Genomic DNA, 144,179 nt, shown 5'->3' with positions numbered 1-144,179 from the left:
GGATTTTAGCATGTGAGGCAGAGGGGGCTCTGTCCCTAGCCATAACAGTATGTATGAAATTGGAAAAACAAAACACAACTGGGCACTAGGGGCGCACGCCTGTCATCCTAGCTACTCAGGAGGCTGAGATCTGAGGATCACGGTTCAAGCCAGCCCAGGCAGGAAAGTCTGTGAGACTCTTATCACCAATGAACCACTGGATATCTGCTAGTGGCTCTGTGGCTGAAAGTGGTAGAGCGCTAGCCTTAAGCAAAAGAGCTCAGGGACAGTGCCCAGGCCCTGAGTTCAAGTCCTACAACCAACAAACAAAAACACTGTGTCACGTGACAGCATTTGACTCTAGGAATTTTGGTTGTCTCTATTTCAGAGATAACCTGAATTTTGGCTTTGAGGTCAACCCTCTCGTTTCTATGCTTTTGTAAAAATGGACTAAATTGGGAAACACTCGTAAGAGATGGGAGTCAGGGGAACAAGGCACAAATCATTGTTCCAGGATGCTCATCCAATCGCTGTTGGCTTTTTTTTTTAAAAACTAGCTTGAGCTGATGCGTTCGGCAGACTCCGTGCCCGAGATTTCACAGGACAAGATTTTGCAGGACCCCTGAGAAACAGACTATTTGAAACAACACTCCATAGGTTCATGACAAACTACAGACTGCTTCCCCTCCCTCCCCTCCTCCCCTCCCGTCCCTTTCTCCCTCCCCCGCTTTACTTACCTTCTTGGCTCCAATGTCAGGGCTGGCTTCCCTTATTAATTACTCTTTTGTGATTTTGTGTGTGGCAATTAACTGCGGCAGAGGTTGGTAATTAGCGGGCTGTAATGAGACATACCATCGGGCTGTGGGGTGTTTCCTTTGACTCGTTTTAGGAGCTGCTGCTGGCTTTCCACGAAAACATCTGCGCTTGGCTGGCTGGTGGGGGTGGGTGGGTGGGGCTGCACACAATCCCAGCTCACAAGGGCACCTTGCATCCTGCCTTCACAGCCTCCCTGTGGCTGAAGGCCGGCTGAAGAGTGTGCTGGGGCCTCTTGCAGTTAATAATTCCCACCTCTCCTGCTGGCTGCTGCTGGACGCACATTTAAGATCAGGACAATGTTGTTCCCGTATGCCAACCCTTGTCAGCAAGTGATCACTTTCCCAAGGTTTCTCTTTTTTTTCTTCTTCATATTTTGGGCCAGATTTTAAGGAATTCAACAATGATAAAACACACCTATGAGCCAGGTGCCAGACTTCACACTTTCAATCCTAGCTACTCGAGGCTGAGATCTAAGGATTGCATAGGGAAGTCTCCAATAAATTACCCCAAAGCCAGAAGTGGCTTTGTGGCTCAAGTGGTAGAGTGCTAGCCTTGAGCAGAAAAAGCTCAAAGACAGTGTCTAGATTCTGAGTTCAAGCCCCAGGACTGGCACACACACATATACATACGCACACACACATACATACACAAACACAAAACCCCACACTCACATATTTATGGATATGTTTTTATTCAGTCAGAAGGGAGAGTGAAATTTGATCATCTGCAGAAAAATGGAACCGGAGAACATCACATTAAATGATAGGATTCAGGCTCCGAGTGACAAATATCCCATTTTCTCACATATGCAGAATCTAGATCTAAAGGGGGGAAAAATAAGACATGAACATAAGTGGTGGGCTATTTGGGGGGAGGGAACTGGTGGGAGGGAGAGAGCATGGGGAGAATCTGACTGAAGTCCACTTGTATGCATGTCACAACGAGACCCACAGGGTTCCTTTTTCCCGAGTTGGGGGCACCGTTTGGAGCTGTTGGGAACAACTTGGGAACAACTGTACGTTGATTTAGAATTGGATGCAGGTGGGGCCAAGAGTTGCTTGCCAGTTGAAGGTTGGTTGCCTCGAACTTTGCTTGATGATTGACCTACCTGGGGAGGGAGGGGAGCTTTAATGGAGGCCCGGGGCGGGGGGAGTTGTGGGGAGAGTGATGGATGCGTAATTGTCCCGTGAAGAGGCAGCCTGAGTGTCTGGAGCACGTGCAGCCTGGAGGAGGGGCCCGCCTGTCTTCATGTTTACCTTAGGCTCCTATTTGTCCGGTGGTCACTGGCTGTGTCTCTGTGGGCTCTTGGTGGGCACCTGGTCAGGCTCAGCCGATGGTGGTCCACGGTTCCAAGACGCCCTCATCGTCACAGAACTTAGAGAGAGATGCGCTTAGTGGTAGGGATGATAGGAGTATTAGTGTTGGGATTTTCTTTTTTGCCAGTACTGTGACTTGAACTCAGGACTTGAGCACCATCCCTGACCTCTTTAGCCATAGATCCACCTCCAGCTTTTTTTTTTTTTTTTTTTTAAATATGAGGACTTTATTAGAGATAAAGAGTCTCACGGATTTTCCTGCCTGGGCTGGTTTTGAACCACAATCTTCAGATTTCAGCCTCCTGAGCAGCTAGGATTAGGGGGGTGAGTCACCAGCACCCGACTGGCATTTGGAACTGTATCTTAAGACTAAGGGGATTGGTGGGGATGCTCACCAGCATTGAGTGTGTGTGTGTGTGTGTGTGTGTTGGGGGTAAGGTGGTGTTCTTGGCAAACCCAAGAAGAATAGAGCGCCAACAACCTGAAAGAAATAAGACTGGGGTGAAGCGGGGGATGGGGGAGAAGGGGGCATGTTACAACCAGCACTGGACAACAGAACCTTCCATTAGGAAGAGATAGACGGAGGCTAGGATGAACCTCTGGCCCAAGTTTCAATCTTGGGGTGCAGTGACTGCTCAGCTGAGCAGTGAGCAGTATAGCAACAGTACTGCTCAGCAGGCCGAGATGGGGATGACATAGGGGGTTCCTCTGCTTCTGCCCTGCATGGACCCACCAAACTTTGGGGGTGTGGTTAGAGGAGGGCCCGGAGTCTTTTTTGGGGGCTAGCTGTAGGCTGCAGGGTCGTCCTCTGGATTCTTAATGTGAGGGGGTTGGCCAGCCATCCTCCAGTCATCTGAGTGCCCCATTGTCCCCCCCTCGGCTAGCATACTCTCTCTGTCTGGGAGGGGTGGATCTGGGGAGTGACCCCATGGGGCCCGTCCCGGGAGTGTGTGTGAGTGTGTGTGTGTGTGTATGTGTGTGTGTGTGAATGGAATGGCTCCTTCTTCCAATCCTCTCCCCACACCGTGTCTCCTGGCTGGTGGAGGTGACCCCAGTTATCCCAGGGGAACTGGGGTGCTTTCCACCACACTTCCTGGGGAGATGTGGCCTGGGGTTTTCCTGGGGCGTGGGGGGTGAACGGGACCATTTCCACATCCACGATCTGCTCCAGGCCTCCCTGAGCCTGTCCGTCGTGGGGGGGGGAGGGTCTTCCGTAGAGCACCCTGAAGGGTGGGGGTGACCAGTAGGTCTTGGGGCACAGCGTGCTCTGAGCAGGGCCGGGGGGTAGCACGGTTTCCACCCAGGGGGACTGAGTGTTTCCTGGCAGAGCTTGGCCAACAGGGCTTTGAGGGGGCCGCGGAGGCCGAGGCCTCCGTGCAGGACTGTGGTCTGGGCTCGTCCACGGGCGGGGATGGCCTTTCTCTGGAGGGTCCTCCCTATTTCTCAGGCCTTGTCTGTGGGCGAGGGGTAAGTCTCAACCTGCCCTGAGCCAGGGCTGCCAGGCGCCGGGAGCTTTCCATGTCCTTGGCAGGGCTCCCCTTCTAGGCCCTTGAAAGGCGTTGCGCCAGCGGTGTGTATTCTAGGCCCCTGGCTGCCATTCTTCTGCACACGTGTACTGCCTCTAGCACTCATTGGGGCGCCCAGGGCAGCGGGCTCAGGGATAAAGCCAGTGGGGTGTATGATGCGGCCTCGCCCGAGAGACAACCCCAGGGGACAGAGAGTTTTGCTGCGACATTAGCCCCCTTTCCTTGGTTTAGTTGGTTAGTTGTCGGGTTTGAACTCAGGGCTTGGGGACCGTCTCTCAGCTCCTCCCACCTCACAGCTTAGGGTGCTATCCCTTTGGGCCACACAGAGCCATTTTTTTCGGTTTTCTGGTGGTTCATTGGAAATAAAGAGGCGCACAGACGTCCCTGTCCTGGCCGGCGTTCAGCTGCGATCCTCAGGTCTCAGCCTCCTGAGCGGCTAGGCATGCCAAGTGTGAGCCTTTGGCACACTAGGTCTAGCCTTCTCCTCCATCCTTCATCCACCATTTTCTTCCTTGGTGGTGTAATCTGGGGGCGGGAGGCACCTCCTGGGTGGGGGGGTGGGGGTGGGGGGGTGGGGTGGCCAACCAGAGCTCGGCAGTTCCACTTTGGTCCCCGAGGGAGACCAGCCTCTCTGCGGCTTCCTTTAGCTGCCCGACCAGCCAGGCCGTTTCCTCTGTGGAAGAAGCCTGCCCCTTTGGGTGGCCTATAAAGTGGGTGATTGCCACGCGGGATGCCCCCCCCCCCCCGCCACCCGCCTGCTGTCAGCAGCCCTCTCCGCTTGGAAATCGCCCCGTATGGGTGCAGAGTGGCCAGGGCGTACTTTGAACCCGTGTAGCTGTTCACTTGTTTTCCTTCTGTGTGCGGTGACACCTGGGTGGCTGCCCAGAGCCTGGCACGTGGTGGGGACTTCGCTTGGGGCGAGGCTTCGGCTTGTGGGATGCCATCTGCGGTGGTGACCGCCCATCCAGAGGTCCCCTTGGCCTCCTTGGATAATTCTCCTCCCATCGGTGAAGGGTTCAGGTCCCTGGCTGGGGTGGGGGGGGGCGTGGGGAGGGATGAGACATCAGTTAAGTCCGGCCTGCTGGAGTAAACTGTATCTATTACTTCCGGAGTCTTGCACGGTCTGTGGCCTGCCCCGAGGGTCCTCCTAGATGACACCCGTGGGAATGAGCCATCCTGGAACTGGGCGGTCGACCCCTTGGATCCTTGGCCCGTTCATTGGCACCGTGAACTGCATGTCGGCTGCCCTGGGCAGGGTCCTGATGATGGAGGCCCGGCCCCGCTCCCGCCACACCACTTCCTGGGTCTACAGCCTGTGTGGGCACCCCCAGGGCGGTGGGCTTCTTTTCCTGCAGGGGCAGTGGTTCGGCCATCTGTTTCCCTGAAGGCCATCTCCTGGGTCCTGTCCCCAGTCTAGCGGGTCCTTGCTTGATCCTGTTATGGCCTGCTTCCTATAGCGGCTTAGCCGGACCGGATGAGACAGATTCCCTCCCCCCACCCCAAGCCTCCCCTCCCCAGCTCCTGCCCTCCCCCCCAGGCCCCTGTCCTGACTCCCCCAGGAGCATTTGCACTTCCTTCCTGGTCTTTGGTCGGCTGGCTTTCTGGGCCCAGGGCATGTGCGCGTGTCACCCCTTGGAGATGACAAGTCTAAGGGATGGGGCACATTTTTGTTTTTGTCTGCAGGTTTGAGGCTTCTTCTCCCAGGAGACTTTGTAGCCTGTTTCCCATAGCCGGCCCAGCAGAGCCTCTGTCCCTCCCTCTGCCATGCCTCCGGGGACTTGCCAGGAGCAGGTGTCCTGGTGCTGGAGGAGAGGACGGTGCAGTTTTCTTCTGGTATAAGGTCCACAGGCCTGCGGCCGGGGCCCTCTCTGAGGAGCCCGTGTCAGTGTGTGGCGGGGCCACGAGGGCTGCATTGACCGTTCAGCCCATTTTCTGGCGCTTCTGGGTCAAAGGGAGTGCACACATCATTGCATAGCGGCTTGTGGAAACAGGCTGGCGATTCTCCTGGCTTCTGGCTCCTGCTCTGAGCCCGTGTGGAAAGCCGGAGCCACGCTGGCGGAGGGGCCGCCTGGGCTGCCATCCGCCTGCCGTCCTGAAGCCCAGGCTAGCCCAGCGTGCGTTGGGGAACCAGCCTCTGTCACCTTGCGCTTCTGTGTTGGGGGTCCCCTGGCTGGGGGCTGCCCTGCCCACCCCCCATGCCGCCCGGAAGCCAGCAGCTTGGCTTAGGCTCTTCCGTGCTGAAGAATGTCAACATGGCAATCATACCAAGTAGGTTGGTGGGTCTGGAATAGGGACTCCAGGAGGTCCGGCAGGGCGTAGGGTTTCTCTGAATAAGGCGGGGCGTGGCTTCTCCAGTTTAAGGAGGGTGGGGGTTCGGTGATGCTGAAAGGCTGGCAATAAAGAAGAGCGTGTTGGATGGGGCTGGGCCATGGGCGCTGCTCTGTTAGGGTCCCAGCACCTGGAGGGCTGCAGGCAGAGGGGGCCTGGTTCCCCGGGGTGAGGGAAACATCAGTTCATGAGCTGCGGCCTTGGCTCCGGGCTCCGGGCTCCAGGCCCCGGGGAGGGTGTGTGGGGGGACCGCTGTGCAGCAGGGGTGTATGTATGGAGGGCCACCTGTGGGTGGTTCAAGTCTGCAAAACAGACTTGGTTGGTTCTGAAGTCTTTGAGGTTCTTTGTGTGGGCTTTGCCCCCATTTTTTTTTTTTGTTGGTGCCAAATCCAAGCCGGATTCGGGGTGGCAGGGGGGGTGGGGGGAGGCTCTCTAGAGCCAGGAGTATTTTTATTTTTTATTTTTAAACAGGGGAACTGATCTGGGTGCTCGGAGTTCCTATTATAACCTGAGAGATGGGGCCCTAACAGGTGAACCTAAAGTCCCTCCAGGGGGACAGACTGCTCCCCCCCTCCCCCCCATGCGGGACATCCCAATCCACACAATGTGTGGTGGCTTTTTGGAGACCTTTTATGTTCCCAGTCTCCTGGGAATCCACCCTCCTTCCCCCCCCCCCCAGCCCCCCTTTTTTTGCTTTTGAAGAATTTTAAGTATATAGTCTAGGACCGTGGGTTTTGAAGAGCTTCAGCTCATGGCGGACAAATGTTTCCTCAGTTTCCCACTCGTTGTGCCAGGGTGTGTGTGTGGGGAGGACACAGACAGACAAGGGTTGGTAGCCCCTCAAGAGAAGAGGCCGACGAGGCGTCCACATGTCCTTGTTCCTCGAGGGAATTAGGTGCTTCGTGGCCAAGGTGCCGCCTATAAGCCCCAGGCCTGCTCAGAGGGCCCCTTGTGGCCGTTACTGGGCACGAAGGCACCCCAGAGACCCAGGCCGGGACCCCCGTGGCAAACTCGAACCCGAGAGCAAGCCAAGCGGGGGGGGGCTTGCATTCACTCACACCTACACATTTACACAGAGTTTAACATGGCTCTTCCCCACCTTGGGGGAGGCGCCCCAAAGTGAAGCTTCTGGGTAGAGAGGAGCCCCGGACCAAGCTGAAGACCGTGTCCTCACTTAAAATACTGTCAGGTTACTGGGGGCGAGCCCAGTGAGGGCAGGCCTGTGGGAACAGGGCCTGCCTGGGGCTTTCCTTTGCATCCGGGGTGCTTACTGAGTCAGGATGAGTTGCCAGGCCGGCCGGGGCTACTTCCCTGGGGACGCCGCCCAGGGGATTGGAACTCAGGGTCACAGGAGGACCTGGAGGGCCCCATCGATCCCCGAGTCCTCTCCTGCTCTGGTGCAGTCCAGTTGCCATCTGTGGCTCAAGGGTCCACTCAAGGGGGGAGGGGCTCACGTTGCCCTCCTCCCCCCCCCCACAGGTTGCGGAAAGAGAGGCTGGTGATAAACCAAGTGACACTCGGAGAAGTATGAGAATTTGGGCCCATTTTTATACCAGTGGATCCAGATGAGCTCATACTAGAAATTCTGGGACACCTTCTCCCCCCTCCCCTCTGCCCCAGCGAGTAGTGGGGATATGATGGGGGGCAGGGGTGGGTTTAATAGGGCTGGACCGGCTGCTCACAGGTGCGTTGGCTCAGGCAGGTGCAGGAAGTTTCTAGCAAGAAGCTTGTTTACAGAAACAGCTGGTTGTCTTCTGCCCCAGCAGTGGCTGGCTTTCCGTCCACCCCCCTGCCTCCCTCCACGCCCCCCCCCCCCGCCCCATGGTCGTGGTTGTCATCTTCAGGGACAGGATGAGCTGGGTCTGCTTTGGGTCATTTTCCCATTCAGTCCGTCACTTCTCAGTGAAAAGTTCCAGTCAAATGAGGGCTGGGAAAAAAGCTGAATTTGAAGGAGTATTTATAGGCGGCATAGCGTCTTTTCCAATCATCAAATTACAACCACCACACAAGAGGCCTCCCTTTGAATTCAGTCGGGTGAGAAAAAATAAAATCCATAGTGAGACGGTGACAGATCCTTAATGCTGGGGTCCACGGGGACTCCGCCACCTCGGCTCACCGCCTCGCTCTTCCCCTCTTGGGATTCTGCACTTCATTATGAGGCCACCTTGGGCCTCAGTTTACTCAACAGAAAAATGAGAGGGCAGCCGAGCAACCTTCCCGGAGGCTTCACCCTCCCCCCCCCCCCAGGATTCTAGGCTCTTGTGGGGGCATTGTGAGGTGTGCGTGTGGAGTGGGGTTGTGGAGTGTAAGTCATTGTTTAGACATGAACTTGCTGGGTACTTATGGCCTCTGGGGGAGGGGGCACGTCCCGTGGCCCTCACGGCCACCATGTTCTCTTTTGGTTCCTCTCAAATATCTGCCTCGAAGGTGCGTGAGCATGCTCACCAGCACCTTTTGTTTTCCTTTTGCAGGGGGCGGGGGGGGGGTGGTCCAGGTTCCTGAGGTCCAGGTTGCATTTGAATGTGTAACCTTGGCCTTGGCGTTATCATTTCCAGATACTCTTTCCAAGTAGGCTGAGAGAGGGGTTTGGGCACCATCTCGATCCCAGGGGTTGAGTTGGGAGGCCTTGACTGTCAGCAAGAATGACCTTACCATCTTACGGGGATGCAGGGGGTGGGGGTGGGGGCTGGGGCTGGTTGACCCCGCCCCTTCTGGGGGCCAGGAGGAACTCCTAGCTCAGATCAGGGGTAAATCAGAGAAGAGAGCCTTGGGCACAGTGTTAGCCCAGCAGGTCTTGTGAAGCCTGGTCCAGCTCCCGTCGCTGTGCCTGGGACCAGCAAGGTCAAGTGGACATCAGAAAACACGACACAAGATGAAGCTTGATAAGTCCACTGGGTTTGGGACTTGGCACTCAAGCCACGAAAAGAAAGAAATCCAGGAATCAGACAGCATCAAAGCCAGGCAGGGGGAGTCCCGCCACCCGGGGGAAAATCCTGTGCCAGCCCAGCCCCCCAGTGTCTGCAGATAGGAAGGAGCGGCCTCTGGCGTTAGCCAGCCGGCAGCCCAGCTTGAGCTGAGCCCTGCCCCCGCCCCCCCCAAGCTGGGAGCAGTCATAGACGGGGCGGGTGGTGTGTTGCTGAGAGGCATCAACTCTATGAGCTAGCTGGAAAGCTAGCGAGCCAGCTCAGTTCTGTCGCCCGCCTCTCTCCATGACATGGTGTAGGTGCTTCTCTGTGCCCATGGCTCCCCGTGTTACCCGGGTGCTGTTTCTCTCTCTGACCAGACCAGCACCATTACAGCTTAGTGTTTCTAGGGCTCAGCCTGGTGCCAAGAGATGGTGCTCAATGGACAAATGGAAAAAAAAAAAAAAAAAAAAGAGAGGCTATGAACATGGCACTTTGTTCATCCTACGGAAAACCGCTCAGTGACAGCCATCACTGTGACCCTGGGAGCTTCCCGGGTTGCTTTGCGGCCCACGGCCCAGGCCTGGCAAGCTCCTGTGTTTTCTGGAGCCCCTCTCCACCGCCCTCCGGCACCCTTCAGCCCTGCGCGCCTCGCACACATTGTATCCAGATGCTTCACCTGAGGTTCTTTGAAACTGAGGCCTTGAGCTAGCGCTCCTGGCTGACGTTCATCTTTCAGGTGGCTGGCCACTCTGTCTCCCCCTTCCAAGGGGGGGGCACTTTCATGCAGGGGACCCCCCCCATCCCATTTCTATCCATCTGTCTTTTGGCTTTAGAGACTGTGCAAGGGAAAGTTTAGGGACGATGTCTGCTGGTGGTCACGTGACGGTGATGTGCCGATGAACGACAAGGTGAAAGTTCTTTTACATTTCTAAACTGGGCTTTTTAAAAAAAATTATTTTTTACTTCTCTACCTTTTCACTCCCCCCCTCCCCCGCCCCCACCTTGTCAGAACAAAAACCTTACTCTTGGTATGTTGCTTTTGGGAATAAGAGCCTAAAATAACATCACCAAAAAAACAGTATCCCTATGGGACAAGATCTCGAGGAAAGGTTAAAACTAAACAAATGGTTACAGAATTGTCCCATGTGTTAGAAGTGTCCTCAGTGATATCTATGTCTCAAGAAGACCGTGTTTTTGCAATCAGAACAGACTACCTGAATTGAGCCCTATTTATACTAACATCATCTACTATCATAGATTTTCTTTCCTTCTTTCCTTTTCTTTCTTTCTTTCTTTCTTTCTTTCTTTCTTTCTTTCTTTCTTTCTTTCTTTCTTTCTTTCTTTCTCTTTTTTTTTTTTACTGTGACAAAATTCTGGAGAAAATGAAATTAAAAAGGTAAACTCTTTTTGCTAGCTTATTGTTGGGTTTTGCTTTTCTGTTTGTACCCTGACCCTTGAAGTTTTTTTTCTTTCAATCTTCTTCTTTCCTCTTACCTCATTTCTCTCAAAGTGCCAATCAAAACTCACTCTCCTCGGTGCCCACCATTGAGACCCTTTGTTCTCCAGAGTGCCACTGGATCAATGAGGTGGGTGAATCCTTCAATTTTGTGACAGATTTTTCAGATTATCCTTGAGATGGGCTGTCATCCAGTTTCCTATCCCTTACTTTATTTTAGGGATGGGATATTCCAGGCTGATGGTGTGTAACAGGTGTCCTGGGCATGCTTGGAGCAGGTGCTTAGGTGATACCTTTCCTATCCTGCTGATCATCACTTTTGGATGTCAGGGGTATGAGAGAGAGAGAGAGAGAGAGAGAGAGAGAGAGAGAGAGAGAGAGAGAGAGAGAGAGAGAGAGGGAGGGGGAGGGAGAGAGGGAGAGAGGGAGAGAGGGAGAGAGGGAGAGAGGGAGAGAGGGAGAGGAGATAGAGTATGTAGGTGCATGTACGCATGCGTGTTTGGTGCAGTGGTCGGCAGCAGTATAGAGACAAGCAGATGCATGGAGTGTCTAGCGCTCATGTTTGGTTACCACATTTGGGGGAAGTTGTCTGTTGCAAGTAAAAGGATGAAAGATTTTCATTTTGTTTTTCTGGTATATTCCGTTATACCCTAGTCATCGTTACTTTGTGAGTTTTTATTGTTTTTTTTTTTTCTTTTCCTCTCCCTCTCCCCTGGTTTATTAGATTCTACATTATGTTTGGATTATTTCTGATTAATGATAAAGCAGAAGCTCAGGGCCCATGGGTTCTTGCTGGGCAGGAAGTAGGGGCTGTGGGCTGGTGCAAATGGAAATGTGTCTCATGGTCCTGGGACACTGAAAAAAAAAAGAGTCCTCTGAGTGTGTGTGTGTGTGTGTGTGTGTGTGTGTGTGTGTGAGAGAGAGAGAGAGAGAGAGAGAGAGAGAGAGAGAGAGAGAGAGAGAGAGAGAGAGAGAGAGAGAGCTGGGATTTCAGCATTGCCACCCCGCGTCCCTCTCCTCACCCCAGGCACAGAGGGAGAGCAGAGGGGGTTACACGTGATGGAGAGGCCCAGAAAGGCACATTCAAATTTCTTTCTCTGAAGGCTGTCCCCAAATTCAAAGACGGCATTATGATTTCACCCAATTTAAAACCCTGCCTGGTGCTGAATAGAGGAGCACCTCATTTCACCTTTGGAGGCTGTTGGGATGCTTTGTGTGTTAAGAGAAAGAAGAAAAGAGGATTCTGAAGGATAATTGAGTGAAAATCCCTTTAAAGGTGCCAGAAAAAACAGCTCCCTTCCAAAAGGGATGAAATGAGGTCAAACTATATTTGTTAAAAGCGTGGGGGCATGAAAGTCTTAATTATTTCTTTGGAAAGTCGTGTCTTTTTTTAAGGACTTAAACAAAAGCTTCAAGAAGGTAGAGGAGCTGGGCAAAATTGCCCACGGCTTTAGAAGAGGTGAAGCCAAAGGAAAGCAATTACTGGCTGACAATGGCGTAGTAACAGCAGTGATTCATCCAGACCGGGCGCTGAGCTAGGTCGGGGATGAGATCTGGGGAAGATGGTCCAGTGCTTGGGCCCAGGTCTCAGCCGGGCTGGGAGGAGGAGAGACGGGCTTGCTGACTAGGAAGTGAAGAGATGGTCCTTACTTCTCACATTTTAAGGAAAATGCTTGAGTGGCAGGCTGTACAGTGAATATTCTTTGGATATATATGTGTATGTGTATATATTCTTCATCTTCAGTCCCTTGCTTACTGGCCTCATGATTTTAGGTAATTACCTTTCTTTCTTTTCCTTCCTTTTTCCTTTCCTTTCCTTTTTCCTTTCCCCTTTTCCCTCCCCCTCCCATTTTTCTCTCCCCTTTCCTCTTCTAATTTCCCTTTCTTTTCTGGTCCTGGGGCTTGAGCTCAGGGCCTGGGTGCTGTCTCTGAGCTTTTGTGCTCAAGGCCAGTGCACTACCACTTGCACCATAGCTCCAGCCTTTTGCTGGTTAATTGAAGATTAGAGTCCCACTGACTTTCTTGTCCCCGCTGACTTCCAACCATGATCCTCAGATCTCAGCCTCCTGCACAGCTAGGATTACAGGCGTGAGCCACCAGCGCCCAGCTAATACCTTTCTCGTCTCAAGAAGACCATGACCATGGGGCTCATCTCCTCAAGCATACTGGGCATGTTTCATTCACAAAACAGGGCTCAATATGGTCACAGTGCCACCTCCTTAATAAATCGTGCTGAGTATTAGTATTTAAAAGCCTGCATAATCCAGCTGTTGAATGGCGCTGTACAACTAACTCATCCACCTAAAGAATGTAATGCAGCTTTTTCTCATACAATTAAGAGAGATAGGCGATCTTTACCACAATTTATGAACATTTTCATTTCCCCAATACAATCATGTTTAGGCATGATTCCACTGCCTGAATTTGATGCTTACCAACAGGGCTGAATCTCAGATCTTTATTTACCAAAGATAAAGTAACTGGGTTACCCTCTCCCAGTACCTCTTGTTTTATGTCTGCTTTTCTAAGGTGACATTTTGCAAGTTGTCACGTTGCATTTCTAATGGCCCATGCTATTCTTTCACACCAGTGTGCAGTGATTTACTGACCTATACCCTTTTGCTATTAAGTTTTTTTTTTTTTTTGTAGTTGTTGTTGTTGATCATAAATAATGTTGCAGCGAAACATTTTGCCCATAAAGCTTATTTCCCAGGTTGAATATATTTCTCTGGTCTACATTCCCAAGGGTGAGATTACTGGGTCAAAGGATAGGAACATTTTTAATCTTCCTTTCTCCTCCCCATCCCCCCACCCAAACCATCTTTATCTTTGCATAGGTAACACTGTTTTATACAAAATAATAGAATAATAGTATGACATGTATATGTGGGTCTCTGTGTGTGATATAAAAAGTATCTGTTGTTACCAAGGGTTTTTTTGGGGGGGCATTATGTAACAAAAGATCTGGGCGAATCTGTGAGGTCAAACATCATCCATTTCCTGAGAGCCCGGAGACTGGTTGGGCTGTATGATGTGCCTGCCCCACCTCCGTGACTTGGATTAACTTTACCATTTCCCTTAGAAATTTATTTCCATGGAAATAAAGTCCCTCAGAACTCCTGACCTTTTATTGGTTGCTGTCAACCTGGGGTGGGGGAGGGGGTGAGGGGGCGGGGAGAAACACTTTGTTTCCAGCTGTTCTTAAAAACCATCTTTCTAGTTTAACCCTTTGAAGGTCCACAGGGGGTGTAAAGATGGGGGGATGGGAAGGGGTCATAGGAGAGTTAGGAAGGGGGGGCAGGGGAGAGAGGGCTTGAATCTTTGCGCCTCCAAGTAGCTGAGGGCATCTTTCTGTAGCTGCCCAATTGGAGGAGCACAAGTGCAGGCTGGAAACCATGGGGTCTTATCAACTTGCTCTTTGCAGATAGCAACCATTTGGCAAGCTCTGGTGCGATGACCTTCCACGCAAGGAGGTCTGTGACTGAGAGGAGCCGATTCTTGCGCGAGGGGGCGTTTTAGGGCGCTTTTCTCCAGAAGCAAAAAAAAAAAAAAAACGATTAAAAAAATTTCAAGATTTGTGGCGTTATTAGATGTCCAGTGAAAACCATCCAAGAGCCCTTCCTGGATTTTTTTTCTCTATCAGTTAGGCAGCCTTGGACTGTCAACTGTGGAAAACCCAAGCTGGCTCACGGGTTACTGGAAAGCCCGGCCTGATCTCTCCACCGCTCCCTGCTGGAGTCAGGGTGCTTTATGCTTTAGAGCAGGAGAGAGTCTTAAGTTTTAGACTTCATTGACTTTAGGTCACATGTCCGTTTCTTAACCAATGACACCCCCCCCCCCCATCGAGGTATGTGTGTGTGTGTGTGTGTGTGTGTGTGTGTGTGTGTATGAAGTTACGTGGTTTGACAAATTTCTGCTTAGTCTGACACCGGAGTCTCATCCTGTCTCCGAGGGCCCCTCTGGGGGCTCGGGGGTGGCCGGCTCTCCTGCTTCTTGGCCAGCGTGCCTCAACCTGGGGGAGGTGAGACTCCTCTGACTGGGCTGAAGTTTCATTTGTTGGGGTCCAGTGGCCCAGTTACACGAGCTGGGAGCAGATCTCTGGAGTCACTTGTGCAAAGTTGCAGACCTCTGGGAAAGGGTTAATTGTGAACTCAAGTGTGAACTGTTGGCTGGCATTGGGTGTGTGACCTCCTACTGGTTTATTTGCATTTTATCTTGTACTCCTAGGAGACCACAATTCTTAGAAAGGCCCTAAAATAGAACCCTAATGGTCGCAGGGGTGGTGGTGGGGGGCGGGAGGGAGAAAGAGAGGGAAAGAGAGGTTGTGTTAAAACTCTCTTCAAATCTTCAATCTGCCCCTCCCATACTGAAAGGTCATCTGGGATGTGCCAATTCACGGGTCCCTGTGGTGGGACACGTAGGAATTGTTTTTTATTTTTTGCTGCTTATTGTAGTGTCTGATCGTGGGAATATCTGATCATTGCAGTGTCTGATCGTGCTTGCCCTCTCCCGATAGGTTGAGATTCTGGGGGTGGTGAACCACCAAGACAGGTGTCAAGCCCTTCTCACTCAGGTGAGGGCCAGGGCTCTCTCTAGTAGTATGAGGGCACCTCCTGGCTTTTCTGTTCTTGAATTTTCCCTGAGCACCCCAACGTGAGCTCCTTCAGGTTGGGGAAGTTTGCTGTTTGTACCTCTGTTTTGTTGAGGAGACAATGGGGACTCAGAGGGGTCGGGCCAGCTGGAGATGGGCCAGTTCGGGAGGTGTCCTTGCCTTCCTGCCCCACCTCCCCCATGCTGTGTGGTGGAGGTGGGCCGTCAGGTCCCCTCCCCCCCCTTCACTCTGCATCCAGTGACCAGGGCTCCCGCCTGGCAGCCGGACCCCGTTGTCTTTTAGAAGAGAATGGGGAGACTAAGAGCAGCCAGACTCTCTCTGATCCCAGCGCCCGCCTGCCTTGCTTGCTCAGGATTAGAGTGAACATGTCACCTCGAAAAAAACTGGGGCCTGCCCTCTACGAGAACTTGGCAAAGCCTGTCCGCCCTTGTGAGCGCCATTTCTTAAGGAGATTGGTAGTGATGATATTGAATTGAATGACATACACCCGCAGCTGGAAGATTTCACAAATGCCCGGTGAGCTGCCTCCCTAAAGGACGCATGGATCAAAGTTCCATTCAAAGTATAAGACAGACCAGTGGGGGTTTTTACAAACTAATGCTTTTTTTTAAAAAAAAAAAGCAGCCAATCCACCTGAATTTGAATTTGAGAACGAGGAGAACCATGTGAACGGGTTATCACCACTTCTGTTTTGGTATATTATGAAAAAAGAGGATTGCTAGAATCCTCTGCAAGATTTATGCAAACAGTCTCACTCCCTGCGCCGTCCCCCCCCCCCCAGCTATCTTTATATACGCCACCAAAAGGATGGAATAGATAGAATTTGGGAATCTAGCTCTCTATCAAACCAGATGTCAAATGATTTGGGGAAAAAAGTAAATAGTTTCTCTCCTCACTGAATTGTTTTTCATGGAAGCTGTGAGGGTCAGGAAAACCCCAGGAGGAGCCCCTCAGAGGATGGCCACTAGATACAAAGGCTCATGGGATCCAGGATCAGCTTTGCTCTGAATAGGCCCCCTTACATTTTCTTAGGCCTCCCTAACCAATGTTCTGTATCCATCACAGCGTGCCCCACCCCCACCCCGCATTTCCAGGTGGTGGGGTAAGATGCCAATCTCATTGATGCCAGAGGGATGGGTTGACCGTCAAACTCTTTCTATTAGCTCAGAGGCCAAGTACTTGCCTGGCATGTGTGGGGCCCTGGATTTGACCTCAGAAGTGTGTGCATGTAGGTGTATGCACACACATAGATACATACACACACATACACATAAACACAGGTACGCACAGATTCTCCACATGATCTCTTTGTGAGATCTTGCTGTTGAGCTTGAGATATGTGGGCAATCTTTACATGGCCTTGCCTAATACACCAACAGAAACTCACTCTCTTGCCTTCTTAGGGGGTCATGGCAAGGTGTTTGCTTGTACAATTCCATCATCATTACAATCCTATAGCTATGCATTATTTAGCAAATTATAATGATATGTGCACAGATACACATTTTAAAATGCCTTCCATGGACTGACACTTGATATAAAATTGAACTTGCTCGCTTGCCATAATTCCTTGCATCTTTCACACCCCCATGTAGCTAGAAAAGGAAATGGACTTCAAATTTCAAACGCTTGTGTTTGGGCGGGCACTGTTTGAGCTTTTTAATTTTTGCTCAAGCCTGGTTTTTCTGCCACTTGAAACATGGCTCCACTTCTGGATTTCTGGTGGTCAAATGGGAGATGAGAGTCTCACGGACTTCCCTGCCTGGACTGTCTTCCAATCGTGAGCCTCATATCTCAGCCTTCTGGGTAGCGGGGATTACAGGGGTGAGCCACTGGTGTCTGGCTGAAAACGTTTTGTGTTTGGTGATTTGCTTGCCTTTGTGACTTTGGCTCAACCCTTTACTCCCTTTTTTGAAATTGTGGAGAACTTGAAAATTCCAAGAATCCATGGAGATCTATGAAATGAGCTTGACTTTTTATGTATTTAAGATGAGCTTTAATTTGTCCATAGGGGTGAAAAGTTCTTACCAAGAATGGATATTGGAAAGACATACATCAACCATTTTATTTCCTTATTACTGTTTGTGTGGGAATTAAACTCTTTTACATGAAGAGTCTGGATGTCGGGGAGAAAAATTATGGGCTGCTTCTGAGATTAACACCCCTCATATGGTTCATTCTAGACACAACCATAGCTTTTCATCAATGACCTGCCGATAGAGGTCCAGTGCCCTCCAGCATGAAATTGCTTGGGCTGGGAGAGTGATTTGATCTTGGAGTGACTTTAATCAATGCGCTTCTCTTAAGGCACATACTTCCAATTTTTTTTCCTCGGGGTTTGTTTGCTGTGTAAATTTCTCTTCTCTGCCAATATGCTGAGCTGGCACCCATTAATTTCCACAGGTGGGAGAGGGCTGCTGGCTCCCTGGGCTGTTTCAGCGTGCCAAGGATGGGGTGGGGGTGGGGTTGGATTTCACGAGCCATGGGGGGGGGTCAGTGTCTGCGGGGGTGGGGGTGGGGTTTGCCCTTCTTGTTCGCAGGACCCTCCACGGTGTGGAGGTGGGGTGGCTGAGGAAGGCTCTGGTCGTCTGAGGTTTACTTTGGATGCATTTTTCATCATCATGATTGGTAAGAGACACCAACGTTGAGCCAGGAAGGAAATATCTGAGAACCACACATGCTCCAATTGAGAAAACTTTCTGGAATGCTCTCTGCTGAAGAGCGGCTGGTGGCATCGTGACAATCCGCGCTGGTCCTAAGTCTGGAGCCTTAGAGAAAGGAGACCCTGTGGGGGTTCTCTCCCCATAATTCTTTGGGGGGGGGTCAACCTTTTAAAGTCATAGAAACAGGTCACCTAACATTTTCTTAAGGGGAAAGGAAACGTACTATGAATGCATTTCACCCATTCTTCCTTCAGCCCTCAGCAGATAGGAGAATTCCTTCTGAACCAATGTTTTAAGTTTCTCTTGAAAAGAGACAAATGAGAAGAGAGGCCGAAGGTACACAGGCTGAGGGGCCAGGGCAGGGTGGTGTGTGTGTGTGTGTGTGTGTGTGTGTGTGTGTGTGTAACCACCCTTCCACTCAACCAAACCCAGCCGTAGAGGCCACGCCCACCCCCTGTGTGTGGCCAGCCCTGTCTTTTCCTGATAGTTCCACTGATGGGAAAGTAACCCGCTCTTTTCTGTTACTCTGGAAAATTTTGCCCATTTGAATGGCTCAGAGGAAATGCTAGGCTCAGTGATGACAAGGCTCTCATTTATAAAAAATAAAAAAATTTCTCTTAGGGGAATCGGTGTCTTGTCCTGCTGCCTATGTGACCCTTTTCGTGGGCCAGTGTCTGGCTCTGTGCCAGGCTCATGGAGACAAGAGCCCTTCCCTAGTGGCTCTTGAGCAAGGAGCTCCAGTCTTTTCCCAGTTCAAGATGGGTGGTTCAGTGGCTGGTCGGTGCATTTCAGTTGGTGAACACAGGTTGATCTATTACAGGTTGATAAGGTGGAAGTCGTTTTTCCCATCAGCTCGGATAGAAAATTCTGAGAAAGAAAGGGATAAAGTACCTATCTCTATGTGTTAATCATTTGGCAAGAATTCCTCCTCCCCACCCCGGTGACATTGACAGTGACCTCTTTCTGTGTGCACCCTCTGTATCAGTACTTTCTAGAACATTCTTTCATGTGATGTTCACCACGAACCTACGGGACAGATGGCAAGACGCACACTTTGATGCTGAACACACAGGTTCTGTGGGCAAAATAAGCTTCAAAGCCCAGAACTAGTGAGCTCAGGGTGTCCTGGAGCTAAAGACCTCACTATCCTGAGCTCCGTCCCTAAAACCACTCTTTGTCAAGTTCACTTTCACGTTTAGCTCATTTTGACTATCTTAAATATATTTGAAGGACTGAAGGGAAGCAGAAAAAAAATTACCAATAAGAAAATATGACATTGTCAAGTGGAATGAAATAAGTGATTCTGAGACTTTAAAATACAGTCACATTCACCAGAGGAGTTTAACAGCAAATTTGAGGAGGCAGGAGCAATGACCAGAGAACTTGAAGGTAGTTCACTTAACATTACATTAGTAGTTGTAGGGGCAGAAAGGAAAAAAAAGAATAACAAAAGATGAATGTGAAGTATTCCACACCCACTGGGTGAGTCATATAAACGCTGCAGATTTACTCTCCTAATGATCCACAGAGTAGAATTTTCTAAGGCTCTTTTCAATACTCTCTTTGGAATTTGCCTCACTTCCACCGGACCCGGGTTGGGGGGGGGATGAGATTTGGATTTGGATAGTGTTGATGTACGAGCCTACTTTGGGCTGTACATGAACAAGTTATCCATACAAGTGCAAGGAACTATTTTTCCATCCAGTGAGTTGGACAAATGTTTACTGAGTACTTGCTAGGTGCCAGGCACCGGGAGGGGTGGTGGTGGTGGTGGTACAAAAATGGAATGGAATTTCGCTCCTGTCCTCAAGTTGGTAGAATCTCTTAGTCAGGGATGCTACACATGTCGGTTGCTGCATGGGTTTCAGAGGTTCTCTGGTAGGGGAAGAGAGGGGCGCAGATAGCCCCATGCTGGGAGTTCAGCACTTTGTGACACCCATCTCCAGCAGGTGGTCTCCCCACCCATGTTGGGTTTAGAACAAAGACAGATGGGCAAATGGGAGGCAGCACCGTGGGTACCCATATAGCGGAGTATTGCCAAGCGTTCAGAGCATGTGCAGGCGTTCCTCTTGTCTCTAAAGAGAGGGAGGTGAGAGATTGGGACCCGCACATCTTCCCATGTCACCTTTTCTTTTTTTGGGTGAGGCTGCATGGGGACATTTACAAAGGCTTGAAAACTCAGAGCAATTGAAACGAAAAACAAAAAAGCCACTCACACGATATCCCTGGGCAGGGCTATCTTCTCAAAGAAAGGGATGCTCTTTCTCCAGGGAGAAGCAGCAGCTATGTCCCTCTTCTGACACAGCCTTTTGAGTATTTTCTCACTTTTCTTTGAATATTTGGGAGGAAGTGCCTGACATCTTAGGAATTTTTTCCTTCTCTTCCCCGCCCCCCCCCCCATCTCCCCTCTCAAGAAATAATGCATTACTCTGAAGGTACATACAGGTCAGGAGGCTGGTGAGGTTCACAGGCCCTCCTGAGGAACCGCCATTCCCCCAATGTCTACTTTGGTAACAGTAAAAGTTCTAGATAAGAAAGTGTGGGTGACCCAGATGCTGTGTACCATGGGGTAAAAGTCCTCTCCATCCTGCATGCAGGGCCCTGCTGCAAAAGACGTGGAAACTCAGCTTCCTTCCTGGTAGGGTTTTTGACCCACAGAAGGGAGCTGGACATCAAAGTTCTTCCATGTCTTGTGATGACAGAGGTGACAGTGTTTGGACTTCCTCAGCTCACACTCAGAAGCTCATCTGGGGAAGTCAGTGGCTTTTAGAGTCAGGCCTTTCCTTCACTACACTCTGCTGCGTCTTCCAAGGTTTCCAGGAGAGGAAATACAGCCTAGAAAGGGTCAGACATTTCCTCTGCCCAGACAGGAAGTTCATTGTGTCAAATGCTCCTCCCCGCCCCCCAAGACGCCCCCACCCACCCAATTCAATGGAAACTAGAAGCCCATGCTACAGAAAAGCGCCCTTGCGCATTTAGTGGGATCAAAAGCAAGAGCCCCGTGGTCTCTTTTTGTGAAAGCCGTCCTTCAGAGGTGGAGGAAAAAGGACACATATCCATGGCCACACACACAAATTTTGCCAAAGCATCCAGTCTACTAGATGCTGAACAGACAATTCAAGATGATTAAAAAAAATCACACACACACACACACACACACACACACACACACAATTGATCCACATGAAGGCTTTTCTAGTTGAGTCAACACTGGCACTCTATTGTGTAGGAGGACCCGTTTTCCTCTGGGTGGAGAAATGAGATCCTTCAAGGTAGAGTTTGTGTCCTGAGTTTGGATGACACGAATACAGAGGCAAGGCAAGCTGGAGGAGCAAGTCGCTAAGATTTTGCTTTTTCAGTGTGTGTGTGTGTGTGTGTGGTTTATTGTCATCTTAGGTCTTCTCTAGGTAAGAGCATTTGTTACAGAGCTTGTGGGACGGGGGGGGGGGGGGGAGGTGGGGGGGAGGGAAAGACGTGGGTAGGCTGTGCTGGAATTAGGCTGAGAGCAATGCAGAGATGGTGACCGCAGAGAGGAAGAGGCTGGGCTCGAGGGCGTGGGCTGTGTGTGTGTGTGTGTGTGTGTGTGTGTGTGTGTGTGTGTGTGTATGGGGATGGTGAGGTTTAAGTGGCAATTAAGTGGCAGTGTTTGTACAGAAGCACCGGTCTTGGGCTCCTGCCATCTTTGGGTTTAGATTCTTACTGCATAGTATGCTCTTGTGCAAGTGACTCAAACCTGTCTTGTGCTTGGAGCAGCTGGCTATTCAGTCTGTCCACTAGCTGCTATGGCAGCACACTGTCCCAAGTTGGGAGTTCATCTTACAACTCTAGTTTGGTGAAGGTGCACATTCTCAGTGGGTTGGCCCCCAAGCCAGGACTTGAGATTTCTGTATTTCTAGCAAGCTCCTGCCTGGCAGCCATTCTTCATGGTCCCTGGGGCGAGGAGTGGAAGGGGGGGGGGCCAAGAGCATTAAGTAGAAAGACATTTAGAAGTTGTTTTGAATAGATAAGGACACCCACACGGGATGACCAGAGGTGGTAGTTCTGATGACTCCCCCCCTCCCTCCCCATCCCAAGAAATCCTAAAGCTCATCTGGGCTACTGATTTCCACGAGTGATTTTTTTTATACCCTGGCAAGTTCTCTTGGGACACTTGGTATCCCCCTGCCCCCCAAGCCATCCCCACTTGGGCAAAGGGTTGGTAGTCATGACTCAAAAACAACCTGAGCCACCCACCCAAAGGGGCGGCTCCTCTCAGACTCAGCCATGGGCAGGAGAGAGCCCCGATAGGGTGAGCTGAGACAGGAGGCCGGAAGCCACCCACCCAAAGGGGCGGCTCCTCTCAGACTCAGCCATGGGCAGGAGAGAGCCCCGATAGGGTGAGCTGAGACAGGAGGCCGGAAGCCGTTCCGAGAAGAGCACGAAGTTCCGGGGTGCACATCAGTGAGGACCTGTCAAACCTCAGGAGTTTTAGGGGCCAACTGCACCCTGGGGGCGGGGATGGGCAACCTGCTGGCTTTCTTGTAGAATAGGGAGGACCATGAGTTTGAAAAGCAGGCATTTGGATTTTTGCAGAGAAATTAGGACAAGGTGTGTGTGTGTGTGTGTGTGTGTGTGTGTGTGTGTGTGTGTGTGTGTGTGTGTGTGTGTGTGTGTGTGTAACACATGAACTAACTAACACAGAACAAAACCAGTTGATTAAACTTCCTAAGTCCTGACACTTCTTAGTCTCAACAGTGAGGCCAAGCAGGAGAAACAAAAAGCTTCCTATTTACCCCTCTCTCCCCCACCCCCCCATAGGAAACAACAGTTTCTGGGGACCTGGAGCTTGGCTTGATTTCTGATATTCTGTGGGGAGAATGACTCTCCCTGTATCCACTTGACCCAAACCTGACTCAATTATTGAGGCAATTAAACAGATTGTTCCGAATTCCCATTCTAAGCACTCCAAAAACATTTGTTGAATGAATGGATGAATGGATGGATGAACGGACGAACAGATAAGAAATGTTTTCTCTTCAGTCGAACCCTGCCTTATCTTTGAAGGCTGAGTTTATTTACCATCCTCCTTCTCCCCCACCACCCGTTTCTCCAAGAAGTCATTTCTGTCTTTCTCTGGTAGCCTTGTTTAGGTTCAGGGTGGGCTTCGTCCCCCACATTTCATTCACAGTAAGAGCCAAGTCTTATATGCCCTGCGATTGCATCCACAGTGCCTGCCGAGGGCCTTGAAATGTGTGAGTTCGGTCTTTCCACAATCCTCGAAAAATCCTCCCTCTGTTTCAGAGATGACCCCAGAGAGTTTATGGTTCTTAGCCAGGACCGGCGGTCTGGGCCTGGGTCAGCATTCTCATTCCCTGGATATTTCCAGAAATCAAGGGAAAGGCAAGTGTAAGTGTGCTTTCTTCTCTCCCTTTCTGTGCCTCAGGAGTTTCCCACTCTTCAAGGACAAAACACTCAACAGCTTCCTCTCTCCGTTTCCTCTAGGGCTGCTTGCTAAATCCCCTGAGCGGAAGGGAAATAGAGGAAGAGGAACTTCCAGCACTGGAGGCCATCTTTCAGACTGTATATGCGCGAAGATTCGGCCAAGGTACCTTTGCCACTTCCACTCTCAGATAATTCACATTTTTGTGCTGGGTGCAACCAGACAAAAGCTAGAGGTCCCGTGTGTGTGTGTGTGTGTGTGTGTGTGTGTGTGTGCGCGCGCGCGTGCATGTGTGCGTGCATGTGTGTGCGCACGGGCACATGTGCCTGTGTGTGTGCATGCATGCCGGTCTCATCTTTCCTTTGTGGGACTGCTTTTCGCAGTGAGATCTGTCACACCCTTGCTCTCCCTCCCTCCCTTCCCCCCCCCCACGATGAACAGTATCCTTGCTGGATGGGGTAGGTGGCTGTAGATGAGCTGCTTTCAGGAAATCTTGAAAAACCTCAGCTCTGGGTCTCCTGGATAAAATGTTTTGCTTATGTTCCTTTCTTTGTTTTGTTTTTGTTTTTGTTTTTGTTTTTTTTTTTTACCATAGAAAAATAAAAAGGATACAACCGAGGGCTGTGTGAAGGCGCATGCGTGTTTTGGTTTATCCCTTTCCCCTCCAGCCCGCTCCGTCTTCTCTCTGATCTTACTCGCCCTCCTGTCTGCCCTGCACATTGCCTCTCTCTTCAGACCTTTTGGTTAGAGGAACCCACATAATTTCCGACCTTTCCTTCTCTGGGCTGCCTTCTGCCCTCTCCTTCCACCATCCTTCTGCGTCTCCTTCCCCACCCTCTCATTCTCTAGGGAGACAGACGCCCGCGTTCACCTCTCTCCACCGGCTCCCCTGGGCTCCAGCTCCAGGTTACTCCCCTCTTCCCTCCCCCTCCCCACCAACACCTATGGAGTTGCTGCGTCCTAGCACCTAACACTTTCCCCCATTGGCTCCCGGGCTTCGCCTTTCCAAATCTTCCACTTTCTTTTTTCCTGGCCACGTTCTTTACTTCTGCGCATGGGATCCGCTGTCGTCGACTACACCTGGTGGAGATAATTACCTCATGGAAACACTTGTCCAAGCCTTTAAGTGTGTCCTGTTTGAATGTGCAGTGTGTGCCCCTTGGGGGGAGAGAGGAGAGGCCGGGGCGCCGTCTCTGCCTTCAAGGAGCTCACAGTCTACAGAGGATGGCAGGCGTGCCAGCTCAGGTGTGCACGTGGGGGCCTGTCTGGGCAGGGTGCGGCCGTGGGGGTGGGGGTGGGGGACTGCCGGGAGGGAGGAGGGAGGATCTGTGTGAGCTCTGTCCAGGAGAGGCCTTTCCGAGGAGAGGATGGGGATGTGTTAGTCACCCGGAGTAGGATTTGGAGCTGTGGTGTGTTAGAACCTCCCTGGGAGAGCCCAGGGTCTGCAGTTTCAAGTGCACAGGTCCAATGTAGAAGCTTGGGTGATGGCTAACCAGGACGGTGGCTGCTGGCTCAGCAGCGAGGTGACCCCAGCAGGGGGTGGAGGGGGTGGGGCTTGGCTCGCCCAGGAAGGAGAGAATAAGAGAGTGGAGACAGAGCAAGAAGCCAGTTCCTCTTCCGCGTGTGCCCCCCCTCCCATGCTCCTCTGTCCCCCCCTACCCTGGATCTATGACCCCCCCCCATTATCCTGCTCCAGGAAGATGGCACCCTTTTTGTTTGTCTTTCGTCAGACCATAGGAGTCTGTGGCTGCTGTTGTAGGCCACAGTTGCCGGCCACCTGGTCACCACGTTGAAGCAGGTGCTTCGGCAGGGGCAGGGGGCAGGGGCAGGGGCAGGGGCTGGGGCGGAGCCTTGCGAGGACCCTGGTGGCTTTTTCTGGCTTGGCACAGGCCCGGCAAAGCAGTAATCCAGAAGAGCCAGCACTCTTCAGGGCAACCACTGCTCCAACCCCCTGACTAGATTATTTTTCCATGCCCGGGCCAGGTACTGTGCATGTGCTATGGGACCTGGCCCTGGGGCCACTCACTGGCTGTGGGACCTTTGGTCCCCTCCCAGCTATCTAGGAAGATGGGAAAACCCCCAAGGAACTGAGCCCCTGGGGCGGAGTGTGGTGAGGTCTTAGAGAAGATCAGCGTGGGTGGTGTGTACCCCCGGGATGGGGCCGCTGCTTCTCCATGTAGGGGTAGCTTCTAGACTATAGGTCCTGGGCTCGGTGGAGACCAAGCAAGAGGCATTAGGTGATCCTTAGACCAGCCTGGTGAAATCGGAGCTGCTTTTGCTTTACAGAAGAGGAAACTGAGGCACAGAGCAACAGAGCCATCTCTTTAGTGAGCTGCAGAACCGAGTCTCAGACTTCTATTGAAATCACCACCACCTCCCCCTTGAAAACTCTGCTCAGGGGTGTTCTGTCTCCTCTGCCTCTTCCTTCTAATTCTTCTTTCTTTCGTTAACCACCTTCCCCCAAGAAAGTCCCAACCCCTCAGGCTCCCCTTCCTCCTTCTGCTTCCTCTGACTTCCACCTGGGAAGCCCAGTGGGCTCTTGCTTTTCGGGTCCCTTTCTGCTTTTCTCTTGGGACCGTTAAACCCCATCCAGGCTTGGTTTTGAGCAGGAGCTTTGCACAACATTTCTCTAAGTTCAGAGACCCTAAAACCTCAGCAGCTCGGCCTACTGTCTGTCCTTCAGCTAGGTGTCAGGTGCTCCCGTGTCAGGTGCCCCCGTGTCAGGTGCTCCCGTGTCAGGTGCTCCCGTGTCAGGTGCCCCCGTGTCAGGTGACCCTGTGTCAGGTGACCCTGTGTCAGGTGCCCCCTGTGTCAGGTGCCCCCGTGTCAGGTGCTCCCGTGTCAGGTGCCCCCGTGTCAGGTGCCCCCGTGTCAGGTGCTCCCGTGTCAGGTGCCCCCGTGTCAGGTGCTCCCGTGTCAGGTGCTCCCGTGTCAGGTGCCCCCGTGTCAGGTGCTCCCGTGTCAGGTGCCCCCGTGTCAGGTGCCCCTGTGTCAGGTGCCCCCGTGTCAGGTGCCCCCATGTCAGGTGCCCCTGTGTCAGGTGCCCCCGTGTCAGGTGCTCCCGTGTCAGGTGCCCCCGTGTCAGGTGCTCCCGTGTCAGGTGTCAGGTGCTCCCGTGTCAGGTGCTCCCGTGTCAGGTGTCAGGTGCCCCCGTGTCAGGTGCTCCCGTGTCAGGTGCCCCCGTGTCAGGTGCTCCCGTGTCAGGTGCTCCCGTGTCAGGTGTCAGGTGCTCCCGTGTCAGGTGCCCCCGTGTCAGGTGCTCCCGTGTCAGGTGTCAGGTGCCCCCGTGTCAGGTGCCCCCGTGTCAGGTGCCCCCGTGTCAGGTGCTCCCGTGTCAGGTGTCAGGTGCTCCCGTGTCAGGTGCCCCCGTGTCAGGTGCTCCCGTGTCAGGTGTCAGGTGCTCCCGTGTCAGGTGCCCCCGTGTCAGGTGCTCCCGTGTCAGGTGTCAGGTGCCCCCGTGTCAGGTGCTCCCGTGTCAGGTGCCCCCGTGTCAGGTGCTCCCGTGTCAGGTGTCAGGGTGTCCCCGTGTCTGTCAGGGTGCCCCCCCCGTGTCAGTGCTCATGACATCTCCGTGGCAGGGGGACACTCAGCGCCCCTCCCCTGCCCCCGTCCCCCATCATTTCTGAGCCCCTCCTCCTTGGGTTTCGGCCATGCATGTTGTGTTTCAGCAAAATATCCGGCGCCCTCTTCCACGCTGACTGGACCTGGGTCAGGGGTCTGTGGGTGGCTGCAGGGCAGTTGGCCGAGTCCCCGGGGATGACTTCCCTTTGGGAAGCACAGAGGCTGCAGTCAGGGGGAGAGCCCTGGAAAAGGAAAGATTCTCTAAGGAGCAGGGGTTGCGGGTGTTCTGGGCCTAGAAAGCCTCCCGGAGACCAGGGGAGGAGCCGGCAAAGGCTTTTCTAGTTTCTGTTCTCTGTTCTGTGATAATTTCCTTTCTGGGCGGAAGAACATCTTCTTGGGCCAGTGGTCAGTGGGACTGGCCCAGACTCTCTCCGTACGTCAAGTTCCTCTTCCATGACTATTCAGCCCCGTGGCTGGACTCCTCGTGGCCCCTGCTGCCAACCCCTCCCTCCCCCCCCCCGTGGCTTTCCCCCCACACCCTCGATCCAGATGCTTGTGCGGGGAGCTGCCCAGGCCTCCCCGACCTTGCCCACCGAGCTCCTTTCACGTGACAAACATCCGTCAAGGGAAACTGAGTCAGGCCACTCCAGGCTATGAAAAGAAGAAGGCGGCTAGGTTGCCTAAAAGGCCTTCTTTTCTATTCTGCCTTCATGCTAGTCTTTGGCAGGAGGCCAGCAGGTCGGAGCTGTGTGTATGTGCGGGGGGGGGGGGGGTCAGGTCGCCCCTTGGAGGGTAGAGCAACAGCCCTGTGTAGTCGAAGTTTGTGTTGCGAGCGAAAGAAGCCTGGCCCAGCTGTCAGAGAAGGAACGGAAATGATCGACTGGGCTGGACTCATAGAGTTTGGGCGAGGGACTTCTTGGGTCATTTCCAGACGAATCTGTGGCCGTGTGGGGAGATGGCTTCCAGAAGTAAGTACCCTGCATCTCTACCAACACTAGCCCTGGAGGCTCCTCTCTCTGCTCAAGGGGTGGGCTTCTAAAGGCCCCTCCCGCCCGGGGCGGGGCAACCTGGTTATGATTGATGGCTGCTTACAGAGGAATGGGGGGAGGGGACAGGGGGGAGAGGGAGCCCCCTTGCGTTTAGGCTGCACGAAGAGCAGAAATGAAAGGGCTCGCACTTCCCGGGTCTCTGGCTGTCCAGAAATTGGGGTGGAGAAAGGTAGTGGAAGAACGTGTCACGGCGTGGAGGGCCTGGTCTGTCTGTCTGTCCGTCCCGTCCCCGGGAAGGATGGGTGGGCTTGCCCTCCAAGGAAGGGAATGAGGACCAGTGTTTCCATCGCTAAGGACAGCAGAAGCTGGGTGCTTTGTGGAATCTTCGATGAAGCAGACTCATGGGAAACCTATGGTGGAGACTGCGAGCGGCTGGGAGGATCCTGGACTTTCTACTTTTACTGTCAGGGTTCTGAAATATGGCTGCGTTGGATTATTCTCCTCACTGGGATGGAGGGTGGAGTTTAAAAGCAGAAAATCATCACCAGAAATAAACTGGCAAACCCAAAACAAGTCAACAACAAAAACATTGAGGCTCTCCTGAGGCTTGGTGCTGGCTCTGATACACACCCTCTTCTAGTCAGAGAGTTTTGAGTTTCGGCGTCTTTAAAGTAATAGAAACAGAGCAACTGTAAAGCCATTGCCCTCCTCATTTTTTTTCTTTTTAAGGGAGGGCAACTGTTTAGTTCCTACACCTTGTTTTCCCCCAAATCCTGTTCCTTGCAGGTTTCTGCAGTGACCAAATTCTAGTCCAGTAGGCTGGGGCTTCCAGCTGATTGCAATGACTGCCCAACACCAGCTCCATCTTGCTTAGCTGTTTACTCCAAAAAGATAACTGCTAACATTGTGTTGATTTATCTATTTTTTCTATCTCAGGAAAACAAAAGAAGGGGGCAAACTCTTCAAACTGTTCACGAGAGTCTATACAGCCAGTTTCTTCAATGGAAATATTCTAATTAGCCCAAATCTGTAGACGAGTGTACATCTTTGTGTTCTTCATAATAACCGGCAAAGAGGTTTATTATCAATAAGGAGGAGCAATAACTCCCCAAATCTCACTTCCTACTACCCGTCACTTCAAAGGAGAGAGGCTATACTGCTACTGGGTTGGAATTGGCCCCTACAAAATGAATGGATTTTCCTTCGCGCCTCCTGTGCCTGGCTCTTCACGATTAGACTGTGAACTCATTGGGGACAGTGGCCGGTGTCTCTATTTGTTACCTTAGACCTTCTTGGTCATGTCTGCCCATGTTCAATAATGAATGCTCGGGCCGATAGATGGGGGAGGGTGGGGGATGAATAAAAATGCCTTGAAAATAAGTTTAGATTTGGGGCTGTGTTTCTTGGCCACAACACATGGCACAGACATGTTCAAAATACAAAATTCCCATGTAAGCAGCAGCATTTGCTGCGTGTACGTGCATGCGGGTTCCCTTTCCCCTTGGGAAGAGGCCGTGGTGAGATGTACTCAAGAAACCAGACATCACGAAATGCTCCCAGATCCTCTAATTTATATCGGGGGGAGGGGGAGAGAGAGCAAGAGAGAGAGAGAGAGAGAGAGCAAGACCCAGAGTTTGGTGATATTTTTTTCCCCTCCCTACCTCTATCATTTTCTTCAGATGAAAAAAAAATAGCATTTCCAACATGGCCCAGAGTAGTTGCTCCTTTTCACCTAACATGTTGTGTAGAAAAAAGACCCAGGCTTGACTCTCTGTGGTTTGACTCTCTGTGGTATATACCTATGGCTTCCTTGGTGTGTGTGTGGTGGTGGTGTTTGTGTGTGTGTGTGGGGGGGTGTCACGCCGATTCCTTCCTTTGGCCCCTCTGGTGACAGGCACCATCTGTGTAAGCTGCTGATGTCTGTCGAGGCTGTGGCTTCACAATGGGAATGCTCAATTTAAAGCTGAGCATCCGCAGGGGCCTCTGCTGCTTGCTTTTGGGGTTTGCTGGGGTTGCTTCTGCACTTAACCAAGTGCGGGCAAACCCAAGGTGGGCTGGCTCTCGCGCTACGGAGTGTTTGGGGAGGAGGGGTTGTGACTCCACAACGGCTGGAAGGTGAACACCCCCGTCCCCAAAGCCAAGTTCCTAGGAAAATTCACATAAAGGCCTCCCTACACTCATGTTACTTTACCTTGGAAAGAGCAGGTCATGGGCCCAGGGGTGCTTGGCGCCAACTTGTAGAGCTGGGGGAGGGGGTGGGCGAGTCAGCCCTTCCCCAAGGAAGAGAGCACCTTGTTTGAGGTCTCTCTGTTTCTATCCTAACCTGCGGTAATCAAATATCAGCTTCCTCTGGGGCCTGGTTCCTGGTGAGTCCCAGCCCCCCCTCCCCGGAGCTCCCCTTCCCCCACCCCCTGCATTGGGCTGAGTGGCAAGAGAGCCAGGATGGATGGATGCAAAGAGCAGAGAGCTAGGGCTAGGAGGAGGAGGAAGGCACCTGACCTCTTGGGGAAAGAGGGAGGGGCCAGCTGGACCACAGCCTTTGTAGTAGAATCCACCTTGGCAGGGGGTTGGCCCTGAGGGGTGCGTGGGGGAGCTATTACCTTGTGCTTACCCCTCTTTTCCCTTTTAAGGAAAAAAAATAAAGGGACCACTGCTAAATATCGGAACAAGGAGAAGAGAAGTCCATTCAAAGCTTTACATCTGCCACAATGCTTTGTGCATCTCAAATGAACATGTCTGTCCACTCAATTCTATAATTGTGTTTGTGTACACACACACACACACACACACACACTTAAAGTCCTCAAGCTTTTCAAATTGTAAAGGGTTACTCAGTTCTTAAGTCTGTAGTGTAGGCATTAAAAAAATAAATGCTCTCTTTACTCAAAGAAGCCTAGTTAAGGTTTCTAATTCACGGTGGACTTAAAAAAAAAATATGATCACCACCTTTTCAAATTTCCTGTGCTTGGCTTTGGCCAACAGTGTGAGTTTTCTCCAGCCCTTTTGAATTCCCGTGGTTGATGGGGGAATCTAGAGAGATGTATTTTCTGGGGGGAGGGGGTGGGGTGGGGAGAGGAGGGAACTACAAGGTGATTCCTTCCAACTTGACATGTTACATTTAGACAGGAGAAATTACTTCAAACAGACTCTGTCTCCTGGGTAACACACTTACTGGACCCTGGGTGACAGATGTGTCCACAGGTATCTAAAGCTGGGTGTGTGTGTGGGGGGGAGAGAGGAGCTGCCCACCCTAGCACCAGTGGACCCAGCCTGGCAGGAAGCCCTGTCCACTCCAGAGGCTTAGTTTCCTGCCCGACTCTGCGTGTGATGGGGGTAAGGAAAATTCGCAAGATTTGTGAGTGATAAATGGCTCAGTACCCTTCCTGGCTCCCAGCATCTCATGAAAGAAGAGCACGGAAGAGGGGAGAGAGAGAGAGCAGGTTCGGGAGCCAGGAGAGGATACAAGAATTTCATCTGAAAAAAAAATTAGAAGAGGAGCAGGAGACACAGATGGCTAGCAAGAGTTTTGGTGGGGGTGAGTGGGGTGGGCAGGCAGAGACAAACCCCCATCTGGGATGTGGGTGACAACATGCCTTCCACTGGACCCCCATATTCAGTGCCCAGGATGGATCGCACGAAGTGGAATAAGGTGTGTGTGTTTGTGTGTGTGGGGTGGGGTGGGATCTGAGAGAGAATTCTTCAGAGAATGAAGATGAGGTCTATGTGACAAATAAGTTTTTGTCCAGGAAGACACCAAATCTGACCCTCTCTCTCTCTTTCTCTCTCTCTCCCTCCCCCTTCCTGTCTTCTTCCCCTCTGGACTTGGCTGTCTGTCACTTAAGCCTTGTCGACGGTGACGGCCAGAGGCAGGTGGCTGTGGGAGGAGGACGAGAAATGAGGTAAAAAAAAAAAAACAAGAATCACGGAGAGGAATGTGAGCCAAACTCTGCCAATGGCCAGCCTGCCCTCCGTGAGACTTTTCAAAATTCCCTGGAGGGGATGATGAGGATGGGGAAAGGGCTGCTCTTAAGCCCCCTCTCCCCGCAACGGAGCCCGCTGTATATTTGTGGCACAGCGGAGAGGAGCTGGGGGAGCCAGTCCACGTTTGAGACGGACCGAGGACAAAAATGGGGGTCACTTCAGTTTCCTCATGGGACAATGGGCGTCCCAGCCAGTTCAGAATCCAACGCTCTCTTCTCTCCCACCCCCTCCACCCTGTGTTTTCTCCTAGGACACCAAGACACCTCTGAGGATACTTGCAGAGAGACCCTGCTGGGTATGCCTGGCTTGGGAAGGGCTGTTGCCTGAGAGCTTTAGGGAGTACCTCAAACCTGTTGCTGATAACGGACATGAGATACATGTAATCTCTTGTTTCCTGAAGATGTCAAAGCAAAGGGGGCAGAGAGAGGGGGGCAATCGGGAGCTACCCAGGGCTAGAGGGGCTGTTACTCTTATGTTCTTATTCACAAGATGGCATGTTTGCCTCCTTTATGTTTTCTCGGATCCTCTTTCCAAAACCATTGGAAATCACCCCCTCTCCGCCTCCTCTTGGAAGTCGCTTCCATGGGGCCTGATTCGTTGGTGGCTGTCACGTTGCTTCTCCTGCAATCTGGTGAGGGCCAAGGACATCGAACCCCTTTATGTGGCCAGTGGGTTTTCACCATAAATGTATGAAGGGACCAACACTTAAGAAGACTAGTACGGCCTATCCAAGTGGCACTCGAATGCGTTCACACCACCGGCACACCATCTTTTATTTCCCCTCCCTCTCCGATAATTATTTTTGCCTCTTTCCATTTCTCTAATCCTTGAGAAACTTGCTGCCTTCTCAAGTAACCCACTTTTATCTGGACACCAGAAATTCATCTAGTATGTAAGATACTCAATGGTTGGCAACTGTGTGTGGAGTCCTGGTCCATAGCTTACCCACCGTTTCCAGTGGGCACACAGGAACGCATCTTTTGAAGAACGCTTATCTTATTTCCCCTTCTTATGCGCTGTCATATCCATTGTTGGGCCTATGCTATTTAGGGAGATACACACATACACACACACACACACAAACACATACCCCTCTTTTGTCATGTTCTCCCCCTTGTGTTTGGAAAACCCCATCCCTGAACAATCTCTTCTATATCCCGTGTTAACAATTTCTGTTGATGCACACATATACATACATACACAACAAAATTGAGCTAAGGTTTCCCTGGCATCGGTCAAATAACAATTTACACCCTTCAGACACTTGCTGGGCCTAAGATGCTTGGATGTTTTCTTCTCCATAATTTGCTGCCTCCCCAGATTCAGCATCGATTACTTTGTAGTGATGGATTAGGGCACCAGTCGCCAGTGACTATTGCCTATGAATACACATACGTTCATCTTGTCCCATGATGTGTGGAGGGGCGGTGTCCCGAGCTTTGGTGCTTTGTGCTTTGTGATTTGCTGCTTCTGTCTTTGCCTTCAGCAACAAGACCAGAAAAATTCAATGTGGACCCCCTTCCCCGCCCCGCATAGACACATTTGACAAGACCTTGAGGAAACATACATGATATGGCCCGTGACTAGCTGCTCACCCCATGGCTCTCCCAGACCTTCGTGAACATGCTACACTGCTTTGCACTTATACCTGGCCCACGACCTTTTGCCTAGAATGCCATACACCTTCCTCCTATCCATTTCTACTAGGCAGCTCTCATTCATCTTTCTGATTCTAGCTTCATTTGTTCACTAGATCAGGGCAAGAAGCACTCATAGAGCACGCATCATCCCTTAAAACACCTGTCACAGATAAGTAGTATTACGGAGCTCTTGGTAGTCCTCATCACGAAGAAGCTATCCTTTTGCTTGCTTTTTATGAGTTCTAACCAGACAGCCCGTTGTAGGTGCTCAATAAGTATTTGTTGAATGGATCAATGGGTTTGGTATTTTAAAACTAGTCCCTAGTTTGGGCCTATAGACATGAATCTGGATTTACTGTCTTGAGGACAAAGCACGTGCTCATTTCTGGAGGCAGAAACAAACTCGGAAAGAGTAACTCATTCACTCTGTCTCTGGGGAAGGAGGAGGACATACTCTATATGTCATGGTTGGGATGCAGCAGAGCAGATACTGCCGGTGGCCTTCTGGGCCCTTTGGGTCCTCCTTCAGCCCCTTGGCGCTCTGAATCCTCATCTCTTCTTTCTTATTCTCACATGCTCTATGCCCTGCATGCCTGCTCCCAACTTTCCCCAGCAGCCTTCTTCTTCCCTCTGTGCCTTTTCTGACTCTAGGGCCTGAGGGGGCCGTCTGCCTCTCCTCCGGGAGCTTCAGCTTCTCTCTGGACTGTGAATTCTGCCCTGCCCTGCCTTGAGTCTTCCTTTCAACGGTTACTTTCAACTGCCACTGGAATGTTCCATCCTTAACATTCTCAGGGGCTGGTGTCCTGTTCCTGAGCCGGAGGGACATGACCAGGCTTCAAGGACAGAGTGCCGCCTCCACCCTTCCTAATGGGCTCAACCTTTGCCCCGGAAGTGCACAGTCACTTCACTTTCGAACCCAATTCACGACTTTCAGGCAGTCGTGGGCCATATGTGAGACTCCTCTGACGTAGCTTCTGTGCTTCCATGAGAGCGTTTCCGACTCAGCGGCCTTGGCGGGCCCAGCTGGGGGCCCGTGGCTTCCTGCTGTCTCTCTTGTCCTACCAAACGTGGCAATTCCCGCCCCAAAGTAGCTTCTACTTCAAGTTTTCTTCATGCTTAGGACTGGGATAAGGCCTTGCAGGAAAAGTAAAGCCCTTTGTGGTGGGTTGGAGGGAGAGTCAGAGCACAGCTGTCATTTTCAATGGCTTTCCCTGGAGTGCAAATGTTCAGAACTCCTAGGGAATAGGCGCTCGGAGGTCCCCTGTCATGCCTCTGGCTTAGCCAGATCTCTTCTGGGTTTCTGTCTGTACTGGCAAAACTGAGTCTCCTCTTTTAAAATTTACTTACAGCTTTCATAAAGCCTACATAGTTAGTATCCGGGGCTTTTTTTTTTGGTGTCCTGGCACACAGTCAGTTTGCTCTTTCCCCCTTTATTTCATCTAATGGTTTTTGAACACCTGTGTGCTGTGGATTAGCTAGGTACCGGGGACCCAAAAATTGTCAGGTGAACAAAATGGGTTTTCATTTTTGAAGCCCTCTTGATATGGGGATGGTCAACATCCACTCGGGGGAGGGGGGCGGTGTCTTTCAGGGCGGTGCCTGGCTGGAGGTCTGAGATTGCAGTGTCAGCTGAGGGCCAGGAAAGAGGCCAAGATGCCCCGAGAACATGTCAAACAGATTCAGAATTGTAGTTTTCAATCCCCGAAGACTCGGGGGTGGGGTGGGGTGGGGGAGAGACCCCCTTGTAGGATTGAAAGCCAAGAAAACACATGGTTGCACTTGGATTTAGTTTCTTTTTAAGAGAAGACACCAGCTGGTGGTGTTGAGGGCTCCCTGAGCCATGAGGAGGAGAGGGGCCTGGAGGGGAAGAAGTTGGTGGAGTCAGGATTTCAAATGTAATCCTGGTGAAGAGGAACTTATGGGCAGTGGGGTTTCCATCACATTGCTCGTGGAGAAAGCAACGTGTCTGGGGAAGGAATAAGCCTCCCGCGTTCACGTTGGGATATGTTGAATTGAGGTACCTGTGACAGGGCAAGGGGACACGGAGGCACTCAGGACAGACAACCTGAAGACAGCACTTGACGGAACCAGGTGCTTTCTGTATAATTAGGCTGCGGGCCCCGTGAGTTCCTAAGCCGAAGGACTGGAACAGAGTTAGGTGCTGGAGGGACTGGGGGAATGGAGGAGGATCTCTCAAAGATGGAACGAAAAGCCAGAGAAGGTAGTGTGTGTGTGTGTGTGGGGGGGGGCGGTTTGGAGAACTTCAGGAAAGTGTGATATATCACACTACCTCCTGGAAGGGAGGATCTTGCCTTCTCTCCACAATGATTTCCTCTGAGGAGAGGATCTCATTCAGAGATCTAGCTCCTCCAGCCTTGAAGGTGAGCTATTCGGAAAGGGCCTAGCCATTTTCCCAAGTCTGGGAGAAAGCTGTCCTGGCAGACTCCGTTAGATTTGGTACTAGTGAAGGGAAAAGCTAGGATCAGGAGAATCATGGGAATGCCTAAGAAACTTGAAGGCTGGGTGATACTACTTCTTCTGTCTAAAGGACTGCAAGCCAAAAGAGGACATTAAAAAAAATAGGCATGAGGAGAGATAGGGGAGCTCTTTGGAGCTGTGAGAATTAGGGAGCCTGGTTTACGGGAAGTAGACAGGAAAGGAAAATCTGTAAAATTGAAAGCACGGCGGCGGAACACAGAGGAGAGAGAGGAGGGCTGGTAGGCTCCCCCCCCCCCCGCCCCCATGCAGAGCAAAAGGGCATCTCCGACCCCATGGTCCAAGAAGGGTCAGTGTGCACGGCTTGTTGGGGCTTTGGGGAAGGGGAAGGCGTTCTCGTTTCCAAGAGAAAAGTTGAGGGCAGAGGCCGGGGGGAGGAGGGGCTGTGCGGCGAGGGTCTGGAGGCCCTCAGGAGAGAGTCGGGGAGGCCAGGATTGCAGGACGGTTATTGCAAAGGCAAGGGCTTCCGTGAAACCCACTCTTGGCCCCAGGTTTCTTAGAGCCTCCAATGAATCCAGAAGACAAAGAGGGTAGGTAGAAAGTAGCCAGTGTAGGCCATAAGCCAGGAATAGCCTGAGCAGCTGGAGGCAGACATCAGCCCCCTCCCTACTAGTCCTCAAGCATCCTATGAAGCGGGGCCAGGCAGCTCGCTCCTCTGCATGGTTGGATCTAGCCACGATCTTGTGTGCCCTCACTGGAGTTTTTCATGGCAGAAAAGCTAGTCGATCTGGAACAGGCAATCCTGAAAAGGTGTGGCCTCAAGAGCCCCGTGATAATTGGGGGCTGGCAGGTTGGGGGTGGGGTGGGGCGGGGGGTGGAGGGGGGACAGGTGGTGCTCACACACTTGACTCACCTTTGAGATCTATTTTTCTCAAGTCTTCCAGGGCAAGGTCATATGTTGGACAAAGGAAAACCCACTGTTTGAGGGGAAAGGTTGGCCTTGCCACCATGGGTATGGGAAAGGAGCATTTTGCAGTCTTCTTTCCCCCCTCAAGGGCTGGGGGGGGGAACCAGCCCTCAGTTTCTCTGTAAAATGGTGCTAATGGTGTAGTCCATCTCTTCCCCCCCTCCCCCCCTCATCGAGACAGGGTGAAAGGGCTCAGGACTTCACTCAGGTATAGAATAGTTAGGACAACCTCAGACATCGGGAAGCATTTCCCCAGGCATTCTACACGAAATGCCAGGGCTCTGCCCCCCCCCCCCCCCCCGCCATGGCAGGTGGGTCACGTTCCTGCGGCTCAGAAAGCTCGGGCTTACCAGTGAGACTGATGGAGAGCCACACTGGGGGGGGTCCCCAAGGCAGGTCGCGCCACAGGGGAGCTCAGAGAAAGCATTTTTACGAGAGAGCCACCATCAGCACAGAGGAGCTGCAGGACCGAGGGAGACCTTCTGAAGGGCCCCTCTGCAGGATTCGTGGATGGTCTTGAAGGCCGGGAATTGAACTGGCAGCACGACAGACCTCAGGATTAGAGTGAATAGAGCTGATGAGCCTTTGGGGGAGAGGGGGAGACCAAAAAACAACAACAGCAAAAAGGATTACCCGTTAGGGAGACTGCTGTGGAGGAGGGAATGGGAGGGGCAAGGAAATCTCTGATGACAGGGGTGGGGTCAGAGAGGGAAGTGGAGGAATGCTGGGGGGAGAACGTTCTGGAAACACGCTCTCCTTTTTCCCCATTTGGGGATCTTGGGATCCGCGAGCATCAGTTTCTGCGTTTGTAAAATGAGGATAATTCTACCTACTCACGTGGCCATGCAGAGCTACTATGGGAACGAACAAGAGAGGGCCATAGAGAAGTCCCAAGCTTCCCGACGGGGAGGAGAAATCAGGCCAATAATGCCCTTTAGCGGCGAGATTTCCTTTTCCACGTTGAGCGGCGATCCAACGCAGGGGTGTCCCCTTGGCGGGGGGATGGGCGGTGCCTCCTGGAGGTGACATTGAGAAGAAATGATTTAGGAGCCCAGAGAGGGGGCACAGGAGGAGGGCCATCCCCCCCAGGGGAGGACGCAAGCCCAGCTTTTGGTAAAGCGGAAAAGCCAGGGGAACGTATTTTACTTTTTGCACAGAGCAGCCGTTGGCTCCCGTGTAAGTGACAAGTGACCCGTAGACCCTGCCAGCTTCTGGGACTGTCACACCAACGTCACTTAATCTTCACCCCCCCCCCACACTCCCCCCCCCCGCCCCCCCCCCACTGAGCTACAGAGACAGCGGCAGACTCCATTTTCTCTGGACCCCGAGAAAGGAGCTTCTCAACCACCAGACTTCAAGGAGTGTTTGGCGAGTTGAAGGTCACGGCCGGCTAAAGGCCGGCGGCCCAGTGAAGCTGGGGCAGACAGGCCCTTCACTGTGGAGGAATGCGTGTCTGGGTGGGGACTCAAAAGTCTCCAGGTTACAGCTGCTCAGGAGGTGGAGGCTGGAGAATCAGGGGTTTGAGGCCAGCCAGCCTGTCTGGGCAAAATGCATGAGATTTGCTCTCAAAATACAAACCTCCAAACCCCAACAAAAACCCACCTGCCCGCCCAGAAAGGGCTTTGGAGGCATGGCTCAAAGGGTAGAGCGCTTGTCTAGCATGTGCTAGGGCCCTGGGTTCAAGTTCTTGTTCCACAAGCGAAGAAGAAGGAAAAAAAAGCATCTCATTTACACACTCAGTGAAACAAGTGCTAAAAACTACTGACTGCGGTTGAGTTGAGTCTCCTGGGAGAAGACCAGTCTCTTCCCACCCCCCCCCCCCAGCTGCCCACCGCTGCGTGTCCTCTGCTTGGTGGGAACTCATGCTGGCCACAGGGTCACAGGGTCACTGCCAACCCCACTGCGCGCTGATCTGAGCTCACAGCCATGGGGTGGGGCCAGCGGTGTGAGGACTGTTGCTCAGGGGGACACCGATGGACGGAGGAGGACACGTCGGCCCTCAGCCAGATGATGGGCAGCCTCTCAGCTTTAGGTGAGAGGAAGAGATCAGAGGGAGGGGGGAGAGAGGGAGAGAGGAGAGAGGAGGAAAAAGAGGGAGGGAGGAGGGAGGGAAGCCTTTGCAGGGAAGGAGGTGGGGGCATAGAGAAGGTCAGAGGTCTAGGGGTGGCCCAGCGGTGTGGTGGGGTTCAGGCCTCTTAGCGGCCATCCCCTTGTGTGCGTGAGCACCCTGTTGACGGGTGCGTGTAGCAGCACCCGTGGGAAGTCCAGGCTTGGACTTGAAACTGTCAGCAATCACTTGTTTTGTGAGTTGAGGTGGGACGAAGGAAGGCCGCGGGAACACAGAGGTGACGGAAGGAACGAGAGAAACGCCAGGTCCTGGGCAGAGGAGGGACTCGGGGGAGGAGAGGGGAGGACAGGGCCAAAGATTGCTAGGAAGTGTGTGTGTGGGTGTGTGTGTGCGGGGTGGGGGTGGGGGATACAGGAGTTCAGTGGAATTCAGTGGAACGCCTCAGGTTGGCAGTAGTCACCATGGCCAGGGGATGGGGGTGGGGGTCCTGTTTGGGGGATGACTCAGTTTACCCCTGTCACACGGAAGGGGAGGAGAGGGGAGGGAAGCCAGGCGGGAGCTGCTTTGGGCTGCTCGGGGTGGTGGGCGCTCAGACACCTCTCTGCGTAGCCGTCTCTCTGCATAGCCAGGGCGTGGTGAGGCTCTGGACACCAACACAGAGCTGTTCAGAGAGGGGCAGTGGACGGCCTCTCTGTCCTGCCCGGCAGCAGCGGGACCTGGAATGATAAAGTATGAGCTCACGTGTGAACCACGGTCGAATCAAAGCTGCAGTGGGATGATGATGAGGATGAGGATGATGGGGATGAGGATGATGATGAGGATGATGATTTTTCCTCGGGGATGTCTATTTATTTTGGAAGAATACGTGAAATTACACGAGAGAAAAGGAGGGGGGGAGAGAGAGACAGAGCGCAATTGGTGGAATAAGTGGGCAAAAGCTAGCTCCTGTCAGTTTTTTTTTTTTTTTTTCCAACGTGATTTCAATCTGAACACGTTGAAACAACCCGATGCGGAGGGGCAAGAGCACAGTGGCAAAAGCCAGGAAAGCCAGACGTGTTTCTTGGTGTTTTACCCTAGGGGCCGGAAGAGGAGCGGATGTGTGCCTTGGAACTCGGGATAATGGCGATGCTTCGCTACTCAGGCCAGAGCAAGGTAGGTGTCCTTACGGCCGCTGGGCTGGCGGAGAGGCTGGGCTGCAGGTGTGCGGCGGGCGGCGTGGCCCTGCCCCCTGTCCTGTGCAAGTCTTCCCTCCCCACCACCCCCAGCATTTTGCGGCCAGCCTCCTTTTGGATCTCTGAGGCCTGTCTGAAGTCTGCACGTGCTACGTGTTCAAAGGTGCGAAGAGGAAGGCAAAGAAAGGCCTTTCCCCTGAGCGGGCTGGGGGTGGGGGCCAAGGCCTGGGCTCCCCAGCTCCCCTCCGGAGTCAGGAGAGGACCTTCACTGATGTCTGCTGAGACTCTTCCTTTCCACTGCGTCTCCCCCACCCACCTGCCCCCAAGACAATCACTGGTCTCGGTGTATCTCGCAGGTGAGTTCACCTGTCAGTTAGAAACAGCTTCCACAGTAGTGGAGCTACCGCAGCAACCAGGAGGCTGGGGTTACAGGTGCATTGTTCACAGCAGGGTCCCAATACGGGCCTTTCCCAGGGGTGAGGCTGAGGAATGGCTGTGTCCCTCTGCTGCGGGGTCTGTGAGTGAAGGGAGAAGCCTTGACCTCTAGGGGCGCCCTTGAGCCACCAGGCCTGCGGACCCCTGGGCCTTAGCTTGGGTTTCGCGGCTCTTTGAGCGCAGGGTATGAAAGAAAACTCAGGGTAATTGATAAATGCGTCTGCTTTGGTGCTATGTGTTTGTCCGCGAATCCACGGCTAGGGGCCATGGAGGAGCCTGGAGCCGAGGAAGGCGGTCCCGTTCCTCCCCTACCTGAGGGAGGACCGTCTGAGGGAGGACACTGATGGATTCCCCCTTTCTTTGTTGCTTTTCCTTTCTTCTTCTTCTTCTTCTTTTTACTTCAGTAGTTCTACAAAGGGGTTTCAATTGAACCAGTCAGCTGATGAGCACACACTCCATCTTGACCCACGTCACCCTCTACTGCTGTCCCCTGTCCTTCCCGACCCCATCCCTCCCTCCCCTCCACCACCGGGCTCCATTTCCATGTATGCCCATGGAATATGGTAACTGCAGCCACCCACCCTTCCTCTCCTCCTCCACCTGCCCTTCTCCTTGGCCTCTCCCTCCCCCTTCCCCCCCCCACCTCAAGTCCCCCGCTTCCTGGTATTCATTTTGTTGAACTGTAAGTTAGTCATTCAAAGGAGTTCCAGCCTTGGAATCCTCCCCTGCCTAGACCACACGTTAGGTAATACGTCTGTGCATGTGTGCTCAGGAGCCTTTATGTGCATTGTGCATGTATCATTGAGACCTGACTTCCACCTATGAGAGAAAACACCCACCCTTTGACTCTTGGAGCCTGACTCACTTCACTTAACAGAACTTTCTCCAGACCCAGATCTATTTCTCTGCAAAGGACCATTTCTTTCCTGGTGGATGAGTGAAATTCTGATATTATATATATATATATATATATATATATATATATATATATATATATGAGTTATATATATGTATGAGTTTTATATATATAGGAATTATAGAGGTGAATAAATATATATGAAGTATATGTGGGAATTTGTATATACATGGGAATTACATATATGGGATATATACGGGAATTCTATATATATATATAATTTTTGGATCCATTTGTCCGTTGAAGGGCATCTGCCACCCTTTCCCTTTTTCTTCACAGTCTCCTTATTTATTGGGTGTCAGGAGAAGCAGCCACTTGGGTTTTGTGTTAACTTTTCAGCTCCCTCTGGAGTGGTGCAGGGAAGGGGGGAGGCGGTCCGGTCCCCACCGCTGGGAAGACTCCCTGCTCTGTGACTCACGCGGCCCCCTTCCTCCTAGTCCCAGAGAGTCGCCAGAAACCACCGGAGAAGTGGGAAGGCACTGGAGGATTTGCTGTCTTCGCAGAATTTTCCAACTTCACAGATGAATGGAGGATGACCAACAGCAGCGAGCTAGGGGACCAAAGGATCTGAAGTGGACCGGGCCGGGCCGGGGCGTGGGGCGTGGGGCGTGGGGCGTGGGGCGTGGAGGAGCTCAGCCTCTCCTTTGAGTGCCTACCTGTCCTCCTCTCTGTTCGCCCATGCTCAGCTCACTGTGCACCATCACCCAACCAAAGACACAGAGGAGAATTTAGTATTGAGGCCCGAACGATGGATCTGAGACGGGAAAGGACGAGAGGAACCCTTTCATGCAGCCTCTTGATTTTTCCCCCACCCCAGACTTGGTGACACAGCTGTGCTTTGTACATGTTTCACCTTGGCCCAAGTAGAATAGATTTGAAGGAATTTATGACTTGCGGCAGAAGATATCAGGGTGTCTTCTTTCGGCTCGGAGATACATGGAGCTCTCATCAGGATCCTTCGGGCTTCTTAAAACCTGTGACTCTAATAAATTACAGAGAGAAAAGGGACAGTAAATGTGGAGTCCTTCTGGGGGGATGGGCTTTCTGTGGGGTTTGGGGGCTGACGTGGTGCCCGGCCACATCTGGGTTCCTCGTGATCTCCACGGAACTACATTTTGTGACTGGCAAGTCCAGGAACTGGAGAGAGTTTTGGCACTGGGTGTGATCAGGGGTGAACTTTGTGGAGGGAGGGGCCGCTTAGCTGGTCCCATGGAGGAATGTTCCAGCAAAGGCGGTCATCCGGTGAGGGAAGTGGGCATGGATTCCCTCTAGAAGTGGCTCCCCGACGCGTTCAGCCCCTGTCCGAGTGCAGGCGTGTGGAGTGAGGCTTGCCTGGTGATTCGAGGATGGGGTTAAACGTTAGGACTGCCGGCCTGGGAGCAGAACGGGTTGTGTAGAAAGGATGCGGTTGGCGGCTTGGCCGGGGCACCGTCAAGAAGGTCCGGTGCTTGGTTGGGTGACCCTGTGTCTCTCACCTACATCACGCATATCAGTGAGTCACAAGGGAGATGGTGAGGGATCTTTATCCTATGGATGGTACAGGACACGTGGGTGGGGTTCAGTGTTGGGACTTCCGAAACACACCCACACCCACAGAGAGCACCGATCATATCCACACCCCCTCTTCCACTTCCCCTCTCTGTATATTCCGTGTGTGTGTGTGTGTGTGTGTGTGTGTGTGTGTGTGTGTGTGTGTGTGTGCGTGCTGGTTCTGGGGCTTGAACTCAGGGCCGAGGTGCTGTCCTGTCCCTTTTTCTCAAGGCTTGTGCTCTACCGCTTGAGCCACAGAGCCACTTCCAGCTGGGTGACACATGAATTGGCCCCAGGAGATAAGGATTATTTAGGGGACAATGGTCAGAAGACACGCGTGACCAGGGAGCTGCGATTTCTCCCGACTCCTGAGTAAAGGCTGCAGGTAAGTGTTGGTTTCATCCAGAGCAACTGACTTTCCCATTTCTTTGCTGCTCATTGTCAGGATCTGGGAACTCCTTATTTAGAGCAGAGTTTTGGTTTGTTTGTTTTTTTTAAGAGACTACATTTGGTGTCCCATCTGTTCCATCTACACCCCCCTGCCCCCCCCCCCCATTCTTGGAGGCTAGGAAAACAGCTGTTGGTTCATTCAAATTCTTACTTTTTTTTTTTGCCCGTCCTAGGGCTTGAGCTCTGGTCCAGGCTCTGACCCCAAGCTGCTTCTCTACCACTTGAGCCACAGCACCACTTCTGGCCTTGTCTGAGTCATTGATTGGAGATGGGCTTTCCTGTCCAGGCTGGCTTAGAACCATGATCCTCAGATCTCAGCCTCCTGAACAGCTGGGATTACATGCATAAGCTACCAGTGCTGGGTTTCACAATGTCTTTTGATACTGCCCAGACCACTAGGCATGAGAGGTGCGGCTCTGAACACTCTCTTTCTGCATTTCCACCCCAGTGTCTCCCCAGGGACCAAGGAAATGCCATCATCTACAGGCTTCTCTGGCTATGGCTGGCAGACAGAGCTGTCTGCCCTGCTTGTGGGGAGCCGAAGGCTGGCTTACATCAGCAGGTGCTGCAGGGCGGGCCCGTGTGTGTGTGCGCGCGTGTGTGCCCCTTAGCTCTGACCTGGCCAGGAGAGGGAAACTCAATCACGGCGAGGCGGGCACAGGAGGAGGCTTTTAGTCTCAGAGCCAGTCACCAGGGGCGACTGATACCATCGCCCACCGGGTCCGGTTACAGCTCCCTGCCTCCCTGGAGTGCTAAGGAGAAGCCAGCAGTGGTGACCTGAGAAAGGGGATGAGGACCCAGCCCTCAAGAGCTGGAAGGGGTGGCTGGGGGGGAGGAACGGGAGGAGGGAAGGAAAAGCCTTCCCCAAAAGCTTCTCCCTGCTGGTTGCAAAGCAGCCTTGTCTGCTTGACTCTCATCCATGGAGATGAAGATGGCCGTATTTCTGAGAAAAGAGCAAGACGGAAAAGCAAAGTTCCATTTTTCCAGGACAGCAGATCATGCCTCTGTCTATGACATGAAGTTGACCCCTCCCCCCCCGCCCCCCTCCTTACCCCCCTCTGCTCCCCCATGGTCACTGTCTTTCCTTCCATCAGCTGTGGGGTACCCAGAGCCTTCTGTAGCTGAGCTCAGGTCTTGTACAGGATTTTCTTTTTTGTTATTATAGCGCTATAACTTTAAAAGAATATTATTCAGGTGATGCACAGAGCAAATGGAGAATGTTTTCTTCAAGTTTTTGTTTTTTTGTTTTTGGTCGGTGGTGGGGCTTGAGCTCAGGGCCGCTGCGCCAACCCTGAGCTCCTTTGCTCAAGGCTAGCGCTCTACCACTTTGCGCCACAGTGCCACTCCCGGGTTTCTAGTGGTTAATGGGAAGGTAAGAGTCTCACGGACTTTCCCACCCAGGGCTGGCTTTTGAACCGCCATCCTCAGCACTCAGCCTCATGAGTGGCTAGGATGACAGGCGTGAGCCACCCGTGCCGGGCTGAAGTTTGGTCTTAATGGAGTACTTGCTATGCACGATCTCACAGATTCCCGCACTAATCCTACCAGATAGGGCCTGTGTTATCTGGCCATTTCACAGATAAGGACGCTGAAGTTCTAGAGACATTAAGTCCCAGGCCTCAGGTTTTGTGATAACCCAAGCTTTCTGACTTACCAAGCCTCTTGTCCTAACTTCAAGTTGTCATCTAACCAGTGTCTAGTACCCGTCACCACTCATGCCAACACTACTGTCTTGTCTTCATTCCATTAGACTGTATTTCCCCCCCCCCCCCCACACACACACACCAGGCTGCTCATGCTGGGAGCAAACTTGTATAAGAGTTAGCCTCTGTGCTTAAGCAAGCAATACCTCAGGCAGGGTGACAACAGGAGCAAGAGCCTGGATGTACGCATGCACAAGGCCACGGTGGGCAGGGCTGTTGGGCTCCAAGGGGACTTCCAGAAAGAAGAGGCATAGCCTGGCCAAGCCCTCAGAGGACAGATGGGGAATCTTGCTTGGCCTGGCTTGGCCTGGCAGAGGTGGCTGGAAGGCCACACTGGTCAGCCATGAAGCACCCCCCCCCCAACCTTTTCAACTCATGACACCTGCCCTTTGCATTTCCAGACCTGGCTGGAAGAGGCTTTCTCCCCAGCCCGCTTCTGGTGGTTATTTTCCCTCCGTCGGTGAGGAAGCCAGCTGTTTTCTTGAAGGATGGAAGGAAGTTCCCTTAGCACCCTGACTCGTGCAGGGGTTACTCGGGAATGTGGATAAACCTCAGGAGAACTCTCATCTCCAGGGTCTGATAAAGCCCCAGTGCTTCGTCAAGAGTTCCCGATGGACTTGGATGTACCTCGGATTCCTTCCCTCTTCCCTTCCCTTCCCTTCCCTTCCCTTCCCTTCCCTTCCCTTCCCTTCCCTTTTTTCCTCATTCATCCTTTAAACATACTTTCTACATGTTTGAAAATTTCAGTCCTGGCACACAAAGAAGTTGGGACTGAAATCTCAGCTCTGTGCTGGGTTGCTGTGGGGACCACATGGCTTCCAAAGTTCTGGAAATTCTCTTCTCCATTCCTGGGCCACCCTGCCCAACTTTTATTGATTGATTGATTGATTGATTGGTTGGTTGTACTCACCCTGGGGTTTGGACTCAGAGCCTGAAGTCTATCTCTTAGCTTTTTTTTTTGTTGTTGTTCAAGGCATTCTGCCACTTGAGCCACAGTTCCACTTCTGGCTTTTTTTTGGGGGGGTGGGAAGTGGTTAATTGGAGGTAAGGATTCTCACAGACTTTCCTGTTCAAGATGGCTTTGAACTGTGATCCTCAGCCTCCTGAGTACTCAGGATTACAGGTGTGAGAGCCACCAGCGCGTGGCCCAACTTGCTGTTGAGAGAGCCTCGATAACTTTGCCAGGGCTGGCTTCAGACTGGGATCTTCCTGTCTCTACTTCTAAGTAGCTGGGATTACAGGTTTATACCACCACACTCGATCCTGTATGTATGGAATTGTCCTACCATTCAAATGGAGTTTCTTTGAGCCAAGAGTGGACTTTGCAGAAATGAAGTGGGATAGAGTCCCTTGGTGACCAGCTTGCTGGTGTGGAGCTCCTGAGCTGCTCACTGAACCCGAAGTGTGGTCGCAGTGGATTAGGATGCTCTCCACCGTAGCTGGCTGCCTTTCTTCTTCGTCCACCTTCCAGTTTTGTTGTCTTTCAGCCTGGCCCTCTGGGTCCTTGACCCCCTCCCTGTCGGGCTGGCCCAGCCCACAAACAGTTAAACGCACTTGGCTGTGTCCCCATTCGGCCCCCTGCAGGGACCGAACGAAATTGATAGTCTCAACTCAGATCCCCAAAGAAAGAGTAGAAGACACCACCCCGGAGGAAAACGGCTGTCAAGGGCAGCCACTGGTTTATTTTTCATGGAAAGAGAGACACACGGCATTCTGAAGGAAGAGGAAGCAGGAGAGCAGTCTGGGAGTGGAGCGAGGCTGGGGTGGTCCCTGGGCGCGTGGGAAGGGCTGGTGGCTGTCTGGCTGGCACTGAGCCCTGGGGATGCTGGTGGGCAGGCCGTGGCTGAGTCGGTGCAGCCGTGTGCCTGGAAGAGAGGCAGTGGCAAGGCCCAGAGCCTCCCGGAGTGCTCATACTTAGCTTGGGGTGCCTGCAGGATGGAGGGGGGCTGTATGGACTGAGGCGCTGCATGGAGGCTGGGCCACTCCTGGGAGGGGCATAGGCCTCCTCTGGCCACCCGCCTGCTGCCTGATTGAGAACCAGCATCTTTTTTTATTTCTTAGAGATAAATGCATTTTAATAAAAAGTCTCATCTCTGGAGAGAAGCTGCTCCCAACTTGCAATGGGGATCATTTATCTTCTTTGGCTGCTAGTAAGTTCTCCCTCCCTCCCTCCTTCCCTCTCTCCTTCCCTCTCTCCCTCCCACCCTTCCTCTCTTCCTCCTCCCTCCCTCCCTTCCTCTCTCCCTCCTTCCTCCCTTCCTAATATATATATATATATATATATATATATATATATATATATATATATATATGTATATATAATTTTCTTGAGGTAGTTGTACAAAAGAGTTGTCATTCACCAGAGCAGTTTGTGAACACAGCGCCTCTTGATTAATGTCACCCCTTCCAACATTGTCACCCCCCCTTCCCTCATGTTTCTTAATGTTTCGATTATCGAACTTCTCTTCTGCCCTTTACAGCAATTGATGTACGCAGTGCGTTTTCATTGGTGTCGTTCCTTTAGCATCTTCACCCCTCTTCCGCTCACCCCTTCCCTCATTCACTCCATTCTGTGGCACATACAACACATTCTTGCCCGCATTTGACTAATTTCCTCAATTCTTCTACCTACCTCCTCTTGATATCCTCCCCCCCGCCCTTGCAAGTACCCATTTCCTAGCACTCATTTTGTTGGGCTTTGACTTAGTCTTTCTAAAGAATTATACTACTTACATCTTCCATAGATTGGACCCTACATCCATTATTTCCCTCAGTCTTGTTATCATTTTTCACAATCAACTGGGAAATAATGGTCGCAAAGGCATTTGGAAGAATACCCACTGGGGTGTTGGGTTACCTTTCCTTGGTTTGAAAATGGGGCACAGGAATCCAGACTCTCAAAGAAAACCATATGCGAGCGAGGCTCTTAACTCTTCAGCAAACATTTCCCGAGAGCCTGCTGTGTTCCGGGTGCTGGTGGGGTGCTGGCGGGGTGCTGGCAGGGTGCTGGCTCTCATGCTCGGTTGACTATAAAATGCCTTCTACCCACACGGTGCTTGAATCCATTGTTCCAGAAGCAAGCAGAGACCTGAGTTACCCAGGGGGAATGCTCTGCTTCACAGAGTCAGGAAAAGACAATGTTTTAGGGGCCTGAAAAAGGCTGGGGAGAAAGAACTGTGTTAAAAGGGAGGAAGGTAAGTGGGGGGTTCTGGCAAGACGAAGGTCCCCACCCAAGTTTTGAGTTAGCCAGTGAATGAATCCCACTGAACCCTCCACTCTGCAGTTGTCCTTAGCTCTTACCCATCCGTTTCCCCCCACCACACCCAGTCTCCAGTCAGGATCTCTCCAGCTCTTCTTGTCAAGGGTGAGTTTTGCCAGACAGTTATGCGCTTTGAATTGCCATGCTTTCCTTACTTGGCTTTGCTAACTTTCCTCCGAGCCTGAGCCCCCAAGGCTAGAGACAAAGCAAATCCTCTACAGCGTATTGCAGCGGAAGAGCAAAGGCGACCCCTTTGTTTCTAGATGCTTCTTGCTTTCTACTCAGAGGAATAGCTGAGGAACAGCTAGCTTCCTTCAGCAGCGATTTATCCCAAAACAAAGAACAACTTGTAAAAATATGTTGCAATGTGTCTCCTTTCAGGCACAAGAAATCGCGTCTGGAATCTTGTAGATACTTGCAGAATTCACAAAATCCCTGACTCAGTATGACATCATGATCTATGAAAGCCCAAATCTCATATGCCAAGGAGATGAGTCTAATGAAAAGCTCAGGAAGGACCTAGATTTAGCCCTTTATGTTAAAGAAATCCCGGCCCTTAATCTTCACTTTGTATCTGGGAATTGGAGAGCCATAGAATATCACACTGGATGGAATTCACAAAGATGATGAGCTAGTTATTATGGTTTATTTTTCAGTATTAGAACAAGCCTTTCACTATCCATATATGACACATGAAAAGAATCTGCAAAGCCAGTGCAATCCGGGGACCTGTTAACTGTGAGAGAGGAAATAAGAGTTGATGTTTTTGTTCGTTCATGTTTTTGTAGAGGAGCTATCGATACATCCCGCCCTGCACTGGGCATGGGAAGAATTAAGTCTCTACTGTCCTCAGAACCCTTCCATTCATCAGTGGAGAGGAGTAATCCAGGTCAGGGTCCTCAGAGGTTCGTCTGACATGCACAGGGTACGTCCTGGAGAAAAGGGAAGCAGGGAAGCAGGGGTGGGGTCAGAAAGGAGCTGGTGTTGAAGTTCCGTGGTATACGCACACCTTTCACTGTCTCCGATTAAACCTTAACCCTGCATTTGACACGTTGAGCTTTTCATTGCTTGATGGCAGTGACTTGCTCAAAATTGTCCTGAGGAAAATTAAGATGGCATAGGTAGAATGCTTAATGCTTCTCGGCAAACGAAAATAAGACTCTTCGTCTAAGATTGCATCTTAGAAAGTAGATCTTTGGGTCAGTAGGTCAGTAGGTTGAAAAGCCCAGGTTTCCTATTTATTTTTATGAATGTGTGTGGCAGTACTTGAACTCAAGGTCTCTTGCTCTAGCTTGGCTTTTAAGAATTTTCCTCAGGGCTGGCCCTCTACCACCTGAGCCACCTCTCTACTTCCAGATTGTATGTGTGTGTTGGTTAATTGGAGATAAGAGTCTCTTGGATTTGTCTGCCTGGGCTGGCTTCAAACGATAATCCCCAGGTGTCAGTTTCCCAAGTAGCTGGAGTTACAGGCATGTACTACTGGCTTGAAAACCTGAGTTTTCCTACTTGTCACCAGGCCTCAGTTTCCCTTTCATCAGTGATGAAGTGAAAAAGAGTATCTCCCAGTGCTTTGAGGGAAAGAAATGCTGTGTCCAAAACACATACGATGCATACATCATGGCTGGGTACAAAGCAGGACTTCAACGGATGGTCGCGTGTATACCATAGGTAGGATCATCTGTCCCGCTGTCCACTGCCATCTCTCCCCTCGCTCTCAGCTTTATTTTCTTTTTCTCAGTTTCAAATTCTTCACCACCTGTGGATAGGAATCCGAGTACATTTCAATGTATGAATGGTGTGGTAGAAAGAATCATTTGTTTAGTATCCTTGATCCAGACTCATCGTCACTCGTGATGGAGCCTTAGGCCAGTTTGTGCCCGTTGGCAAGGTTGGTGTGATACCTGTACAGGTGTTTTTTTTCACGGTGGGGATAATGACAGGCGCTCTTTAGGAATGGAGACCCAGCCTGGACGCTGGGAACGGCACAGGCTGGATCTTTTGAATACACACCTCATCCTTCCTTCCATGACGCATAGCTGTGTGTGGAGGAGGTGAAGCCAGACAGACCCAGGGTGCAAACCCAGTTTTGCCGTTCGGCTGAGTAACTTGACCCTGAGAGCCCTTCTCCTTTCCTCTAACCTATAAAAGTAAGGGGATTAGAGCTGTGGGGAGAAGTCTAGGAGAGAGGACCTGCGAAGTGCTAATCCCCGAGACTGCCTGAAACCTGGGACTCCAATAAATGTGAGTTCTGCTGGTTTTCCACACACCTCTTTTCATTTCTCCATTTCCTCATTCTGGGCTTTAAATCAGTCCTGGAGCCAATGGTGTTGGGGGGGTGGTATTGAGTTTACACCCCCCTCTTTTGATAGTGAGAAGTCTTTTTTCTCTTCCTCCTCCTCCTCCTCCTCCTCCTCCTCCCCCCCCTCCTCCTCCTCCTCCTCCTCCTCCTCCTCCTCCTCCTCCTCCTCCTCCTCCTCCTCCTCCTCCTCCTCCTCCTCCTCCTCCTCCATGTGCCTACGTGCAGGTACTGAGGCTTGAATTTAAGCCCCCCCCCTCTTGTTTTTTTTAATCACTCAAGGCTGGCACAGTTATCATTTGAGTCCCAACTTCACTTCCAGGTTTTTGGTAGTTAATCAGAGATAAGAGTCTCACGGACTTCTCTGCCCCAACCTGGCTTTGAACTGCGATCCTCTCTCTGATCTCTGAGTCGCGAGGATTACAGGCGCGACCAGCAGTGCCGGGCTCTGTGAGGAGGTTCTCCTGGCGGGGCGCCCTGGCCGCCTCTCACTGGGATGCTGGCGGAATGCTTCACCTCCAGCCAGAGAAGCGCTTCAAAGGAGCAGAGCAAATCGTCCCTGGGACAAATGCAGCCGCCAAGGGCAGAGCTGCACGGGGCAGGGCCTCCTTGTTCTTTGAGCAGCACTCCAAGCCCCTGGGGGTGAGGCTTCCTGTCAGTGTTCGTGTTCAGACGGCTTGTTCTGGTGGTGTGTGGATACACACAAGTCCTCCCAGAGACCGAGAAATGAAGAAAACCAAAAAAGCCCTGCCAGAAAATAATCACCGAGGAATACACACTATCACAGCCACAGCCCCGAGTCCAGCTACCCTTCTCCACACTCAGCCTCCAACGCCCCCCCCCCCCACACCCCATCTCCAGCTCCAACCTCGTGGAGGCTTCTGCACGGAGGCTTTAGACAGAGGGAAACCTTCCGAAGCTGACTGGGCCCGGCTCGGGGCGAGCCTGGGGAGGCCGCCAAGGTAAACAGGCACTGCTATCTCCCCAGAGTTTCTTGGCACGGACCTGCCCATTTCTAGCCCCAAACACAGTTTGTGTGGATAATGGATGGCCAGTTACCGGGTAAACACAAAGAGGCGTTTGCAGGTGGACTGCTACGATCGGGTTCGCCTTTCCAAGCGCCTCTCCCGCCCTGGGTGCCTGAGATGTCCCTCCCACTTCTCCAGTGAAGTCAAGGGAAGTTGCCATGGAGGGTCCTCAAAATGAACTGTTGATTTCATAGCAAATGAGTCTCTTTCTTAAGACAGTCCTTCCTTCCTTCCTTCCTTCCTTCCTTCCTTCGTTCCTTCCTTCCTTCGTTCCTTCCTTTCTTCTTTCCTTCCTTCCTTCCTTCCTTCCTTCCTTCCTTCCTTCCTTCCTTCCTTCCTTCCTTCCTTCCTTCCTTCCTTCCTTTCTACCTTCTTCCCCCCTTCCTTTCTTCCTTCTCTCCCCCTTCCTTCTTGCTTTCTCCTCCCTTCCCTTCTCCTCCTCTCCTCCCAACCCCTCCATCCTATTAGGCAGAGAAGCATCAGTTAAAAGAAACATGTAAAATCGTGACCTTTTATAAAGGGAACCTCAGGCCTGTGTCGCTGGGCATGCATTGGCATGGTGTACCACAAATCTCTCTCTCTCTCTCTCTCTCTCTCTCTCTCTCTCTCTCTCTCTCTCTCTCTCTCTCTCTCTCTCTCTCTCTCTCTCTCTCTCTCTCTCTCTCTTTCCCAAGCTTGAGCCAAAGAGGATTGTGTCAGGGGTCAGGGTCACCTGTGATGCCCGGGTCCAGGCAGCCTGTGAGCTGGGGAATGTTTGGGGCTGTCGGAACAGGGTACTTCTTTCTCTTCTCTGCCCAGAGTGCCATGGGCATCCGTGGGTCAGAGGGGAGAAGGCTGAGCATCGACACGTCTGAAACATGGGAGGAGGCAGAGCCGTGAATGAACTTGAGTATCAGAATGGCAATATTGTCCAAAATGACTCTGAAACCCGATCTCATGCATCGTTACCCTAGAAAGCTTCTACTTGGTTCTGGGGGAGTCAGTCTGGACCTGAGCCCTGAACTTGCTTGACTCTAGTAGGTGAAACTCCTTTTACTATTAGGCTTTAGAATTCCCAGAGGCAAAGGGAGTTCCTCCCCCTCTCATCCCCGCTTTTCCCAGCTCAGGGACAGCATGGCCAAGGCTGCTATGGCTGAGTCTTGGGTCAGCCAATCTTCCTAGTAGACTCTCAGAGCCAGGAAAACGAGGTTGCTCTGGCCTTCCCTCAGCTGATGCCTGAAAGAGGCAGCCCTAGCATGTCCCAGAAAGTTGCATGTGGGAAATACAACATGGTAGCTGCAAAACAGATCCACCGTCTCACTGGGAGATGATGTGCTTCTCAAGGTCCCGAGTGGTTAAGGTCTTACTGGTGAGCTAGTTGATCCTGCACAATGGTTACTTACATTAACTTAAGTGGCTGTGGTTTAGGAAACACTTCACGTGCTCTTCTTGAATCTCAGGATGGGTTTACCAGGCAGGTAGGGCTAAGCGAATTATCTTGGCCAAAGTGAGTTTGTATGATTTACCCCAAGTCACTTGCTAATCAGTGACAAAACCAAAGTGGGATTCCAACTCAGACCCAAGTCCAGTGCGTTTCCCGTTTGTTGGAGCAGGTATCACCGTCCATATTTCATAGGTCAGAACATTAAGCGGGGAGTATCTAACTCCTCCTCTCTGACTTGCCAAAAGTACTTTGTGATATAAACCTAAGAGACAGTGCATGGTCAGGCACCAGTGGCTCACACCTGCAGTCCTAGCTACTCGGGAAGCTGAGGTCTGAGGATCTCAGTTCAAAGCCAGCCAAGGCTGAAAAGTCCCCAAGAGACTCTTATCTCCGATGAACCACCAGAAAATTGGAAGTGGTGCTGTGGCTACCCTTGAGAAAAGAAGCTCAGGGACAGCGCCCAGGCCCTGAGTTCAAGCCCCAGGACCAACAACAACACAGAAAAAAATAAGAAAAAATAAAATAAATATTGTATGTTCTTTTAAGTCTGTTGTCTAACAAGCAGAGGTGGACTTGGGAAGTATTTTGTCATCACAGGAAAAAGAATCCAATGGAAAAATCCTGTCCTCGAGGTGATTACAAATTTTTAGTGCCTATATCATGATAATGCATAACATAAACAAGGAGGGAAAAATCTACTAATTATCCGTTCTGTTTATAGAATCCCTTTATAACTACAGCAATATTTATGTGTAGGATGTGTCTGTGTTGTAAAAGCTGTAATTTCGCATTTCAGGCACGATGGGTAATAATATACAGGAGTTGTACTTGAATCCCTCCATGTACAGGGTGAAAAATGATGGAATCCATCATAGCCTGGTTATTGCCAGTGGTTGAAATGTATTTGGTAGCTGGGCGCTGGTGGCTCACACCCGTCATCCTAGCTACTCAGCAGGCTGAGATCTGAAGATCGTGGTTCCAAGCCAGCCCTGGAAGAAAAGTCTGTGAGATTCTTATCTTCAATTAACCACTCAGAAAACCAGAATTGGAGCTCTGGCTCAAAGTGGCAGAGCACTAGCCTTGAGCAAAGAGCTCAGGAGTAACACCCAGGCCCTGAGTTCAAGCCCTGTGACTGACAAAAAAAAAAAAAAAGAAAAAAGAAAAAAGAAAAAAAGAAAGGTATTTGTTTTCTTTTCCAATTAGAGTTTTGTGAATGAGTTTATTGCAAAGCTGGTGAATGAATGCGTGGAGAAACGAGGCATGAAACTCAGGGCATTAGAAAGGGTGCCCTGCATATCTCCAGAGGCTAAATACTTCCACATCTACCAATTCACCTGACTCCATCACTGCTAGACTCATTACTCCTAAAGACAAGCACTTACCCCTGGATGCTCCTGCCTGCCCCTTGGCAAACCATGTCTCTTTATCAAATTCCTTTGTCTGGAAATCATGTACATGCATTTGGTGGCTCAGATATTTTGAAATCTCTTCCTTCCTGCTGAGATCTTCTGTAGTATTTTGTGTGGCACTTACTATATTGATAGTGCTTAATCGGAATGATTGAAATACATGGCCTTCTCCTTTTGAAATCAAAGCCTGTCATTCTTCACACCTGTATTCTTCAAACCTAGAGGAATGATTATGCAGATTCATTGCTGAAATCTTGGTTGGCCGAACTGGCTGAGCAGCTGACGGAATGAAATGTGAGCGAACGGGACAAGATGTGAGATATTTCTAGCCTGCTCTACCATCCAGCTAGCTGGGTACCTCACAAGTACTGGGAGTTGGGTAGAGTTTGATGGGAAAGAATGAATGCACCGACAAATGACCTGGAGAGATTCTCTTGCAAACCTGTCGGCTGCTCTTGGGTTCTGTTGGTTGGTTTGGTTAGCTTCTGTGAGCCATCTTTTATGGTACGCCTTCCCCATTCCTCCTTCCCCTTGTCTCTGCGTGATACCGAGTATGGAGCCACTCATCTCCTTAAGCGTTTGTGAAAGCTGTCCAGGTGGCCCGCATCTGCAATCCTAGCCACTCAGGAGTCTGACAATGGGAAGATGGCAGTTGGAGGTCAGCCCAGAGAAAAAAGTTTCCAAGGCCCCTTCCCAAACCCAATACAAACTTAGGCATGGAGGTGCCATCTTGTCACTTCAACGATGTGGAAAACATAAATAGGAGGATTGTGCTCTAGACCAGACTGGGACGTGGGGGGGGGGGGGAGACAGGGGAAGAGGTTCCAGTTTGAAAATAACCAGAGTGCCGAGGACTGAAGCGGTGGCTGAGGCAGTAGAGCTTTGGCTCAGCCAGTGCGAAGCTAAGTCTAAACTCCAGTCCTACCACAAAAAAAAAAATGTAGGATGAAAGTTGATACGGGGAAGTTTTATAAACTTTGTGAAATAATGATACCACACCAAGGCCTACTGGTTATTTTTAAACCTGACCTTCCTTCCTTGGGTTTCTGACATCGGAGATCATTAAAAATAGATAGCGTTTCAGACATTTTAAACACCTGCCTTACTCTATAGTCACCATTAGCTTGACCTCATCTTCCTGTGGTTCTCTGGAGAGAGAAAGCCCCAAGGTCACTTTCAATAGCCCATGCTTTTTCTGTTCCTATTTACAGATTACTCGAGTCTCGTACTGTGACCTCTGCATTTAAAGATGACTCGCAAAACCGCATCTTCTGTTTGGAACAGTGGGTTCTTCAGCTTGAGAAAGAGATTCGTCTATAGCTCTCAGATGTTAGGATTTCACACAAGGGGCCGACCTCCAGCTAGATGATCTGACAATGAGCTGGTTTGATTCAAGATTCTGTTTCTATTCTTTTTGATATGGTATTCGTATTTTACTCTTAGCTGGGCAGGGATAGAGCCGCCTCTGCCTTTAATAATGCGTCTGGGCAGCTCAGATCCCCAATTTCCTCTGTCCTCATCTGTTGCATTTGTATCCACCCATGTTTTCCTTTCTACATCCTGTTTCTTTGAGGCAGAGCCTTCCCTCACTTGCCATTTTCCTTACCCCACCGCCTATTTATGCACAATACATGTCTGTTGAATACATAGACACTTTCTCCAAAGGATAACAGATTCTCCCTGTAGTCACAAGACAGAGTTGTCAGGGCCTGTTGCATTTTTGTTCTGTTTGAATCTCGGGTATTAGGGACTGCAAGCCTAGTCAGAGCACTCTCAACGACTCTTGTCAAAATAACGAAACTGTTGTCTGGCTGTGTGTGTGTGTCATGGATCACATCTCAGGGAGGGAAGGAACAAGCCGAGGCCCGGATCTGCTTTCAGAAGCAGCAGACGCAGGCTGCTGGTGCGAAGTCCCTTGTGAAAGGCGGGCCCGGAGCCTGAGCAGCTGTAAGAAGCGCAGGCTTTCAGTTTTGTTCTGTAACAGTGTCTGAAATCAATACCCCTCGCACAGAGTGTGGCTCTAGCTGTGTCAGAGGCATCTGACATTTCAGACACATCACAATTGTTCCCCAGGGCTGCCTAGACCATACAGGGCTGCTGAGGGGTGGGTTGGGGGGGGGGGAGGAAGGGTTGAAGGGCTGGGGGTGGGAGGACACTGCGCCACTCTCTTCAAGAAATCCAGGAGTTGCTTTTGATCTTTGCAAATCTGTGAGAGGAAAAGAAGAGACTGGAAACTCTTGGCTTGTGTCTTCTTTTAGCAAGGCCTGCTTTAATCCAGTGGATTGGTTTGTAGGGTTGATAAACCCCCTAAAGAATGATTCAGCCCAGCGCCCATGTCTCACACCTGTAATCCTAGCTACTCAGGGGTTGAGATGTGAGGAACGTGGTTTGAAGGCAGGCACTGTCTCTGAGCTCTGTTTGCACAAAGCTAGTGCTCTACCACTTTGAACCTCATCTTCCCTTCTGGTTTTTGAGCAGTTAATTGGAGATGCGAGTCTCACAGAGCTTAGAGACAGTGCCCAGGCCCTGAGTTCAATCCCTACAGACGACCACAAGGAAAAAAACAACAATAATTCATTTTTCTGCCGAGTGGGACAAAAACAGCATGAGTTTTTTTTTTTTTTCTTTTGGCTGGTCTTGGGGTTTGAATTCTGGGCCTGGGCGCTGTCCCTGAGCTCTTCAGCTCAAGGTGAATGCTCTACCACTTGAGCCACAGCGCCACTTCTGGTTTTCTGGTGGTTCATTGGAGGTCAGAATCTCATGGATTTTTCTGCCCAGGCTGGCTTTGAACCGCAATCCTCAGATCTCAGCCTCCTGAGTAGCTGGGATGACAGGCATGAGCCGCTGGTGCCCGGCTATGAGTTTGTTCTTGGTGGATCCAGAGTGACCATCCAGGCACAGACAGGGTGATTGGTCCCACGTCAGACATTGCCGTGCTGTTCTTACCTGGCAAGCTCCTTCCTATCTACAGAACTCTGCTCAGGTGCTGGCTCACCTGCCACCTCTCAGGCTTCTGGAAGGCAAATAACAGAACCAATTCTACCTCCTTCAGAACCCTTACGCTCTGATGTTTCTGATGATGGTTGCATTTACCATCCTTTATTCTTTCCACTGCTAATCTCTGTTTGTGAGTCTTCTTCCATAGGCAATGAGATCAGGAGTTCTACGTTTGGTTCCACCTTTGAAGTGTTGGTGCCGGTTGTGCTACCATTAAGAGTAGTTGCTTTGGTAAAAGCCTCCTTTCTCTCCACGGTCTCTTTGTTCCAGCAATATTTAGCCCCACTGCGGGTTAACCCCTTGTGTCCTGAGGTTCCTCCCTCTGTTGAATGATGGGCATTCTGATTGGTCTTTCTGTTCCCCTATTCTTGTCCCTTGAGTTTCACCATAAATGAATATGAATTATTGATAGACATTGGTGATTGCATCTGGTTTGGAATTGGCCTGGGAAAACTATCCTACCTGAAAACTAGATTCTGTTAGATCTTAGCATGAAAGGTCCTTAATATACTTATGACCCACATACTTTAAGATAGTACTCTTTTTTTATAGCTTCCCTGATGTACGCCAAAATACTTATATAACTAATACAATTAATATACATATTAATATATGTATAATATATACAACGATGTATGTAACAAGTAAAATCATCCACTACGTGTCTAACAATGAAGCATTGCTATATTTCTGGAAGCCTATCCAAAGAGCAAGAGCTTCCTAGAAATCCCCTTCTCCCCGAAGGGTGCTCCAGCCGCGTGGTGCTCCTTCCATTCTTCTCTGGGGGTCCCACACTTTGTCTAAGGAGAAGCCAGGACTCTCTGTCCCCATTTTCCTTCTCTGGGACCCGCCTACGACCTCTCTTGACAGCTACATAATTCTACGTGACCTGTTCAAGTGATGGTGTCTTTAACTGGACTGGTGTATCGGCCCATTTCCCATGGTCATCACCAAGTTCCTGAGGCCGAGTCACTTGCAGAGGAGAGTTTGAATTAGTTCTCAGTTCTGGAGCTAAGTGTGCAAACAGCTCGGCCCTGGATGGAGCCAGGGCCTGTCTCCGCTGCATGGTAGACTAATCCTGGTGCAACCATGGACACAGGGGAGGGAGTCACATGGACTTCCAGAGCAATTCTCTTGCTTCTAGAACAATCCTTTCTAAGGGAAGCATTCAATTGCCCAATGTTACCTTGCACCAGCGCAGCCCTCCCCCAGCTCTTAAAGACTCCACCGACTCCCAGTTCCCCTGCACCTGGGCCAGGCTGCTACCCCAGCGCAGGTCATGACTGAGCTGTCTCAAGGAGCCCAGGTGGCAGCAGAGAATGTCCCGGTCTCTCCACGGCCATTATCCTCACCCACCCAGGCATAGCTGCTGATGGGCAGGGAGCGGGCCCTGGAGCCGGGGTGTCTGTGTGCTGATCCTCACTCTGTGGAGGGGTGTGGGCTGGGGCGGTAGGAGCCTCACCTCCTCTCGGCTTCAACATCCTCACCTGCAACCCAGGGACGGTACACACTGCCAGGAGGGATGCGATCACTGTGAGACACGCCCTGAACACCGCAAGGGGCGGGTGGGGGAATCGGCTTGGTGCCAATCATAGCTTCAAAATACTCTCCACTTTCTTCTCTTCCATCTGTCTCTTCCTCTTCTTCCTTCTTCTTTCTCCTCATTTTCTTCCTTCTTCTTCTGCTTCCTCCTCCTCTTTCATCTTCTTACTCCTCCTTTCTTCCCCTTCTGGTTTTCCTCCTCCTCCTCCTCCTCTTCCTCCTTCCTCCTCTTCCTTTTCCTTCTTCCTCCTCCTCCTTTCTTCTTTCTTCTTCCCCCCTCCTCCTTTCTTCATCTTTCCCTTTCTCTTTCTCTGTCTTCTCCTTTCCCTCCTCTGTTCCCTCCTCCTTTCCCTCCTCCTCCTCCTCCTCCTCGTTACATTTCTTGTCACATTCTTCTTATTTCCAACTAGTTACAAGGGGGAGGGGCTCAAGTTAACATGTCCATATATGTTCGCTATATCTTGATCTGATCATTGCCTCATGCTTCCATCTATCCCATCGGTACCTATAGATTTTGCCATTATTAAACATTTGAAGAAGTGGTCTCTCTTAGTGGTGTTAGAGGCATTTCTATTTGTGTGTGATGAGTTGGAACAGTGATTCTCAATCAGAGGTTCACATGGGTCTACTCAATCTCTCCGTTCCCCCCCGCCCCCCCCCACACACATACAGAGGGACACTTAAACATGTCTGGGGTTATTTTTGGCTGCTACAGCTAGGGGGCTGTTACAGACATCTGGTGGATAAAAGCCAGGGATGCTACTGGGTCTCCTCCAGTGTAGAGAATTAATTCTCTCTGAAATGTCCGGAACGTGAAGATTGAGAAACCCTGACTCAGATTAAATGGTCTTAAAAACCTCTCCTACATTTCCAACTTGAGCCTGTTTAAACAGATCTCTCCCTTCCCGCACCCTGTGGTGTTGGATTCTGTGGCTTTGTCTGTCTGCCGAGGCGATCAATGCCTCTCCAATCTTCCCTGGCTGTCAGTCACTGACTTTCTCTCATCTCTGGTACCCAAGACCTCTTTCTGTGGATGCTGGTGAAAGCCATGGGAGAAGAGGTACTGCCTGAACTGTCTCCCTCCTCCCTGAGGTGAGCCTCCCATTAGATGAGGAAAAGTGACTGAATGAGAATCAATTTCACAGCAGGCTAATGAAGAGATTAAGGAGACAGGAAATGGATAAGACCTTGCTGATAAGAATTAGAAATATGATTTGAATATTTGCTGAGGAGATTATGTGATGGACAGATTCTTCTCAAGTCACTTAGAAACGAGATGGTTGTTTCCTGGAGGTGGAGTCCCTGGCTGGACCCCACACACATTCTGGGTGTTCCCCATAGCATTCCATCGACAATATTCACGGCATTAAGTAAAAGACAGATGTTGGCGGGGTTATTCTGTGTCAGATTTCGATTTGACTTTCCAACCTTGTCTGCCTTCTTGCATTCGTTAACAAATTAATTTTCAAAAGCATGTTTTTTAATGCTCAGTACATTTTAGCGCTCCGTTGGTTCTTGAGCAGTTGAAATGTGGGTAGAATATGATTTTTGCACTTGAGAACTAGAAGCCTAGGGGAGGGCAGAGGTCATTCAGTAAATATTTATAATTAACAGGAGGAGTGACATCCAAGGAGAAACACACAAAGTGCTCTGGGAATGCACATGTTTAGAAAAAAAAAAAAGGGAAAATTTTTAGGTAGCAGGTTAATAGATGGGTTGTGTATTGAAGGGTGAATAGGAGTTTATCAGGCAGAAACAAGAAGAGTAAAAGAGCATAGGCTGGCACATGCCCACAGAAATATGAGATAGGCAGGTAAAGCACACACAGTGGACAGCAAGCCACGCAAGGGTTAGCGGGAGACGCTGTATCCTGGAAGTACTGACCTCACAGAAGCAGATGCTTCTCTGCAGGTGCCCGCCAAGCACACCTTTGCCACTGTCGCTGGGAACCTGCGCTTTAGGGGGCATGGGTAAGTGGAGCTTTGCCACCAGGGCAGTCTGTCCCTGGCTTCTGACCCACCCTGTCCTACCTGCCCTTGTGGGTGTCAGCCTTCTCCCCACCCCCATCTCTTTGTCCTTCTGACCTTTTATTACTTAGAAGTTGAGCAGACATAGAAGCCGGGCAGCGTGTAGCAGCAGAATGTGTAACAAGTGGTTCGATGCAAGTCTGCAAGGCCGTGAGGAGAGGTGAACGGACACACCGGGCCTGCTGCTAATCAGCGTAACCAAGGCAGGTTCTTTTCCCATGCTCCGTCTGTGACCACCCCAGGAGGAGTGAGGTGGCTGCTGGCCCGAAGCTCAGGATGAACGAGCAGGTAAGTGTGAGAAGGTGTTCACACTGCTCTCTAAGAGCTAGAGGGGTGGCCAGTTGGCGGACCCTGAGAAACACGTGGGGTTGGCAGCCTTCCGAGCTCAAGGGAGGCTCTGTACCTTGCTGTCAGTAGACAGGACAGGTTCAGCCCCGGGGGAAAAGCTGTCACCCTCACGGTGGCTGAGCGATGTCACGTTCTTCCTGCCATCTCCATCTTCCTGTTCGGTCTCTGTCACCCATGTCCCCATGCACCCAGCCCTCCTTCCCAGCTGAGAAAGGGGTCTCTAGTCTAAGGGAAAAGACAACGGCACTTGGTCACTAAAGCAGGGACATTATTCAACTGGATTGCGCATTTCTAGTTGTAAAATTCAGCTCGAAGGGAGCTAGAGCCTAGTAACTGATCGGTGAACTATCAGATAACTGATAAATGGATCTGGTTAATAGTTATCTGCCACCTCATGATGGGGTGGTACAGGTGATAGTAGGATGGTATTTATGTGTGTTGATGGTGTGGGTATGTGTGCGTACTGAAGAGAAGCAGGAAGATAGGAGAAAGCATTACAATGACCACCTTCAGCATCTTTCCCCTCTGCTTTGTGAATAAACCGTCTCACTTTTAGTTTTGCCTGGGACTCGGCAACCTGTGTGGAGATCATGCTGAACATTTAAAGGACAAATGATCTTACTATTTACCTGGGACTGAGGTCACTTATGTTTGTTGCCTACCTGATTCCTAAGGTATTTAAGTTTGGGGGTCATGAGCGACAAGATTCACTTGAAAATGAAATGAAGTGTGTCGTATTGGTCCCCATTGAGCCATGAGCAGTCTGTGAAACCCAAGAATGTCAGATGATTCTATTTCTTCTCTCATGTCATGTCTTTATTTCCAATAATTATTCTGATTCTCCATACGATCATTAACATGTAAATTTCAGTCATAAAGCACTGGAATGAATCCGTGATTATTGAATTTCCAACTATTAATTAATGTGATGGACCATCTGATTATAAATCTGTTCTCTCTCTCTCTCTCTCTCTCTCTCTCTCTCTCTCTTTCTCTCTCTCTCTCTTCCTCTCTCTCTCTCTCTCTCTCTCTCTCTCTTTCTTTCTCTCTTTCTCTGGTATTAATTACTGATTTGATCTAGTGACCCTTAAGCTGTTTGTCTCCATGTGAATTTAAAGTTATCATACTTCACTGATGATAGAGCTTTATTATTTAAGAGCAAAGAATTGGATTAGCCACTAATTAAACATACTGTGAAATATTTTTCTTCTTGTTGAAAAATACATTGGTTATTTGCCAGGGATTTGTATTCAAAAGAATGCTAGAGGGGCTGAGCTGGTTTCTTGGGGTTTGCACACTATAAGTGCTATTTAAACTATGAGGTTTCTTGGTCTTGGTAAGACTGAGAATCACATCACTTGTCACTTGAGAGTTGAGAGGGTACAGGAATAATTAAGCGAGAAGAGCTAGAGAAGCCTAAATAACATCTTAATGAGTCTTTGTTAGGAGGGTAAATGTCAATCTGATTTATAGGCTGTTTTCCCTCTTCCCTTTCTAATGAAAATACAGTAGTTTTATTGCTTTCAATTACAAAGAATATTTCTAAACAACTTCTAATATTTAAAAGAGTAGGCATGACCAAAGAGAATTTTTACTGTGGCCACTTAATGAATTAACAAAGTTCATTTGTAGTTGAAATCATTATTCAGAGGTAACTATCATATTCGTTTTTAACTTGATTTCTCTGAATGTGTGTATGTGTGTGTGCGTAGGCCAAATGACATTTACTTGTAGTCTTGATTTACATATGCAGAAAAGAGGGTAAACTCCATGTGGGATCAGAAGCACAAATCCCAGGTGAAAAGCCAGTGACATTCTGTCTTCACCAATAAGCCAGGTTTGGTGGTGTGTGCCTGTCATCCTATATTTGGAGGTCCAGGCTAGCCTAAAGAATGGAAGTCCAGATTTGAAAAATAACTGAAGAAAAACAGGGGCAGAGCTTACTTAGCAGAAAACTTCCTTGTGGATCTCCAAAGCAAGGCCTTGCCTCTGTGAAGCCCATTTGGCTTGCTTTGTGATTTGCTCAGACGTCACTGGGACCCGACGGGTTGTATGTAATGGATGCAATGTCTTCTTTTGTTCTCCCAAGGCAGACTTTATCATTGTGTCAAGAGAGGTAAAAAACGAAATGAACAACAACAAAAAAAACCCTGCTCTATATAGCTCAAAAGCTTTGCTTCAAATTTACATCAAGCTCCCCAAAGGCTCTTGGCTCAATTTACATCCAGCTCCCATGATGCTCTGGGCTCTGCTGGTTGGTCTCATTGTCCTTCTCTACTGTCTACTTTCTGGAACTAGACGAAAGGTCACAGGTTTCCTCCCTCTTGCCCTTGGCCTGCTGCCTCTATCTGCAAGTTCTAGTCTGAAACCTTTTGTGAATCATCTAGTCTCTCATCCCACACGGTGAAGCACTGCTTTGCTCTCAGACTTTCATTCCATTTGCTCATACCCATTTCCTGTCAAAGTCATCATTTCCCCCAAAGAAAAGAAAAGACGTTCTGAGTTGTTCATTAATTTCTGTATGTGCAGTGAATGAGGAATTGAGGGGGGGAGCAAAACGGGGTGGTGCAGCCCACAAGCCATCCCTTCAATGAGCGATTAATTTTTAAAAGCTGTACCCACGTACATCACATTACTAAATCAATCAACCCAAGCTTACAGTCTCATTAATGTGAGTGAGTTTAAAGCCAACTTATTAAAATTAGATTGGTACTTTCCATTCAAACATACATGAGTTTCGTGTGCTAGACAGATAGAGATTTAGATAACTCTACAATTTTCAGATTATAAATAGATGGCTATTAGCAGATTCTTTTTGTTCCATTTTTTATTAGCATAAGTTAATTGCACAAAAGGGGTTTCATTGTGCTATTTCTATGCATGCATATGATGTTCCTTTAATAAAATCCACTCCCTCTCTTAGTCTTTCTCTTCTCCTTTATGGGAAAATTACACACATGGATGGCCGTATCTTTATTTCTCATTCCCAGAGGGGACCAGATAGATTGCTTGTGTTCAAAGATCACCTGTACATGGAACTGATGTGTTGTGTACTTAAACATATAGGTGAGGATAGATACTAATGCCTCCTATATCTCTGCATCCACAGTTGTTTTCCTTCTGTGGTCAGACTTCGAGAGTGGGATCTTCCCTCTGGGATTGGATGACTGGTTTCAAGTGGAGAAGACAAAATGGTAGCCATGAGTCTGCACTCTCAGGGAGAGGAAAGGACAGAGACATCGGAGATGAAAAAAGGCATCTTTTTATAGCCCTCTTCCTTGAAGGCCACTATACTAAACCAGCCCAGCCCAGCCCAGCATGTGCAATCCTCTGCTCTGCAGGTCTACAGTACAGATCAGTAACAGCCTAGCCATAATCTTGGATGACACCAACATGTGATATACAGAATGTTGCAGCCATGCTCCCCGCAGAAGGAAAGAAAAAAAAGAGAGAGAGAGAGAAAAAAGCCCTTATAATGGGCTGTTGTCTGGTGTTTATGGCTGGGAAATCCCGTAACCCTATAATTTGTCTCCCATAGACCACATTCTTCTTTAGTACGAAAGGCCTGGGTCAATTACCGCGGTTGGTAAGCTTTCCTTTTGGGCGTGAGTCTGGGCCAGGGTGTCATGAAGGGAGGGTTTCCCTTCTGGCACAGGCTCCCTGCAATTATGGAATCATATCATGGGGTTTGCCCAAAATAGTGCTCTCTGGGGCGATTGGGGGATCCAGCAGGGCCACCCGAGGGCACCGTGTCTGGAAACCATCTCGTTTCCCAGGGCACGCCCAGGCACCGCCTTGCTGCCACTCTTTCAACTTCTCTTGCTCTGAAAAGATTTTGGACTCTGCGTTTATAAGTCACCCTTCACTGAACCTGTGACTGTGATTCATTTACTCGGTTCTGGGATCAGGGCTGTGCAGAGCTAATTTACCTTTACTCCTCCCTCCCTCTTTCTTCCTCCTGCCTCCCTCCTTTTCCTCTATCACAGCCGAGACTTTGTTAGGATCTCCCGTTCAATGTTATACCCTTGCCTCTGACTGGTGCTCTACTTCTCCTCCCAAGGTCATTGTCAGGACTGCCTGGGGGAAGACGGAAGATGGAAGGCTATTTCCAGAGGAACAATGCAACTTCTGTGGGCAGAACACATCTGAGACTCCCCAGCCTCTGCCCACTCCTGCTACATGGATGACCTGGACACGTGGGCATCTTCTGTCTCCCCCCAGGAAGTCCTGAGAATGACCTTGAGAGAAGATGTAGAAGCTACCCCCACCAGTAAGAGGCAAGAGGAGCGTCGTGTGGCAGGATGACATGCATGGGGGCTGCCTTCTCCTACCTGGGAGAGTGTAGAGACGTCTCCATCTCATCCTTTCTTTAAAATGCCTCCATGAAGATGACCCCTTCCTCTTGTGTTTGTCGTGAGCTAGAAGGGAATCCGTTACTTTGCTTTGCCTCCTTGTTTTTCTTGTGGCTTAGCATGTGTGAATACTTTCCTAGTGGAATGGTGATTCCACAGTCGGTCAGAGGCCAATGGAGAACACTCATGCCACCTGGCTCCCTCACCCTCAGAGAACCATCTGAATAAGAAGGTTCTAGAATGATACAGGATTGAAACACTTATTTCCTGCTGCTTCCTCTTCCTCAGTTGCTTTGGGCGCACCTACGATCTGTTCTTTTAATTTTGAATCTGAGATTTCACCTTGAATAACAACAGGACACTTGCTAACTGACTTTGTTACATCTTTTCTCTCTTAGACAGAAGGCAGAAAAAAGAACAAAAGTGGTCTGTAGGAGGCCTTTTGCTTTGCCGAGAACAATGAACAGAAAGTAATGTGAAAGCAGAGCTGGAGATTTTGTATGGCGTGGTTTAGTCTTTGTGGCTTTAAAGCCAGTTGGAAGCCGTGGATAGCCTTTGCCTGTAAGGACGCTGGCTGAGAGTGAGGGCCGTTTCACTCGCTCTGGTAACTTCCTTTGACTTTAAATGGCAACAACCTTGAACCTTTTTCAGGAAAACAGCACAATGATACTTGGGTCGGTCAGTGGTCACCCACTAGGGATAAAGGTTTTCCAGCAGCCATGTAAACAGTGTGGTCATCTGAAGTTGGTCAGCCTAACAGTATAGGTTTTGGCAGGTGTGATTTCAGATTGAACCTCGGGCCATTCAACGTCAGACAGAAAGAAATGTCACTGGGAAAGCCGGGAAGGGCACACCACCATGCCTTTGAATGAATTTCTGCCTTCAACAACAGGAAATGTTCCTGAAGCCAATTCAGCCATAGCTCCCCGACAGGGCTTGTCGGGGAATTCATTTCAGAATCACTGGTGTACTCGCCTGGATCCCAGCAGGTGAGACTGCATGGAGAAAGCCACTTGTGAATTGTTAATCCTCTCTTCTGTCTGCTTCAGCCAGGACAAGATATTCTCACTTCCTAGAGATCCATGGGCTTCTTAGTTCATGTTCAAGTGAGATGATTTTCCAGGGTCTGCCACCCCCAGATGTTGCTGGTAAGTGTTTGTTTAACAGAATGCATTCGTAACTGAGTGCAGATTCCTTTGTCAAGAGCTGATAGCAAAGCATAATTCAGGGATTGCATTCATTACTTCCTTTCTGTAACCCAATGCCTCCACATGCCATTCTAATGTGCATGCCACTTTAGACCATCCTGAACATTATTGGTTGAGACCTAAGCAGGACACTGCTTTTTGTTCAAGCTGTGACTATTTTTTTCTTTTTTGATTGGGTTTTGGGGCTTGAACTCAAGGTCTGGGCATTGTCCCTGAGCGCTTTTGCTCAAAGCTAGTGCTGTATCACATCAAGCCACAGCTCTGCTTCCAGTTTTCCAATAGTTCATTGGAGATGAATGACCGTGAGACCACAGGACTTTCCTTCCCAGGCTGGCTTTGAACCACAGTCCTCATATCTCAGCCTCCTGAGTAGCTAGGATTCCAGGCGTGAGTCACCAGTGCTTGACTTTTTTGTGTTTTGCTTTTTTTTTCAAATAGAATCTTAATTCTTCCCCCCACCCCCAGAGCTATCCTGGACCATAATCCCTATTTATATTTCCCACATAGCAGGATGACAAGTACATACTACAATGCTCAGCTTTTCTTTCTTTAATTTTTTTTCTTTTTTTCTTATTGGTTGAGATGAGGTTCTCAGAATCTCTCTCTCTCTCTCTCTCTCTCTCTCTCTCTCTCTCTCTCTCTCTCTCTCTCTCTCTCTCTCTCTCTCTCTCTCTCTCTCTCTCTCTTTCTTTTGGTCCTGGGCCATGATCCTCTGATCTTAGCTTCGGCACAGCTGGGATTACCGGCGTGAAGTACCGCTGATGGCTCCTCTTGACTAATTTTAAGCCACCATATTACTCCACAAGCAATTCTGTTGAACAAACATTTACTAGAAAAAATTGGAAATATTTATGATATTTATATTTAGCTACCTCTAAGTTGCTTCTATTCCTAGGAAGGGAAATAAATCAAGCACAGTTTTATCTCGACTAGCCAGGTAGGAAAAGAGAGGCATGATAATGGCAAAGCTCGACACAAATAGCTTTAGAGAAGAGAAATAATTAGTGTTAGCTGGGGTGTTTGAGAAGATAGCACAAGATTTTAGAAGCTATGCTGAAAGAGGCACAATGTTTTGCCAAGCTGAGAGGAGAGAGAGAGAGAGAGATTAGATAGAGAGAGAGAGAGAGAGAGAGAGACAGAGAGAGAGAGAGAAGGCGGGGGGGTAAGGAAAATTATAGGCTGAGGGAAAATAGTGAATGAAGGTATAAAAGTAGGGGAATTTATTAGAGACCTGGGAATTCACAAATGATCTTTTGATAATGAAGTTTATCTGGTGAAGAACTCGGAAAATAGACTGAATAGAGTTTGAGGTGGTATGTAAGTGTTTTTCCAATGCAAGTCAAATTCATGTTTTTCTTTTACCTTGACATTATAACATACAAACACACACATCTATCTATCTATATATATCTAAAATGAATCTCTCTCTCCCTATCTATCTATCTATCTATCTATCTATCTATCTATCTATCTATCTATCTATCTATCTATCTATCTATCTATCTATCTATCTATCTATCTATCAATCAAAAGGAAGTTGTTCTCCAAACACTGGTGTAATGATTGCTAATGTTCTGGTGTATTTCCTTCTAGTGTTCCCTAGTTATAGCTTATTCTCTTTTCCTCCGATTACTTGTATTGTATTTGTATTGTATTATTTGTATTTGTATTGTGTATCCAGGAAACAAAGATGTCAGCCTCTGGGTAGGTGCTGCAATGCCTTTGGCTTGGATAAATTCTGTCTCTGGGAATGACGAAGAGTCTGTTCTGTGGCATTTGCTGCTAGATGATTCCTTAGGTTCGCTTGGTGAACCAACTTTACATCACATTGCAAAGAGCTGGGTAAGGATGGCCAAGAGACAGGTTGGGCTGTCATGCTGGGAAATCAATCTTTCTAGAAAACGAATTTTATCAACTGCACAGAGCCCATTAAAAAGGCCAGGCACTGGTGGCGCTGTCTGTAATCTAGACTATTCAAGAGGCTGAGATCTTAGGACCTTCCTCCCTGCTGCTCCCTATGTTGAAACCTACAGAACTGTATTAATTCTCCAGAGCCCTGCCATGTACCAAGGAAATCCGTGTGGTGTCTGCCACTGTCTGGGGCTGGCTTATGTAGTGAGATAGCAAACAAGGCCTCAACATGGCTTGGTGTCCCCATAGGACCTTGTGTGTGTGTGTGGGAGGGGTCCCAGATACGACTTCTTTTCTGCTCCCTTTGTGGGAGAATGGGAGCTTCTTCAGGTGCATCCTTTCAGTTGTGAAGAATATGGGTTCTTGGTTGGTCTGTTTGCTTTGTTGCCTTGGGCAGAGAGTGGACTCAGTTGTCCCTCTCAGTTCATGGCCTGTGGTTATCCTGGTTTATGGTGATTCTTGCCACCTCCCCACCATTTTCTCAAATCCCTAATGACACACTTACGAGCCTCAGCCCTTCTTCCTGTATAGACTGTCTTCCATCACCATGGGCTTTGCTGATCCGTAAAAAATTTATTCTCTTTTCTTTCTTTCTTCCCCTCCCCACCCCTTTTATCTGAGAAAAACAAATGAAAACTTTCCTTTGTTGGTCAAGTCCCCAGATTTCACAGTTTGCTTTTGATTAAAAAAAATAAAAAGAAGAAGAAGCCACAAGAAGCTTAAGTAATTTCTTGAATCCTTAAAAATAGCGTGGGCCTAAGACCCTGTATTTCCACATCTATTTCTGTGTATCTATGTCAGCTTCGCTCCCCCTTCCCCAGCTTTTCCTTTACCACAGACTTCTTTCTGTGGGTAAAGAGATGTTCCAATGTGCTTGTGTTGAGTCTGCCTTTTCTTTCACATGCGTATTCTTGCATAATACATATTTCAGTTTTACTGGCCTGTGTGTTTGTCTCTCAAGGAAGGAGGGCCTGACATTCTCCTGGGATGCTTACATCTCACTGGTTATCTACTCATTGAGTAGATCCCAGGGGCTCCTTCTAAGTCCGATGCCTAGCAAGGCTGGGCTTGGCGCTAGAGGGCCTCAAGGAAGGGTGCACAGGTGCCAAGAGAAGCAATCTTTGAAGCGGTTCCTTCAGTGATTGTAAAACTGATGAAATAGAATAATTCACAGTTGCCTCACTGAATAATTGACCAACCAGCTCATCCACAGCAGTGGTTGGATGTGAAGTGGAGAAGCTGGGGAGAAATGAATTTGAACCATAAAGGATCAATAAGGGGGAGGAGAGTCGGGGGCACGGGACATTCAGGGAAGGCAGGCAGGCAGGCAGGTAGCTCTCTGCTGGACTGACCTTTGCCAGATAGTAGGAACTGGCTCCACCCATCCTCTCTCAGTGGAGTCTGACTTTGCATTGTTCTCACTCGCCCGATCTTTCTGAATACATGTCAAACTTGCCTTAGGATGCAGAGCAGATCTTGGAGTGAGATTTCCTACTGGCCCCAATAGATTCCTCATAGATTCTAAAGGATCCTAATTGGATCCTTCTGGGAAATAATACGACATCTGGCCATGATCATTTAGAGAGCGTTGTGCACACTATAAAGGACTGTGCTTAATCATCTTGTGGACAACCCATACAGGTGTTCTCAAGAATATACCTGCACAGCTTTGAGCATGCAAGCAGTCCTGCTGAGGCTCTCAGAAGTCCCCACTTCTGACTCCATAGCCCCTCTCCCCCTCCACTCCAGTTACCTCTCCATTTCATGTGCCCTTGACTCAAGGTCAAAGAGCCGGCTCTGCCATAGCCACTCGACTGATTTTAGTCATTTCTGCATTCTTTACCTCAGCTATCAAACAACTAGACAGCAGCACAGTCATATTACCTGGGAATCAAAGACATGTTCCGTGTCGTGTAAGTTCAAGGTTGAAGGGCCACTTTGAATAGCTCTAACTATATGATGCCTGTACCACAGACATCCTGGCCCCCTGCAAGGGTCCTGTGGTTAAGTCATCTTAATTAACTCAGGAAAAATCTCCAGTGTTCAGATCATCCAAAGAGCAATGATGTCTGCTTTAGTAACCAGTAAGAAATGTGAATGGATGGGACAGATAATTTTCTGGAGTGGCCTTACGAACGGTCTCACAGGCTGGTTTAGAGAAATTCAAATCGTCCTGAAATCTAGTCTGTAGAAATTTGAGTTCACTCCATATTCTCACTCCTCTTTCAGATACAGCGGTGAATTCTCAGCATCTCCTTCTTTGCTGTCACTTTGGCTTAATTCTTTGTCATATATTTGTAATGTAGCACGAGTTAGCATTGCATTGTAAGTACTTCTTTAATTTCCTTTTTTTAAAAATGTAAGAGCTATTTGGCTAATGTTACTAAGGACCTAAGCCTGTAAGGTTTTTTTTTTTTAAAGCTCTGAGTTTGTTCTTTATTTAATAAATTCAGAGAAAATAGTATGTGTGATGTCTATTGTCTGGAATTTAAGGAGGCTTCCTGTTCTGATTTATTATAAGGTCTATTTCTGTTTAGCTGGTTTTCATTAGATTTTAAACTTATTGTTAGATAGTTATACCTACCATCTTCTCATGTTTTAAAATAATCTTCGAATATTCCATACTTTTTTTAGGGCCTTTATTTGTATCTTCCCCACCCCATTTTTAAATAGCCATCGATATCAAAGTTGTATTTATCTTAAGGAGGAAGAACCTTTTCAAAGAATAAATATTGTTTTTTATTAATCAAGAGCTTATTTTATTTTTCATTAAAGTACATTTAAATAATCGAGATTTTGTTTTCTTTTACTTCACTTGGGCTCAATTTATTATTTATCTTTCTGGGTACTTGTGTTGAAAGTGTGATTTAAAAGTTTTTAAGTTTAGTCTTACTTGTTTGCAAATAAACATGTTCAAAGTGACATTAGCTCTTCTAAATGACATTTTGGCCACCTTTGGTGGGTCAGAAATGCAAATACTTTCACTGGCACTCATTTCTAAATACACTACCTTGGCCTTACTGTCTCTTTTACAATAGCACACATTGAATGCATCTTTCATTTGTTTGTTTCTAATTTCTAGGTGACACCATACATTTTTGGCTATTTCTTTTTGTTATTGATTCTGGATCTTGGGATATTTCTTTTTCTTTTTTTCTTTTTGAGATTTTTCTTTGTAGCCTAATAATCAAGACTTTGGAGCAGTCATATGCATTACAAAACATTTCTTTCTTTCTCACTTCTTTCACAAACACACACACACACACACACACACACACACACACACACACACACACACACACACACCACCCTTTAGATCAAGCTTTTCTACTGAGTTATTCATCTCAAAACACGTTTATGATAATACCCAAGTTATTTATTTAATAAACAATTTATTAAACAGAAACAAGGAAATGAATGTGAGAGATGGAAGGAGAGAGAGAAGGTGGGAAGAAGGGAGAGAGGCGAGAAGCTAGAAGTCAGGGCACAGGTAGTCACACAGAGAAGACTTTGTTTTGGTAGAAGGATGACTTAAATTTTGCTGTACTGGTGATCTGGTGTTGAAACATCATCCTGGGACCATCAACAGGGAGATGGAAGTACAGAATCTGAAGTCAGAAGGAGATTGTAGTGTGATTTTTAGTGAGGGTCGGGCTCTCTCCCACCGAGAGGCCTGAAATCCTCTGCCAGGCCCAGGTAACACTTCGTAGACATCAACACTAAAGAGAATGCCATTTCCATCTAACTTGGTTGTAGTGTTGTAGGAGCTTGGGGGAGGGGGGAAAGAGAATAAAAGAACATGTTGGGGCTGGCCAGGACCTGAGCTGGGCCTTGAATGAGGGGGCAGCCATTCATTGTGTGTGAGAGCGGAGGATGGCTGACATTTCAGTGATCTTTTAGAAGGAAGAGATACCCAAATGTCATTGTGACTCGGAGTGAGTCACAGCCCTCCTGTTCTGGGGTGTGGGTAGTCTGTGTGCCAGTGTGCTGTGGTCTGCCCTCTGTAGGAAGCAGGTCCCTGCCCCTTTAGTAAGACTGCAGCTGGCACTGTCGCTATGTTAATGACAAAATGCAGAATGTAGAAATCAACTCATGTGTGCTCCCACAAAACAGGGTGGTGCTTAATCTCCTGGAAAGCAATCCAGCGCTAGCAGAGATTTTAGGTGATTTTGTTTCCTAGGAAAACCTCACCTGAATGGTGGCCAGAAGATAATCTCTTCTGCTTCCCAGCCCCCACCCCACCCCCGGCCAAGGCACAGACAAGGGCCGTCTGACTCCCTCACTGACTTTGTTTTTCCTCTCCCTTCTTAAAACCAATACTCTGTGGAACTTTTGAGATTCTATTGGCTCCCAGCCTATTACAGGTTTGGCAGGGCTGTATCGATTCCTTTGCATGCACATGAGTCCATTGCTGCCCGTTTGCTGTCCTTGAGAAACTGCTGTTTGCTTTGCTGGGAATGATGTTTATGAGATGGAAATGTGAACGCTTGTGAGAATGTCAGCAGCATTCCTGAGACACATGGTGGAACAAATGGCTCCCTGTGGGCTCCATCCACGAACCAACATCCTTATTATCAATGGCAGCTTCACATCTGAGACTGTTCACATGCTGGAGAGAGAGAGAGAGAAAGAGAGAGAGAGACAGACAGAGACAGAGAGACAGAGAGACAGACAGAGAGACAGACAGAGACAGAGACACAGAGACACAGAGACACGGAGAGACACAGAGAGACACACACAGAGAGAAACAGAGAGAGACAGAGAGACAGAGACAGAGAGAGAGAAAGAGACAGAGAGGAACAGGAGAATGAGAGCAGAGAGAAGGAGAGGAGGAGGATCAAGGAAGAGGAAAGGAAAAGAGATTTTTATGTAAGCATCTAGAGTCACTTCGATTTGCATTTTGTGTTTTTAAAGGAGTGGTAAAAGAGATCCAGAAGTTGAGACTGTCACAGAAAATGCAAGAATTTTCATGCAAGAGGAATGGTGAATGGATTGAGCCTTGCATCAAGAAATAAAGGTCACAGCAGGTGCTGGTGGCGCATGCCTATAATCTTAGCTACTTGGAAGGTGAAGATTGGGTGGATTGTGGTTCAAGGCCAGCCTGAGTATAAAGACCAGACCCCCAAGTTGGGAACTGACACGTCTGTCATCCTAGCTACTCAGGAGGCTGAGATCTGAGGATTGCGATTTGAAGCCAACTTGGGCAAGAAAATCTATGAGACTCTTATCTCCAATGAACCACCAGAAAACCAGAAGTGAAGCTGCGGCTCAAAGTGGTAGAACACTAGCCTCGAGCACAAAAGCTCAAGGACAGCACCCAGGCCCTGAGTTCAAGCCTCATGACTGAAAAAGAAAAGAAAAGAAAAAATGATGCAATCCCATCTGTCTCAGTCAGTAGCTGGGTACAGTGGCACCTGCCTGCCATTCTAGCTATGGGAGAAGTTGAAATAGGTGGATGGTGAGTTGTGATCTAGGAGAGAAAGGGGGGGCAGGGACTGTGACAGGGAGAAAGAGAGGGAGAGAGAGAATGAGAGAGAGAGAGAGGGAGAGCAAGAAAAAGAGAAGCAAGAAGAGAGAGGGAGATAGAGAGAGAGGCAGGCAAGAGGAGGTCACGTGTTGTTTCAAAGCTGTTCATTTCTCCCTGATCTGAGATTTGGAGACCTTGAGATTTTTCTGGCCTCGCAGGCACCCATGAGCAAATCCAGGAAGATATCAAGCTGCAGAATTCACCTTTTGGAAAAGGCAAGGTGGTATTTGATGCAGTCGCTCTGTTGGATGATATATGAGCCTCTGACACCATGTGGGACAGCCACAGTGGTAGTGTTATGAGACTCATTTATCAGCAGAAACTCTGTCCCATGGCTGCCTCCTCACCCCCCCCTTACCAATCTTATGGGAAAACAAAGATCTGTAATCATAAATCATAGCCAATCAGTCCCCTAGGCCCCAGCAGGAGAATTAGAAGTAGAGTTTTGCACTCGGGACAGGTATGTGGAACTGAATGCAGGGTCTCAGGCAGGCAAGGGCTTGGTCTTGATCTTATAGGACATCTGGGGATGGCCACTCCTACAATCTCATGCCCGCATCTGGCAGAGGAGGCAAAAGAAAAGAACTACCTGGCTTCGTGTGTGTGTGTGTGTGTGTGTGTGTGTGTGTGTGTGTGTGTGTGTATGTGTGTGTGTGTGTGTTGATCTCAAGTCCTCATGCCAAAAGGCTTTACCATTTCAGCCATGGCTCTGGTCCTTCTATCTTCGGTTTGTTTTCTCCAGACAGGGTCTCTTGCTTTTGCTTCAAGGGGGCCAGCCTTGGACTATGATTCTCCTACCTCCCTACCTCCTGAGAAGCTGGGATTACAGGTGTGTATCACTCTGTCTTTGAGGAACTCAGCTGAAAACCATATTTCTTGAGAGAAAGATCATTAGAGACATCTCTGTGTTTATCCAGTTGCTCTCGTGACCAGATGATCCAACCATCTTAGAGTTTGAGAGTCCATGAAGATCTGGGATTGATGAGTTTCAAGCAGAGGATGGGGTGTCCATAGCAATGGTTTCCTACAGCCTGCCCTGTAGCCCTTCTTCCTCTCTTTAATGGGAAGACCGAGGCTGTCCCCAGCATGCTGATCACCTGGGCCAGGGAGGAGCCCCCAGTTGGCCGGGAAGGAGCCCCCAGTTGCCCACAGAGCCCAGGAACTGGCCCCTCACCTTCTCGAAACTGGAGAGAGACGGGGTCACAAACACTGAGGTATCTTCTGAAGGGGCTGATGCTACGTACAAGCCTCATGGCCCTCTTTATGTCCTCTAGAAGAAGTCTTCTGATTTTATTTCGTGGTCCTGTTACAGCCACAAAGTGTCTAGTGTTTGCCTTCGTGTGCCGACCAGAGCCGAAGCTGTCTGAGAACACAAAAGGATCATCACTCCTTTATCTCTGAGAGCTTAGACTGCCCTGACTGTAGCAGATGCCAGCCGAACCACTGTGGATTTCATACCCAGCCTGTGACCTCACATCCCTAGAAACCGAAAAATCCACAGAAAGAAAGCCATCGGTGGAAACAAAACAACCCGACCTATGTTCCCAAGAGAATTGCCAACCCACATCTCCTAGTAGAACCCACAAAATAGGCTCCACCTGGCCACACGTGTAAGGGCCTCAGGGGCTGAAGGAGAGGGGGAGAGGCCGTTACTGGACAGCTAGGCTCAGGAAGAAAATGGAGACGCTCTGCTTCCTGGGTTTGTTCATTTATTTATTTGGTCGTTCTTTCACCATCCCCTTCCTCCCGTCTCCCTCCCCCCCATTCTAGTTTTCCGTGAAGTAGGAGAGGCTGAATGGATACAGTCTAAAAGTGAGGCGTGTGGGGAAAGGGGTGAGCTCACTGGTGGTGGAATAAACACTATATGAGCCAATCCGGGATTAACACCCCATTGCATTGCTTTCCTAAATACGACTGCTGGCTGAGCAATGTAGAGATGACTGCCGCTAGGTTTTGGTGTTAAGTAGCGATGCCTTTCTTTGATTGTTTTTGTTTCCTTTCCCTATAGCCTATTTTAGAAAACAGAGGCCCGACGGGTCTAAACAGCCTTCTCAGTTCATTATGGCGCTGATGGCCAATGAGGTGCAGAACAGGCTTTGTCACTCGGGGGCTGTGGGTTTCCCATTTGCTGCCTGGCATGTGGTTTGAGTCAGCTGATAGCCCGGGATGGAGTCCACTCAGCTTCAGGTGAGGATACCGAGGTTGCAAGCAAGCCTTCCTTGGCAGATGGATGCTTCAGTGAGACTCGGGATGCGGCTGGAGAAAAGATGAGCACCCGCTGTAACTCCGTGCTGAACACCAGCAACCTTCTGACATTGCCAGTCCCCCTGCCTGTCTTCCCTGGGTTTATAGTACCTAAGGGGGGCGGGGGTGGGGGGAAATACCATGTTTTGCACCAGAAACCGGAGATGTTGGAGACATGAAGCAGGCAATCTTGCTGGTGTTTTCAAGCCTCTTGATAGTTGGCTGTAATTGTGCAGCAAGGAGAGAGAAAATTAAAAAGAAAGGATGAGAAAGGGATCGGAATCTCCGAAAGCTTGGGAACCAGTGTGGGATTGCCGCTGCATTTATGAAAAAATTCTGCCCAGTGCCACACGGACATTGTTGTTAATCCTGGCTCTCCTCAAATGACCCCTGGTCTCATCACTCACCGATTTAAGGGTCTTGGAGCTGTGGAGATGCTTTCTTCTCAGTCTATCTGAAACACACAGGCAATACTCCCACAGTCTGGAGCAAAGCACCTGCAATCCTTTTTGTGACCTTGCAACACCATCCAATCAAACTTCACATATTCTCTTTGGGAAAGAGGTTGGCAACAAGACTGAAAGAAGTAATTTTTTTAAAAGATTCTCACAGAAGATTCCTTTTTCATACATTATTTTTCACATATATGTGTGTGTGTGTATATACATATATATATATATATATATATATATATACATATATTGTTTGTGGTATTAAGGTTGTGAACTCAGAGCCTCTTGCTTTGCTAGGCAAATTCTCTTTGGTTAAGTAAATGTGTCCTACCTTTTGCTAGTTATTTTGGAGATGGGCTCCAGTAAACTGTTCTGCCTTTGGCTGACCTCAAACTGTAATCTTCCAGACTTCAGCCTCCTGCATAGTTAGAATGGTGCATCTGGCTTTGTGCTGCTTATCTTTTGAAATACAATCTTATTTCATGCCTGATCCACCTATTTTAGGCTTGTTATCATGACTGAGATGACAGGCATATGCTACTTCATCCAGCCTCTTGCAAACTTTTCAGCCTAGTCTGGTGCACCTCAGCCTCCCATGTAGCTGGGATTACATCCGTGAACTATCAATACTGGCCATATATAATTCTCATTATTTTCCTAACACTTTAATAGCTTGCTTATTTTTTTTAAATAATATTTTAAAGTTTCTATGAATGTAGAGGTTTTTTTTTTCTTTTAAGGTTAAATACTTAACTACAATTATCCTTAAAGAAAAGGGAGAGGATCGGGTTGTGGAGTCAGAGAGAGCCATAGGTCTACATCATTATGCAATTTGCTGTGTTTCATTTTTAACAAGAACCTTTGTTTTTTCCAGGTGTAAGATGAGGATAACTATCCCACGGGATTGTTTCAAGGATTAAAATTGAGAGCAAAAGTTCATTGAATATTGTCAGGAGGTGCTAAACACAGAAGTGTTCATTTTCCTCCCCTTTCCTTACACTACAGTGCTCATAATTGCTCAGCCATTTGCTTTGTAGCACAACTTTTTAAGAACATCAGACATGCTTTTAATAAAATTTAATGAATCACCTCATTTATTTTATTCAATAGTTACAGTTAAGAATTATTCTTATAAATAAAATGAGCAAAAGAAAAACTTGCTTGCTGTGGAGATATTATTTGAATTCTTGACTTTCAAGAATTCGCATGTTTTCTGAAGGCTAGGGACTCTGAGAATCGACTAAGCAGGAAAAACAAAAGCTGACAAAGATCTCATTGCCACTAAATTGCTATCCATTTTTTTGTAGCCATGGTGAGTATGAATTTGCGAAGAATATCTAACCATTTACATGTGTCACATGTACAACATATACAGAACATAGATCATATGTAAGATGGAAGGTGTTTATTCCAGTAGGAAGAGTTTGCTGGCTTACTTTCAAGGTTATAATGATAAAGGATGCATGAATATATATATATATATATGTATATTTCTCATTTAGATTTGATTTTATATCTATTGACTTGATATCATTATTAATAAAACTTTACTTTTCAGGAGTTTTCTAGGGGAGGATAATAAAAGGGGGGGGGTTGGATAATATACTGCACAGTTAGCCGGGCATTGGTGGTTCACATCTGTAATTCTAGCTACTCAGGAGGCTGAGTTCTGAGGATCATAGTTGGAAACCAGCCTGGGCAGGAAAGTCAGTGAGACTCTTCAATGAACAAACAAAAAGTGTTCAGGGACGGTGCCCAGGCCCTGAATTCAAGTCCCACGAATGACAACAACAAGAAGTCACAGCCATGGTGGCATCACATAGACCTTTCCAGAGCAGTGGTGGTCTAGCTCCTTTTGGACGAATCTGGGGAGCATTTGCTTTGACTATTCCCCATTGGGGTCTCTGAGATTCCTCTAGGAGAGACTCTGGAGCAGGAGGCACCGGGCTACCTGAGGTGAGGCTCCTCTGATGAATGGAGACACCGGGAGCAGCTGGCTCATCTGCCAGGGTCAGATAATGGATGTTCCATTTTGCCAGATGCCCTGTTAACAGTTCCATCGCTAACCAGTTAAAGATCAGCCTTATGAAAAATGACTTCCCATTCTAACATATAATGAACGTAAAATCAGGCGAAGATGGATGCGGTGGTGCGCTGGGTAATCCTTGATGAAACTGGTTGGAGAAATAGAACCATTTGTCTCTCCCACTCGAAATGGCTCTTGTTAGAGAAAATAGCTGTGTAATCGTCTTAAACCAGAACGAGCTGGGGTTGGGGGGGAGGTTTGGTGTGGGGATGGGGGCAAAGGCCAGAAACTTCAGAGTCTTCTGTTTCTGTCACCCACAGCTGCTCCTCAAGAAGAAAGGAGCAAATGTTCCAACAAGCGCTTTCAGGACAATAGTGAACATTCAGGCAGAACTTGAAATTAAAAAAAGAAAAGCAAATGGAAAAAAAAATCTCTCCATGGATTTGTGAGCACTTGGGGGATGAATTTGGCTCCTGATGTTCCTGGATTAGAGGAAGTCAGGAGGGAAGTCTCTGTCAGAGATGCTGTTTCCATAAAGAAGTCAAGCCTGGAGCTCAGCTCCTTTCCAGGCCTTTGTCTGTTTCCTATTAAGACTCTTGGTGTTCTTAACACCTGCACCACGCCCCCTCCCTGTGGATTATTCTATCTGTTATTAACGCAGTCTAAACCTCAGAGACACTGGGGAATGAACGTGGGTCCATCTGAGAGCCTTCTGGTTAAGATAGCATCATTATTGTCTAGTGTCCTTTGTGACTTATTAAAGTCACATGGCTCCCTTACTTCGTAGATGGGAGCCACTGGGCTCACCAAATCTCATCTCTTACACTGTCCACCACTACTCAACAGTGTTACCCAAGGGACCAAAACACTGGTTGAGAGATATTCAAACTCCTGGCCAGCAACTCACAGCCCAAGGAAGCTCACACTCATGCCATATTGCCTTGTTCACTTTCTTTAACTCTCCTGCCCTGTCTCTACTCACAGAGCAGTCAGGCTAGTCATTCCTTAGTCCTTTGTTTTCTCTAGAATCTTCTATACCTCCCCAGCACTTCAGCTACTGTCTAGTGTGTTGGGACCTCCTCATAGGCAGTGCAATTTTCTTCTAGGATTTTTCTAAATCCTTCTAGAATGCATCTACTGGTCGTCTCCTTTTCCTTCTCCTTCTCCTTCTCCTTCTCCTTCTCCTTCTCCTTCTCCTTCTCCTTCTCCTTCTCCTTCTTCTTCTTCTTCTTCTTCTCCACTCACTCTTAAATCCAATGTTCAGAGGAAAACTTTGTGAGATCAGCCCACTTTAAAATCCATGCTTACCAAGGTTCCACTATGACCAGCCAAGCCTACCTTCCCCAATAAAAAGTAATCTATGAGGTGGATCTCAACAGAACAAGCAGGTCGTGGCAGTAAGGGCTTGTCATTGCTAGCAACAGCAGGAAGTGTAAATAGGAGGATCACAGTCCAGGTCAGCTGGACAAAAACAAAAACAGAAACAGAAACAAAATGATACCTTGTCTCCAAAATAACTAGAGTGTTAGGGCTAGAAGTATGGCTAGAAGTAGTAACTCAGAACCAAGCAAGGGCAGGGCTGTGTTTCAAACCCCAGTAACTGCCCAAAGCCAATGAACACATAAATGTAAACAAATAAAGTGGGGCTGTTTGCACCGTGTCTTTGTTTCTCTTGTTAGAACAACCACTCCAAGCTTCGCTTTGCTCTGACTGCTTTAGAAAGGAGCCTTGAGTAGCAGCTGTTTTCCAACTTGAGCCCCTTTTGCTTATGAAAATTAAAAACATTCAGTTCCACCCTGCTATTTATTCTTTCAATTAAGGCAGGCGAGCAGATTATTTGGAAATTTGGTTGGAGACGCTGGCGTTGCCCCTCTACAGTTTTGTTCTTGAAACATCTGTTGAGGGGAGAGAGAGAGAGAGAGAGAGAGAGAGAGAGAGAGAGAGAGAGAGAGAGAGAGAGAGAGAGAGAGAGAGAGAGAGAGAGAGAGAGAGAGAGAGAGAGAGAGAGAGAGAGCGCACATGTGAAGTCATAAACTGATTCCATAAATCATGTTCAGAATGAAAACGGCCAGCTCGGCCTAATTTTAGAATCATGCTGCAAATATTCTTTTTAATTAATTTCACTTGGCGTGAACTTCCTTTCTCCAGTCCTGCCTTGCCTTGCCCCCTCCCAGGGGAACTCCTCAGCTGGGTGACCTCTAGCACTGGAGCCTGAGGTTCTTCATGAGATGTGCAGAGGAGGCGATGGAAAAGTCAGAAGGGAAGCCTTCTCGTACCTCCTGTTTGGAGCTCTGAGGGTGAAACCTAATTCTGGCAGGGGGTCTGGGAGTAGAATGAATCCAAGAGCAGAATCCATTTCTGCTTGACAACAAATCACAGAGGGGGAAGGCCAGAGGCTTTCTGGAACCTTCCTGTCCCGTGGCCTTTGCCTCTCTTTTCTGTGTCTGCCTTGTGCCTTTATTCCTGCCCCAGCCTGTACCTTATCCTGTGTACCTTCAGGCTTTCTAGAGGAGCTAAATCTTGTGTGGAGTCTCTCGGTCTCAAAGTAGCTGTCTGTGATTCTCCAGGCAAAGCAGAGACTCTCCACCCACATTGCTTCTCAGGCTCAGGAGTGATTCTTTTTTATTTATTTGAACATTCTTATTCTCTTTAAGTAGTTGTACAAAGGGTTTGCCATTTGGCAGGGCAGTTCATGAACAGTGCGTCATAAACGGTGCATCTTGATCAGTGTCGGCCCTTTGCCCCTCTCACCCCCTCCAACTGGCATCTTCCCCCACTTTTCTTCATTTGTAGGATTTGCATTGGGCTTTTGACTGCTTCTCCCCCAGCTCTTCTCTTCATTTGTCTTTTCCTCTGCCCTTGACCTCAGCCCCTCTTTTCAAGTGCCTGTTGTAGCCATAGCTGTTACTGCTGAATCTTTTCTTTCTTATTCTTTTCCCTCCCTCCCTCCTGCCTTTCCTCCCTCCCTCCTTGTCTTCTTCCCTCCCCCCCCTCATCCCATCCCCCCCTTTTATGGCACTGGGGTTTGAACTCAGGACCCACTGCTTGCCACATTTTCTACTACTTGAGCCACACCAACAGGAAGCTAAACAGACCCCACAGAGATGGATTCTTTGAGAGAAGCATTGCTAGTTTTTGTTGTTGTTCTTGGTTGTGGGACTTGAACTCTGGGCCTGGGCGCTGTCCCTCAGCTCTTCAGCTCAAGGCGAGTATTCTACCGCTTGAACCACAGTGCCACTTCTGGTTTTCTGATGGTTCATTGGAGATAAGAGTCTCATGGACTTTCCTGCCCAGGCTGGCTTTGAACCTCGATCCTCAGATCTCAGCCTCCTGAGGAGATTGAATGACAGGCATGAGCCCCCCGGTGCCTGGCCAGAGAAGCATTGTTTTAATGCTCTCTCCCTTCCAGGCTGCGTGCTCCTTGAAGACGAGCCAGGTCATGGACCTTGAGAACATCTCTCCCATAAACATCCCTCTCCTGTCTCAGCACTGCCTGGTGCCGCTCTGCTTAGTGCCCACCTGCCATCCATTCTGGAAGCCACGGGCCACGAGTGTTTAGATCGACTGCCATGAGTGTTTAGAATGTGGCCAGCGTGACTGAGGAGCAGAATTTTAAATGCAGTCTAATTTTAGCCCATTGGAGTTTAAATTGCTATGTGTGACCCCCTAGTAGCTTTTGTAGTGGACCTTGAGCTGGGATGGGAATTGGCCATAGGAGGAAGAATACCAAGGAAGAGAGTGGCGGGGAGGGGGAAGAACATGGCTGTCAAAGTCATCATGGGAAAACTATCTATCTATGTATCTATGTATCTATGTATCTATCCATCCATTCATCTATCTATCTATCTATCTATCTATCTATCTATCTATCTATCTATCTATCTATCTATCTATCTATCTATTTATCTATCTATCTATTCACCTTTAGAAGACTCGTTGGATCTGCCCACTCTTACCATCCTCATCTACCTGCTCGCTGCCTTGGCTGGCTGGAGCTGAACAGAAGAGGCAGACATTTGTAGTTCCAGTCAGTTCTGAGGTCTCACTTTGGCAGGTGAGCAGTGTATTATCGATATTCTCAGCTCCATCTCGTTGGGTGCAATGAGGCCATGCTCAGTCCAAATACATAGGTGTGGGTCTCCCGGCTGCCAGGAAGTGGCAAACCCTCACCGAGAGAGCTCGGGGAGGATATTCTGGGCGTGCACATCACATTGGCTTCATCACACGCAAGTCCTCTGTCGGCTGCGTGGTGCCTGGGAGGAAGTGGGGACTCTCTCTCGACGAAGCCTGACTGGGGAGGTGAGACGTGAAGAAATGAATGAACTCTCTCTGTTCTCTGCCTCAGGCTCACTGGCTACATCTCCTGACTGGAGGGCTGCCATGGGCTTTTCCCCAGCGTATTGTTTTCAAAGGATCTTTGGGTCCTGGGGGACAGGCAGTCACCATCGTGGCCCAGAGGTCCCCATCTGCAGCTCCTGGCTGTGCCTGTGCCCACTTCTACACATCCTGTGACCCCAAGAGGCTGACGTCCATTCTGCATGCCAGGGCTCGGTATCTGCAAGACCCAAGGGACCAGAGCTAGCCTCTTACATGTGCCCCTCGCCTGTATCCAGGGCGAAAGAGAAAAGCTCCTTCAGTCTCCATAAACACAACACACACACACACACACACACACATTTCAACAGCATTTTCAGACCCTGTTCACGCGTCTCCTCTCCTGATGGAATGTGAGGTGGGGCTGCTCTCTTAGAAACCCGCCCGTTCCTCTGGTTTGTCTAACCTAGGCCAGGGATGTTTACTCACTTCCAAGGAACACAATTCTAAGAGATGAAGTGCATTATTTGGGGTTTCAATAGTATTGTAGAATAAAGGAATGTCTGTGTGCAGTTTTGATTGTGCAGAGTTCTGAACCCTTTCGAACGGTTCCATCTCCAGCTTGTGGTGAGGCCCTGAAAGTAATCCATATGCAAATGAAATTTTGAATATTAAATATGTAGATGAAAATTTGAATGTTGAAAGGATGGCATGCTGACTTGGAGGAAAAAAAAATAATGGATTGATATCAAGATTTTTGGCCCACTGGTTTATCCTTCTGAGAAAATAAAACCCTTCTACGCATCACACGCAAAAATAATAGAAATGAATTTCAACATGACTTTAAAAAATAAGGAATCCACAATTCAATGCATATTCTGTAAAATGAAGAAAAATGAGGGAAGAAGCAGGGTTGGGAAAGGTGAAGAATGACGGAAGGAGCGACCCTGATTAAGATTCATGGTATTCATCTACTGTTTTGTTGAGTGGCAACTCCTTTGTACAACTACTTAAAGATGGAAATTTTACAAAGCAACCAATGACAGTGGTAATCCTAGCAGCAAGACTTTTTTTTGAAGATAGTTTTGAGAAGGAAAAGCTTTCTTAAGAAAAACTCATAACTGATTTAATAAAGAAAATGTTACAAAATTTCATCCTATAAAATCTCAAAACGTTCATACGATGAGACAATATCATAAAAACAATGTGAACAAATGACTGAGATAACTTTATAGGCACAGAAAAAAAAACCAGAGAAGCTTTAGAATAAAGAATTTATTGATAATGTTTGGGGGACATGCGGAAGATTTATGGTGACCTGGTGCAAATCCTCCTGTGTTCAGGTATCCTTACCTCCAGGTGTTACTGAAATGTTGCAAATTACCCCATGTCCCTGCAGCTTTATTCGTTTGTTGCAATCTATACCTTGGCTTATGTTTTGTTGATTCTACAAGCATACTTTGATACTGGGGTTTGACATCAAGGTGGTCCACTTGCTGGGCTGGTTCTCTGCGACTTGAACTGTACATGTTTTCTTCCATCCTGTATTTTTTTTAATTTTTCCTAGTTAATTTTGAGGTAGCTTCCTCTCCGGATGCTCCTCCTGTTTCAGGCTTCCTGTCCAACTTCCCTCTGCAGAGGCTGAGTCTCATGGACTTTTCTGTCCAGGAGGGCTTAGAACCACAATCCCCTCAATCTCAGGCTTGCAACCACAGCTAGGTGTGGGTTGAGAATGAGTCTCATGCACTCTTTGGCCCAGGCTGGTCTTGAATGGTGATCCTCCCATTCTTAGCCTCTGGAGTATCCAGGATTATAGGCCTGAGCTACGGGTGCCCAGCTTATTGTCTCTCTGTCTTTTTCTAACCGAGGTTCCTTTCTGAACAACCCTAGCAGCTCTGTACCATGTATTTGCCTTATAAAGAAAACATTTAATGCCCTTGAATATTCAGGATGAATGGAGAGAACTCGTTGAGTTACTGGGTGGTAACCACAGGGAAATAAACTCCAGGAAGCAGCCAGTTCCTTCTCTGCTGGCCCTGTTTCTCTTTCCCCTTTACTGTCTCTTCCTCTAGGCTTCTAGAAACTTCCAGAAACTTCAAATCTAGGTTACTCTCAGGTCAGAGCTGAGGGGGAAAAAAATGAAGAAATGAGGGCTGGGAAGGTGGCTCAGTAGTAGAATGCTTGCCTTGCATGCATGAGGCCCTGGGTTCAATTCCTCAGCATCACATAAGCAGAAAAAGCCAGAAGTGGCGTGCTGCAGCTCAAGTGGTAGAGTGCTAGCCTTAAACTAAAGAGGTCAGGGATAGCACCCAGGCCCAGAGTTCAGGCCCCATAACCGACAAAAAAGGAAAAAAAAAAAGAAAAAAATGGCATTTCCCTAATGGAAGTGATTTGTGAATTTATAGGATCATTCCAAACCAGTGCTGGAAACGGCTTTACAGACTACTGGTCCAACAACCATATTTACACTTGAATAAATGAGGAAACTTCAGCGGCTTTCCCACTATGCATAGCTGCAGTCGAAACTCCAGCAAAATCAGTAGACCTCACTTCCAGGAAGCTAAAACCTGATGTCAGCAACAAATCCCTGGAATCAGCAATAAAAGAAAACCCCCTGAACTAACATTTGAAGCCAAGGTCAGCTACCAGGCTTCTTTGCATAAGGTGGTCTATGCTGAGTGATAAAATTAATTTATGCAAAACACCAGTACCATTTTAATTTTATATGCTGATTTGTAGTTACCCAAGCATTTTTTTTTGTTGGAGGGGACTGCATAACTCATTTAATATGCACAACAGATTTGCAGGGGGCTTCTGAAAGGTGAGTCCCATTTTGCAGTTTAATTATTCGAGGTGCCCAGAGGTTAACTGGCTTTCCCATTGCCTCACAGCCGGCAAATGTCAAAGCAGAGACTGGTAAAGGAGAATCGTCACTCCAAGGACAGCCTGGACTAATGGCACTGCGGAGGGGCAGCTGAGATGCGGGGCCTAGGGCTGATCACCTTCCTGTTTTTGTAGGGGGGAGAGGGGTCAGAATTTCAGCACCCACCGCTCTCATCACTGGGAGATCTGGCTTTGTCAGGGGTGAGGAGAGTCAAGACAACACATTTCCTCCAATAGTTAAAGAGTTCTGGCCATCACAAGAGGAAAAACAAGGAAGCCCTTCCTGGATGAATGTTTTAAGGGATAAAATTGCTCCTCTTCTTGGCATTAAAACAATACATACATTTTAATCAGGGTTTGACTCTTCATTCCACCCAACTTATCAAACTGATGATGCATCTGAGAAAGGAAAGTATAATTAAAACAAAGAAAACAAAAGGAGGGGGGGGGGAATGATTCTCTGTGTAATTATAGGCTATCGACAAGCTTTCAGGTGAGGCTCCTGACTCAGGATCCAGAAGCAGCTGACACTTTGTTTCTCGTCTTGGGACTGGGCCTTTCTCTCTCTTCCCAGTCGGTGGTAGTTCAGTTTCACACGTAGCTTTTGGGATCATGCCAACCCTTTTACACCAGAGACAAGAAAAAAAAAGGCCCCCAAAACAGGCTTCCTCCTGCTGGAATTTTATAAGCTGTTTGTTGCAGAAGTCAGATTCCTGCAAAATTGGAAACTTAAGGGGTGATTTGTTGTGGTTTATGGTTTATGGACTCCAAGCCAGGAGAGACCGGGGCGGTTGGTCAGGCGGTGGCACTGTTTTATGGTATCGTGGGTGGAATGATAGCTCCAAGGGATTAACCCAGCCACGCCGGCAATTTCCTTGAGAAATAGTAACACTGGAGCGGCAGGGGTGAGTGGGAGACACGTGTGGCAGGTCTTGGTTGCCCGGTCCTTTATGGCAACTGCCTCTGATTTCAAGCTTGTGTTTGTCCTGCATGCCTCCTAGGCTATTATGTGGGGAACTAGGCCTCCTCCCCCTGCCTCTGTCTCCTTCCCTGCTGCTCCAACGTACCGCTTCTCACCATAAGACTGTCACGTAGGAGTCAGTTTGCTCCACGATCTACCTTTTGTACTCTTATTTTTAATTTTTTAAAACAATATTCATCTTAGCATTCATTAGTTGTGCAAGGGGGGGGTCTCATATAAGCACACAATGGATCTTGATCAAACTCACCCTCTCTATTGCTCTTCCTTATTCCACTCTCCTTTTCTGCTTATGTGGTGCTGAGGAATCGAACCCGGGGCCTCATGCATGCAAGGCAAGCGCTCTACCACTGAGCCACCTTCCCAGACCTCTCCACTCTCCTTTTCATAAAACAAGTTAAACATGGTTTGTTGTTGGTGGCGTGCTTCATGCATGCCAATAAATGGCTTGAGTCCTCTCCATCCGCATTCACTCTTCCTTCGCCTTCTACCTTCCTGCTGGCAACCCCACAGAACCTTGATGACTTTCCTATCATCTGCTTTTATCCTTAGTGTGTATTAGTTACACCAAGTTGTTGGCCCATATCGCACGAAGTAACAGTAGCAGTGGCATCGCCAGGTGCTAGGTAAGCTGGCATCTATAATCTTTGCAGAAGTTCAGCTCTCCAAGGAACAAATGCTGGCCTAAGTTCCATGAACTAGACAAAGCCACTGAGACTGGAAGGGAAATGGATTTCCCCAGAGGTTTTGGCTGAGTGGTAGAGCTGGGATTTAAACAAGCTGATTTTAGTCACTGTGAGGTTCTCTATCAAATATGAAGTCCTGGAATCCTAGTAAAAGTCCTGGAATCCTAGTAAGAGAAAGAAGGAGATACACAGAGAGTAAGCAAGAAAGAGAAAGAGTGAGAGAGAGCTTGGCATTTCATTTCTGTTCACACTTCAGTGTGTGTTAAGAGTTAAATGTCCAATACTGTGTCAGTTTCTATTCAAAGACAAGACTTAGACTACCCACACTGGGTGTGCATTTGCATAATTCTGAAGTTCCCAGTTCACCCGCTGGCTTTCATTGACACCTTCCTTTGCCCATTGGGTTTTGGTAACTGGGATGAAATTCAGGGCTTTCCCTTGCTAGACAGGAGCTGACCTGTCTGACCATGAGTTCTAATCTATAGGGTAAGAGTGAGCTTCCAGCAATGTATTGGAATGTCATTTCCATTTCCATGTGGCTTATTGACCCTCAGTCCAGACATGACCCACATTGGGGAACCACCCAGGAGACAGAAAAACACATTTGTATGTGCTTTGTGTTTTGCTTTCTTATGCTTGTTTATAGCTTCGCTACAAGCTTGATCTGGGCAATCTTTTCCAGCCACGAAATCGCTGTTGTATTTCCTCAGTAATGTGCATAATTGGGTGCTAGGCATGCATGCTGTCTGGTTATGGTTAAATTCAATCTGTGACTGTGGAAGAAACTGCCCTAGTGTGGTGGGATAAAAACCTCTTCCCACGAACTCTCAGACAAGTGTATCAGTAGAGACAAATGTCCCAGGGCTAGGACGTGTGCCAGCCAGGTGACTGAAGAATAGCGGGGAAGTTGAGATCTTAGACTACAACTCGTTCTCCAGGGAAAACAGCTGTGGCCGGGCTGGTGTGCTAAAGTGGTGAGCTATTTGGAAAATGAGCTATGTCAAATTCTTGATTTCACCCAGCTGTTTGCCACCTCCAGCCGGGCAGAAAGCACGCACAGTCTCCCCTCCCTTCTTTAACGAACAATACATGATTATAAATAATGTTTGGACACAAATGTGCCCAGCAGCTGCAGGTGAGACCCCAGGGTGAGAAGCTAGCCCAGTCAGGTGTCCGAAGCAAAGCCTCAGGAAAAGGGGGGCTTGTCAGACGTCACGGGCAGATGGTTGACTTTGCCTGTGTCCTTTGAGCCACAGGGCTGTTCTGTCCCTTGACCCCTTCCAAAAATGAAATGTTAAAGCCTCAGATCTATAGGGAATGTTTTGTGGTTGCTGTTGGTTGATGTCTTCTTAAGAAAATTTATTCACTTTGTTCTGGGAAGAATCAAGCCGTAGGGGGAAACTCTAGGCATTATTATTCATTTATTATTAGTGCTATAATCTCTTCTTCTATGAATGCTCAAACTCCTTTGTGATTAGTATTTAAAAAACCAGTCTCACATGAAAAAAAACAATCCAATGAGTTAACATGACTTTTTTTTTCCCATTGGGAAAACAAACTCACCTAATACATTATGAAAGTCAAATTTTGATTTCAGACTTTCAGGAGGCTGATAGAGAATAGTTATGTGATTCATCTTGGGGCTTCTGGGACAGATGAACTTCATTTAGAAGGCTGGTTGTACAAGGTGACTTTTCCACGGCAAGTTCATTTCGTGACATCTGTTCTTGATGCCCTTGGTTCTCTGCCCAAGGTCACCGCCTGCTTTCTTTCCACAGGACAAACCCAGGGCTCACTCTGAGTTCAGAGAGACAATCTCTTCTAGGACACACAATGTTCAGCCTTCTTCTTGGTTTATTGATCCATTGGAAATTGGACAAAGAGTATATGTGTGCTCTTTCTTCTCTCTCCATATTGACTTAGATCCCCATTTTATCATTAAAATGTAGGCAGTTATGATGCTCCTGGAGATATTTTTTTGCCTGACGAATCCCTGTGTGCAGGCCCTGTGGAATGGTGATTTGAAGCCAGGCTTTGGAGACAGACATGACTTTGAAATCCAGTTCTGCCACTTAATAGCTGTGGGACTTAGTGTGCAGGTTTCTTCATCTATAAAATGAAGATCGCAGCCCATCCCTAATGGATGTGTTTTGGGAGCTGTGACGTGCCATGTAAACCATGAGAATGGGAATTGGAGTGGGGGATTTGGCACCAGGACCTGGAAAACAGAGAAGACTTTTTTTTTGTTTTTATTTTTTTTTTTAAAACAATGACCTGTCACAGAGCTAACAAAACTCAAGTTTGTTCAAATACCAGCTCCTTCAGACCCACACGTTCCGAGATTAGACCTCAGAAAACCTGCTTGATTGTTAACTCTCTATGGATCCTTGAAACCTGAAGATAAGACTAATGACTACTCCAGAACTCCACCTGACTTACACATTCTGACCGCTTCCTGAAAGAGCTTCATTAGTAACCATCCTAACATCAGCCCTATGACTTCCCTTCTGAATTTCTCGTTTGAGTCATCATTCAGATTTTTATGTGATCAGTGTGTTTCTCTAGTCATCGGTGTCTGTGGGCTTCCATAAAACAATTCTTCCATGGACGCAGTATCTTCTTTCCAATGCCAGATTTAATCCAGGGAAAGGAGGTGTCTCCCAGGCGAGGTGCAGTTTGGTGACATGTGTTGTAGTCAGATACATTGAGAGTGGGTATTTACCGTCCTTGTTCTCTGTGTGAATTATACATTTTGTAAAAAAAATAAAAATAAAGATTTCTCCAGAGTTGTTCGTTTTTGTTTTTGTTTTTTCAATTTCTAGGAACTCTTTAGATATTAGCATGGTTGGCTGATGCTCCATGATATGAGTGGTAGATACATTTCTCTACTTTGTTTTGGTTATTGCTATGTATGGATTTTTTTTATTTGTCTTAGCTTTTATTTTGGGAAAATTGCTCCCATGTAAAGTGAGTGACTGATAAATATATTATTTTTCTCTTTTTTGAGTTGGAATTATAAATGATTCCTCATAAAAGATAAAATTTATTGAGGAAAAACCCCTGAACTACAAGCAAGGAAATTTTTTAAAAAGGAGAGAGCAAACTGGAGGTGGGGGTGGAGGGTGGGAAGAAACTGACAATTTCAGAGGTGTAGGGATGCTGTTTACTGAAGAAGTAAGAATAGAAAAGAAAAAGAATAAAATCAGAAAAGAAAAGCAGACATTTATCCAAGTAAGTAGCAATAAAGCCAGCATCTTAAGCCAGTAAGAAAAAAATATGACTAATAAAAGAAATTGAAATAGCTAGGTCACATCTGGGGGAGAGAAAGGAATGCTAGAACTGGACACAGCCGGGCGTGGGCAGCTCACGTCAGTGATCCTCGATACTTAGGAGGCTGAGATCTGAGGATCAAGGTTTGAGGCCAGCTTGGGCAGAAAAGTCTGTGATTCTTATCTCCAATTAACTACTCAAGAAAAAAAAGAAGTCAGAATGTGGAACTGTTGCTCAAGTGGTAGAGTGCTAACTTTGATCAAAAAAAAAAAAAAAAAAAAGCCCAAGGACAGTGCTCAGGCCCTAAGTTCAAGTCCTAGGACTAACAAACAAACGAAAGTGGCATCCTAACTTTCTCCTCCAGATGGTGAGCAGAGCAGCCTGTCTTACCACCGAACAATAAGGAACATCCTTTATTAACCTCAGCCCAGTTGTAGGTTATCTTGCCTATACTTGGCTTTGCATGGGAAACCATTGACTGAAAACACATCTTTTTTTTTTCCTCCCAGAATTGTGCCAAAAAAAACCCCTCAAATACTCAGTTTTTGTATTCGATGTCAGAGGCAACATTTAGTGATGCTCCTGTCTGAGAGAGATAACACTCTAGCTGATGAATGGAGCAGTATTTTGCTGGCCGGACCCCTTTTGTATTTGTATCCTGCAACCGGAGCTGTCTTTGCAACATGGTAGCAATCAATGGTACCCAGGGACCATAACTCTTTTATTATTATTTTTTCTTTAAACTTAATTTATTAGACTACTTCATCATCCGGGTAGAGCCCTCACAACTGTGGGAATGTTCCCATGAAATCCTACATGCAAAGCGATATATTGAGAATTCCAAGAGGATTTTCATACCTATCTCTACCATGACATACAAGGGAAAAAGAACAAAAAAGAAACTGAAAACCATTCTGCTTATTCTGTTGATATCTCTCAGGAGACTACTCATGTTTCATTTACTCCAGTATGTTTCTAAATAATATGGTTCAGTATGTTCTACCAAGAGTCTGTCCCTTCCTGTTAATGTGGAGGAGATGTTCTAGAGAAAGTTACCCTGGAGGGACAATAGTGGGGCAGGGCAGGGTTGGAGCAGGGTTGGAGCAGTGGCTATGGGGGCACTGGAGACCCTGTCTCAGTGGTGGGGCTTGAGGTGGGCAGCTCCAGGGAGCTGTGCCACAAGCCAGCACGGTCCCCTGCTGTGTTGCTTCTCCTGCTATCCTGGGCAATGGTGATGGAGGTCTAGCAGGAGTTAAAGACCAAGGCATGGGGACTTGGATGGCTCCCTGGGCTTAGAACCCAGCAGCTCTCCTATTGGTTGGGCCAACGTCTATCTCCTAATAACCTAGCTCTCATTTTGTTTTCCTTTTGTGACAAGTGAAACCTTTTGTTGCTATCTGGCTATCGCAGGCCACGTGGCTTGAGTTAAAGAATGCTTTCCATTTCTTGAAAACGAATTCGGTGCTCATTAAAAACGAGTAGGATCTGAGCCTGGTAACAGTGGCTCACGCCTGTCACCCTCACTGCTCAGGAGGCTGAGATCCGATCGTCGTGGTTCAAAGTCATCCCGGGGCAGGAAAGTCTGTGAGCTTCTTATCTCCAGTGAACTACCGGAAGTGGTGCTGTGGCTCAGACTGATAGAGCCTTCAGCAAAAGAGCTTGTGGACAGCACCCAGGCCCCAAGTTCAAGCCCTACAACTAACTAAAAAAAAAAAAAAAAGAAAGAAAGAAAGAAAAAGAAAATTAGCAAATCTGGGAGAAAGGACATATGGCTTCTTCATGTTTATTTCTTTAACATTCGAATCTCATTTTAACAAATGCATTTTCTTCCTCCACTTCTTGCTTTCTTTTATTCCCTTGGGAAAATAGGAAGATTACATCAGAAATCCCAACCCACACAAAGAGAACTTAGAAGAGCCACAAGTAAAGATCACAGCACAGGTGTCCAAAGGCTCTTCTGTTGTTATTAAAATTATAATGAACACTTGGCTCTGGAATTCCTAGGAATCGAAGATAATGATCCATATTTCTATGGCTCCTTCGGCCTCTTAGAGAAAATCATACTCGTTTCGTTAGAAAGTAAAAATGTAGACATTTGTTGTGACAACTTCCATCTGTGCCTAGATATGGTTCGGGAGCCAGGCAGCAGGTGGTGTGACAGGCAATGATTCAGTAATAAATTGGATACAGGCATTCATCTTCCTTGCTCAGTAGTATTCCAGGGAAGGCTGAAGACAGGGTGCGCGTGTGTGACCTTGTGAACGAGTAATGTGAGGGCCTGGGATGTTTTGCAGGCAATGTTGCTTCTTGATGGCCTGGCTTGATTTCTAGACAAGCACATGACCCGTGGTGGGTAGGGTACACTTTTAATTCTGGTCCAGGGGCTTTCTGACCACATACGGTGGCCCATGGCTGCAATCCCAGCAACTTGGGAGGTGAGAAGTTGGAGGATCATGGGTTGAGGCCAACCGAGGCAAACAGTCAGCAAGATCCTATTTCCAAAACCATGCCGTGGTGGCATGCATTTGCCAACCCAGCTTCTTGGCAGTTAGAGAAGGAGGAGGTTAATCAGCCCTGAGAGTAGGCCTAAGCCCTTGTCTCAAGAACACGCTGAAAAATAAAATGACTTTGTGGGGCTCAAGTGTAAGAGCAAAAGTCTGAGTCCTGGAGGCCAATCCTCAGGGGGGAGGAAGAGAGAAGGAGGGAGGGAGGAGGAGGGGGAAGAGGAGGAGGAGGAAGAAGGAGAGGGAGAAGGAAGAGAAGGAAGAAGAGGAAGGAGCAGGAGGAGGTAAAAGGCGGAGGAGGAGGTAGAGGAAGAGGAGGCAGAGGAAGAAGAGGAGGAGGAGGAGGAGGAAGAGAAGAAGAAGAAGGAGGAGGAGGAGGAGGAAGAGAAGAAGAAGGAGGAGGAGGAGGAAGAGGAGGAGGAGGAGAAGAAGAAGAAGAAGAAGAAGAAGAAGAAGAAGAAGAAGAAGAAGAAGAAGAAGAAGAAGAAGAAGAAGGAGAAGGAGAAGGAGAAGGAGAAGGAGAAGGAGAAGGAGAAGGAGAAGGAGAAGGAGAAGGAGAAGGAGAAGGAGAAGGAGGAGAAGGAGAAGGAGAAGGAGAAGGAGAAGGAGAAGGAGAAGGAGAAGGAGAAGGAGAAGAAGAAGAAGAAGAAGAAGAAGAAGAAGAAGAAGAAGAAGAAGAAGAAGAAGAAGAAGAAGAAGAGGAGGAGGAGGAGGAGGAGGAGGAAGTTGTTTCAGCTTGTGGATTACACGGATTCTTGAAGAAAACTAAATTGAGGTCTCAGGCAAAAAGCTAGCAAAACCCTATCTCACCCAACCGTCCCAGGCCTGTGATTCCAGGTATGTGAAACAGGAGGACCACGTTCCAGGCTGGTCCAGGTGAAAGCACAAGACTCCATCTGAGTTCCAGCAGGCAGCGGTGACCAATTGTATGGCAGGACAGGCTAGAGACTGATATAGAAGAAATTAACAGGAATAAACAGGGGTTGTGAAAAATATTCCCAAGGCAAACAAACAAAAAGAACCCGTATAGGATTAGCACCAGCAAATGCTTAATATTTTAGTGATTGGTAAGTTTGATAAGAATGAAGGAGTGTCATGTAGTTGACCAAAGAAACAAATACTGCTGCCTAAAACTACACCTTCAGGAACTCAGCAGGTTGAAACAAGGAGCTGAGGTTTCTGCTTTTCTTTGTTCTAGCCAAATATATGAAGACCACTCAGATCATTCATGAGTACTGAGTACTAAGAGAGACTCCAGTGCGGTCGGATGTAGCAGTGCATGCCTGTAATCCCAGCTCTGCAAGAATAGGTTGGGAGATGTCAGCCTGTGGACTGGAGTCCAAAGTCAGCCCTGGGCAAAAATGTGAGACTAACTGAACAAAAGCTAAAACAAAAAGGGACGGAGGAGTAGCTGAAGTTGAAGAACTCCTGCCTGGCATGGAAGAAGTCTTGGGTTCAGACCCCAGCATCACCAGAAGGAGAAGTGGAGAACCCTCACACGATCATCAGAGTGGTAATGAGCCACAAAACCACATCATGCGACATTCCTTTCAGGGACTCAAGAAGTTCATCCTGTAGAAGAGAGGGGTGGTTGGGGTGGAGGGGGCGTGGCCTTTGGGGGAGGGGCGTGGTCTAGGGAGGAGAGGGTGTGGTCTGCTAAGGGGAGGGGGGCGTGGCCTGGTGCAGAGGGGGAGTGGTCTGGGCAGAGGGGGCGTGGTTTGATGTCTGGCCTTTCCTGTCACTCTTCCAAAGGGTAGGGAAGATCCAGAAAGACGAGTTTACCCTCAAGGCATGGGAGAAAATTCTGAGCTCAGCCTTCACAACTATCCGGAGCCGGTCGGCATAAACCCTGTGATTTGCTCTGGCCATGCTATGGGGCACAGGGAGTGACTGCTAAAACATGCTGCAATAATCCAGAGTCACTGGGTGTCTTGGAGGACACTTTCTGGAGGAAATAAAAGCTGAGCTGAGCCGGCAGGATGGCTGTGGCTTGAGCTGTTTGCTCCACAGGGGTATGTGGCCCCAGGAAGATGGAACTGATTGATTGATAATCTTGGCTACAATGGAGTGATAGATACGATATCTTCAGTATTAATCGTTCACGTTGGAAGGGCGGAGGGAGTTAGGCAGAAATAGGTCTAATATGTTTCCTTAAGGAAGCATTTTTTCTTAAAGAAAGATATACCTGTTTTTTTCTTTTCTTTTCTGCTCTGTAATAAATGATCACAAACTCTTAGCGGGTTTATACAGCATACGTTTTTCATCCCCCAGTTCTGGAGGTCAGAAGTCTAATAGAAACTGGTAAGAACTGTGGTCCTCTTGACCACAAAGGCTCTTGGGAAAAATGCATTTACTGGGTCCTTCCTTGGCTTTCTGTTCTCTGCTTCTGGAGCACCTCTCTGCTCCCTCCTTCTTTTTTCTTAGGTCCTGTGATATTCTCAGCTAGATCGTCCAGATTGTCTTCCTCATCTTTTAAGTCCTGAATCCTATTGGCAGCATTCTTGGGCCGAGTAAGGTACCATAGTCACAGGTTGGTTCTGGGGAAGGGACCTGATTCTGTCTACCAGTTGGGAATGCTGGCTTACACAGAGAAAGGTATATGTCCTGGGAGACAGAGAAGGAAGAAAGAGATCATGGGTGCATCTGTGCAACCACAAACTTGGAAGGGAGCTTCAGAACAAGACATCACTGAAGTAGCGGGATGTTTTTTTTGGCGGGGGGGATTCTGTTTCTGGAACTTGAACTCAGGACCTGAGTGCTGTTCCTAAGCTTTTGTGCTCAAGGTTAGCACTTTGCCCTTTGAACCACAGTTGCACTTTTGGCTTTTTGGTGGTTAATTAGAGATAATGAATCTCATGTACTTTCTTGCCCAGGCTGCCTTTGAACCACAATGCTCAGATCTCAGACTCCTGAGTAGCCAGGATTACAGACCTGAGCTACCAGTGCCCGGCTTTCTGATTCCCTTAGATACCAGGGCTGGTTTTCTAGTTCTTGGCTCTTCTGAGTTTCAGTATCTATTTGACCTCTGGTCATCTTCAAGGTCACTTAGCTTTTGCATTTGATCATACAAGACTTATTTACTCTTATAGCTTCTGTATATATATATATATGTACATATATATATATATATACAGAATATATTATATATATAGTTCTCATGCCCATTCTGAATTGTCCACACACCAAGTCCTGTAAATTGCAAGAAAATCATTCCACTATCTCTGTTTTCAAAGACAAAGGGGACATTGCTTCCTACCTGGACAAAGTATTCCATAATTCACCACATCAGGATGCTGCCTGGGTCACCGAGAGCTGGCTGGTGTGTATGCAGAGGTGAAAGGCATGCTTTTACCTCCTCAGCAGGTGCTGGTGATTTGCATATCCCATTATCTGCTTATTAACCAAGGAGTCTTCTAACAATGGCAGATTGTGAAATATGCACACACGGGCAGTTAAGCAACAAGCTCTCAGGGGTTCATCTCGCAATTACATCGCCATAATGAAGTGGCAGAAGACAAGGATGCAACTGTGGAGCCCCTGCCATGGAGCGGTCAGGGCTGCACGGGATGCGACGTGACTTGCCTGTGGTGTTAGACAGAGCATCAAATGATCCGTGTGGGATTCAAGCCTTGCTGGGAGCTTCCTATTGTCTCTATTGTTCTCCTGTACCTCTGCATGCCTTACAGAGCAATATGTAAATTAGATCTGCTGCTACACAGTGTCGTCTCTTTTTATCTTAATTCAGTTGCATCTTGATTTCTATGTCTAAGTTTTATGGACTTTGGGCAGTATATGTGTATCCTGCAGGTTTAGCAATATGATAAGATCTCTGTCTAGCTATCTAATCTCTGTCTGTCTGTCTGTCTGTCAGTCTATCTTCTGTTTGTACTCATCTATCATCTATTTATCCTCTATTATCTATCAATCAATAATCATCTTCTGTCATCTATCTTCAATAACATTACAATTATATATATATATATATATATATATTCTCTACCATTGAAGGTGGGTATATAAAAGCCATTTCTTTGAAGGGAGCTAATGGAGAATTAAAATAAAGTATTCTTAAATGCAATATAGTTTTGGGGTTTCCCCTTGTATTCATTTTACCTTTAGGAAACTCCCGGTGATGTAATCTTTTGGGATGCATCTGATGTTAAAGTAGTGGAAGATGCCCACCAATCACCTTTACAAGGAAGAGTATTAGCCACTCCTACGTTACTTTCTCTTATGTTCATTATACACCTTCTGATTGAATTTGTACAACAGCCTAAGAGGAAATAATCACTGCCCTTTTCAGCCAATCAGGAGAAGGTAGTGCATGGGGGGTAGGCTCTTCAACCTAATTTCTTTTCTCTTTGAGCTGCGCTGGAGGTTGGGACCCCTTTCTGGTATTTGGGACGTTTGTAGTTAATCAGAACTCCTGGCTCTGGACTCTGCAGAGCAGATTATCTGCTCACTAAGCGGGTGGTTCTGTGTTGTCTTATATCTGGATAATGATCCCGGGATCCCCTCCACGAGGGTGGCCTGAGCCTCCATCTTCGCAGCCCTCATCTCTCCACCAGTGGGACAATGAAATGAAGACCTCATTACAGGAGTGTTAGACTGCCTCAGTTCATTTCCATGAAGGGTTGTTGGGCTAATGCTGGTATTGGATCTCTCTTTCTGGAAGTTTTCTCTAATTAGGCATTAGGTAAAAAGGAGTGAGCCTTCTTCCCGCCCCCCCCCCTTCAGAAATATTAAATGGGCAGACTCTAACTTGGCTCTAATGTAGCCAATCTACTCAATTGTTGTCGAGATGATATTTAATGCCAATAAAATTAGAACCAATTTCTGTCTCTGCTGAGAAAGAAACTTAAGCACCACTGGAAAGGAGCCTTTTTTTTTAAGAGCAAAGAAAGGTTCTCAGATCCTGTTCTCAGATCCCCATGTCATTAGAATCTGGCGGCAATGCCAAATCTCACTTTAAATTTGAAGGTCAAATAGTTAACTTATGACAAGTGATACTAGGTTGAGATTTGAGCCAAGGCAAAGAGTGTGGGAAAGCTTCTAAGGAAACCAATAAGGCTCTCTATGTGCTGACCTGTGAGGACGCCACAGTGAAAAAGTAGAGATTTATGCAGTATTCGTGAAGAAGCCAGAGGGATCTCAACCAAGGTTCGAAGAAAACAAGGTATTCGAACCTTCTAATAACCTAATTTAAATTCCTCACAGACTGGCACTTAAAAACACATCCTCTGAAATGTCAGATTCACTCTTTGTTTCTTTCCTTCTCCAATTAGATAGAAGAACTGGAGGGGAATGGAGCTTTTGGGATGCACTTTTTAAGATTGTTTTTGTATATATTTTCTTTGTCATAGCTAGGGATATGAAGCCAGGCTGTTGCTGACTGAGTTTCCAATTGGCTTCCTATTCAGCCAAGCCTTAATTTGAATATTACCAGCATATTGTTGCTATTTGTTTTGATGGTGAAATTTATCAGCTCATGAATAAGCATAGTTTATGCATTAGGTAATTTAACATGAATTCGATCATAAACAATTCTTTTAGGTCATTTCTCATGACCTCAGATTTTTGTGCCTGTAATGAAGATGTATTTCCTTCTACCCCCTTTTATTTAATTGCTAGAACCTAGTAGTTAAATAGAACTGGGAAAGAATTATTTGCCTTAGTAGGCAAATGCTGTCATGTCATGAGTTTTAAAAAGACAACACCAGGACATACTGTCAAACATGAAGTACTCAATTAGCCAACTCAACTTTTGCAATCTGTCTGTATGTGGAACCCATTTTTGTTTCTTGGCAAAGACTTTTGTGAGGCTTTTCAAACCTACTGCCCTTCAACTATGAGGCCAAGCTCAACTTGAAGTAACACAGAAGGCAGGGAGTGGGCAACTGGCCAATAGTTTGGAGGAAATATGGCACGTGAGCATCTGTTTGTGTAATTAGCAAAAGAAATAGAACGTGATGAATCATAACAGAAGCAATCAAGAGAAATCACTTATTGGGGAATTTGGGCCAACTGATTACATAATTTGGAAACCTCAATTTGGCTCTACCTTGCTAATCTTCATTCTGTTCTTAAACAGAAATTAAAAACGCCTTAATTAAAGGTGCTTTAAACCATATCAGCATCATTTGGAGGGGCCCAAGAGCCAAGGTTATGAGCCTTGTCACCAACTCATCTTTGTGATATTTCCTCAGCTAAAAAGAGCCAAGGAATTGAAAGAGAGTGAGGAGGTTTGTGCAGATACTTAGTGAGTCGCTACACTTTGAGATACAATGGTAAAATCGAAACAGATTTGCAAACAGTTCATTTAAGTTACTACAACAAGTTATACCATTGTAGTTCTAATCTATATGTGTCTATACAATGAGATTATTCTGTTTTAGAGAGAAGGAACTGGAAGACTTCAAGTGCATTATAGTGGATAGATGAAAACATTTATACATAACTTATGGACATTTCGGTTAATGGAGTATCCAAATTCAGTAAATACCAATGATTGACAAATAATATAAATGAGTAAGTGATTTCAGTCACTTTGCATACTAAAAAATGCCTTAGATCTGCAGAGTGATTATTTTAAAATATTCTTACACTTATGGGTTTACAGGATTCTCTGAAACATCAGTTGTCTTGATAGAAAAGGTACATGCTTAATTTTTAAGATGGAGAAATGTAGGAAAAGGTCTTTGGGAGGTTCTTGGCATTCAGTTCTTCTTCCAAGTGCTTTGTAGGTCTTCATTCCTTTATCTCATCAAAGCTGTGATGCACAGTTCCCCTCGGGCATGGATTCTGCAGCCATAGAGAACTGTGCTTGTACATCCATCTTTTATTCTGACTTGGGGGATTGCTCTGCTGGTGCAGAAAAAAAAAGTCATTTGGAAACTTTACGGATGCCAGGAGAAACCTGGCTTGATGGAACTCTTTCAACTAACCCTTTGACTTGGTGGAGTGAGCTGAACAATATTCTCCACCTGGTTTATCACTCGTGTTCCTAAGTTACCATTTCCACCCCCCTTCCTCCTCCACTTCCCCCTCCCCCTCCCCTCCTCCTCCTCCTCCACTTCCTCCTCCCCCTCCTCCTCCCCCTTCCCCTCCTCCTCCTCCTCTTCCTCCTCCTCCTCCTCCCCCTCCTCCTCCCCCTCTCCCTCCTCCTCCTCCTCTTCCTCCTCCTCCTTCTCCTTCTTTGTTTTGTCCCAGGGAGTTTAGTGGTCATAACACAAAGCAGAACAAAGGAGGAGGGACAAAGGCAGTGTGAGCTAATTCCTTAGTTCCTCCTCCTGAGAGTGAATGCAAGAGCAGAGTACGCTCTGGAATCAAGTGTCTGTCATAACAGAAGACAAGCAAGGAACTGCCCAGATTGGGGAGGGGGGTGGTGAGCCAGGAGAGAGATCCTAATTCCACCCACCTACATTTGGATAGCTTTGTGCCAGACGTCTTGAATTGCTCAGAACAGGTGGAGAAGAGCTCCTAGGGACTGTGTAAAAATGCGGTCCTCACTGGTTTGCAAGGGGGTCTTGTGTAGGTGTGTGTGGGGGTGTGTGCACACACACTCCATCTGTGTGGCGACACTGGCATGGAGGGCTGTCGGGTGGAAGGGTTGTCTGGGGTCAGCCCGTGTCACGTCACACCCCGGGTGGCAGGAGGTGGGCAGAGGCTGCTGGGTGGAGGGCAGAGGGACGTGGCCACACTGGGGCCCAGCTGGAGAGGGGCCTGAGCTCACCTGGGGTTTTCTGCTCCGCCACAGTTGCGGGAGATCACCTGATGGTTAGGGAGCACGGGGGGGGGGGTTCTTGAACTTTCCTGACTATTTGCTCTTCTGCTTTGCCTGTGTCTGTTGGTGCTTCAAGTGCAGGTCTTTCCAGAGCCCAGGCCGGGGCACGTGGGTGCTAAGACAACGCAGGACTCTCACAGCGCACGTCCCAGCTCTCCATGTGCTCCGCTCCTTCTCCCCAGGTCTCAGTGTCCCTGGGTAGTGGAATAATTCCTCAGCTGTTTATTGGAAGAGGTGAGTCTAGGTCATCCTTTTCCAGAATTTTGTGTCTATTCAATATGCCACAGTTGTTTTTTCTTTCAAAGCCAAGGATGAAATCCACAGCCCTGCGCTTTCTCTGTAACTGCTCCACCACGGATCTATCTTCTCAGCCCTGGGCCACTTTTAACATATGCAAAGTATATTTATATATAGATAAAAAATAATTCAAAGAAAGGATAACCAGCAATAAACATCATTGGGTAATAGAGTTAACGGCAATTTTTGTGGCAGTAATTTTATTTGTCTGAATTTTAAAATTGCTTTTATAATAAACATTGATTCTTAGGATCTAAAAATAGGGAGTGAATCTTAACATATTACTGATTGCGTGTGTGTGTGTGTGTGTGTGTGTGTGTGTGTGTGTGTGTGTGTGTGTGTCCGTGTGTGCATGTGTGCCAGTCCTAGGGTTTGAATTCAAGGCCTGGGTGCTGTCCCTGAGCTCAAGGCTAGCACTACTACCACTTGAGCCATCCCCACTTCTGGGTTTTTGGTGGTTAACTAGAGATAAGAGTCTCCTGGACTTTCCTGCACTGGCTGACTTTGAATGTGCTCTTCAGATCTCAGCCTCCTGAGTAGCTAGGCTGACAGACATGAGCAATGGTACCCAGCTTAAAAGAAAATGTGTGAAGACCTGAGAATTAAATATGATCCTAGGAAATAAGGCTCTCCTTTTGACAGGACAGGGTTTAGGGAGGGTAATGTACTTGTGGTTTTTAAATCCTCCAAGAACTGTAATCTTTTTTTTCTCCCCAAGGCAAAATTCAGAATGAGAACACAAATGACAAGGAGGGACCTTTTTACTTAATTTCATAGCGAATGTATGTGAAACTAATTTTGTTCCACAATGGCGTGACCACTTGTCAGATGTGTGATAGAGACAGTTTTGTGAGAGGGAAGGTGACATTGCATCTGTTCTTCAAGCACCTTCATGGCGTTCTCATTATCGAGCATAATAGGCGAGAATTCTGTACTGAATGTCAACTGCTGATTGGAAAATACTCTGTCTCACGGGGCCAAAACTAAAGCCTGAGAATTAGCAGCCATGAGAATGAGCAATCGCCATCCCGTTTGACTGATTATCCTGAGAGAGCGCCACCACCTCCTTGGCTTGCTTCTGCTCCCACTGGGATCTGATCTCCACTGTGGAGGTGAAGGAGGAGGATAGATCTTTCCTTTTGTCCTCCCCCATCTTGTTGAGAAAGAAGACATAGATAAATAAAGCATTCCCCACTGCATCATGTGGTTCCTGATTTGCCCAAATCTCGATGCTTTTGGCAGATGAAAATGGCATTTCTGCACTTCTTTTATTGAGCAGTTTGGAGCAGCATAAGAAGGTAACCTAAATGTCAGAGAGAGAGAGAGAGAGAGAGAGAGAGAGAGAGAGAGAGAGAGAGAGAGAGAGAGAGAGAGCGCACAGTGAGACTGACAATGGTCTCTCCACTACTATGCACCTGGTAGATATCAAGCTATTTGGGGGCATTCAGTAAATGCTTGCTGAAGGCGTAACAAAGCATCGATCTGTCCCATAGTGGGGTTCATCTGCACCAATGTTTTTCAAACGGCACTTGGGCAAACCCAGGGGATGGACTCATTGCATTAGCACCCTTTGTAAAGAGGACTGCCAGAGAAAATGTTAGGTTTAGTGCATGTCTACCAACACATAGACAAAACCATGCAGCAGAAAGATAGCTTCGGAGAGAAAAGTCTGCATAGAGGATCAACGTTTTTGGTGCATCCCAAGTAGAATGTTAACAATAAAAGCTGCAGTCTTGCCCATTTCTGCACGTGAGCGGCTTCAAACATCTGCAAGAGACAAAGCCAAGGCCATGTTTCAGTCTCAACAGAAAGAGCCACAGGCCTCCATCAGTCCGGAATATGAAAGGAACTTTGAAGATGTAGATTTTGCCTGCATCAAATAAAAATATTGAGTGTTACTCTGACGACACGCAGACCTTAAAATCCTTTAGCTCTCAAGAAAAGCATAAAATCTGCTCTTTCTGTCTGCTGGGAGCAGCAAGGGATGGAGCCGGCATGAGAGCAAACAGATGAAACCAGCCAGAGAAATGCAGATGGACCCTGGCTGGCCTTTCTCCTGACTTCCAGTCTTCATAGAAACTAGCCTGCGTCCTTTTTTATGTTTTCATGGTTTTATCCTTCTCTTTGTCTCCCTGAAGATCTTACACTATTTTGGTTGACATAAACCAAAATAATTTCACAAAGTGAACACACCCATGAACTAAAACAAATACACACATATGTGTATATGTATGTATGTGTGTGTGTGTGTGTGTGTGTGTGTGTGTGTGTGTGTGTGTGTGTGTATGTATTTGGAAATATTGGAGATTGAATTCAGGGCTTCATGCTTGCAAGACAGGCACTCCATCACTTAAGCATCATTGAATTCATTCCTCCCTGGCCACGTCCACCACTAAGTGTACCTACCCTTCCCTGGCCATGCCCACCACAGACTGCATTCCTCCTGGCCACGCCCACCAAGGCTGCATCTCCTCCTGGCCACACCCACCACCCACCACATTCCTCCTGGCCACGCCCACCAAGGCTGCATCTCCTCCTGGCCACGCCCACCACTGACTTTACTAGGTCTTTTCATTCATTGCAGTGGAAATAATAGCTAAATCATACTCTGTGATCACCATTAAAAGAGATATTTATCATTATTATGATTATTGTTGTTGTTATGTCTTTGGTGTTATTGGATAGCCAGAACTACTTCTATCCGTCTGCTTTTACCCTGACAACCTCCCCTCTTTCTTGGGAGAGGCCCAATACATACTCTTCTTTCATTACGGCCACTGCCTTCTGCGTGCATTCCCTACACACGGGGCAGAATCTCACAGGTTGTCTTTCCGGCCTGGTCAGCACCTGTGGGATGCTGTGCTGGTGTCAGGCAGTTGCACAAGCAGGCAGAGTCAGAGGTGTCTCTCACTCTGACCCACTCTCTACCGAAGAGCCTGAACCTGACTGCAGAATTAAATATGGCTGCTCTAACCTTTCACAGCACCAGGAAGGCGCTGTAATTCTGCTGGTGTGTGTGTGTGGATGTATTTTACTTTTTCTTCTCTTTCCAGTTCTGGGCTTATCAGTTCCGAGCCATTTCTAATTTCAGGCTTTCACTGATTAGTAGTGCTTTTGTGCTGGCTCAGTAACCTTTCTGATAATGACATCGAATGTTATCAAGCTTTGCAACCAATGGCCTTTTTAATTCACTGCTATCATCCTTATATTGAATATTGTCTTTGAGGAAAAAAAAAACTTTTAAAAATCTTTTATCTACAACGAATTGCAACTTCATAAATATTTACCCTCTTAGGAAAACTGTCCACACTAAATAAGATAGCAGGAGAGGTTAATAAACTCACCGTAAAAAAAAAACTACATTAATTTATTCTGGCAAAGGAAAACACTGAAGTGGGCACATAAAAATTATGATTGAAGTCAGGACTCTGCTCTGTTCCCCAGGCATGGCGACATTTCCTGCCCCTGTAGTATTGTTCTGGTTTACAGTTCCTGGAAGGGCTTCTCCAAATCTCCAGATCATCATTTTCCTTATCTTCTCAGGCATTTCCCACTGGTCCTTCAGAGTTGGACACAAATGCCACCTCTTCCTCACATTTTCCTTCAGTGTTTGAGCTGAAATCGCTCTCCTTTTCCTTTAGGATGATAGAGCTCTACCAATTCTTTTCTTATAGCTTGTCACTGCAGAATATTTCCTGAGTAGCTACATAGATCATGTATTCCAACTACTTTAGCGTGACTCTTCAAGACAGGGCCTAAACAGGAAATACTTTTGAAATCATCCTGGGGACTTTTTTGGTGGGTGAAGCAACTGGTTCACTGTGGGATGATCACGGGGTCCTTCTGTTTACTATCATTCTCTTATGGGGTCCTGGAAGCTGGAACCGGCATTCGCTTTACTGTTCCCTGAGCTATATAACTCTGGTTAACTACTATTTAGTCAGTTACTCCTCTTTTATTTATTTGTATGTGTGTGCTGGTCCTGGGGTTTGAATTCAGGGCTTGGGTGCTGTTTCTGCTGAGCTTTTTTCTTTTTTTCTTTTCTCAAGGCAAGTGCTCTGACACTTGAGCCACATCTCTACTTCTGGCTTTTTGGTGGTTAAATGGAAGTAAGAGTCTCATAGACTTTCCTACCTGCCTTGGAACTGCGATCCTCAGAACTCAGCCTCCTGAGTATCTAGGATAACAGGTGTGAGCCACTGGAGCTGGACAGTAAACCTTTCTTCTCTCCTGGGCACTTTCAGAATGAGCAATCAGAGTCTCAGCAAGACCATCCAAGAAAAGATGGTTTTCGAGCACAGACTATGGGAGGGGATGGGAGGAGATGAGCATAGGACAATGGGTCTGTGCTGTGCTTTCTCACCTGGAACTCGGGTGCTCCTGGATCTGGTGATTTCCCTAGCAAAGGCGGGGTGGGGGGGATGGGGGGGGTGGTGTTCTCTGCACCACAGACTGGTCTCACAGGGTGTCTGCAGCTGGAGCCTTTCCAGTATTTTCATTCATTTATTCCTTTGTTTCTTTGTTGTGAGGCCTGGAGGACTGAACTTAGAACCTTTCTCTTGCTAGGCAGGTGTGCTACCACAGAAGCCACACCCCCAGTCTTTTTAAAGATAAGATCTTGAACTAACATTTCCCCAGACTGGCCAAGAAACTTGATCCTCTTATCTTCACTTTTGAAGTAGCTGGGATTACAGGCATGTTCTGCTACCGGGTTTGGCTCCCATTTTTTTTTTGTTTAAGAAACATTCTCATCCAAATTGAATGGCCTCGGTACCCAAGACAATAATTGCTGCTGAGCTTCTAATTATGAGAGTGTATTTTCCTCTCTGAATTGGAAGAAAGGCGTAGGCCTTCAAGTTGGATCCTTTCTTTGGCAGTTGGTACACAAAAATTTTCCCACTAATTAATCTTTAACGTGAGTAATTGGCTGTCTGTGGGATGAGCAGAAAAGGGGGTATATGCTGTTCACAGATCAATTGAATTCTCATCTGAGCTGGTGTTTAGTCTTCCAAAACCAATCCCAAACCTTCCAAAGGCCAACACGATGTAGGATCTCAATTATTCTCTCCCTAGTTAATTTATATCGGCCCATACTGATTTTTTCCTCCTTGATCTAGTTTGGATCCATCCAAAAACTCCAGGGTGAGCTGTTTATTTGTGGCTCTCTCTGACACTGTGAACCATGGTAGGGACTTAACTACTGTATAGGTTCATGAAGTGGGGGTCAGAGGTGAATTGGGTGGGCATCCTTTGAAAACATCACTCAGGAAGCAAATCCTTAGCACCTGCTCTAAATGGCTGCACAGGAAATGCAGGAGGGGCCTGAGAATTGGTCCACTGAGGATGAGGACATTTTCTTATTGACGGAATCGGCTCCATGAGGAAAACCATAAAGAGGTGACTTGCTTTTATGGGGGTGCTTCCGTTTAAATCCCCTGATAGAATGTGGTGAGAATTAAATTGTCTTTTTCTTGGCCTCAGGTGTCCTGTTCATATCGGCCCTGGACGGCGGCTGACCTGTGGTTGTAGAAATGGCTGGAAACAGCCACTTCAAATTCCTTCCATGTCTGAGTTGCTCCTTGTTTCCTGAGGGAAATAATGATCGTGGAGACTTTTCTCTGGGGAAGGAGGGAGCCAACAGCAAGTTGTTGTAACCTGGATGAGTGAGAATATTTTCTGGAATTACAAGATGGCGCTGGGCCGCGGAAAGGGGGGACCAGTTAGCATCCAACTGGGGAAAGAAATACTTCCGGGTCAATGTGGGAGATCACAAAGATGTGGATGATGTTTAACTGGTTCACATCTGAGAGCAGAAAGGAGCAGAATGATTGCTCTCTGGCTGGGATGTATACCACCACCGGTGCCTTTCTGTCTGTCCATAGCTCTGGAAATGTGTTCAAGTCCCCTGGATGAGAGTAGAGAGACAGAAAATCTTGGAGAACAGCCTCACTGTTCAGATGAAGAAAACAAGTCCCAGGACACTGCCGTGTTCTGATAATTTCCCTTTAAATCCTACTGCTCTAGGCTGGCGGAAGTGCTGTGCCTTCTGAACTTTGGAGCACATCCCAGGACCCAAGGCCAATGTCATTTGTATCTGCAATCAGAGAGCATCGGCTGTTAACCAGGGAGGACTTAGGTTTCCATTTCAGGCTCCCCACAGCTGGGTGGGGACCACGTGGCTCTCTTTATTACAAGTTGATGATGGAGAAGCTTGGGCCTAGGGATTGATTTTATCCTTTGTTCTGGGTAACTAGGGACCCGAGGCCTGGTGTGGAGTGGCGATTCCATGGCGGGTCACGGAATCAGGTTGCTCGAATGGGAAACGCTAATAGCAAACGAGGTATGAATTTCGAAGCTTAACGTTCTCCTTCTTATCACTTCCCTGGTTCCCTTCTTATCCTTCTATCCTATGCACTGTCTGTGAATCATAAAGTTCTGCAGCTGAGAGACTCTGTGTCTGTGGATGAGCGTTAGGAGGTCTTCTGAAGTCCCATCGTGTTAAATTTTCATTGCTGGGGAGCAAATCTAGGCAAGTGCTCTGACTGCATCCTCCGTTCTCCGCCCTCTTCCCCTTTCTTCTTATGGTTGCTGGAGCTATGCAGGAATGCAAATGGATATAGAGAAGGTCTCTGTCTAAATCCCTGCCAGGAAAATATATCGTCCTTCCTTTATATTTGCATATCTTGTAAATATTTCTTTATAGAACATGAAAGCCCACTTAAAGGCCTGAATCAAGTAGCAGCTTCGTTCATTAAGGAGAAAGGAAAAGCACGTGTATTTTATGATAACCATTAAGGAGAGAGGAAAAGTGAATTTATTTTATGATAACCCATCCATATTGTTGGCAACCCCTGCTCTGCACATTACCAGGTGGCAGCTCTGTTGTTGATGTTCCTCTGGTGGTGGATGGTGGCTATTAGGCTGGGGTGATCCTTCAGTGACAGGTCTTTGTACCCCAATACTTCCCTGTTGTTACCTGAAGGGTATAAAACCTATTTCGCTTGGGCAAGGCGAAGGTGGATGAGGTCAGATCCCAGAGAACTGTCAGTAAGAACTGCATCTCAGTGTGGGCTGGGAAGGTGGCTCAGTGGTAGAGCGCTTGCCTTGCATGCATGAGGCCCTGGGTTCTATTCCTCAGCACCACGTAAGCAGAAAAAAGCCAGAAGTGGTGCTGTGGCTCAAGTGTTATCCTTGAGCTGAAGAGCTGAAGGACAGTGCCTACAGTGCCCAGGCCAGTTCACCCCCCCATGACAACAACAACAACAAAAAGAAATACATCTCAATAGCCTCAATAGCAGAAGAAGGAATAAGTCAGTCTTCCTTAGGGCAGCTGGGTACCTAGCAGCAAATATACTCCACCCCTTGTGCTGCTTATGGCATTCACTGGACTGTGGGTCCAACCTATCCGAAACAGCAACCAATCCTGTAAGTCTCTTGTGTGGGAAGATTTCCAAGGATGGAGATTAGTGGAGAAAAATGATAATGTTTCACTGTTGCAGCGTGTGCTCTGTCGTTCTCTGGATTATGATGTAACCACCCTCACCTTCTACCAGCGTCTCTCTGGGGCATGGCTTTCCCGACTCACCCCCAGGGGACCTGAGCCACGGTCACCACGACCTTCCTAGGTCGTGAATGTTTCCCTTGCCCACTTGCTGTCAGAGTTCTGGTAAAGGACTATGAACATGTGCCCCTCCTGGCTTGCTAGAGGTCTGGTTTGGAAGTCATGACGTTCCTCCCCACCCTGGTCCTCATTGGCTTAGTGTGGACCAGAGAAGAGATAAGAAAGCCAGTATCAGAGGACCCCACCCACCCCTCTTTGTTTATTTCTGTTAGTATTGTTACTTTCATGGTCTGTTAGAGACAGAATCCCAAGTGTGACCCCGATGTAGCTTTCGTGTGACCCCCGATGTGGCCTTCTAAACTCCCATCCCAGGTGGCTGAGACCAGGTAAAGTACCCCATCGGTTTAGGAATCCCCTTGCCTTTCTAATGACCTGCCAGAGAGCAGAGAGCTTGGGAAGACCTTTCCTTTATCCCCAGGGAGGAGCATCTCTTCTCCTCTCTCTGTGAACCAGCATTTCCTGATCCAAGAAGATGGAGAGCCTTCTGACCCCACCCCCACCCCCTGTCCCCTCTCACCGGAAGTGATGAAGCACAGAACCAACACCATTTCTATTCTACTCAGTCCTCGGCCTATGTGTTTTACCTATTGGAACACAACGATTCTGTGTTCCAGCACACTGAGCCCCTGCTCCATCCGCTGGGAGCAATGTCTTGGAAGACAGTACCCTTCCTTGTAGGTATCATCGCAAAGCCCGCGGCTTGGTTGTACCTTCAGTGGCTACCTCTGTGGCTCTGTGGTGTCAGAAAGTTTCTGGACTGTGGTATAAGATACCAGTGACTGTGGGCAGCTCCCTCACCCCCTTTGCTGTGTGGTTGGGTAGCTGCCAACCACGGAAGGTTGATGCAGATCTCGAATTGGTGGGTCTCACTCGTAATAAACCCTTACACAGTGGTGGTCAGAAAGGATGAGTCTGTGCTCAGTGTACCAGTCGGTCTCAGTGACCACGTGTGAACTGAAGTAGGGTGAACGACGCCCAGCAGAAGCCGATGACCACTAAATGTGGCTGCGTGGTCCTCTTGCATGACATCATCAGACAGAGAGTCCAGGATTGGTCTTTGTAGGCAGCAGATGAAACATTCCACGGTACCGGTCATGAGAGGAAAGCATTTCTAGGTAGGAGTCCAGGCTTTGTGTGTCATCTCCACGTCTGTTGTCTGGACCGGTCCATGAGGGTGCCAGAGTCCGGCTGTCCTCAGAGGTCAAAGGCACTTTGACTATTTGGTTGTTTCGCGTCCTCCAGGATGGAAGCCGCTGTTCAGCGTCAATGCACTATACAGAGAGCCCCATGCTCTGTCTAACCCCGCAGACCTCCTTGATTCTGAGTTACGTTCTGCCTCCATCTTCCTGCAGAGTGTCTCTGGCCCAAATCTCAGGGGCTCGCTCTTTCCAATCGTGAATCCTGAACCAACTTTGCAGAGCTGCAGTTTCGACCCCTGGAGCCTTACCGGTATTGTAATCAATCCTAGGCCCCATCCTCAGACTTTCCTGGCCTCTGGCTATGATGGATGAACATCTCTGTAGAAACTGCCAAAGGGAGGCCTTTGGCTTCCACACTTTGTTGTAAATGAGTAATTAATCGCCATCAGCTTTCCCTTGTCTCACATGCAGCCAGACAAAAGAAGAAGATCACAGATCCCCATTGTTCTTATCACTAACGTTTCTTCTGCAGTCTGCAAAGAACTGAGATAGCACACCTGCCCGAGCACCCCCTTCTATCAGTGTTCCAGATCCGGTTCACCACCAGTGAATGTCAACAATTTTCTTGCTATAGCATAGAGGGACTAAGGGCTGCCCCTCTCCCCCCCACCCTCCCGCCCCACCAAATGCTCCATGGTGTGATCTTTACTGTCTGACGGCCAGTGAAAGTTCTCACTCCTGAAATCTCATTTAAAATTCTTTATCCAAAGGCTGAGTTTCATGCCAGTGCCACATCTGGGCATGTGTGGGAAGGGACTCTTCCTTCCCATTCTGCCCTGGGGGCTGTCTTGGGAACGACACCTCCAGAGGAAGGAGACAGACAAGACTGAGCAAGAAGAGAGGCTGATGTGTACAATGACAGTGCAAATTCCCCAAAGGGAAAACTAGAGGGGGAGGGAGGGAGGGAGGGAGGAAGGGAGGGACTGTTGCTGGGTACCAAAAGTAATAAATGTGTTCGACATATGTATTTTCCCTAGAAGATACTTTAGTTTTTCATTTTCTTGAGACTATTTATAAGGATTAGGAATCTCTGGCTATGTATTTGCAGTCTGATCTTGCATCTATTTTGTACGCCCTTAGGATGGCCAAGTTTAACAACTAGAGTAGATTTGCTTTATCTGCAAGAACAGGATCCAAGTGGACACCTGAAGCTATGCTAATGCTTAACTTACAAACTAGGCATAGTAATAGATGAACCCTTTTATAAAGGTAACAATAATAAAAGAAGATCTCTATAGTGATAAGGTATAATAAAAGTTATTTAAAACTCATGAATTGTTTATGTCTGGACTCTTCTATTTCATGTTTTTAGACCAGGGTTTCTATGGGTAGCTGAAATGATGGAATGGAGACTGCGAAGGGACGATTACTGTGTTATTGTGCCTGTGTTCTGGATCCTCCTCCTCCTCCTCCTCCTCCTCCTCCTCCTCCTTCTCCTCCTCCCCCTCCCCCTCCCCCTCTCCCTCCTCCTTCTCCTCCTCCTCCTCTTCCTTCTTCTTCTTCTTCTCCTCCTCCTCCTTCTTCTTCTCTTTCTCCTCCTTCTCTTCCTCCTTCTTCTCCTTCTTCTTCTCCTTCTTCTCCTTCTTCTCCTTCTCCTTCTTCTTCTATCAATATCAAGCGACTCCTTCCAATTTCAATGGGAGTTAACTGCTAAGGAAGTGGAGTTTTCTATTTACTTGTGTTTGAGCATAGGGGAAGCCTCTCAAAGTTAATTATGCTTGACTCCAAGAGAATAATATGCTCTCACTCTGGGATAATTAGGCAGTCTAATTAACCTTAAAAAAAGCAAAACATAGCTTTATAGTGGCGATACCCCCCTCATTAGGTTACTTTGGCGTTCCTTAGCTGGCATAGTTAATATTGCTGATCTGCATGTCTTTCCCATCTATTTAGCACCATCGCTTGTAATGAAAACACATTTGAGAATACACTAGAGGTGGACTTAATGGAACTGGCTGGATCATAAGCAGAGATTCTCCCTATAGGCTACGCACTTAGCTTTGTATTTACTGCAAGGCACTTAAAGGTGCGATTGAAAGTGGGACAAGCTTTTTGAGCAATCTCTTTTTTTTTTTTTAAAGAAAAATAATTAGCTCAGGGCTAATGTGGAAGCAATCACTTGCAGCATTTTAAGAAGGTAAAGTAAGTTATTTCTGGAAAATGTTAATGGAAAGCAAGCTTCTTGGGGACTGCTGGGAGTTAAAAGATCTACCACAATGGCGATTAATTATAGCCCAAAGCCCTGTTTCTGTTATTAGGCAATACAGTTATAAGGCCAGATAATACGGCATTCAGATTGCATAGCACCTCTCTCATCATAAAATAATCTCTCTAAGGGATAAAGCCCGGCTCGCTCGGAACCAGGCAGTGGGAAGAGCAGGCATCTAGCAAATGGGAGGGCTCGACATACTTCCCTGCTATATATGCTGAACGTTTAAATAAGCAAGTACGTGGTAGGGAAACAGTGTAGAATTAAACTGACTGAGAAGGACCTGCCTTATTTTTGTCTTATCAAAGGAAACCACATTCCACGGCATATAGACCCGGTTCCACCTGGCACAGCATCAGTGCAGTGTAAGTCTGGGGTCCCCACGGCGACTTTCAGAGGCAGCCCTGAAGTTGCTCTCAGGCTCAGCTCTCTCCCTCCAGCTCCCTTTCTGTCCCATCCAGTTGTTCTCTCTTGCAATTCTCTTGCATGGAGCCCTGCATTTGAGGTGCTTGTGTGTGTGTGTGTGTGTGTGTGTGTGTGTGTGTGTGTGTGTGTGTGTGTGTGTGTGTGTGTGTGTAACTGGTCCCTGTCCCTTCTGTGTAGTTTAACTCCTGCATACCCAAACTTGTGAGAACAACCCAATCTCCTGCAATCTGGTGGCTTCATCGGCCATGATACATACTCGTAATTTCTACTCCTTACTACCTTTTGTTTGCTTAGATATTGGGAGACTATTCTGCTGGTGCCAAGGATTCTGACCTTGGGCTCTTCCACCAGAATCACAGGTAATATCTATCTAGGGTTATTTTTATACAGCACTTCCTGTCTCAAGTGGGGTTTGCTTTGGTCCGGGAAATGCACCAGGCAGTGAGAAGGAGGCTTAATATTGTGTAGAAGCATCCATTAAGGTTTAGTAGACAGCCTGTCACACACCTAGGATTTCCTCTTAGCTGTGAAGGCAGAAAATAGAAACAGCTGATAGTCCCAATTACCTGCCTTCTCCAACACACACACACACAGACACACACACACACACACACACACACACACACACACACACATCCTTCTCTTGGTCACCCTTCTGTCTGATATTTATCTTTGCCTTGCTAAAGAGCAAGCTTTCCAACTATTAGCTGGAATCAGCTCATCTTTGTTCTTCTCTTCTACTTTGTTGTGCCACCACCACCTTATAAACAAATTAGAGAATCATTATTTGAAAAAGTAATAATGAGCTTGACAGCAAGGGCATTGTCCAATCTCACGGTGGACACATCCGTGGCTGGACACGGGCACAATGAAGTTGATTGGGCTGATGTTTGCTGCCCGGCTATTTTTATCCTCAGACTGCATTTCTTATCATAGGACACATTCATTGCCCCTATCAAGGGCTTACTATAATGCATGTGACACTGTCAGCCGCTGTTTGATGCCTCTCCAAATGGTCTGTTAGCTGGGATCAGAAAGTCAGACTTAATAGCCTACAAGATTGATCCTAAGCTTGTGAAATCTGATGGGGAAAAAAATCCTAATCTTGGCTAGGAAGCATGGATGCATGTTGGCTAGATGCAGATTTGGCTGGCAGAAAGAAGCTTTGTGGTAGCCTACCAGATGCTGTTAAAAAACACCTGTTCACGTTCTAATATGCATGTGTGGTTCAGAAAGGAGAGGGAAAAGAAATGACAGTACCCATTCACTGGGTACTGTTGGATGGCTTTCCCTTCCAAACTTTCACTTACCATTGAAGAAGTGTGTAAGTTTCGTGGTGGTGGTATTTGGATACCAAAGGAAGTACAGGAGGATAAACAATACCTGGGAATCTGAGAGTGCAGGCTCTCCACCGGAACAGGTGTGTTTAACACCTGTCATTTCCAGGTACATCTCATAGGAAGAGAGCCAGGTCTCTACACTTGTGAAGTTTGGAGTCCATTGAAGGAGAAGAACAAGGGACAAAATTAAAACACAGAGAAATGCACCATAAGGCAAAACATCTCATGGATGCCAAATCAATAGCAACTACTAGGACAGAGATGATAACACGTTGTGCAAATAAGATGTGAGATTTAAAAAAATGGAAGTAAGATTGTATCTACAAAAAGTCCTCTTTTGGCCTCTGCTAAGGGGTCCTTTATTCATTTCATCTCAATTTAGGGAGTTCAATCCATAAAGTGAAAAAAAAACCCTTAGATGACTGAAGCAACGATTGCATTTGATTAGCTGTTATTTCTTTACAAAGACTGAAATGTTTAGCAAGGTTGAAAATTACCAAGAGTCCCGTTAAATGCATGGCTATGTAGGTAGTTCTTCATCAGACATGATCGTGTGTATTAACATCACGAGTTGTGCAAACCACTACTGTAACCTAGAGGTGAGAGCTCTCCATGGGAGATTCCAAATGCATTGAACAATTAAAAAAAATAGACATTACAGAACTGGGCTACGGTCACAAGCAACTTACTTTTCAGGGAACAATCTTGGCTGTGTAGATGTTATCAATGCTCACGGCACAGCACCCTGCTCATAATCAAATGCTATCCATTAAGATGGAGGCTCGATTTGCTTTTCACAGAATACTGGAGAAAGTCTGTCACTGGCCACAGGCAGTAGCATCACGGTATCTCCACTGCATTTTTCTTTTTCTGTTTCTTTTTTTTAATTGTGAAAATACCATACAGAGGGGTTACAATTACATGGGCAAGATAATGAGTACATTTCTTATCAAGCATTGTTGCCTCCTCCTTTATTTCCCCTTCCCATCTCCCATCTTCCTCCCTCCCCATCCCCCTCCCCCCTCCTCCCCCCCACCAAAGTTGTAAAGTTCGTTTTTTGACATAACGACTTGTATATCTCCTTGTTGAAATGGGTCCACCTGTATCCCTATTTAAATGATTTGTTTTTTCCCTTCCCCTCCACAAATTATACCAACATCAAATACAGTGAAAGCAGGGGTTATACCGTGGGGGAAGGACATACAAAGCAATAAAGAAATCATCTTATAAATGTGTTAGAAAACAATTGCATGAAAGCAAAAACATTTGAATACTTATCTTGGGGTTCATTTCACCTAACATCAACTTATCTGACCTTTTCTGCTTGTCTCAGACATATACTAGTTATTGCAAATAAGGGAAACCATGGGACCTATGTTTCATCCATCCAGTGCATTTTTCTGAGGGCCTCAGAGAAGTGACTCCAACATGAGGATTCTGGGCAGGCATGATGATGGATCAGGCTTGTGATCTCAGCTCTTGGGGAGGCTGAAATCAGGAAGATTGTGGTTTATGGCTAATCCAGTGAGACCTTATTTGAAAAAAAAAAAGAAAAGAAAGCCAAAAGGGTCTGGAGGCATGGCTTACACGGTGCCTTCCTAGCCAGTACTGTTGGAGAACAAAAGCCTTGAGGATCTTGAAGTCCATTCTCAAAAGAAGTTACTGGGGCTTGATGGCTGTTCCCTCATTCAGGGCAAGAGGATAAGCGGAGCGATGCTTGATACAGGCGTGTCTGAGTTGTGCATAGCTCTCCTTTTGTTTTTACTTTAAAAAGATCACCAAGCACAATTTAAATGGGTGTGAGTGTTGTGTGGAGGGGCCAAACATTGCTGGATGTTTGCACAATCAGTTGCTTCATTTCACAAATGTGCCTCAACCAACACAGGCAACTCATGTGTCTGCCACACTCTTTTTTTTTTTTTTTTAAACAACAACCCGCCCCCCCCACCGCCAAACCTCCAGCATGAAAAATTGACACCAAAGAGAAGCAAGAAATTGGACCACTCGGCATCACCGGGAAATGATAGCTCATTATGCAAGAGCCCATTGCATTTGGATCTGAGAAGACAGATGAGACAAGTTAATGGTGACGTCTCTCCTCTCTCCCAGCTGCCTGTCAGATCTGCCTCCATCTCTGTCTGACTCCAGGACACAGGTATCCCAAAGGCTTCCACACTAGCGGTATGCAGTGCCTAGGTAGGACAGGAGCTGTACATAAATACTTTCCGGGGGCCTAAATGGTGGAAGTCAAATCTTTTAGGTTTGCAGGTCTATTGTTTTTTGTGTGCAAATACTGAATACCCAACCTAAAGGGACAGAGGTGACTATATTTGTAAATAAACATGTTTTGGTAGGGGGGTGGTTCTAGTATATTCTGGCCATAGAACAGACCCCCCCCTCCCCCCATGGTCTAAAGAGGCACTGTTTGGTTGTTCACTGTACCAGAAGAAAAACTGCTGTAACTACAATTCGGCATATGCCAAATATTTATACATAACTTAGCAATTGGGAAAGATGTATGTCTTAAGGCATGTCTAATTCTTTTTAGTCATTCTGTATATAGAATAATCCGGGTTGGAGGAGACGGTGATGGAATGTCTGGGGGAGGTAGGGAGCTTTAGCAGAGGTCATGGGCCTTGGGGCTGAGTCTTGGGGGGAAGGGGGTGTGGCACAGTAGACTTTATCCAGGTGGAACTGGGTGGGACTCGCTTAGGCCAGCATTCCTGGCTAAGAGAAAGAACATACAAGGTATCTGTCCAAGCAAGTGCAGGAATTTCGTGCTAGCTGAGGGAGGAAGATGGAAGCTAATGGCATCATTCAGGTGAGAGGTGGTGAGTTGTAAACTGAGGCAGGGCTAGGGGAGAAAACACAACAGCTGGGGAGAGATTGAGGGGCGTTCTGGCTGGGACAGTACCTTCTACACCCCGCTCTGGCCTGTGGTGAAGTCAGAATGGGCTTGGCAATACTGCTGGTAAGCCAGGTAGAGGTGTATGCGAGCTTGAGCTAGCTCTAAGGCTCTCAGGGAGGCCCAGTGTGCCTCGGGAAGCCAATCAGAACGGACTGTCCACTTGTAGCACAGAATCCCAGGTAGGAACAGAATTCTCCAAGGCAGCAGCAGACCTCCACCGCTCGCGCGCGCGCGAGGCTTCGTGTGTCCCTTTCTCACAGGAAAAATGAGTAACTCCCTGAGATCACTCACGATGACAACTGACTACAGCAAAGATGAATTAAATCTCCCAGCCATGGCTGGCGTGATTCTGGCGCTTCTTGGGCATGATGAAGATCAGGGTCAAGGGTGCGAGCAGGGCTCCGGGCTCCCCACAGGGGAAGCTGGCCTCTGCTCCACCTGCAGTGTGTGCAATGTGGGGCCTTTTCCAGCAGAGCTGGCCAGACCCAGAGGCCTGCTGCTGGGGACCTTTCCTCCCCGCTAGTTTGTTTGTTTTTAAATCCAAACGTTGCCCAATTTCCTGCAGGCAGCTCTCTGAGCCACACAGGTGGCCTCCATGTGGGTCTGGAGCTTTGGATGACTCAGCCCTTGTCTTGTTCATTTCTCATTCATCCTGTCTCGTTTGACTGACTTTCTATACCTTTGAAAAAATGTGACGTATAGCTAGGGCAGGTTGAGAGTTGTACGAACATGGTGGCCCTGATACTGAATACAAGAAGAGAGAGCAGCATGGGTAAAAACAAGACAAATCCAATGGAGAATTACCCATCCGATCCTCATTCTTTTCTTCTAGTTTTGTTTCCCCTCCACGTGCCGGGGATTTTTGTAAAGATTCAAGCAATCTGTCTTTTTCTTTCTTTTTTTTATTTGTGCGGTGGTGAACTCAGGGCCTGGGTGCCATCCCTGAACTTCTTTGCTCAAGACTAGCTCTCTACCACTTTGAGCCACAGCTCCACTTCTGGCTTTTTTTTTTTTTTGATAGTTTAATTGGAGATTAGAGTCTCAGGGGCTTTCCTGTGTGCGCTGGCTTCGAATAGAGATCCTCATCTCTCACCCTCCTGAGTAGTTAGGATGACGGGCGTGAGCCACTGATGGTTGGTGAGCCTGTCATTCTTTTTTTAAAAAAAAAAATCATTTAGCTAGACCTGGGAAGGTGGCTCAGTGGTAGAGTGCTTGCCTTTCATGCATGAGGCCCTGGGTTCAATTCCTCAGCATCACATAAGCCAAAAAAAGCCGGAAATGGTGCTGTGGTTCAAGTGGTAGAGTGCTAGCCTTGAGCTGAAGAGCTGAGGGACAGCGCTCAGGCCCAGAGTTCAAGGCCCATGACAGACAAAACAAAACAAAACACAAAAAAACTCAAAAAAAACCATTTAGCTATTTATTTTTGATATGTTTTTTATTGTAAAAATACTATACAGAGGGGTTACAGTTACATGAGTAAGGTAATGAGTACATTTTTTATCTAGCATTGTTGCCTCCTCCTTTGTTTTTCCTCTACCATCTGTTCCTTCCCCTCCCCCCACAAGTTGTAAAGTTCTTTTCAACATAGTGTCTTGGTTTTTTTTTTTTATTGTGAAAATACCATACAGAGGGGTTACAATTACATGGGCAAGATAATGAGTACATTTCTTATCAACCATTGTTGCCTCCTCCTTTGTTTCCCATCTCCGCCCCCCCCACTCTGCTCATTGTTGCAATGAGTCAACCTGTATCCCTATTTAAGAATTTTGTTTTTTCCCTTCCCCTCTCCAAATTAGAAAAACGCATATACAAGATGCAGGGCACTAGAATCAAATACAGTGAAAACAGGGGTTATACCGTGGGGGAAGAACATACAAAAGAAACACAAAAAAATCACATAGTGCATTATAAATATGTTAGAAACAACAGCAGGAAAGAAAAAAACATTTGTGTCCTTATCTAGGGGTTCATTTCACTTAACATCCTCTTATATGGTCGTATCTACATAGATTTTGACCTTTTCTGCTTGTCCTAAACTTACAATAGTTATTGCAAATAAGGGAAACCATGGAACCTATGTTTCTTTGGGCCTGCCTTACTTCACTTAATATAATTTTTTCTAAGTCTTCCCATTTCCTGACAAATGGGGCAATGTCATTCTTTCTGATGGAGGCATAGAATTCCATTGTGTGTGTGTGTATGTGTGTGTGTGTGTGTGTGTGTGTGTGTGTGTGTGTGTGTGTGTGTGTGTATCACATTTTCTTGCTTTTTTTTTTTTTGGTCCGGTTGTGGGGCCTGAACTCTGGGCCTGAGCACTGTCCCTCAGCTCTTCAGCTCAAGGCTAGTGCTCTACCACTTGAGCCACAGCGCCACTTCCGGCTTTTTTCTTTTTGCTTATGTGGTGCTGAGGAATCGAACCCAGGGCCTCAGGCATGCAAGGCAAGTGCTCTACCACTGAGCCAACTTCCCAGCCCGTATCACATTTTCTTGATCCATTCATCTACTGAGGGGCATCTGGGTTGGTTCCATATCTTAGCTATGGTAAATAATGCTGCAATCAACATAGTTATGCTGGTAGTTTTAGTATGGTCTTGTTTGTGATCATTTGGGTAAATGCCCAGAAGTAGGATTGCTGGGTCATAGGGGAGCTCCATCTGGAGTCTTTTGAGGAACCTCCATAGCCTGTCATTCTTTGGTTTCATAAATCTTAATACGATGTGACCACTTGGATAATGGAGTGGTCTGTTGTATTCTGTACCGAAGAAGAGGGGAAATGCATTCATTCTTCACCAGGAAGTGGCTTACTCCAGTCACCCAGAGATTTGTGGGAACATGAAGAAAGAGTGTTCCTTTCCTGCTTTCCCAGATCTCCCCCAAGAGACCTGCTGGAGTCCTGACTAGCAGATCTGACCCCTCTTACTTTCCCAATCCCATGGCTGAATACTTAATATCACCCGTCTTAGAGATGTGTGGAGCCTTGGAAGGGAAATTATCCCGTGTATGGTCATATGTCAACTTAATGATGGGGACACTGGGAAAACTGCAGGTGATTTAGTTAGATGGAATTGTAAAGGGTGCTTGCATAATCCTAGATTGTGCAGCGTGTAAATATATTTTATACCCAATATGTGTGTGTATGTGTGTCCCTGCTTCCCTCCCTCTCTCTCTTCCATCCTTTCCTCCCCTTCTCTACATTATATATATATATGTATATGTATATAATTTTTAATTTTGGTACTGAGGACTGAACCCAAGGCGTCACTCTTGTCCCTGGACAAGTACTTTATCACTCACTTTTCATCACTACATCACGCCCTGGCCCCTTTTATTTTTGCTTTGTTTCTGAGATAGAGTCTCCCGACTTTAGGCTGACTTTGAACTCCTGTCTCTGCCTCCTGACCAATGTAGCAGGCATTCTAGGCATGCGCCACCGTGCCCAGCTACAGGGACGGATATTTGTGTGTGTGTGTGTGTGTGTGTGTGTGTGTGTGGTGTGTGTGTGCATGCGTGTGCATGTGCACCATTACATCCGTATCACCACCATGTGTAATAATGGCGACAATGCCACGGGTGATGGGAATTCTTTGGATCTAATCGCGCTGTCTTCCAACATGCAGTCTGTCATTGGCTGGGAGGTCGATGGGTAGAACCATCATAACAGAGCATCACAGACTTACTTTCTCACCGTTCTGGGGCTGGGAAGCCTATGACATGTGTCCATCCAACACCGTGTCTTGCTCTGGTATGTGGTTTGAGATACTTCTTTTTGATTGGATGGTCTTCAGTCTCCTTGCTTATAAATAATCACAATAATGTTTCCTCTCCCCAAGTTTCTTTGAGATTCTGAAGATGTTTGCAAGCCCAAGGGGCCAGATAAATTCAAAGTTTTTAACATACACACATACACACATATGTTTATGTTTCACACAGGCATCACAAATTGGTTGTGGAAAGCAGGAAAGGGCCAAAAGGGAAACAGTAAATTATTATCCCAAGAAATTCTTAATTTGCAAAGAAACAAGCTTTAGGGATTACAAGGGCAGACAGATCTAATCAGGAACCCCTACAAAAGCAATCACCATCAAATGAACTGTAATTATGGTAATCAGTTCGTGAACTTTAATGCCATGTTCCTAATTTCAAATATTATGAAGTCCTGTATAGTGAATCAATCTGTCAGTGGTAAGATAATAAAATTTTCATGTCTGATGAGATGTAGTCTGTTTCAGTGAAAATTTGTCATTCTTTTTCATCAGAACCCTCATTAGGGTCACCCTTTCTAATTTTAATTAAATAGGATGAAGTCTACGAATCTATTTTTTTAATAATAGATTCAAATCTCCCCCAACCCCTCCCCCGCTTAAGGATTCTTCCTCCAAGCAGCCTTCTCTATCTTCAAATTAAATCAGGTCCCTTGGTTGTAAAGACACTGGACAAGCATCCCAATCTTCAGGGCTTTTTTGTTTGTTTTTGTTTTGTTTTGCCTGTCCCAGGGCTTTAACTCAGGACCTGGGCATTGTAACCTTTTTTTTTTTTTTGCTGAAGGCTGCTCTATCATTTGAGCCACACCTCCACTTCTGACCTTTTGGAGGTTCATGGGAGATAAGAATATCACAGATTTTTCCTGCCTAGGGCTGGCTTTGAACCACGATCCTCAAATCTCAGCCTCCTGGGTAGTTAGGATCACAGGCGTGAGCCACCGGTGCCCGACTTGGACATACTTTCTCATTGTAGTAAATGAAGGAAGCCAAGTATGTATTCTACATCACAGCTCATCTCTTTTTCAGACCAGCTGTCTGTATAGGTGAAACTATGAGACAATGCAGATCTACAGGATCCTTAATAAAAGACAGAAATCACATCAGCACTAAAAAGAAATGATGGCTGTTTCAGAGATTATGGCTGATTGCTATTTTAATCAAATGAAAGGGTGTTTCCCATCACTATTGTGAACTTCTCCACGTTTCTTCCCACGAAGTTAGGAGCTTTCTCTGTAGTTTTAGAAATGCTGTCTGTGGCTCTTTGAGGTGCTTCTGGAACCACACAGCCTGCTGCGGTGTGGATATATGTGGCACGCTTTGCTGGGTGCCGGGGCAGGCACGGGTTGATGTCCTTCCACACACTGGTGTGTTAGGCTGCTTTCTCTGCGGGGAAGGTAGCTCGTAATAACATTCAATTCCCGTAGGCACCTGCTGGGACAGCGACTCTTCACCCACTGATTCCCTGGAGGTTAGAAGAAGAGAGGAAAAATATCAAGTGACTCAAATGCTTGTAACATTACTTCCAGTTTAGTTTAATACGTAGATGTACATCCTTGTTCAGATTCCTGCAGAAGCGTCTGTGGAGACATAATTGAAGTACAAATAGTTGCTGTGGGCTCAGCAGGGAGGGGGAGGCATACCGCAGGGAAGGAAAGGCCGGGAAATAGAGTGTGCCCTATTAAACCAGCTGCCACCGTGGCCACTGGTGTTTGATCCTGAAATGAGAGTATGGGAAAATGTGTGAAACACACAGCTGGATACTAATGTGTGCCTACTCTGGGGGTCATTGGTTGTTTGTTTGCTGTCCCTATGAATTTCCTAATCATCTTGGCCAGCGCACACACACACACACACACACACACACACACACACACACACACACACACAGAGAGAGAGAGAGAGAGAGAGAGAGAGAGAGAGAGAGAGAGAGAGAGAGAGAGAGTGCTGGCCAAGACTATTAAGGAACTCCTCTCTCTCTCTCTCTCTCTCTCTCTCTCTCTCTCTCTCTCTCTCTCTCTCTCTTTCAAGAAACCTGAACTTTAGAGCTGAGAGGTGTGGTGAACTCTGATAGAACTTTGATTTCCATCCTCATGAAATCGTAGAATTCCGGAGTCACCTTTGACTTACCTAGCCAAGGGAGAATGCTTGAGAAGAATGCTTCATGTGAGAGATTCAGTGCAATCCCCTACGTCTAGGCTGCAAATAAAAATATATCAATGCACCGGGCGCCAGTGGCTCACGCCTGTCATCCTAGCTGCTCAGGAGGCTGAGATCTGAGGATCGTGGTTCAAAGCCAGCCTGGGCAGGAAAGTCCATGAGACTCTTATCTCCAATAAACCACTCAGAAAACTGGAAGTGGCGCTGTGGCTCAAGCAGTAGAGCACTAGCTTTAGCTGAAGAGCTGAGGGACGGCGCCTAGGCCCAGAGTTCAAGCCCCATGACTGACTCTGTGTGTGTGTGTGTGTGTGTGTGTGTGTGTGTGTGTGTGTGTGTGTGTGTGTGTGTATACTAATGCTACACCAGCCTAAAAAACAAAAAAACAAGGATGCAGTTCTGCCAAGTCAGGATTGCCATGCCCAGGTGTGGGGTGGAGAAAGTGTTTCCCTTGGATGTCCATCTTGCTTCGGCCCCAGGAGAATCTAGACCCTCCCAGGTGTCACGGGGTGACAGGAGAGCATGGCGGCGCAGTGCCATGGAATTCCACACCATATGCCAAGAAGAAGGCCAGCGATGCCCAGTGCCAAGGCTGAAGTGCACAGTGGAGGCAGTGGGGGGACCTGGGCTGGGGCTCCTTGGGCTGAAGCGGCAGGGGTGCCCAGCAGAGGCGGGCGTGGGGCAGTGATGTTGCACGCATGCTGATACCTAGGTCAGTCACGTCACGGGGCAGGTGGGGGGAGAGGGAGAGATCCCCTGGGGACTCCTGGGGCCCCCGGGTGGGTCCTCTTTTGCAGGAACTAATGGTCCTTGTATGAATAGGAGGAAGTCAGAGCCAGGAAAGAGGAGAACCTGGCTGGGCAGCATTGGCTCCCGCCTGCCATCCCCACTGCTCAGGAGGCTGAGCTCTGAGGATCACAGTTCAAAGCCAGCCGGGGCAGGAGGAAAGTCTTTGAAATGCTTATCTTCACTAAGCTACTGAAAAAAAAAAAACAAAACATGCTGGAAGTAGAGCTTGAAGCTCAGGGATCATGCCCAGGCCCTGAGGTCAAGCTCCAGGTTGGGCACACACACATACACACACAAACACACACACAGACAAAATTGTGCTCTCAAGCCAATGGACCTGCAGGAAATTCAAATTCACAGTGATTTTCTTCTCTCTTCTTCCTTTCCTCATTTATAAAATTACTGTTTTATTCAACATGTAGTATTTCATTTGCTTTTAATATCTCAAAGACTAGGACACACTTGTCTTTGTTTGTGATGTTGGAGGTGGTGGCTTTGAAATCATTCGAGATGAGCGACACTGGCTTAAAGAAGCTTCTCTGTGCATCCTGGCTGTCTTCACTCTGTATTCACATTCCAAGCACCTGGCGGCTTGGCTGAGCAGCACATGATGATGGTTATGAATCTCCTTTGGGGAGATTTGGGAGGGGAAAAGAAAAAGACTGATAAAACCTGTTTCCGTTTCCCTATCTTCATGGGGCCTGCGTATCTTCAGGGAGAAAAAGCCCAGGGCTCCAGGGGAGCTACCACAGGCCATTGTCACAGCTGTGGCTCTTCATCCTGCAACATGCCATTTTCTTTTCTTCCTCTCTACTAGTCTTGCTTGTTCATTTTGCTATTTTCTGCCCATCTCTTTCCTCACAACTCATGGCTTGATTTCCCTGCCCCACCATCAAGGGTTCCAGATAAGTACTGTCTTTTCATCGCGGAGCTGGTGGGATTTCTCTTGCATTCCTTAATCACCGCGTTCAGCGTGTTCTTCAGAATGTCTTTACCTGCAGCAGCTCATAGGAGAGTGACGTAGACGGCCGTGTGCTTTCTCTCTCTCCCTTCCAAAGTGAAGCTGACCATGTGACCCAGTTTTCTAAAGCTAAGGCATGGAATCGGCCAGAAAGGACATGGATGGATAAAGAAAATGTGGTATAGGAACACAGTGGAGTATTTGAAGTGTTGTTCATAAGCAAGTTCCATTGATGGTGTCAAATTAGAGGGAACTTGAGGACATTACATTAAGTCTGGCCTGGCCAGGCACTGGCTCACGCCTGTCATGCTAGCTACCCAGGAGGCTGAGATCTAAGGACTGTGGTTCAAAGCCAACCTAGCCAGGTAAGTCCCCATGAGACTCTTTTCTCCAGTCAACCACTTAAAAACTGGTAATGGCTCTGTGGCTCAAAGTGGTAGAGCGCTAACCTTGAGCAAAAAGGGTTCAGGGACAGTGCCCAGGCCCTGACTTCAAGCCCCACAACTGACCAAAAATAAAAACTAAAAAGGTCTGATCTCAGTGGAATAATCATTACTAGGGATTTGAAAAGGTGTGTGTGTGGGGGGTGGGGTGGGTGGGTGGATGGGAGTGATGTATTAGTAAAAGCGATGGTTAGATTTCATCAATCTCTACTCCATGCATACCTAGGGATATCACCCCAAGCCCCTGATACCATGCATGATTAACATGTGTTAGTACACGTTACAAGGTGAAAATAAGTGAGCAGAGGGAAGATTGGAACCAAGACCCGTCTGAATTCCCCCGCGGGTGGATCGCTCTGCATCTCCCATCACTGAGAAAGCTGCAAAATCCGGCTTCTTGTGATAGCATGGGAAGTTGGGAAATGTTTGTAGACGAAAACAAAAGCAAAAACAAAATTAAAAAGAGCCCCTTTAGCCCAGTGATTCTTAGCAATTTGTTTCAGTAGGCTTGACGGTCATAGTCACTGAGTGAAAATTTACAAATTAAACAGCTCTTTCGAAGCCCCGGGAGTGTGCTGGGGGACAGAATTTTTTCTTTCTTCCTTCTGCCGAGTGAGTGATATTAAGTATTCACATCACTCTTTCCCACACTCATTATATAGGGTTGAATAGATTCCTATAATCTCAACCTGCTGTGGTCTTCTGCTAATCTATTCCAATGCCAGCAGAATATTAACAACACTGTGAGCACTGCACTTGCTCCAGCCTGCGCTATTTCTGTTCTCTCAGAATTAAGTACAGTCTGCATCTAATTCCTCGGCTCTGGACTTCAGCAGGAAGGAATTCCACTTTGTAAAATAACAAACTTGTGGGTAATTGCCCATTCACTGGCCTCCTGACTGTCCTGCCATTCAGTATTCGCCCCCTTGGTCTCAAGGAACGCTGCACTTTTAAAGTCAGTGTTCAAGTAGCCTGGATCTGCGGCAACAAAGGAAGGGAGGTGAATTTTAGAGGTGTCTCTTTCAGTTTTAAGATCACCTTTTCTCTTTTTTTGCACCAAGTATGACATTCATAGATTTACTTCTTTGTGTGTTTTAGGTGAAAGGAAATTTGTTGCTGGGTATTTTTCTTTACTTTTTAGATTTGATCTAAATATGTTTTCAAATTACTGACTATTCTTTCTCTTTCAGAAATACATTTATCTGGCTCCTTCCTTCCTTTCTTCCTTCCTTCCTTCCTTCCTTCCTTCCTTCCTTCCTTCCTTCCTTCCTTCCTTCCTCCCTCCCTCCCTTCCTCCCTTCTCTCCCTTCTCTCCCTTCCCTCCCTCCCTCCCTTCCCTTCTCTCCCTCCCTCCCTCCCTCCCTACCCTCCCTCCCTCCCTCTTTCCTTCCTTCCTTCCTTCCTTCCTTCCTTCCTTCCTTCCTTCCTTCCTTCCTTCCTTCCTTCCTTCCTTCCTTCCTTCCTTCCTTTCCTCCACCTCCTCCTTCTCTTCCTTGGATTTGAATTCACAGCCTTATCCTATTTTTGCTGGTCATTTTGGAAAGAGTCTTAAGGACTCTTCTGCCCAGGCTGGCCTTGAGCTACAAGCTTCTTCTTCTTTTGTTTTGTTGTAATGGAATATACAGAGGGGTTACAGGTATTGCGTGCATTTCTTTTTGAACAGTGTCATCTCTTCCGTCTTTTTCTCCCAGTTCACTGGATATTTTTCTTGATCTACTTCCTTAGGTGGATTTTACATTCTGGTAAAATGTGATGCATTTTCTTTAAGCAAAAAAAAATACCTATAAGATTCTTTTATCATCCAGAGCAAAGAATATAACGATTAAGATAACTTTCTATATCACCCAACACCAAGGTCGTGGTAGGAGGTAACAAAGTCAGCCATCTTGGCAACCAGACATTGGTGATTGGTTTTATGTTTTAAAAACAACAACAACAACAAACCTTTACATAAAGACACAAAGTTGATATTATGAGACTGGGGATCTGGCCAGCTGTTGGCTAGTTGCTTAGTTTCGATAGTTGTGACCCTAATTCCTGTAAAATAATGCGCTTCCCCAACCTCTGTCACCCATCTCTTCTAACTGCTAGCCTTGCTCACGAAGGCACTCTGTGTGCCGCTGGCTGTGTTCTCCTGTCCGCATCTTCTATGGCATCAGGCAAGAAACACAAAACACATGGATGCTCATGAATAATGCAAGCTTTCCAAGAGAAGGGCATTCAATACTGACCTCACATAAACCTCTGCTATCAATCTGCATTAAAAAACAACAACACGAACAACAACAACAACAACAACAACAACAACAACAACAAAAACCCTGAAACAAAAAGAAGAAAAAACTAACCCTGGGAAAGCGAACTTCTTCCAGATGGGCTAACACGCAAGTCAGTTCTGACTTGCCAGCCCGAGAGATCTTCAAATAAGAAAATCAATTCAAACCCAAAGTGACATTTCGGTTCTATTAAGTCAGCATTGTCTGGCTTGCATTATTTAATAAGGTGTATCTATCACGACCTCTGAAAAGTTAAGTCTCATGAACGGTGAGAATGGAATGCCATCTATTATCATTTCTAGTTGAATGATCAGAATTCATTACTCGGCTGAAAGTGCACTCTGAAAGGATTTTCATTTCAATGCACCTATCCGAAGGAGCAAAACTCCAGAGTCTGCTCACCTCCTTTCAATCTCATGCACCATTTGTTTGAGCTTTGAGAATGGATACTCAAACATGAGGAAGAATTTGGGCTGGCCTGGGTCTCCAGGGAGAAAATGACACCTTGCTCAAGACAGAGCAAGGACAGAGCAGGACCCCAAAGAATAAACTACAAGCTTCATTGACAATGTGAAGTGCTCTGCTTTTTAAAAAAATTTTAATTCAGCAATTGTAGGTCTTGAACTCAAGGCCTTATGCTTGCTAGGCAGGAGATCTAACACTTGAGTCATGCCATATAGAAGGTGCATTGGATGTCTGAGTTTGTAACCGGACAGTGATGGAGCTCATCCTAATGACATGTGGCTCTAATGTCAGCAACTTCTTCTAGACTTTAGTTCCCAAGATTCATACTCTGTAAAGAGTGTTACAAATTAGGGAAGTATATTTGTATGAATTTTGGAGTCATGTTATCACTTACACCACCATTTGACCTTGGGTAAATCATTTTTTTCTTCTCTGAAGTCAGATGACTGTGATTGGTTGATAAAGTTTCATACACTCTGTAGGATTTTCCTGGTGACATCTGGCAGAAAGATTAATCAATGAATGTAAAGATATTTTCTACATTAATATATTCAGACTATGAATTTCATCAAGGTACCAGGCTAACCATCAAGAAAACCTGATATTTAAAAATAGGATTATAAGCCCATAGCTATGGAATCTTTGTGATTCTCTCTTAAGAATATCCTCCTTTGGTCTGATTATGTGAACGTCCAGAGTCCTGTATAATTTATCGTGTCCAAGTATATTTTTTGTCTTTTACCATCCGGTGTGTTTACTTGTAGATTTATAGGCACTTTCTAGATACAACAAATAAGAGAAACCACGTAACCTGTGTTTATTTGGGTTTGGCTTACTTCCTTAATATAATTTTTCTGTCTTTCCATTTCCTTACAAATGGGGCAATGTCATTCTTTTTGATGGAAGCATACAATTCCATTGTGAATATGTACAAATTTTCTTGATCCGTTTATCCACTGAGGGGTATCTGGGTTAATTCCCTATCTTGCCTATGGTAATGTATGCTGCAATGAACATGTTTGTGCTGGTAGTTTAAGCATGTCCTGGTTTGTGTTCTATTGGATAAATGCTCCAGAGTGGGATTGCTAAGTCATAGGGAAGCTCTATGTGTAGTCTTTTGAGGAACCTTCATACTGCTTTCCAGAGTGGTTGAACAAGTCTATATTCCCACCAACAGTGGCCACATCCCTGCCAGCCTCTGTTACTGTTAGTTTTCTTGATAGTGGCCGTTCTAACTGGGGTCAGGTGAAATATCAATGTTGATTGAAATAAACTCCAATAAATGGAAACAAGAGGTTTTGTATTATTTTGATTCTTCCTTTTCTTTTGTCACTGTTTATGGTATCTGTACCTTTTGTCTTGTATATAAATTATCTGTTTGGGAGAGGGTAAGGGGGAGCATAGAAATGGTGGAACAAAGGGTGAACAAAGCAGTGATACTCACCAGAGACTATGTTGAAAATGAACTATACAGCTTGTTGGAGGAAAGGAGAGAAGAGGTGACATTGTTCAAAAAGAAATGTACACCTCATCTAACTTTTGTACCTGTAACCCTCGGTATATCACCTTTACAATAACAGTAAGCTTAAAAAAGAAAACTTGATCTTAAAATCACACAAGTGGAATTGGACTAAAACCCCACATTTCAGACCCACCACTTCGTATCTTTCCCACCGACATCTTTGCTTCTCAAGGCATAACAGATCCTCGTCTAACACCTCATACCAGAGAGGGAAAAAGGTAAGAAAGCAAAAACACCCTCATTGTAGCTCGCTTTGCTAAAATTTCCAGGCTCATTTCATAAATTTAATTGGATTGGCATAGACAAGATTTGTCTTATGTTTTTTTTTTAAATGGCATTCATGAGGTTGTAAAGTACAGTCCCAAGCAGGAGACAGCATGTGACAAATTACAGAAATAACGAGGCTCTGAGTGGCCGAGCGAACACACCTGCAGCCATCCCACCGGCGGCTGTGATTTCATTACCCTCATAAACCAAGTCCAGGTCAGCCTTAGTCAGACGTTAATTAAGAGGCCCCTAAGGAGGACCCAGGTGCAAAGGGAGTGGATGGAGATGCAACCAGAGATACATGAGAACTTCTCTTTCCTGTCCTGAAGCAGGCCTTGTTGGGCAGCCATGACAGGGGTAAGAGGTAAGACTTTCCCACAAAGCAGTGGGCCGAAGCCAGGAAACATGGGTTCAATTTGTTTTCGGTCTTTGTTACGAGTGGAAACCAGGGAAGGTTTGCATAAACTGTATTCGAACTTCACCTCGCTAGTTTGTTCAGGTGCGGCGGTTTCTCTCGGGGACAGGAAGAATAAATCTGTTCCTTGATTTGCTGGTAAGTGGTCCGTCTGCTGTGTGAGCTCATGCCAGTTGGATGAGGACGGAGCCAACGTTCTTGGACCCTGGGAGTGGCATGTGACTCCTGCTGACCTGGCTGCATTTCAGGTCTCCCGGTGAGATCTGCTTTTCTAACGGATTCCTGAAGTTTCACATTTTCCTTCTCAGAACTGACCGTGCAAAATGATCCCCGGTGGTGGCATATCTTTTTCCAACACTAGTTGGCAAGCCGTCTCGGGCACTGCCTGGGGCAGGTGTAGCCATGCTTTCAAGGTACAGATAGAGATACAGATATCAGGCCATCTGAGGAGTTACTTCAGAGACCACATGGTTAGGAATTTAGGGACGAAATATTCGGTGCCTTGAAGACTGAGGGTTGTAGACCACGTCCAACAATTACAAACAAGTGAAATGGGATATTTCTTGATGGAGCACCAGAAGGCAAATGTTACATCTGGGCAGGTCCTCATCTCACTTGAACCTACAAATCATGGGCATTGTCCTTGGTTTCTGAGGTTGAGAACATTCCAAGGAGTCTGAAATGTTGGGAGTACGACATGGAGCTAGGCTGGGATGGGACTTCAAGTAGGTTGATCAGGCCCCGCTGGTGTGTGTGTGTGTGTGTGTGTGTGTGTGTGTGTGTGTGTGTGTGTGTGTGTGTGTGTGTGTGAACCCTGGCCAGTCCTAAGATGCAAGAGCGTTAAGTCAGTTGATGTCTGAGGAAAACACAAGTGTGTCAGAAAGTCTGCAGGTACCACCAAGCAGGAAAGAAGGATTGGTACGGCAGGATCTTGAGATATTCACTTCTGGTTGGAGCTACAGGTTTGTTTTTTTTTTCCCCCTTCTTTTATTCCGTTCCATTCCATTTTGTTTGCTTGTTTTGGTTGGATCTGTGGTGCACAAACATGCCTACTTTGAGCTCTTCCTAACTTCTCTGAAATCTGTATGCATTGTTTTTACCTTTTTTTTTTTTTTGCTAGAATTACCCCAATTAAATTATTCTGAAGTATATAGACCTTGAGGCTTAGTTATTGAATCGTTTGGTGAGGTCCAAAACCTATTTTTTAAAAAAACTTCAATTATCTAGCTGATTTAAGTCTATAAATACAACTGCAGATTTTTTTAAAGCAGGGCAAAATATCACAAAATCAAAATAAAATTTGATTAAAAAATAAGATAGGGCAGATGCCAGATTCCCAAAGCATCAAACGTAGTAAGGTACCCATGTGGGTTTACTGGGCAAAGAGATTGCTTTGGCATTTTAGAAATGAATGATTTTTTTTCTCCCAGTAAGCAAACATCAGATTCTAGTAAGCAATTGCTCTTCCTGCTAATAAAAGTCTAATGATAAAACCTAGAGCAATCTCATCTTGTTTTTTTCTCCTCCTTTGTCTTTCTATCTCTTTCTTTCTGTTTCTGTCTCTGTCTCTCTGTCTCATACCAAACTGGTACTAATATGGTTAAGAGTCTGAGAGAAGGATTTATTGCCCTCAAAGGAACTTATAAAGTCCATGTCCCTTCATATGCTCCTCCATGTTTATTGCAGCTCTGTTCACAATAGCCAGGATATGGAAACAACCCAGATGTCCCACCACAGATGAGTGGATCCAAAAATTGTGGTATCTATGCACAATGGAATATTATGCAGCCATTAGAAACAACCAAATAATGGCATTTTCAGGGAAATGGATGGAGCTAGAAGAAATCATGTTGAGTGAGATAAGCCAAGTGCAAAGAGACAAACGGCACATGGTCTCCCTGATAAGTGGATGCTAAATCTAAAACGTAAGGTGATAAGACAAAATTAACAGGACTTAAGAAACAAAGGACTTCCACTGATCTGGTCAAATCACTACTAAATAACCCCATGCTGCTGATCACATGTATGGTATATATGTGCACACTGGAGGGAAACCAGGAGGATGACACAGATCTAGAGGGAATCAGGGAAAAACACACAACAGCAGGACCCATCAGCTGCACTGGACATTGACCAAAATGAACTAAGCAACTCAAGGGCAGCGATGGGAGGGAGGGAACAAGTGGGAAAGAGGGAACAGCTGATGCTATGCAAAATAAAAGAAATGTACATATCACCCAATGTGGAAGAAATAACTGTATCGCAAAGCTCACAGAACTCATCAATGTTATAGACCTTGATAGACACTTTGCTCCATGAAAGTTGGAATGTGTTTGTGACTTTAACTAAGCTTCACTATCCCACAATACTGTGAAATTTGGGAAATTATGTAACCACTTAATCACAATAAAAAATTTTGAAAATAAAAAAGTCCATGTCCCTAAAAGCTTCCTATCACCTGCCCAATATGAAGTGTGCTGAGGCCTTAAAGAGAGAAAGAAACGCAACAGGGAGCCTGCCACCGATTATGCCAGCCCTCAGATCGCCAAGGCCAAAGCAAATGCTCTCTGGAGAAAGGTGTGGGTTCTTCTTCAAAGCCCCTTCAAGAAAGCTCAGGGAGAAGGAAGGGTGCCAGGCAGATCGCCACTATTTGGGTGATCACTGGATCTGGGTCATTTGAGATACTGGGAGTCTGGTGGGGTGTCTTGGTCCCCGAGGAGTTAAGCGTTAAGAGTGACATGTGACAGAGCCACGTCGTGAAGTTTTGAGATGCCCTGAGATAGATTGCCAATCTCTTGAATTTTGGGCAGGTGTGTGAGTCACTAGTAGACCCGTCACTTCAAAGAGATAACGAGTTAGGAGCAATGAGTGGTCTTGTCTTCGTGAAGGCACGTTTTGATGACTTGAAGGTCGTGTGTGTGGGAAGGAAGGGGAGAAGGCGCTATGTGTCCTCTCACAGTCCGCTGGTTAGCTGGGCAGCCGCACATTCTAAGTCTGCTCCGGTGTCTTAGAGCCAGGTTGCTTTCAAGGATCCAGGAGAGATCCATCCTTTGAGGTAGTCTGGGGTATGGTGTCACACAGTAGGGCTTCTACTCTGGCCTCAACACTAAGAAGCCTAGTGTGTGCTTTAGGTGGATGATTAATGCCTTGAGGTTTCATTTCCTTCTCCGTGAAAACTGGAAGACTTACACGACGGATTATTGTGAGGATTAAATAAATGAATTAGCCCGTGTCCAACTCTTGAGATAGTGTCTGAGGCGGGCTGGGGTAATTATTGCCAATGATTATTCAAGGATTTGATGAAAGCCGTGGAAACTCAGCCCACACGACCCTACATACCCATAACCCTCTGACATTGGCAAATTACTTGCATGTGAGGTAGAGTCAGGGGCCAAAGAACAACCATACCGTGGATTTAGATTATTTTACTACTTTTGCTGCAGATCAGAGACTGAAGACAAAAACAAAGGGGGTTGGCGGGGGCAGTGTGGCCCAATGATAGAGTTGATCTTGCAGTCTCTCTCTCTCTCTCTCTCTGTTACACACACACACAGCAGATAGAAAAGTATTCTATTTCTGTTTAGTAAATACATTTTCAAATGCAACAGGAATTTCATGTGATAGTCAGAAGCTATGAACCCCTTAAAAGAGTGTACCCCTGGAACTTCATATTCACATCACAGAATGCAATCTACATATATATATATATATATATATATATATATATATATATATATATAGTTCAGTGATTGATATGGTGGCACTTGACTGTAATTGCAGTATCTGGGCTGTGCAGACAAGAAGATTGCAAATTCAAGGCTAACCCAAGATACACAGGAAGACCCTGTCTTAAATAAACAGACAAAGAATGTTCCGTTGAATGACAGCAACTTGCTTGTAATGATATTGGTTTTCCTATACTCACGTCCTTCCTCCTGTCCAATACTGTACGACTCTTGTTGCTAATGGTGTAGTCAAATTCTGAGGAGGGGAAATGTGCTAGCTTAAACACACCGTGGTGTTGGCTTGACACCAAGAGTTTTCCCCAAGAGAGATGGATTTCTCTTAGTGATATTGAAATAGCCATGACAGCATCGCCCCTTCCCTGTGAAGGCCCTGGAAAAACACCCTCCTGTTGTCACGGTGATTAGAAGGTGAGGACTGAGGCGTTTTGAATCTGTCGGTGTCTTTTCTAGCGCTGAGGAGGTGCAGCCTGGTCACTGCAGTTGAATTAACTCTGTATGCTCAACCTGGCCACAAAACTGGACTTAATTGCTGCTTTTGTGGGGAACCACACACACACACACACACACACACACACACACACACACACACACACACACACACACACACACACACACACACACCCCTTTAGCACTCAGTAGCTTCTCAGAATCCCCTTGTAGGTCCCCTCTTCCCCCTCCCAGGGAGGCCTATGTCTTTCTCCTCTCCTCCACCCATTTTCTTTTAGCTTGAACGCTAAGATTCAATCTTGGGGCTTCCTAGAGATGTTGGTCATGTATTGTTTAAGACCCCAAAGTTCTGGGGGGTATATTGTATTCAATTTTTTTTGGTAAGTTTTGTTTTTGTGCCAGTCCTGGGGCTTGAACTCACGCCCTGGGGTGCTATCCCTGGCACTCTATATCACTTGAGCCACAGCTCCATTTCCAGCTTTTTCGGTGGTTCGTTGGCGATAAGGGGGGGGTATCACAGATTTTCCTGCCTCAGTGGGGTTCCTGAGAAGCTAGGATTGGAGGCGTGTGCAGCTTGTATTTGACTTTCATTTGTTTTGTGTTTTGCCAGCCGCGGGGCTTGAACTCGGCGCCTGGGCACTATCTCTGAGCTTCTGTGGCTCAAGGCTAACACTCTACCACTTGAGCCCCAGCACCACCTCTGGCTTTTTCTGTGTATGTAATACTGAGGAATCGAACCCAGGGCTTCATGCATGTGAGGCAAGCACTCCACCACTAGACCACATTCCCAGCCCTGTATGTGATTTTTAAGGGGAGTGAGTCACAAGAATCGCCACACGATGTCCACTCACTCTACGGAACACGCATGACTACTGGGCCCACGACTTCAACACAATGCCGCTGTGTTGCCCACCCCCGGGGGGCATTCTGCCTGAGTTTTCCCTCTAAGACAGGTCCTTGAGCCCATTGCTCCCATTCCACGGCAGTCTGTGACAGAGACGTGAGCTTAGCTTGCACAAGTGATACGGGTGTCGTTTATTTTTTAGATCACACAGTTGGAGGGCCTGTGGTGGGGGGTGTGGGGTGGGCACAAGGAGTCTCTCACATTTAGAGTGAATAGGGTGGTGCATGTCATTAAGTACATTTGCTACTGAACCAAAAAAAAATGCTAATAATGGAGCAAATTAGAGATGTGCACTTAGTACATTATTCATGGCAGCCAAACGCCCTCCGTGGTAGAAGTCTGATTAATCAGAGATGCAGAGATGTGTGCGCCCTCCCCCCTCCCCCCCTGGCCCTGCACAAGGGGCTGGCTCCAGCTCTTCCATGTTTAGGAATGAAGATCCTGATAAGAGAGAAAGGGTACCAGGGTGACTTCAAATGTGCATGACATTTTGATAGAGTCTTTGAATCGTGCATGCCCTTGAGTCATCATTTTCTAATCTGTCGGGAGACATTGGAAAGTGGGAGATAGAAGAGGACAACCTTTAGAAAATTGGCATGTAAGGACAGAAAGAAAAACCCCACACGAGAAACTTCTGTGGCCAAAAGTTAGCTATGGGATTGGCGTGGGAGAACGCCATTTTCGTGAGGGCCAGCTTCGAGAGTGACTTCTTTTTATCTGGTGTCACCTGAGTTCATTTGTGCCCTGAGAATTTCGGAAGATGCCTCGTGCTATTGAGATTTGATTTTCAGTTCATTCAAACCACATCTTTGGAGATTCCCCTGTGGTCACAAACTATTAGAAACACCTTTCTTCCTCCTTCCCTTGATGGTTTTAGAAGTGATATTCTTTTTCATGGCCCAGTGGCTGAGCTTTTGTACCTGGGCATCGAGCCTCTTAACTCAAATAACACAGATTCTAAAATGAAGACTGTGGCGTGCCTTTTTCCCTTTGTATTTCTTTAATCCAGTCTCCCTCCGGTCTTAATGAAAACGGAATGCTCATTAGCCTCATGTTTATGAAGCATTTTAAATGATTCTCGGTGCCCAAGTGTGTCAGTCTTTGTTTTAGGCCCTTGGGATGTGTTAGGAAACGAAACAGACAAAGGTCTTTGCTGGCATAGACACACTCACTTTGGGAAGAAGCAGAAAATAAAAATAACAGCAAAACAGCAATCGAGAGGGAACGGCAAAAGGTTGAAGTGTTGCAGTGGAGTGAAATCAGAACAGGAAGGAGAGATCCGATGTGAGAGGTGAGGGAAGGTTTGATCATTGTAAGTAGTACAGTGTGGGATCAACTTCTTGTGATGACGTTGAGTTTTTATCTGTTGCTGGACCGAGTTGAAGGCATTTGAAGGTGATCTCATCTCATTGCTTGCCATCATCCTATTTAAATGGTTTCTAACCTCTCGGCTCCATTTTGGTAGGTTGAGGCTATCCAGGGAATCATCCATTTCGACTAGATTTTCTAGCTTAGAGCAGTAAAGGTGTGCTGAGTATTCCCCCATGACCCTGTAAAATTTCCTGTGACATCTCCAATTTCCACCCCTAATTTCATTCATTCCGGATTTCTTCTTTCGAGCAGACTGGATAAGGCTTTCTCAATTTTGTCTATTTTTCTGAAGAACCAACTTTCTGCTTCACTGATGGTTCTTGTATAGTTTTTTTTAAAGTCTCTATTTCATTGGCTTCTTCCATTATCTTTATCATTTCTCCACTTACTGGTTTCATGTTGGGCTCCTACGTGTTTTTCTATGAGCTTAAGGTGCATCATTAGGGCATGGATTTGAGCTCTTTCCATTTCATTGATGTAGGCACTGCTCTCTATAAACATTCCTCTTAGAACTGCCTTTGCTGTGTCCCAGGGATGCTGGCAGGCTGTGCTTCTATTCTCAGTGGACTTTAGAAATGATTGGATAGGCAAGAGTGAGATTCTGCAGTGTAACCCCTTTGAACAATGAACGGTTTGATAAGCTGCATACCGGGAGCGGAGGCATGTCTTGGCTGGGAGACTGGGGGCTAACATTGGGAGGTAGATGAATGGAAAGCACAATGGTGGATGAATAGCCAGTAACGCTCAATGTCCGTACTTGAAAATAGAGCCACGAGACTTGATAAAGTGGGTGATATGGGGACAGGTGGGAGGAAGGAGAGGTCACTGACCAAGATGCACTGTACAGAAAAATGGACATGTTAAACTGTGACCCCTTCGTACAATGATTGAAGATAGTAAATTAAAAGAATTACTTCCAATGGTAAGAGGTAAAACTAAGGAGTGAAAAATGGTCAGTTAAAACTCATCTTCTTTAAAAAAAAAATCCAAGGTACAGATCAGTGATTGATCTGTGTGATGGATTGAGGTGTCTAACAGTAAAACTTCAATTAAGAGGTTGCAGCCACTTCACCTTGAATCTTTAAAAAAAAAGGCTTAGATTAATGATACTCAATATGTGGCCCTCCCATAAAACCTAGGAAGTTCACAGTACTTGGTGATAAAATAGATGAAGATCTGGCTATGGTTAAAAAAAAACAAAACATAAAAATAGAGAGACAGAAGCCAGTGCCGGTGGCTGACACCTGTAATCCTAGCTACTCAGGAGGCTGAGATCTGAGGATCACAGTTCAAACCCAGCCCTGGCAGGAAAGTCTGTGGGACTATCTCTAATGAACCACCAGAAAACCAAAAGTGGTGGTGTGGCTCAGAGTGGTAGAGTGCTAGCCTTGAACAAAAAGTGGTCTGGAATAACACCCAGACCCCAGGTTCAAGCCCCACGATCAATGAAATAAATAGATAATAGAGAGACAGAGAAGAGAACTGTGGATGTGACCACAGATACAAGTAATTGGCGGGTGTCAGTGGATGAAGCAGTGCCTTACGTTGGTACATCTGTCATCCTATTATGGTGGTGGGTTATCTCCTGGGATTATTGGATACTTGGAATGGTCTTTGAGCCCCCAAGATCCTTGGCCTGAGAAGATGGCTGAGAGAGCTGTTTCAATCCCGTGAGGACTACATCTCTAATCTCTACTCTTCTAGATGTCATCATGGAAGACAATGAAAAGGAAGAACTTTACAGCACCAAAGGCCAAAGACCCAAGGGCCCTTCCCAGAGAGCAGTTCCCCTCCCCTCTCCCCCCCCCCCCCCAGCCATTCAACAGGTGTTCAGTCTGGCTGCAGATTTAGCCCTGCTGTATTACCTCCCACTCTTCCCTTTCTGAGTTGTGTTTCCTTCCAGGAATGAATGATCTCTTTTTCATCCCTGCTTCACGATGGATCTAGGCTCCCTGTACCTAATTTAGTCTATTTCCTTTCTCCCCCCCCTCCGTTTCTCTCTTCTCTCCCTCTTCTTCTCTCTTTCCCCCAGTACTAGGAATTGAACCCAAGCCGTTATGCATGCCAGTTAAGAGCTCTACCCCTTGAGCCTTATTGTTTTTACTTTGTTTTTGAGACAGTTTCTTACCAACTTTGCTTTGGTCGGGCTCCAACTTGTGATCACCCCTCCTCTACTTCCCAAGAGTAGCTGGATTGCAAGCAACCACCATACCTAACTCCATTTAAAGAGGGTGGGTTGAACAACACAGACATCTCAAGAGATACTAGAATTGTCCCACTTTGCAGAAAAAGTATATCAGAATTATGGTTTTCTTTCCCCCTTCACACCCCTATATCACGTTCCATCCTCTGTCTTCCTTGAATTTCTCCTGCTCCCTCAGAGTTGCAAACATTTTGTCCGATATTATGTGTTGCCCTTTTTTATGAGTAAAATAAATGCATAATCACTTCAAAAAATGTCCATGTTGGTGCCTTTAATTTTTCCTTTGTGTTTCCCTGGGCTGTGACAAGATAATGTAATTTAGCGTAACATGCTGGCTAAGAAGGGGTGGAGAAGAGCAGAATAGCAAGTAGGCTGGTGGTATTCCGAAAGGGGTTGTGTGTGTGTGTGTGTGTGTGTGTGTGTGTGTGTGTGTGTGTGGTCAGTAAGTGCTGAGGAAATGTGAGCTCTGGCCAAGGGGTTGGAAGGTCTACTGCAGGCTTTGTGTCCTGGCTGCATCTACTACCGGTGAGATTTTGAAGTGAGGCAGAGGGAATGAAAAGGTGCAACTTGGGATCTAGAATGTTTCCTGATTTTCAGTCCGACTTTTCATGTTGTCCCATTGTGGGTTGGGACCAAAAAAAAAAAAAAAAAAAAAGAAGAGAGAGAAAAAAAAGGTGAGAAATTGAGAGGCTGATGACATAAGTCCAAAAATGAAGACCTGAAAACAACAACAGCCACCAAACCAAGCAGGAGCAACAAACTGAGCAGGAGGCCTCTATTTCCAGCAGAGTCAGTTCCTCTCACCCTGTGCCAAGAACTGATTTGCCTTCCTGATATTAATAAGATACAGGTGAGTGGAGGCGCATGCAGTTGGTATGCTCAGACAGCCCTCAGACAGAAAACATTAAAAAAAAAAAAGAAGTGGCTTGAAAATTATGCCTTGGAGGGCCTTGGGCTTGGGTTTTCCATAATTGGATACAAATACTTGGCCCTGGAAGGGAATTACTGTGAGATTTAGCATGGGATTATTTAATCATGTATTTAAAAGGCAAAATTCTGTGGGCACCAAGAAACCACAGGATTTTAAAGCAGAAATGTGGTTACAGAAGAATAGGCCACCACCTGTGTGTCTGCACCTGCTTACGATGAGCCTGGGAGTTGCATTGATTCGGCCATAATCTCCCCATTCCTTCCTTAGGGTGACGCGGAACACTGTGTTAGGAATTGCTTGGGGTTGAACTGTGTACCTCTTAAAGGTAGGCTGAGAGGTACATGGGAATATGATCTCACTTGGAAAACAAAAAGAGAGCCTTTGCAAATGGAATTAAGATACAAGGTAAGAGGAGAGCATATTGAAATAGGGCGAGCCCTTCGTGAAAGATGACTGCTGTCTTTATAAACAAAAAGTAGGGAGCTGGTGGCTCACGCCTGTAATCCTAGCGACTCAGGAGGCTGAGATCTGAGGTTCATAGCTCAGCCAGCCTGGGCAAGGAAAGACCATGAGACTAATAAACTACTCAGAAAAAGCCGGAAGTGGTGCCACGGCTCAAGTGGTAGAGCACTAGCCTTAAGAAAAACAATCTCAGACTTCAAACCCTAGGACTGGCACCAAAAAGAGAAAAGAAAAGTAGGGATGGTTAACTACACCAAATTTGGGGTCACATTGTTTTTTTTTTATAACAGGGGCAGGGGAGAAGGAAGGATGAGTAATAGAGGAGGTATGATCAAAGTTTATTGTACATGTGCAACACATGCATAGAAATATCACAACAAATCCCCTTCGTGCAACTAATAGAGAAGAATCATTGACAAAAAGAACAAAAAGTGTAATGCTCTACAGGGTCACAATGAGAGAGGAGAAGTAATTCTGTGTCTGCGTTTCCTATTTCCACACTCTGTAGTCTAGTTTTCCACAATCGTAATTTTGCCCTCCCCCACCCCCAACCACCATGGTTCCCTGGGTTTCCCTGTCTTTGAAATCAGGGGTCCCATGCACAGGTACTCACAGAGCAGCATTCCACCCACTTCTGTCATCTATTCAACACAAGTACCAAGCCATCAGGCTTGCTGTTCTGAGCTGGAGCTATTGAGAATGCTGTCTCCTCATTGGCTGTAGGCATTGGGCTGATGGTTCTCTTCTCTTCCAGGGTAGACCCTGGCTTTGAATGCTTTGTTAAAAAGCAAAAAAGGGCTGGGTGCCAATGGCTCACACCTGTAACCCTAGATACTCAGGAAGCTGAGATCTGATATTCAAAGCCAGCCAGGGCAGGGAAAGTCCCTGAGACTCCTATCTCCAATGAACCACCAGAAACCCAGAAGTGGCCCTGTGGCTCAAAGTGGTAGAGCGCTAGCCATGAGCAAAAAGAGCTCAGGGACAGTGCCCAGCCTCTGAGTTCAAGCTCCATGACCCATGTTTCTCTACACATGCTGAAAATTTCTTTTGCTTAACATATAGTTGTAGCTTATATATAGATGCCTACATGTACATCTAGGTTGGAGATTTAAATATCTTCCTGGGACTATCTAGTAATACACACATTTGTGAAGTATTAAAACAATATAACCTCTAAACAATGCCCATGAGTGCTTCCATGTTTCAACAGATTAAAATGTCCCTGACAACTCAGGAGATAGAGATAAGAAGATCCTGGTCCTTGGCCAGCTTAGGCTGATAAACAAAAGCAAAAGTACGGGGGTCATAGCTCAAGGGGTAGAGCATTTGCCTAGGAAGCAGTAGGTCCTGTGTTTGGGCTGACCCTACTCCCAGACTCTTCAAAATGTAGTTGACAGTCTGGCCTAGTCAGGCCTACAGAGACAGAACAACTGTGTTATAAGCTTTGGATAGTACCCTGAAAAAAAAGTCAAGGGCATTAGGTAACAACCAAGAAATCTGAATAAGTCATTGACTTTAGTTAACAATACTGCATTGATGTTGGTTTTATTCATTGCAACAAGTGTACCGTCCTGATTAAATAAAAATTAATACTAGGGGGAAGTCAGTAATAGACCATATAGGATCTCTGTGTAGCCTCTTCACAATTTTTTCCCCTCTAAATCCACAACCATTGTAAAAAATAAGAAAAGAAAATGTAATCGACATTTTTCTCTGGGTGAGTCACTCTGTCTCTGTCTCAGTCTCTGTCTCTGTCTCTGTCTCTCATCCCTTGGATTGGATTCTTCTTTGCTTTGTCAGCTATTTTTCTGTGATTTAGAAGGAAAGCCACAGTAGATAGCTAAGGGGAGCTTGGGCTGGAAGCAATGAATTCTTGCCTTGAAGTGTGGCTGTCACACGTGACAAATTGACAGACAGGGACAAATGAGGAAGAATTCTGCCTGAGAAGTGTCTCGGGGCAAGGTGAAAAGTATGCGAGATTCCTGCCAAGAGCCTTGAGGAAAATTCTTCCTGGAACCAAACTTTATTGACCAGCGTAACTCAATCGATGTCAGAGATCATCTTTAAAGTAATACTTCATGCTGTATACATCACAAAATCCTCTGAAAAGTATTCTCAGCGTGAACTTTTCAGAACACAGATTTTTTGCCTATTGCCTTTTCAAGTGAATTAATTTTTTTTTCTGTTTAGAAACAGTACATATTCATTTTAAGGACTATAAAATTAATGACATGATTTAAAAAAAATCAATGATAGCTGGATGCTGGTGGCTCACGCCTGTCATCCTAGCTCAGGAGGCTGAGATCTGAGGATCATGGTTCAAAGCCAGCCTGGGCAGGAAAATCTGTGAGACTCTTATCTCCAATAAACCACCAGAAAACTGGAAGTGGCGCTGTAGCTCAAGTGGTAGAACGCTCACCTTGAGCTGAAGAGCTGAGGGACAATGCCCAGGCCCAGAGTTCAACCTCATAGCAAGAAAAAAAAATCAATGCTTTGATACTCTAGCATGAAAAGTCTCTTATGTAGTGTATTCCTTCTGGTTGGAGGGAATCTTGCTTTATAGAGAACTTGGTGCATGCTGTTCTTGTTTGCTTCTTGGAAGCATGAGACTCTCTCTGTAGTTTTAGCCCACAAGGAATGAACTGAATCCCAGCACATTCTCCCATCATCCCTCACCTTCATTTCCCACCATCACTGGCTGAGTTCTGGAGAAGCATCACTAAAGAGTGAAGGATTCTGGGAAAAATTCCATTTTCCACTTTCCTACCTTCCCTTCATTTCCCTTGGTTTTGATTCCAACTTTACTTACGTTCTCCCCCTTTGCTGAAGTGGTCAAAAGAAGGAAGAAATTCATACTTCAAATAGCATTGGAGGAATTTTTTTATTTTTTTACATTTGGATTTTCTGATGGTTAGTCTTTGATCAATTTCATTTTGGGTCTATAGATTTAAAATGAAGGTTTTCTTTCTCCTGTACATACATTTAAAATAATCCCACCAGGTTTTTCTTTTGTGCCCCCTATGCTGCACTTTTTAGTGGAGGGAAAAAGTCACTCTTGCTTTTTATTTTGATCTTGCATGGAGATAGCCCATCTACTGATTTGATGACGTTCTGCTTATAGGCTGCTTGTCTTATGTAGTGTAATGTTTCTATCCTCAGAATTACCAGAAATAAAAAGAAAACACAAAGTATCGTTGAATGTAAAAAAAAAAAAGCTTTAACAACAATAACGACAATATCTCTGGCCTTTCAAATAGCTCTCAGCTGCTTCCTGTCCATCAAAGTGTTACCCATCAACCCTGAACCAAGCGTGGGCAGCGAAAAGGTGTCCTGCATCCTCTGTGCTTGGACCACTCCTGAGTCTCCCTGGAGTGTGACCTACAGCGTATTAAAAACCAGTTTGTGTCCAGGATTACATCATCCCTTGAGAGGCCTGTATGGGAAAGGCAAGAAGCCATGGAACACCCCCCCTCCCTCTTCTTTTAAGTCATATGCTACACCACCTCACAGTGTTTACATATTTAATAGGTGATGAGAGAATTTTCAATAGAGTGTGTACATCTTGACCCAAATAGGGAATGATTTGAGGAGACCCTGGCCTTATATGAATAGCGAGCGTTCATACCCCTCGACTCATTCATCACTGCAGAAGGCTGAGCTCATGTCTGCTTCTTACTACACAAAGAGTCTATAAATTCTACCATGGTCAAACCATTCTTCTAAAT

The sequence above is a fragment of the Dipodomys merriami genome, unplaced genomic scaffold (genome assembly GCF_024711535.1).
Source record: "Dipodomys merriami isolate MVZ:Mamm:240054 unplaced genomic scaffold, mDipMer1.0.p SCAF_33, whole genome shotgun sequence".
NCBI lineage: Eukaryota > Metazoa > Chordata > Mammalia > Rodentia > Heteromyidae > Dipodomys > Dipodomys merriami.
The sequence above is the reverse complement of the archived record's forward strand: the minus strand, read 5'-3'. Positions refer to the sequence as shown.